Genomic DNA, 119,205 nt, shown 5'->3' with positions numbered 1-119,205 from the left:
GAAGTGTATGAATATGCAACGGGCTATTGTTCTTAAGGGTTAATCCTTTGTTAACGGGTGTCCTTTTTTGGGCTCGTGATGCCCAGAAAAAGGTACCCTGACGTCCGTAACTCTTTGTTTTTATTGTCTCATATTGTCTTAATTCAATTTGTCCAAATTGTTATTACTCTAATTGCGTTACTATTTTTATAACCGTTTTATTACTATTAAACTTTAAAAATTTTAAAAACAAGTGATTGGCGTTTTTCACACCGCTGACTCGCTCCCTTCGCCGGGACCCCCAGGAAAGCCGAGGGGCCGCTCTCCCTGGGGCAACTGGGACGTTCATGGGCTGCATTTGCTGCTGGGCGTTCTTCTTTTCGCAGTGGGTGCTCCTTGATGTGGGCTGATACTTCTATGTGGTGAATTCACGTTAACAGCTAAGCAGGATAATTTAAAAAAAATCTTATAACTGATGCTGCATGAGATACTTTTCCCTTAATAATGTGTCTGTGGAAAGAATATTAGATCATTCTCTCTTTTGAATCTTTATAATTTTCACAGCAGGAAAGGGTGCCTTAGTCCTCTTCCAAGGAAAATCTTTGTAAGCTTAGAAATAAAGTCATAAGTAGTTAAACCTCATGGTGGTGTCCAAATTCTGGAAAATTTGGCTCCCTTGGAGTATGTTGCAAGTAATTATCTATGATGGTAGAAACGTAACATGTCTTGAGCACTGTTATCACCTGTAAATATGCCGTAAAGTGTATTTGTGAGTAACCAAGTGGACTGCTCTAAATGGAATTTGTTAAAAAAAGTTTGTCTCCAGTGCCGAGCTTTGCGTTTAAATCTACATCTTAATTGTTTGGGGTTTTTTTAAGAAAATATTTTCCAATTTTGTTATAATCTTGCACAAGATCATGTAGTTTATTTTTTCTCCTTGGCCACAACCAAATTCAGCAATACTGTTAGGAAATGGATTCTGCATCTCCACTACCATTGTGATAAATAGGTATGATTCGTGCTGATAAAAATTGAAACAGTAATCAATATTGATACAGTAATTAATATTTGAGAATAATAAATAGTTAAAAAGTTGTAATGCCAAAGAAGAGAGGGAAGGGAGGGGCTCCACCCCCCACACCCCCCCCCTTTCTCAGCAGATGTTTTCAAGGATCACAAGAAAGAAGCTGAAGATACAGTTGCTAAAAATGAGCAAGAACCCGGTTGGGTCCCAAGAAAATGCTAATTATAAGGGACTTATTGCCTTGATATGTAGATGCAGTGATACATTAGTCTTAGCTTACATTGTACTGGCTTGGTGCGCATGTGTAACCCAAAAGTGAATTAAAAAACAACGAAGAAGACTACAGGGCCTTCATCAGTGACGACCCCCAAAGACTTTTGTGTGACCACCAAACCAAGTGATGACGCATGCGTGATAAAAGTAGTAATGAAGGCAGAGACAGAAAAGTGACGAACCGAAAATAGGAAGAAATAGAATTGACACATAGCATATAAAAGGTGACTTTTACTTAACAAGCTTGTACGTGAAGTAGCAAAAGTCATTGAACTCAGCCCTCCGTACCCCGCAGTTGTTTTTGCTTATGTGCTATTATTAGAACCAAATTATCCCTTATTTTAATAGAATTATATTGTATCCAATTTTATATTTTTTATTTTGACTATTCAATTAAAATTGTTACTACTTTTAATATTGTTTAACTTTTTTATGATAAGATAATTAAGCAAACATAACACCATGTATTTCCATAGTGCTTTGCAGAGAGATGTGCAGTTATGTTCAGCTCTCCAGATGAAGGTTTCCATTCTCTGTATGTAAATAACTTTCCATGCTTGAATGGCCTCATTGCCTCCAGTGGACTGTTAAGGGGTGAAATTGCTCATGTGTCTAAATGTTTGTGAGAGAAAAGCTGACTGGAAAGGAGTTGGACAAGAGCTGAGAGGCAGGGGGTAGGGTGAGACACCAAAAGACACTTGAGCTTCCATTTGTTCAGTTTTGATCATGGCCCTTCCTCGCAATTCTGGTTTTACAGACCTGCACAGCTACAAAATGCAAATAATCTTCCAGTGTTTGTTGTCACGGTTTTCTAGGCCAGGCAAGAACATTAACTTGGATTTGTCCCACATCCTGTGTATTTTAAAGTATGAATAGCAAATTGCATTTTGACTAGAAAATAGAGCAAGCAATGCAGAACTGTTCAGCAGAAGGACAAAGTTAATACTTTACATTTGTTATTTTTTTTAAATTTTGAATCTAATGTGCATGATCATTGCAAATTATAACATGGAAGTACTTTTTCCAAAGATCCTATGTGTAAAAGTCACCAATATAGTGAATGTTCTGTATTTTCCTTTTAGATTACTTAGAAGCTAGCAGATTTCATTAATAATTTATTTATTCTTAAAAGGCTCTGAAATTGTTTATTCTGGCAGACAATAATGGATGATCTTTGTGTTTCTAAAGCAGTTCTTTCCCGTGCATGTAAGAGGATTTAAATGGAAGGACAGACTGCTATTGTTAATCCCATATTGATTACAGAATAAGGAAGCACCTAGTCATGCAACTTTGTTTTCTTCTTGGGGTGTGAGGTCAAGCCCTTAGGGGAAGGGAGGAAATGGGCTGTGAGCAACTGCACTACTGCAGCCAGTCCTGGGACTTAAGGGATTTGGAGCTGTGTCTTTTATGATACCAGGGACTTGGAACTAAATGATTTTTAAAGCCTCTTTCAACCCAAACCAATCTGTGGTTATGTGACTTTATGAGTAGAAGGGAAGATGTTAAGATCATAGGAGTCCACATTCACTTGTCTATTTATCATAGAAACAGGGCTTCTCTATGGAATATTGAAGGGCAGGAAAACTTAATGCCCTACTTAAGCCTGCACAAGTAGGAATATGTAATTTTGTTATTGGGAAAAATATTGTGCAACATTGAAACTAGCCAATTCTGAGAGCTGCAAAGTGTTCACTTGAACAGAGACTCAAGTGGGTTGTTCAGACTATTTTTATTCCAGCCCAGAAAGGGATGACAGACTAGATGATTTTTTGAAGTTTCAGCTGGGTGTATGTTTTTGACTTGAGTGTATCATGTAGTTGCAGTAGTTTCCATGACAACTTGGTTATCTAAGACAGCAAGGCATCTGCACGTGGTCTGCTCAAATCTTGAACTTCTAATCTGGTGAACTCAAGGCTACAGTGAGAACGATTGGCTGGGCAGAGGCAAGGGATGAATTTCTGACTCGGGGATTGGCATCTGAGTGAGCCAACTGGGCTATTGCATGTTCAAGGAATCCACCACGAAGAGATGCCATAAATGATTGTTAGAGCTGATGCCTTGTAGAGAGAGAAGATATAAAACTCCAGGAAACAGGACTTTGTCAGTTCTGCTGCTCTGGTCTATGGGAGTTGCTGGCATGTAACAAGGTCTAAAGCCAGTGTTTTGCCTCTCTACCTGAATGTTGCCCATAATTCTACCGATATACAGTGTGTTTCAATGTACTGTGTGTCTTTCACTGTGTACTTTTTTTCTACTTGCTACCAAATCAGAGTTTTGTTTTTTTGTTTTTTTTTTTTTTTTAATTTTGTGGGGTGTTTTTGGGGTTTTTTTTTGGTGCTGTTGTTGTTTTTTTGTGTTTTTTTTTTTTTTTTTTTTTCTTTCAAATACGCAGAGTCCCTGCGTATTTGGGAAAGGAAACTTATAAACACCACATAAATGACACATTACACATGGCCAGTCAACCTCGAAATATACAGGAGCTGCTTGTTGTAGCTGTACCAGGTGTGGCTGCTTTTCATCAGCTTGCACGGAAGTGTTGAGACTTCAGAGGAATTACAAATGACTATGGGTAGGGCAGTGCTGTGAGGATTTGGTCTTGAATTTTTTCAGCCCTTTTGAAGGTGTCAGGCAAGCCTGGCTCTTCGGGCTGGCTGCAGGCCCGATGGGGGCGGGAGCCGGGCACGGAGCTGGGCTGTACCTGGTGCTGAGCGGTGTGGGGTGGTAGGAGGGCTTCACGGGTTATCTTCATTTGAAAGACATAGTCGTTAAAAGCTTTCCCCCCCAAAACTCTGAAAGAGCCGCTGAGCTCCGGGCGGTACACTTCAATATGGTTACGATATACATTTCTATATCGCGGAGGTTCAGCTGGGTCACACTCCGTCACAGCAGGTGCTTGATAGCGTTGGGGATCGGGAGGGTTTGGGGAAGGATCTCGATTTTCAGGACGGCGGCACAGTCCATCACCTGCGCCAGAAAATACTCCTCACAGGCCAAGCCACCAAACCCCGAAGACGCCTCTGAGACCGTCGGGGACAGCGCAGCGGGACGGCCGCCGAACGCGCTGTGCTCGTCAATTTCCGCCACTCTTCGTGTGCCGCCGAATGGCTTCGGCCGTTCCCGTCACTCCTCGGCTCGACTCGGCTATTTCCGCTCCCGACTCTCCCCGTTGTCGGGGTAACGCAAAGCATCGCGGAGTGCGGCCTGCGGCGGGGCCGGTGAGCGCGGCGGCGGGGGAGAGCGGGGAGAGCGGGCTCTACCCGCAGCAGCCCGCGGCGTGTCGGCCGTCTCTTCATGGTTGTATCTGGGCCCGGCCCGCGACAGAGGGGTTGATCGCGGTCAGCCGGAGGTAAGGGGCGCTTGAGCTGCTGGCGGCGGGGGCGGCCGAATCCACCCGCGGGCGAGAATGTGGTGGCGCGGCCCGCGTGTTTGTCTTCTCGGAGCCGTGGAGTTTGTGGAGCCCCTTGTTCTGTGCCGGCGAGTGGCGATCATGGCCCGGACGGGGGACACGCGCAGGGTTCGGTCCGCTCCAGGAGCTGCCCACGGCAGCAGCAGCCTGGGCTCTACCTGGCACAGGCTCCCCACCCCTTCTCCCTCTGTGCGGGTGCGGGATTCAACCGGGTTTTTGCTTCATCTGTTTTACTGGTTAGAAAAGATTGTACATAGTCATTAGCCATCTTTTTGTAGCACAGAGCAGTTTTGTATTATCTTTTTTTTTTTTTTTTTCCTGGCGCTGGCTCTTTTAAACAATTTCAAATTTTACAACCAGCATTTCTCATAGGTAGAGGTTAAAGGAAGGGCCTTTGCTTTGGGAGCCTTGCCAGAGAATCTTGTTAAGGCAACTTGGACAGAGACCCCTTTCACCATTTGTGTGGTGACTGGGGGGCCGGTGAGTCCTCAGCTCCACAGGTACAGCAAACCAAGTTGCTGTCAACCTCGATGAAATGTGCTGATAACACTGTGACAGAACATAAAAGCAGCTTTTAAAGCACTGTCCCCAAAGACAGAATAGCATATATATTTTTTTTTCCTGATCGTTGATATTATTTTGTGAAATATGTGCCGGTGTTCTGGCTCGCTGCTGTCATTTGCAGTCGTTGATGTTGTCTGCAGTGTAGTGCAGTGTTGTCTGTAGGGTGCAGTTGCAGTGCAAGCCGCAGGTTGAGCTTTGGGTGGCCAGAGCAAGAGGCTGTGAACTGCCGGCTGCATAACGCAGGGCATGGGGACCTGTGGCCCAGCCAGGGACACTCAGAGGCACTCAGCAGCAGCTGACAAGCCCCAGACCTTCCCTGCCCTTAAACTGAAAGGGTGTAAAAGCCCGGGGGATCCTTTGTTTGACATTCCTCCTTGGAATTACCAGCTTGAGCTGTAATTTTGTTATTGCACCAAAATGAAATTATTTTAATGATCCAGACATCTGAGACTGCTATGAGAAGGCTGTGGTTGAGCTGGTAAGGAAAGCTGGTTTGACTGTGGAGGTGTAGCTGCACAGGGGCCTTGGTCCCCGCTCAGGCACTGTGAGAGTGATTGTCAGGGTGGCTTCTGGATGGCTGGACAAGGAAGTTGTCTTAAAAAGAACTTCGTGGGATCTTGTAAGAAAGATGGATACAGACTTCTTACCAGGGCATGTATTGACAGGATGAAGAACTAATGGTTTAAACTGGCAGAAGAAGTTTTATTGTGAGAAGAAAAGTTTTATTGTGAAGGTGCTGAGGCCCTGGCACAGGGTGCCCAGAGAAGCTGTGGCTGCCCTCAGATCCCTGAAGTGTCCAAGGCCAGGTTGGCCAGGGTTTGGAGCAGCCTGGGATAGTGTGAGGAGTCTCTGCCCATGGCAGGGGTTGGAACTGGATGAGCTTAAGGTCCCTTCCAAACCATGCTGAGATTCCATGAGGTCTAACCATTTTTAAGAATTGCCTGTGGGCTGTTTCAAAAGTGTCTGTCAGATGTATCTAATTTGATCTTTGAGATCAAGTGTGGGAGCTTGTTCATGTTCTATTCTAAAATACAAAATGGTTAACTTTTTCAGAAATTTTTTTTTTTTGAAACCTTGGAAAAATAGAACATGCCGGATAGTTTGTCGAGGTGGTGTTACTTGGTTTTCTTTTTATTTTTTGAAGACTTTTTTGAAGAGACAGCTGTCAAAGCTACAGTTTAAATACATGAGCTAGTAGTAATATGTGAGTAATGAACTCCCAAGATCATAGCAAGAAAATGAATATTGGTTCAAATATTTTTACACCATTGAGTAATCCACTTATGTAAGCCATTTATTTATTTGTGTGTAGCAGTCTGCTGCACAGCTCTGTGTAGTTACTCTGATGGTGAAGAGTATTTTATATTTGGGGTTGTCCATAATTTACCCAGCAGTATCACTGAGTCTTGTTTTAGTAAGTGCCAGTCTGCCATTTTAAATTTACACAGTTTTGGTTGAAAATTTTTTCTTGCTGTCTGTTAATTCCAAAAGTTAAATTAATGAATTGAACAAGAGATGCAGTTTGGAAGCTTGATAAACTTACTTCTGTCATTGAATGGGACTGAAATATCTGAATAATAATAAGTAATATTAATAAATACAGATGCAAGGAACAACTAAAAGTAGAAAATGGTGTCTATAGAGAAGACATTACAACTGTATGGCTTGATAAAACTGTTATTTTATATGAAATGTAGCTTTGTTTTCATTTAGACATCTTACATTTTTGTTTTAATCTGAAGTGAAATTCTTTATTATTTCAAATTTTGAGCCCATCTAAAGCTTATAGTCAAATATGGACTAAATCCTTCCTCTCTTAGAGGAAAATGAAACAGATAAAATAAGGAGTAAAGCAGTAGTATGGGCACAGAATTCTGGAACAGTACTGGAGATGTAAGAAAACTTTTAAAATACATGAAATCAAGATGAAAAACACTCCAAATTTTATTTGAATGGTTGTTAGTTGTTTTTTGGGTTTTTTTGAGTGGTGATAAAACTGGACCATGCAATGCCACTTTGGGAATGCTGAGGATTTTGAAGGATTGTACAGATAAAAGTGCGTGGATCTTGTTGGAAGATGAAATGGCTTGTCCTTAGGGTGACTGCTCTTGTCTGCTCTCATATCCAGTAGTTGTTGTTGTTCCTTGTATGTGTCAGTGGCAAGATACAGAACTCCCAATTTACTGAACAGAGTTGCCTACCTTCCTAAATTAAGTGCCTGGCAAATTAGTTATTTGAGGCACTGACAGAAGATTTAAAGAAAAGAGACCTTAAGAGTCTGTTGATGCCCATTTTACATGCTGGTGGCTCACTGCTGAGCATGTGTGTGCCTGTGGATTCTGAACTCATGGTTTACCTGTGCAGAAGAAAACATCTCTTCCCCTTAAGTGTCACAGAAGTCTTTTAAACATTTCATGCTTGGGGGCTTTTTTGTGTGTATGTTCATTTGTGTTGCTTTCTTGGGGATCTTGTTTTGTTTTTCACCGGGTCCTGGCAGGATTCTGCAGCTGGGGAGGAGTAATCCCATGGACGAGTCCAGGCTGGGGACTGCCCTGCTAGGCAGCATCTCTGTGGAGAAGGACCTGGGGGTCACCAGCTGTCCTTGACCAGCTGTGTGCCCTGGGGCCACGATTGGTGGATGCTGGGGTGGGTGAGGAAAGGCATTGTTAGTGGGCTGGGGAGGGGATCCTGCCCCTCTCTTCAGCCCTGGTGAAGCACATCTGGAGCACTGTGTCCAGTTCTGGGAGCTGGGCCTGTTGAGCCTTGAGAAGAGACAGCTGAGAGGGGACCTCATCCCTGTCTGACCTCATCCCTGTCTGTCAGTGTCTGCAGGAAAAGCTCAGGAGAATGGACCAGGCTGTGCTCCATGGGGCTCAGCAGTGGCTCTAGAGGCAATGGGCAGAAACTGGAACATGGGAAGTTTCATCTAAATATCTTTACTGTGTGGCTGATTAAGCACTGAATAGGCTGCCCCAGAGAGGATGTGAAGTCTCCCTCATTGGGGATATCCAGAATTGTCTGGACACAATCCTATGCCATGTGCTCTGGGAAGACGTTGCTTGTGCAGGGAGGCTGGGCCAGTTGACCCACTGAACTCTATGACTCACTGATTATTTGAGGAATTTGAGGTGTTTCGGTCCAGCTGGTTTTGTTTTGAAACTGAGCTGACTGGATCCCATGACACAAATCCAAAGACCATTTCTGTGTATAAATTATTACAAATTATTACTGATGCCCTTGATTTCTGACCCACAACACTGAAAAGGGTTTGGTTCTCATGTTCTTTACTGTGCAACATCAGCACTTACTTTTTTCATTCAAATGTTGGTAACAGTTCCAATATCAATAGCAGATAGTGTGATTTCAACAGTACAAGCTCTGCAGTGGTGACAACTGTTGAAACTTACTTTGAAAGCTGAGACATGAGACTTAACATAAAAGAGTTCAGTTTGTACATTAATTAACATCTATGGAAATGAAGCTGCTGGAAGTAGCTTTCTGGTAAATACTGAGTTATTTCAGAGTCCTTTGAAGTAGGCCAGCACAAGCCACTGGTGAGAGACTTGGTACTGGCTTATGCACACTGGGACTCTACAGAGTGGGAGGCTCAGTGTTTCTCCATTTATTTTTAAATGCCACTCTGACATTGTCATGTCATGTAGTATATGCAACAAGATAATGCTGTAGTTTTATTTTTCCTCTTGTTTTAACCCGTATATATGTCATTATATACAGTGCATAAATTCAATATAAATAGCATATATGTAGTGTATATGTATTATCTGCATAAGCAAACCTGATAGAGATGTTTTTATTCCTTGTACAGGTGTGCAGTCTGAGACAGCTCCTGTTTTTATGGCTGTGTACGTGGATCATCGAACAGATGCTCCTGATTCTGTTGCCTCCCCTTCCCATATAGCATGGCACCCACTTCATCCACTCCTGGCAGTTGCTTCTATCAGCACAGCAGGTGGGGGCTGTGTGGATATCTACCTGGAACAGGTGAAAAATCAACAACTTTGCTTTTGCTCTTGATGCAGAGTCACAGAATTGCAGGATGGTTTAGATTGGAAGGGACCTTTAGGATCATCTTGTCCCAACCACTTGCCGTGCAGGGACACATTCCATAGACCAAGTTGCTCTGAGCCCCATCCAGCCTGGCCTTGAACACTTCCAGAGACATGAGATGTGTGAGAAGTCACACAGCTTCTCTCAGCAACCTTTATCATTGTTCTAATTTAAAACTTCACATTTTTAATCTCTGTTTTTGCAGGCTTACATATCCTCCTGAAATATCTCTGGGTTTTAATTACTGTCTGTGTCCTGTGCTATATGGAACATGACAGATTCATCAGCCACTCATTATATGTATTTTTAAAAAGATCTTCATAAATTAAATTGATCTTTCTTTTGAAATTTGATGTTTGCAGTCTATAAGTCTTGTTTGTGATGATTACTGATTAGGTTTTTCTTCTCATAGTGTGAGATTTTCAGACTTGTATGTAAATGAACGCATGCTGCTGCTTTTTAACTCTTAAGTGAGTAGAACATACTAAGAAATGGAAACTGAACAAATCACTCTACCACCTCAAGACTGAACTGGTTTTCTGCCTGTAGACAGATATTTCTTTTGCATACTCTAACTTTTACATGAGAGCCTTGTGTAAGACTTTGGTTTGCATAATTTTAGAGAAGTAGCACTAAAAGTATCTAAGTCTGCAGCAGACTTACTGAAACATCTCTCTTAATACAATAGCCTATAAAATGTGTACTTTTCAAAGTGTATTCTGAAAAATTGTTTTCCAAGTTTAAAAAACGGAAAAAGAAATACTTAGAGAGGTTAAATGATTTGCGTGAAATTTTCTTGTGAACCATGTCTAAAGGAGGATCTGCCTTTAAGAGCTGTTGAAGCATTAGATTATTCTATGTCCTTAGTGATGTGCTTTGTTCTTTTTCAATAGCTGGAACTTTTTTTTACTTTGAAATATGCTTGAAGCCTTCTTATATCCTTTATATGGGAGAGAAAGCTTGATATTGACTGGGATATGAATTGGAAGGTTTGGTTGCTGAGTTTCCGCTGGACTGAGCTCACACTGATTTTTGTTTGCAGGGAGAACATGTGCCTGATTGCCATGCTGAGAGAAGCTTTCAGGTCACATTACTTGCCTGGCACCCTTCCAGACCCATTCTGGCATCAGGATGGGAGACAGGAGGAGTTCTGATACTGAACAAACAAGACAAGGAGCAGCACACTGTACCCCCAAATCACAGCGCCAAAATCACAGTCCTGAGCTGGAGTACAAGTGGTACCTGCCTTGTGTCTGGGGATGGGGTGAGTAGCTGAAATGCCATATGGGTTTGATGTGGAACACAGTCTTGGAAGCTCTGTAATAGGAAAAGATCATGGAAAGGAGATCAATGGGGAAGGGAGACTTGTGTGGGAGGGAAATTTCTTTTCCTTAGGTACAATTAAAACTGATAGGGAATAAAATAAAGTCGTAGTGTTTTAATTTTTTCTACAATATTATTCTACAATTAAAAAATTGCCATTCTATAATTTTTCTTTAAATAAAATTGTGTTGGATCTCAGTGAGTGCTGAGCATTGATGAAGGTTTAAGGCTATTTCATGGATGGAGTAATTGAGGTATAGACCATTTGAATTCTTTTGCTCCTGTCCATGCACAAGTTTTAGGGCAGACTCAAGAATAGCTGTTGAGAAACAAATTCCAGCTACAACATATTCATCCATTCTGAGTGCAGAGCAGTGCTCACAGGAAACCCATGTTAATCTCTCTTTTTCTGGTTTTATGAATGCTTTAGTATTGTGTCACATTGATTGTATTGGGAAATGTGACACACTATTTCTTGATGAACTGGTTCCCCTTTTAAATAGTGAAGTGAGAAAGTAGCTATTGAATATTCAGGATTAAGTATTCATAGAAGATTCTGATTTTGCCAGTTCCTGAGTCAGCAAATGAAGAAAAAAATGCATTTTTTTCCCTGTATTTTCCCTGATTCAAACTTGAGCTTGCCCAAGAATTTCAGTTCTGCTCTTACCTATATGTTAGAATTCCCAATGTTCTTATTGGGAAGAAAGGTTATTTTTATTCATTGTTTGTAAAGTTCTGCTGCTACATTTGACAGAAATGCAGAAATTCAAAATTGAGTAAAAAGAGAATTTATCATCTTCTTTTTTAGAAAAGAGAAAGTTCTTCCCAGGCAAAAGATGGACACATCTCAGTGTAGCTGAGGCCTTAATCATAATGAGCCAATACATTGATATAGACAGAACTTACAAATACTTTTCAAATTTATTTCAAACCGGTGTCACTATGCCATGCTCTGAGGTGTAGCACAGATATTCTTCATTTCTTACATGTTGTCCAATAGTTTATATGTTTATTTTTAATATTTTTCCCATGAGGGTTTATTTTTAGGAAACTTCCATTAGGTGAGCGCTGCCAGGATCATGTTCTGCTTATATTAGAGGAAATTCTTTAGAAATAAGATAAGTATTTGGATCCTGATTAAGTTTCTGTTTCAGCTAGAGGCTGATTGGGCACTGGAAAGACTCCCCAGGGAAAGCTCAGAGCTGCAAGGCGTCCAGAGCTCCAGGAGCCTTTGGACAAGCACTCGGGCACAGGGTGGGATTGTTGGGTTGTCTGTGCAGGCCAGGAGTTGGGCTTGGTGATCTGTGGGAGTCACTTCCAGCTGAGTGTATTCTGTGATTCTACCTTCACTAGGATTTCTGTCATTGTACATGCTGAAATGCAAGAAAATTATTTGAAAATAACTTCATAAAGTTGGAATAGGATACTGTGAAAATCAGAAGCTTTTATTTTGTTTTAAGTAAAAAGAACATGAGTGATTTCCACGTTTTGATCACACAGAGGATCTAGGTGCTTTCTATAATGAAAGCCTATTTGTAAGGCAAATTGCTTTCATACCAAGTAACTAAAGCTTTATGTTTTTAAAAATTATTGGGAAGTTACAGGATGGAATCAGAGAATATCTCCATTTGGAAAGGACATTTAGATAGATGATAAGGTCAATGTCCTGTGTCCTTTAAAAATATAATTTGAAAACAGATGAGTTCTGCATCCTTTCCAGTGTGACTTAGGAGAGGTTGTGAGCCTTTTTTGTTTCCAATCTCCTGTGCTTCTAACTAAGAATTGAGATTGTGCAAGTCAGTTATCTGGATACAGGCTGGAGTATCTAGAAGGAGGTGGAACGAAGGTCAGCAGCTTTAGAAAGCTGCAGGCTTTTCCTCCAGCTTATGAATGGTGCAGGTGATTTTAGTTGGGATCCTTGGAAATTGGTGGCATATAAAGCTGATGGCAGAGTGAGAGGAGGAACCAACAAGGTTGGTTCATAGGATCCTGTGATGTTCAGAGGTAACTAACAAACATTTTATGAACTGCAAGTATCCTCTTGGGACAGGAGTACAGCAGTGTCACAGTTGCACAGCTGAGTGGCATTCTTTAACCTGCAGACACATAGCACTTAATAAACAGTTTTGGACGGTATAACTCTTGCCATCTTACCGTTGAAAAGAAGTTAGAAGTTTGAATCTTAGGAAAAACAGAAAGAAATGTTACTTTGGAAGGCCTCAGCTGCATCTTGTGTGGCTTCTAGTTAGAATTGTGAAGAATAAGTGACCATTGCTGCCACTTCCAGGAAAAGGATGATACTTCATTGAAAACAATAAATAAAAATAGAGCGAATTCTAATACCACTTTATGGTTCTCTATCTTAATGAAATAAAATGAGATTGAATTTGATATTGAAAATTGTTGCTGGGTTTTTTTATGTAGTGCTTACATGGAACGTTCCTAAATGCAATTTGGTTTCATAAATACTAGCATAACAACAACAATAAATAATCTTCTTCGCATTCCAACTGTGAGGATATACTGTAAATCAGTTTGTTGGAATTTGTCTCCACACTTTTTAGTCACCAGGGGTTTGTTGCTCCTGAGCTGCCACTGCAGGGTGTGAGTTATGTCAGCACCTGTGCCAGGCTCAAGGGCTGGCCTGTGTTGACCACTGAGTTAATTAGCTAATCAGACTTCCTTTCTTTAGCATATATGATTTTTCTAGTTACTAGATTATTTTTCTAAAAGTAAGTTCTTGATTTTTCTAAAAGTAAGCTCTTGAATGTCTACTCCGAAAGAGGAGGAAAGCTCCAGAAATTAAAAAATTCTGCCCTTAGTCTTTCTACACCCTGTGACTTTACATGTCTAATCATATACCCATGCTCATCTACATCAGTTTTGTATACACTTACTGAGGGATGCATATGCTCTGCTATCCTTTATTTCAATTGCTAAAAAATAAGCTATCAGACTACTTTCAAGAAAGAATGTGGAAAGGACATTATCAAGACAAATATTTACGTCTGCTGCTTGCAGAAGAAAAATAAGACTGTTCCATGTAATTGCTCTGGCAGTGTGATTTAACTAAAAAAGGATAGGGCCAATAAGCTTTCTTTAGATAATTTGATTTTAAGGGAGCAAATAATATAATGTTAAAGATAGCTTTGATTCCCTGTGGCTTAGTTTTAAGTGGGTGTAATTGTATGTGTCAACTAAACAAAAGGAAGGGTGTTGCTCCATCAATAAAACATTTATTTTTATGTGCAGTGATTAGCTTGAGTCTGAATTCTCATCTGTGTGCAAAGGGTAATGAATTAACTTGTCTTTTTCTAGCACGGTGTCTTGTGTCTGTGGAAAATGGACCATCGGGGCAGAGTGCAGGGTCCTGCCCTGGTTAAGCAGGAGTATGGGAAATGCTTGTGGCACTGTGTCTTTTGGCCACCCCCTCCTAGTGAGTGAGTATTGGCCCCATCAGAGCTCTGATAGACCAAGTCTTTGTCTTGTTCCACAGAAAGAAAGTCCTACCCACAAATAGACTATTTAAAAATATATAAAAATGTTCTTTTCCTAACTGCCCTATACTTCCAAGCTCTTCTCCCGCTCTGATAGCTGGCTCTGTGTCCTGTGTGCAGTAACTGCTCTTCTTTCTCTTCTCCACATCGTCTGTTGGTTGCTGTTGACTCTTCTGTCTTCGTTCTTCTAATTAGCAATATTGCTGATTGTGGAAAGCCATAAACACACTGGAAACACAATTATCATTATATTCTTGTCAAAAATAATTAAAAGTCAGTTCTTAAACATTATTATTTTTTTCGTCTCCAAGCAAGAAATGGGAAGCAGCTGTACTGAAAAATAATAGTTCTCCTTGTCTGGGCTTTTCTGTTTCACATCTCTGAAAAAATAATGATGTGTTTTGAAAAAAAGGTGAAATAATGCAAATGAAAACTAATATTGAAATTTTGTTTTGTATTTTTTTGAATCCGCCCTTTTTTCAATCAGTGTATGAAATATTTGTTCTCTTTATACAATATGCTTTATTAACTTCTCATCCATTCTTTGAGACTGAACCTACAGTTATGAAAAGAATTAGGAATGAAGTATCTCTCTTTTCAGGGACTTTGTACAGCTGGCAAAAGCAGCTGTGAGTGGTGATGAGAAAGCCTTGGATATGTTTAACTGGAAGAAAGCTGGAATAGGACCACCTCTGAAAACAGCAGTCCAGGAAGGACTCTCCTTCTTTATCACTTTGGCAGATGGTAAGAGCAAAACCACTTTTCCATTTGGCTGGGAAGTTGTTTCCTTAGAGCTTCAAAATAGCCCAGTGCATGATAGTCTTGGGGTATATTCATATATTCCTCATATTCATATATTCAATAGGGTAGAGTCTTCTATAGGAGTTGTAGAATGTTTGGTAAGAAATGAATAAAACTACTAAAATCTTATCTTCAGGATGGTTTTGTTCACAAGGGTACCAGAGGTACTGGGTTAGTCAGGTTCCAAAGAAGTGGGTATGAGGAAAACAATCTCTAACACACAAGTGTAGATAAAATTAGCTTTTGTGCAAAGCCTCAAAATAATGCATGTGTTCTTTTTTCTATAAATAGGCAAATTCTGCTAAAGCATACGTCTTAAATTCTCAATTTTCTTTTCAATTTTTTCTCATGCTTTGAAATGATGCTTTAGTCTTACAGACCAACAAAAAGTCTGAGAATCTGTTTTGTTTAGTTTGCTGCCTAATAGTATTTCTTCTCTGTATTTTCCTCTTCCTTGCCTTTTACTCTTCCCTGTCTTTTCCTATCCTTTTTAGTCTTCTGGGTACTAGTTTTCTCTAAGCTAACTTTCTTCCCACCCCAAATTTTTTTGTGATGCCATCTCTCTGTAATTTGCTCTCTCTGAACTGGAGCCAAAATGTGTGTGAGAAGTTGCATAATGGGTGTTTCTGGTAGGTGATTCGAGTCATCCTGTTGATTCAAATGTTAACTGTTCTGAAAACGTTTCAGTTATGCTGGTTCTGCAGCTCTGTTACAATTTGATTCAGTGTTGTACCAAAATTGACACCCCTTGTTTACACCAGTACGGCTTGCAGGAGGGGCATGGGCCAGCTGCGTGGTTGGTTTGCAGTGTACCTTCTTTTAATGTGTGAATACAAGCCTCTTTACTAGAAGGGTACCATTTAAATGGAAAATGGACACAAGGTGCTTCATAAAGATACAGGGGGAGAAGCTTTAGGAAGCTGTGCCCATTCCGTCCTCACCTTCAAAGCCGCTGTTGTGATGGTGCAGAGCCCCATCTAGGGACAGGCTGTGTGTCCTGCAGGTGCTGTCCTGGGCTTGGGCCTCTGCCTCGGGTTGAGACAAGTCAGGAGGAAACGTCTTGAAAGGGGAATCTCCTCTGAAAAAAAGGCCGGTTTGTGGCACAACCTCTTCCCATCAGACGAAAGGAATTTCTTGGAGAAAAGGGAAAAAACCTGTTTATTTAACACAGAGAGTGCATGCCGGCACGGGAACAAGAATGAATAATATTAGATATGAAAACCTTCTCGCTGTGGAGAAAGCTGGTGGATTTGAGAGTCCTGCTTGGCTTCTCCCGAGGTCTGGAGCCGGGTGTTCCTGCAGCCTCCCCCCTCTGGGCTGCGGCATGGGACTCCAGGTGATGGCCTGGTGTTCTGGGCTGGAGCAAAGCCGAACAGTTCCAGAAGAAGAAGCCACAGTCCCGGGAAAAACTTCTTGACTCAGCTAACATATAAAGCTAGCTACAAGGAGAAGAATTTAACTCTCTTCTCTCCTGAGAAAGAGCGGGGGAGAGTCTGTGTTTGAACACAAACTGATGAAAGAATTCCCCCGGCTTCTTCCCCTCTCTCGGACCTAGCTTAAAGTTACAGAACCTGTGTCTGGGCATAAAGTAGATGATAAGGGATACAGTATTATAAAGTCACCCCAAGACAGCCTCCTTGTCATACTTCTCAAATTTCAATCAAATGATACTGTCTGACTGTTCCTTGTGAGCAGCTTCATTGCTTGGGTTGGTTTGAGTGTATGTGTTTTGGACTCAGTTTTTAATCTAGTAATGATCTGCTCTAACTCACAAATGTCCTGAGAAGAACTTGGAGGTGTTGGTGAGTGAGAGCTGGATATGCCCCAGTTGTGTGTGCTGACTCCCAGAAATACCCTGTGTGCTGGGCTGATCCCACAGTGTGGGCAGCAGGGGAGGGGGGGATTTTGCACCTCAGCCCCACTCAGGTGAGACCCCCACCTGCAGAATTGCCTCCAGCTCTGGGGTTATCACCACAGGGGTTACATGGAGCTGTTGGAATGAGTCTGGAGGAGGCCATGTAGATACTTCATGGACTGGAGCCCCTCTGCTCTAGAGTTAGGCTGGGAGAACCTGGAGAAGAGAAGGCTTCAGGGAGAGCTCAGAGCCCCTTGCAGTGCTTAAGGGGGCTCCGGGAGAGCTGGAGAGGGACTTTGGAGGGCTTGCAGGGACAGGACAAGGGAACGGCTTCCCACTCCCAGAGGACATGGTTAGATGGGATATTGGGAAGGAATTGTTCTCTGTGAGAGTGCTGAGGCCCTGGCACAGGGTGCCCAGAGAAGCTGTGGCTGCCCCTGGATCCCTGGAAGCGTTCAAGGCCAGGCTGGATGAGGCTTGGAGCAACCTGGACTAGTGGGAGGTGTCCCTGCCCCTGGCAAGAGGATTAAAAAGAGATTAATTTTTAAAGTTCTTTCAAAACCAAAATGTCCTGTGATTTAAGAAGATGAGGATATCTATGCAGGGTTTTATTGCAGGGAGAAAATAAAGCAGTGGGACAGGACTTGGATCAGCCATAGAGTGGCCACAGGCCCAGCACAGTGAGCACCCCCTGTGCTGGATGCTGCTGGGGCACCTGGATTCTGGGCCTCTCATGACAAGAAAGACCTTAAGGGGCTAGAGTGTGTCCAGAGAAGGGAACAGAGCTGGAATAGGGTCTGGAGCACAAGTCTGATGAGGAGCAGCTGAGGGAGCTGGGGGGGCTCAGCTTGGAGAAAAGGAAGCTCAGGGAGGACCTTCTGGCTCTGCACAGCTCCCTGATGTTCAGGCAGGTGGGGATTTGGGCTCTGCTCCTAGGGAGCAGGGAGCAGGACAAGGGGAAACAGCTTCAAGTTGTGCAAACTGGTGGAAGGAATTTCTTTGCAGGAAGGGTTGTTAGGCATGGGAATGGGCTGCCCTGGGCAGTGGTAGAGTGATCATCCGAGGAAGTGTTCAAAAATGACTAGATGTGGCACTTCACTGTATGGTTATTGGGTGTGGTGCTACTTGGTCAAAGGTTGGACTTGATGATTTTGGAGGTCTTTTCCACCCTTAATGATTCTGTGATTCTATGATTATAGAGTAGTACAACTTAATGACATTATAATGGCTTTTAAAATGTTGGTGGGTGCATTAGTTACCAAAGTCAGTGTTTTTAGAAAAACACTGTCCCATTTGCCAGTGAAATTATGGATTAAAGCTGAATTTGGTGTGTGGTGCAGTGTTTCCTAAGCAATGAAGAACTTCAGGTCTGCAGTTTTCCATCATCTCAACTATGCTGTAAATTGAACCAATTCTTAGCTGCCATTCTTCTTTCACAGATTTTTTTTCTCAGACTGAAGGTTTCAGATGCTATCATTCATACAGAAAGTTTATTTGCAGTTTAAAATTATTTAAAGTATTCCCCTTTGGATCTTCTAAATGGGGAAAAATATGCTTTGGTTTATTGCTCTGGTCAGCTATGGTACTGTCTATCCTGAGAGGAACTAGAAAATGAAAGAATTTTTGTTATTTTTACATTTTCAGCACTTGAGGAATGTTTTATTAAGGTAGAGAGCATCAGCTTTGGCTTTTGTAGCTAAAAGGTGTCAACTAAAATCTGCACCTGATTTATTTGTCCTTCAGGTTCTGTGCACTATGTGAATGAGAAAGGGAAGACAAGGCAGGTATTGTCTACGGACAGTCTGGTCCGAAAGCTCCTGTTGCTGGAGGAAAGAGATGTTTTACTTGTAATAACAGAGACTCTGCAGTTGTCTTTACATGCAGTTTCTCCCGAGGGAGAAGCAGAAGAGCTCATGAAGGTAAGAGTCATACTACAGGATAAAGCTGCAATATTTATTCTTTATAAGTTTGTTTCGTTTTTTGATTATTGCTATTTTGCTTCCAAATGAATCAACTCTCATATTTGTTTCTCAGATAATATGTTGATGAGGAAGCAAGAATAGCTTATCTGAAAGCGGAATAGAATGATGTGGTACTGAACTTGGAAAGATGGTTTTCATCTTTTCTTCCTGTTTTTTCATAGTTTTTTTCATTTTGACCCTATCTTAATTCTTTTACACTTACTTTCAGTTTCTTAGTGAATTACAGAAAAATTGGAAATTCCAGTTGTCCTGGTTGCAGAGGTGGGTGGTGCTTAGCACCATGTAGGTGCATCTAAGTTATTCTATGCCACCTATATCATCACTGTTTTTGTGGAGAAAACACACACACCCCATTAAGTGGGCACCATTCTGCCTTGCTCTCTCTCATGGGGAGGTTGTCAGCATCAGCCCTGCAGACTCTGTCTTCTGCCCCTGCCATCCACCCTCTTCTGTTTTCCCTGAGACACTATGGGATATGGTGCTGAAAGGAAAGCAGCAGAACACAGAACTGATGTATGTTGAATGGCAGCACTAATGGGGAGACCGTGGGCAGGGGGCAGGGAAGGCCCCCAGTCCAGCCCAAGGGAGCCCAGCCAAGCCCAGTCGAGCCAAGCCCATTCCAGCTAAGCCAGGCCAAAAGGAGTGCAGCAGAACTTCAGGGAAGTGGCAGCAACCTGTAGGATCAACGCCCAGTATGGCAGAGCAGTAGAAGCAATGGTGCAGGCATTTGTGTGGAACTGAGCCTAGCAGGGCATCCATCTTGGATGACCCAGTTTTGGGGAGGGTCTGTTTGCTGTTGTTTTTTGTTGTCTTGGTCTGGGAGGGGCGGGAAGCCTCTTGCCACGCTGCCTTTGTTTGCAACAGCATGTGGGAGCCTGGGGAAGTCATGTGGACACAACCTATGGGGACCACCATTTTGGTTTTGGTCTCAGCAGCCACATAAAATTAATTTTTTGTGGCTGAAGCACTTTCTGGTTTTGGATATTTTTTTAAATTCATATTGCTGTTTCTTATTCCATTGCTTTTTGCTCTCAGTAAATTATCTCAATCCATATTCTCTGCGCGTCTCCCTCCCTTACCGGAAGGGGCAGGAGAAGGGCCATGGCTTATTTGGCATTTAATTTTTTGCTGGTGTTACGCCACCACATTTAATTGGTGCCCAAGGTAAGGCTCAAGAGGATTGAGATAACTTTGGTCTAAGCATTTGTGTTTTAGGTAGAGAGCTCCCTGGTTCTAGTGTTTCTTGGTCTGTTCATGTGGGTATGATACCTAACCCTGCATATGCTCCCATATATGCACCATGTATCCACCACAGTGATCTGTTTCACTGTGACCTGGGAAGCATGCCCTCATTGATATGTCTAATAGGTTTCCTCTGTCCAGTGTACGCCGTGTTAAGATTTAGGACAGAGATTCGTAGGGAAGTTGTCCATAAACATGTCCTGGGATGGATAGTCATTAGTGGTGTGGCATGTAGGAGAAAATGGGCCAGGTTTTGAAAGAGTACTCTACTCCTGGTTCAGAAGTTCACCCCTGAACAACTACAGGGCCCTGATAAAGTGTTTGAAAGAGAATTGCTGTGGCAGTTCCAGAGAGGTGCAACCGTGTGCTGCACCGTGGCTACTATTTATTGGACACTGCTTGTTTTTATGCAGCACCCTCAGAGGGAGGAGGAGGACAGCAAAGCGGTAGGCACTATACTATGGCCATTCAAACTGCAGCTTACCCACAAGAGCAACCTGTGCTAAGAGCAGTTGCCTGTATTCAGAAGAAGAAATCCAAGACCAAATCAGTTCATGTTGTGAGTGATGAAAAGGAAGCAGGGCCTTCACAACAGGAGGAAGAGACAGGGCCAGAGATAATCACCCAAACCCTATCCCTGAGTGAGCTGTGAGCCATGCAGAAGGATTTCTCACTCCAGTCAGGTGAGCCCCTGGTGACCTGGGTGCTCTGATACTGGGCTGTCGTGGCCCATGATATGAAATTAGATGGTAGTGACACTTTGCAACTGGGATCCGTGTCCTGGCATGCAAGTATTGACCACAGGATTGGGAAAGGACCAGAAAATCTCAGCCTCTGGACGCAACTCCTGTCAAATGTGAGAGAAAGGTTTCCTTGGAAAGATGACCTTTTAGTGCACTGAGACAAGTGGAACACTATGGAGCAAGGTATCTGGTACCTGAGAGAATTAGCTGTGCTGGAGATAAATTTTTAAATAATGAGCAATTCCTTACTAATCCAGACAATATCCAGTGTTCGCAAAACATATAGCAGAAATTCTTACTGAGTGTGCTGATGTCATATGCCAACTCATTGGGAGTGATGTTATGGAAAGAAGGAGAACAAAACGTGGACTATTTGGTTACCAAACCTCAGATATATGAAGAAACTATCTCCACCTCATTATGGCCCCATGTCTCCTCAGTGGAAAGACTGACAGAGGATCTCCAGAAATTAAAAGAGGAAATTAAAGAGAAAATGTCTCACACCCTGGCCTGTGCTATTACAAAATGCTGCTTGTTGGTAGACCCCAAACCTTCACTTTTCTAAGATTTTTTTTCTTTTTATTCACGACAGAAAAACACTAGACACGTGTATTACAGCAGTGTCCACTTCTTATTGATCATTACTTATGTTTGACTAGAAGTAAGATTTGGAATTTCACATTTTAAAGCAGTCTTTATTAAATTCTAAGAGAAGTTCTAGTGCAAAAGTAAAATACTGCTCCTTATCTACTTAATTAACCCACTCCAGGATTTCTTCTGTTAAATTTATACATTGCAGTCTTGATGCATTTTATGGTGATCATTGTCAGAATCATCTGAATTCACTGTCTGAATATGTCTGAATTAACAGACAGGTCTAGTTATTTTCATATTTTTACTGTTTAGCCAAACTGTGCAGTTCAGATGCTCAGTGTCCTTCAGTGTGCTCCTCTGACCTTCTGTAAATGTGTTTATTTGCTAATGGTTAACAGGTGAAGTTGAGTGGGAAGACTGGTCATTCTGCAGACATGATTCTAGTAGACCATAGCCTGGTTGTTACAGCACTAGGTGAGACAGTCATCAGGTAAGAATGAAAGTTGTTCTGGCTGCCCCTGAGAAGGGCCAGCTAAAAGGTACAGTCTGCAATGAACTGAGTATTTTGCTGAAATGTTGGTTGGGGGTTTTTTACCAATAATGAAAAAATCCCAACATTTCCTAATTTTGTTTGTAAAAATAAGTAGAGAAATTAAATGATTTTTTTCTTCTCAAGGATAGAAACTAATTTGGTATGGCTTGCTTTCTCTCTAGGTATTTTATTTTGTCAGGCAGTGATACCTATTCTGTTCCCTCCTTGAGTGTTGTTACTGGTTTATTCTAAAAATAAATCTGGGTTGGGGTTTTGCATGAAAGTGCAGCCCCTTTGCCATTCTTGCCTATGTTACTTTCTGATCCTTAGGATACTCATGGCATCAGCAACCAGAAAGAAATTGCTTACTTTTCAGGACATTTATTTTACTGTAATATAAGACAAGTATTTAAATTACTTATTTCCCTAATCCTTCAAAGTATGTTGCTTTGCCATGCTGTTATGTTACTGTGTTCTGTAGTTTTACCTTTTTTGCAATGTTATCTACCTTGTCTTTACTATGACCTGCTCTACCTGTTCCTCTAACCTTTGGGAGAGTGGGAGTGTTCCATTAATATCAGTATTTCCCTTTATTGAGCCTCTGTCTGCTACTATCAGACAGAATCTTTTGTTCATTTTGTGAGAATGCAATAAAGACCAAGTATCAAGAAGGAATAGCTTCATGGCAGTATTTAGTTGTAGAAAATAAATCTGGAATCCAAAGGACTACTGACTAACACAGGAATATTCTTAAAATAGAGGAGAAGCATAATTAGGGAGGAAGAAAATTGCAACTGGCCCTCACTTCTTTCATTTTTTTAAAGCTGCACTTGCTTCTGACTTCTTTCTTCCTAGGAGAATATCCCAAAACATGCTGCAGATTAAAAACTCAAAGGAAGAGGAGGAGATTGTTAAGGAATTCACACTCCCCAGGCAGCTTCTGACAATTTAATTTTAAAAATTAAATTATCTAGGTATTGTGGAAATAGTAAGTTAATGCCATGTACAGCATCCTATTGACTGGGTTTGGCAAGACACTTGGAATGAAAAGCATTTTTAACACTCTTGTTTTGTGTGCCTTAGGTTCTGGGATTTGGATCAAGATGAGAACTATGTGCTCTCCCTAGATATGCAATTTGGCTTTGAGGGGGGAGAATGTATTAACTGTGTCTCTTACTGCAGTGCTAAAGGTGAGAAATAACGTGGCAGCTGTGATCTCTGGTGCCAGACCTTGTCAAACCTCAGCCTTCCATGCCCTGTAATAATTTCAGTATGTTTGTCTTGTGACTGAGGATCTCAGTGGTAGTATGTGATATTGAAGATTTTAGTTTGGATTGGAAATATGCCTTGAAAGGTGCAGGGAAATAATTCAATACTCTTGGACTCACTGTGGAGCTGTCTTGTGGCATCTGAGCTGGATTCCCTTTGACACCAGTACCCCTGGAATGCCCCTAATGAGCTCCAACATGTTTTGGGCATTCCGTCTACAAGGCTGCACTGCAGCTAATGCAGAATAGAGCTTAGTGACATGTATTGTGTGTGTGCCTGGTCCTTACAACAGATCCTTTCTACAGACCTGCTCCTGGGCACCACCTTGTTTGCTAGCGTAGGCACAGCTGATATCTGCTGCAGTGCTTTTCAGTGGTTGGTTGCCCAAAGTGACTACAAAACTAGCTATTTAAAAATAAACACAAGCCATTGGAGGAATGGCTGAGACTGGGGGGTGCCTGCGTGGATCAGCTTCCTCATGAGAGGTGGATCTGACCTCTGGTTTTTGTGAGCAGTGACAGGACCCAAGGGAACAGCCATAGCTGTGTCCAGCCAGGGGAGCGTTAGACTGCATATCAAAAGTTTCTCCCCCCAGAGGGTGGTCAGGCACTGAGCAGGAAGTGGGGACAACCTCAAGGCTGCCAGAGGTAAAGAGGTTTTTGGACAACACTCTCAGGCACATATTGGGATTGCTGGTACTGTCCTGTGCATGGCCAGGAGCTGGATTGGATGGCCCTTGGGGACTCTTCCAGCTCTGGATATTCAATAGTTCTATATTTTAAGAAAAGGTTAAAATGAAGTAATTGTCTGATGCATTTAAAAAATCACTTCATCTGGTAGCTTAGAAGATGCACCTTACCATGTGGAACTTCTCCCATTGTTTCTTCAGAAAAGTTCTCCAGTGCAGGACTAGGATATTGGTTTGCAGTGAGGAGAGAAATGCTGCTGCTAGGAAGTGACTTCTCAGTACCCAAGAACCAGAGCTTGCTGCCTGTTATGTTGTGTCATGTGGGTTTGTTTATCTGAAGCCCAAGATGAAATGCCTGAAATGTTTGTGAATGGCAGGTATCTTGGCAGCTGGAACCAGCAAGGGGAGAGTAGCAATGTGGAAGAAAGCAGCAGGATCTCATCAGAGCACATGGGCTTCGGAAGGCAAGGAGAAGTGGAAGTTCCAGGCATCTACAGAACTTGAAGGAAATGTCACTCAGATAAAGGTAAAAAAGGAAAGAGCCTCCTTGAATGTTAGTGGACTTCACAAACCTTAGATGAAAAGCCCATCTTTGTGAAACCAGTGAACATGATCTCTATCATATGGGTATGTGTTTCAGCAGAGGCTGGTCCTCCTTCAGAAGCAGGAGGAAAACCCCTGACAATCAAGTAACTTTTAAAATTGGATGGGCAGAAATACTCCCTGTTTGTAGCTAGTCTCTCCATCATATGGCTCGCTGGCAAAACCTTTGGATTCAGCTCCCTGAAATTATTTTCTGGGAAAAAAAGGATTATCAGGAATGTCAATTTTACTTAAATTTATTAAAAAGACAAGAAAATCTGACTAAATGAATGATTTTATTAGTTAATGGTTTTTTTCTATTGTCACTTTTTCAGTGTAAAGTTTCATCTCACTGGTAGTTGTGAAAATAAAAATATATATTTACAACCAAATATTCTTTGGTGAGATGTGCCATCTAGAAAGGAATACTATATATTTTAACATATTGTCTGTTAAATGTTGGGATGCAGCATTTTTATTTATTTGGAATATTTTGTCACAATGAGGTTAAATATTGTCATTCTATGCCTAATAGCATTTTGATATGCTCAGAAGAGAAATGCTGAGTGTAACAATCATAAATTTAAATTTAAAAAGTTTTATATTAATGAACAGCTTTTTTTTTTGCCACCAGCATTCTGCTAAAAAGGCAAAGCTTGTGCTTTAGGTTCTCCAACATCTTTGGTTGTTGGGTTTTATACCATATTATTAGGTTTTTTCAATTTTTGAGTGTTTCTGTTATACTTTACATCATTCTGTTGCTGTGCTTCATATGTGAGAACAATTCCCATTATTTTTATAAGGAAAGAAAATCAAATATATCTGGTGACTTTCAAGAGAAAGTAATTTTATATTTGCTATTATTCTGTTTTCTCATAAGAGTGGAAAGTATTTTAAAAGCAATGGTATTCGCTTGCTCTGTGTTGGTATGGAGTGAGGGTCTGTAACACCATTCTACTTACAAAGTTAAAACAGAAGTGCTGTGAAAATGGAGAATCCAAGTGTTTTATTAACAAGCTTCAGTAACAAAAGATCCAGGATATAGGAAATAAAGTGTTCTGTAAGTATCTCATACATCTCCTAATAGACACAGGTGATTGTGTCAGCTTTCCCATTCAAGCCTTTTCCAGGTAACAGGATATGGAGCACTGTCCAGAAATAGCACATCCCCTGCAGCCCCTGTAACTACACTGAAGGGGAAATTGGTCATTGGGCTTTTTTATTGTTTTTTGTTTCTTCTGTTTTTTTGTTTTTTTGTTTTTTTGTTTTTTTTTTTCCTAGTAAAGAACTGTTATTCCTTTTCCCGTATTTTTTTTCTTGGAAGCTCTGTATTTTTGAACTTATAATAATTTGGAGGGAGGGGGCCAGCTTTCCATTTCAGGAAGGTTCCTGCCTTCCTTGGCAAACATATATCTTTTAAACCAGGACGTTAATTGGTGACCAGTGTGGGGCTCAAGGGCATTGAGAGGAAAGGGTGAAAAGAGAATACTAATTCTTGAGTGACCCATTTGTGTACTGGATGTAGAAACCTTGTTGGGCAGCACCGTGTGGTCTAGCCTACCCTGGTTTGGTTGGCATGTGATCATGGCTATGTTTTTCCTGTTTGCAGGTCATTTATTCAAACATGGGTCCTATAACTTAGGCCATTGTGGCTGTTACCCTGTTTGTAGAATGGTTCAATAAGGTGAGGAATTCAGTGCTCGTAAACTTCTTCTGAAATGTGGGCACAAGGCTATATAACTATCACACATGAGGTCTGGATCTTTGGGGTTTCCTTGATAATGCTACCTATTGAGAGGAAGCAACACAGGAGGGAGTTTTCTCCCAACCCTTCACCCACTTCTTTGGGCCTACAACAACAGCTTCTGAAGAGTTAAATTTCCCTTAGAAGTTAAAGGTATTTTCTTTTAATGTTTTTATTCAGTGAGGTCCATTCACCATTCAGAGACAGAGTGAGGTTACCTTGTGTAGTTGCCTCAAAACCTGCCACAGAGGTCGGGGACACTGTCCAGCAAAACCACTGCAGTCAGAGGTAAAGGTGGATAGCACAGTAGTGAAACGAGCAGATGTTACAAATGTCCAGGTTCCAGCTAAACCACAGGGGCAGCCACAGCCAGCAGCAGCAGTCGGCCCTTTGCAGTGAGGAAGGATAAACCAATTAGGTGTGCCCAGCTCATGATGATGCAGAACCAGGGCCCTCAAAGCCAGCAGAGGAGCCTGAGATGATCACTGAGTCCCTGTTGCTTGACAGTCTCTGCAGTCTGTGAAAAGACATTACGTGATTAGGGGGTGAGGCTTTTTTGGCTTGGTTGATTCAAGTTTGGGACTTTACATGTACAGGCATGCAACTTGATGGTACCAAAACAAGACTTTTGGGATCCTTGGCCAAGGGTGTGGCCATTGAGCAGGCGTTTGTGAGGGAGTCAGGACCCCTTTCTTTCTGGGAGTGGCTTCTAGCAAATGTAAGAGAGATTTGTTTACAGGGTCAGACTTCAGGAGCACCATCATAAAAAGCCATGCAAGACCATGGAGGAAGGATCCAATGCCTGAGAGAAATGGCAGTGTTGGAGATACTTCTTGGGAGGAATGGACAACATGATAATGACCCTAACGAGGTCAGGTGCACAGTGCAAATGTGGTGGAGTCTGGCACATCAGGGTTCATTCACACCATGTGAATTCTCCAGTTTAATGGCAAACATGCATCTCAGGGACAACCAAGAGACAATGGGCTCTGTAGCAAGCAAACTTAGGAAGTACGAGAGTAGGGTCCAAGACCCACATCTCTGCTGTAGAGACATTGGTTGAGTCTCAAGGATGATAATAAGAAATTCAGGGAGAGATGCTTACCTGTAGCACCAGTGCAAATCAGAGTCCTTGAAATCATAGTCAGGTGCCCTCCAGAGAGAGACAGCGGGTGTGCTTTGCAAACTGACTTAAGATATTTCCTACTCAACCATGAAGAGGACATGAGATGGTGGGACAGGAAACCTGTGTCCTGGCAGCCTGAATACAAGAACTGAAGAAGAAAGGAAAAGGGAAGTCAATGAGAGTGAGTGCGGTGCCAGTTTCCCATGGGCAAGTATCTGACCTGCTGGAAGGTACCTCCCATATGTATTCACAAGGACTGATATTAGAGGGGTCCTGCCTCTACCCAGGTAGGGGCACCAGGGGACCACCATGTCTACTGGACTATGTGGATATGATGGCGTGGCACGCGAAACCCACAAGAGTACAAGGCTTTAGTTGACACTGGTGCTCAATGTATGTTAATGCCACCAGGATGTGTGGGGTCAGAAACAGTCTCCATTTCTGATGTTACAGGGGGTTCTCAAGAGCTGAGGTTGTTGGAAGCTGAAGTGAGCTTGACTGGGAACAACTGGCAGAAGCACCCCATTGTAACTCACCCAGATACCCCACGTATTCTGGGCATTGACTACATTAAGAACGGATACTTTAAAGACACAAGAGGACATTGATGGGCTTTTGGAATTGCTGCTGTGGAGACAGAAAGAACTAAGCAGCTAAACACCTTGCCTGGACTCAGAAAATTCTTCTGTGGTTAGGACTTTTGAAGGTAGCAAAGCAAGTACCAATTGCCACCTTCACAGTGCATCACCAGCAGTATCAAAAAATCAAGATGCCATGATATCCATTCACAAGATGATCCATGAGCTGGAGAGCCAAGGAGTGTTCAGCAAGGCCCACTTGCCCTTTGGCTCCATTGGGCCTGTGTGGAAGTCTGATGGGGAATGGAGATTGATAGTGGACTATTGTGGCTTGAATGAAGTTACACCATCACTGAGTGTTGATGTGCTGGTCATGCTGGAGCTCCAGTATGAGCTGGAGTCCAAGGCAGCAAAGTGGTACGCCACTATAGACATTGCTAATGCGTTTTTCTTCATTCCTCTGGCAGCAGAGGGCAGGCCTCAGTTTGTCTTCACATGGAGGGGTATGCAGTACACCTGGAACTGACTGCTCAGAGGTGGAAACACAGCCCCCTCATCTGCCGTGGACTGATTCAGGCTGCTCTGGAGAAGGATGAGACTCCTGAACATCTGTAATACATTGATGACATCATCACGCGTGGGAACAAGGCAGCGGAATTCTTTGAGAAAGGAGAAAAGATCATCCAGATTCTCTTGAAAGCTGATTTTGTCATCCAAAAGACTAAGGTCAAAGGACCTGCTCGAGAGATCCAGTTCCTAGGGATGAAGTGACAAGACGGATGGCGCGATACTCACTGAGGTCATCAACAAGATCACAGCAATGTCTCCACTGACCAGCCAGAAGGAAACGCAAGCTTTCCTAGGTGGCATAAGTTTCTGCAGAATTTGCATCCTGGGGTACAGTCAGTTTGTGAGCCCTCTTTACCTGGTCACGCACAAGAAGAACAGTTTCCACTGGGGCCCTGAACAGCAGCAAGCCTTTGCACAGATCAAGCAGGAAATCGCTCATGCAGTAGCCCTTGGCCCAGTCAGGACAGGACCAGAGGTGAAGAGCATGCTCCACTCTGCAGCTGGATACAGTGGCTTGTCCTGGAGCCTTTGGCAGAAGGTGCCTGGGGAGACTCTGGGCCAGCCACTGGGATTCTGAAGCCAAAGTTACAGGGGGTCCAAAGCCAACTACACCCCAAGAGAGGAGATCCTGTTAGCCTGTGAAGGAGTTCAGACTGCCTCAGAGGTGATTGGCACAGAGGCACAACTTCTCCTGCTACCCTGACTGCTAGTGCTGACTGGTGGATGTTAAAATAAAAGGTTCCCTCTACCCATCACGCCATTGATGCTACGTGAAGTCAATTGCCTTGCTTATACAGTGTGCCTGTATTGGAAACCCAGATCACCCTGGGATCTTGGAAATAATTATGAATTGGCCTCAAGGTGAGGATTTTGTTCTGACAGATGAAGAGCAGAAATAGGTGATGTAAGCCGAGGAAACTCCACCATACAATCAACTGCCAACTGAGAAACAAGCTACACTCTATTCAGTAATGATTCCTGTCACATTGTAGTAATGAACTGAAAATGGAGCCCCATGTGATAAGTTACACAAGGTACCAAAGGAGAAGGTAGGTCAAGCCAGTTTGTGCAACTCAAAGGCGTCCAGTTGGCCCTGGACATTGCTGAATGAGAGAAGTGGCCAAAGAATTACTTTTATACTGACTTTTGGGGATTGACATATGCTCCATGGGGGTGGCTGGACAGATGGAAAAAGATCAACTGGCAGTGTAGAGGAAAAACCAGTTGGGACTTGCTGAAGAGTGGCAAGACATTGCCATTTGAGTGGAGAAGCTACCGTGAAAGTGTGTCATGTGGGTGCCCATGTCCCCAAGTATCAGGCTAATGAGGAAGTGGAAAATGAACAGGTGGATCAGGCTGCAGAAATTGAGATGTCACAGATAGATTTGGACTCACAACTCAAGGGAGAGCTGTTCCTAGGTGGAGGGACCACGATGCCTCAGGCTGTCAGGGCAGAGGTGCCACCTATAAGGGGCATGAGACTCAGAAGTGGATCTAACTGTGGACAGCATCTCCCAGGTAATCCATGGTAGTGGAATGTGCACTGCCATCAAACAGGCCAAGCAGGTGAAGCCCCTATGGTATGGTAGGTGGTGATCCAGTATAAGTATGGGGAGGCAGAACAATTACATCACACTGCCTCAAACCTGCCAGGGCAAGAGCTACATGCTCACAACGGTAGAAGGCACCACTGGATGGTTGGAAACCTACCCTGTGCCTCACACTACTGCCTGAAACACCATCCTGGGCCTTGAAGAGCAGGTCCTTTAGAGGCATGGTATCTCTGAGAGGATTGAGTCAGACAATGGGACTCATTTCAAGAACTTTTTATTAAACACCTGGGCTAGAGAACATGGTATTTAGTGGGCATACCACATTCCTTACCCTGCAGCGTCTCCTGGGGAAATTGAGCACTGCAATGGACTGCTAAAAACAACATTGAAGACAACATGAGGTAGGACCTTCATGCAGTGGGATCTGCACTGAGCAAAGGCTACAGGGTTAGTTAACACAGACGTTCCACTAAGCGAGCTGGCCCTGCCCCATCTGAACCCCTGTGTACCGCAGATAGTGATAAGATTCTTGTGGTACATATGAGAGGTATGTTAGAAAAGACTTATTTGGATGAATTCTGCCCCAAGCAAAGACATTTGTCAGGTTGTCTTTGCTCAGGGACGTGGTTGCACTTAGTAGGTGGTGCAGAAACATAACATATACCTCAAAGGGACCTTGTTTTGGGGTGAACTGTCTGACGTTGTACCTGTATCCATATCTGCATGTATATATGTATATAATTAGGATAATGCAGGAATGTCTATAGTTAAAAAGTGTAAGTTCAATGTAACATGTTGGTATGGGAAAAAAATTTGGGGTGGATAATGTTGGGGGTTAGGTTTTCTCAAAGGAATTGCTTCCCATTTGTTGTCTTCCTGAGGCTGCTATTAACCCTGGGGAGGCTCAGGGCTCACCTCGGAGCATCCCCTGGAGCCATGGGGGAGCCGCTGCAGACCCTCTGCCTCGCCCCATGGCGCCCCCCACTGGTTGGGGTCATAACTGCAGCCAAGGGGAAATTGCTTGACTGGTGGGAAAACTTATGGGTTTTTTCTTTGTTGTTTTTTGTTTGTTCTGTTTTATAGATATATATTTTCTAGTAAAGAACTATTATTCCTTTTCCCATATTTTTTCCTGGAAGCCCTGTGTTTGTGAAGTTATAATAATTTGGAGGGAGGGTGCCATCTTTCTGTTCCAGGAAGGTTCCTGCCTTCCTTGGCAGACACATGTCTTTTAAACCAATACACTGGATAGCAAGCATAATAGTTTGAATCTGTCATATTTCCCAGTCATTCCCTATAGTTTGTATTTAGATAGTAGGACTTTGCATATATAGGAAAGTATTTGTTCTGTCCTTTCCCATGTTACTTCTCTTGTGACGCTGCTGTGACAATTCAAGAATAGAGATAAAATTGTGTGGTTTTTCTTTTCCCATTATATACAGTGGGGGTCCCGAAAAAACCTGCTGGCAGTGAACAACATCAGCTCTGTGGTGATCCTCAGTGAGCAGGCCATGTTGGCACACTTTCATCAGCAGGTGGCCGTGGTACAGGTGTCTCCCAACCTCTTCAATGTGACGATCTTCAGCACAGGAGCCACTCACAGCCTTCGTGTTGACATGAATGCTAGTGGAGTCTTTGCTACTCAGGTTAATCGGTTTGGGATTTTTTTGTTGTTGTTTTTTATTTGCCTAATCAGTAGCCTGGTTAGGTTTATCAAGACCAAACTTCCTAAGTTTTTAAGATAAGTATTTTTTTTTAATATTCATCATAGTGTGTTATGAAGGTATTGTTGCAACAGTAGCAATGGTGCTGCAGTGGAGCTGGTTTTTTCTAAGATAGAACAGGGACTCAGAAATGCTCTAGGGTGCTCATCAGAACCCAGAGAACCTCTGGGTTGATAAAAGCCTCCCAACCCAATGTCCAGAGGAACTAGTAACTGGTGGCTATTGTAGGGGAGTTCTTGCCATGTTACTGCATGAATTCCTGCATGCTTCCAGAAGGAACTAAAAATATATGTTTATTTGGTGTTTTGTTTGTTTGTTTTAGGATGCTGTAGTATTCTGGAATGGGAAACAAGTGGCTGTCTTTGAGTGCTCAGGAGATACCTTCAGAAGTGCAGGTAGGACTTAAAACATTGGTCAGAGTCTGAATGCTTCTTTTCTTCCAAAGTTATACATTCATTCATGGTAGCTGATGCACTGTAAGCATAGAATCACAGAATGGTAGAGGGACTTCAAAGCACATCTTGTTCCAACCCCCCTGTCATGGGCCGGGACACCTTCTTCTGGACTGGAAAAGCCCTCAGGGCTAGAGAAAGCTTTTATATGATGTAGCTAAATTACATTATAGAGGGCCTTGCACAAAACATCATGTGAGGCTAGAACAACTTCTTTTTATATTTTTTAAGTAAACCATTGATTTGATCAAGAAGACCAATTTTTTCCTGCTTTTGTAGCTGTCGGTCCTGTTGTTTTTACAGATAAGACATGGCAATGACTATTGAACGCTTTTCCACTTTGCTTGAGAGAAAGTGTAATCAAAGGATCTGGGAAAGAGGCTTCGTGTCCCAGCTCTCAAGAGAAGTTATCCCGTAAATTGCTCTGTACAGTGCCAAGTAGAGTAAATTAGGTTTTTAAATGATTAATTCTCCCTAAATATTTCTGCCTCGAGAAATAAGTGGTGTAGAATTCCATCAATTCCATCCTAAATCTTGAGATTTGTCTTTTAAGAATCATTATGTGTTTTCTGCTTGTCTATATTTACTGATATATTTTATAACTTTTCCATGCTGAATCATTGCTTTATTACCACCAAGGTCCTAACAGTCTACACCACTTCTGAAGTTATTGCAGAGCCACTGTTCTGGCAGAGATTCTGTTATCTCTCTTCAGTAGCAGTTCACTGAAGGGAAAAGTGAATTCTCTTACCAGAACCTCAGACTGCATTTTTTCTTTCTTTCACTCCCTGTATCAACTCCTTGCCCTTCCTTTCTCACTTGTTTCCATGGACAGAGTGTACCAACACCTGTTTATAATGGGAACCCCAGCTTTTAAATGTAGTGGCAGTATGGAAGAAGGCTAAAACACCAAGGAGCTGGGATTCAATAGTGACTGACAGATTGAAAAAGAGATTTGGTGCAAGATAGTGGAAATTGTGTGCTATACATTACTTGTTTTTTCTTTTTACAGAACATATTTATTGTAATGATGACTTTGTTGTGATTGTTTCAGGCTCTTTCCTTTGTGACTCTCCAGTTCTGTGTGTTCATGGAGAAAATCTGTACACAGTGGAGCCATATCGGATCCAGGTCCGCACCTGGCAGGTAAGGACTGAGAAAACCATGAAGGGATAAAAAGACCTTGTTGTTTTCAAAGATTGGTGTTAGAGCTTAAAAGTAATGTGCATGATCTTCCTAAGTCTATTAACTCTTCCTTGTCATAATACAATACTCAAAATATATTTTGAGTATTTCAGCAGAAAGATCTTTGACATTTTGTGTTCTTTTAAAAGTCTGCCTCTCTGAACACTACTGCAGTGTAACTAATAAGTATTTATAGACTTTAAGACGATCTAAATTGCATGCAGGTTGAGATACATATATACTTTCAGGAAGATGACAGTCCTGAATATTCTCACAAGATAATGAAAAATATCACTTGCACATTTTGTGTGAACATTTGCAGCCTCTGCTAGTCTATGAGAACCAAAAAGAGCAATCTATTTATCAGAGTTCTGTGATACATAATTTTATTTAGGAAGCAAATATTATATTTTAGAATGGATGTGATTCATCACATAAATATAATGTATTTGTTTTTACAGCTATATATTTAAGGACCTTCAGGGACTTGATATTTCTGTATGTCTTTCACTTGGTAAAGGTTGTGTTACTAAAGAGGAAATTATTGCAGAAGGATGCCTTTAAATTTAGACTTTTTTTGAGGTTATGTACATACCTGAAACCCACATTGAATTTGTGTGTGTATGTTTCTCCAATTTGCTTGGAGTGATTAATCTAACAGAGAAGTTCAGCAATTTGTGACTCAACTTGGTGACAAAATAAGTCCCTTCTAGTGAGGCCGTGGCAACACAAACCTGGTGTTACGCATTTCTTGCCAGGGCACAGTTAAACAGCTGCTCGTGTTCTCTGAAGCAGAGGGGAATCCGTGCCTCCTGGATGTCTGTGGGAATTTCCTGGCTGTGGGAACTGATTTGGCTCACTTGAAAATCTTTGATCTCTCACGCAGGTATTAATAAGGCTTTAAAAATAATCTGTTTATAGTTAAGTGTGTATTTTGTGGGGAATCTTTAGCTGGTTTTGATGTGATGAAAAGCAGCAGTCCCTTTGAATCTTGAGACAATACATGCAGCTTTGTGAACTGATGGCGTATTTCCAAAGCAAGGGAGGAACCATGGAATTATTAGACAAGTCATGGATTGATGAGGATGATGATTATTATTTTAAAAAGAGGATACCATGAGGGATATTTGAGTGCATTTTAAAGTGTGTGGAGAATTTATGGATGATCGAGCTAAGGATGTCCCATTTCTTTTGGTATCTTGAACAAGACTTGAATCTCAAAAGAGCTGAAATAAAGCCAGGTCTTGTATTTCCTCATAAATCAGGAAAATTGTTGCAATGAATCTATGGAGAAAGTGAACCTAGAACTGTGGAGACTCTGTTCTTTCTCCTGTTTAGGTTAAGGAGTTTACCTGACTTTGTTCAAAGGTTGCTGTACTCTCATACTGACAAACATGAAAAAGATACTGCCATGAAGTTCATTTTGAAAATGTAGCTGCTGATGACAAACATAATTTTGAAAAGCTTAAAAACCTGAAGAGTGAAACAGATTCTGTTCTTCTTTGTGTGCTGTCACCAGAGGAATGCTAAAATCTAGTTAGTTGCCATCTGGAAACTACTTGGGTTGAGATCACACACATTCCACCTGGGACAGTTTGAAGGTTATTAGATTTGGGCAGGTTGTAACTAGCATAAATATTGTATTATGATGTTTGATAGTGAGAAAAAATAGATTTACTTATGCATGCTATGATAAATTTTTGCACTTGGTACTGAAAATACCCTTTCTCAAATTATGACACTTTAATTTCAGGGCACTGTAATTGGCTGAGAACAAATGTTATTTTTATAGAATCAAACATGTTTTTTTCATGAGATTGTATTATAGCTCTAAATTGCTGTCACTTCAAATTACTGTCACTTTTTGCTGCATTCTTTTGTTTCATGAGATTTTTCCTCTTTGTTGCTGACTGATTTCTTGGTTTTTATCTATAACAAAAATAAAATCCTTTTGAGATAATAAAATATATAAATGTGCCCTGCTAATGACATTTCTTTACTTCTGCTGCACTCTGTGTTTTCCATACATAGAACTTTTATGTGAATGGACTCTATTCCAAATTCATGGTACTGTTCAGGTTATTTCTGTAGGAAAATTAGGCCTCTGAATTGAGAATTATCTTCAGATGTTCTTGCTGTATAGCCATGTTTTGGGAATCCTGTAGAAACACTGACATTTATTCTTGCTGATTCAGTGAGAAAGAGTGTCTGTTAACTTAGTCCTGAAAGAAAGGCAGTGGCAGCAATCCTCTGGAGGGGAAGTGGGAGTCTGGGGCAGTTATGTCATATAGTCAAAATAGTTTGTTTTTAAAAGTCTTACCCATCATTTGCTAAATTGCCAGTTGCTTGCCACCATGTAATTGAAGTTTATTCCTTCCCACAGAGAGGCAAAAGTGCACTGCAACAGCAAGAGTTTATCCAAGCTGCTTCCTGGCCATGGAGACATTTTGTCTGTGAAGTGCAATGCTAATGGCAGCAAAGTCAGCATCCTTGTCAGCAGGGTGAGGCACAGCTCTTCACTCAGTGTCTGGGACTTTTCCACTGGTTCATAGGCTGGTGTGGGTCAAGATTACTGAGGACACAAGAATCACTTCTCAGAAATAAACGTGCCTGGTCCAGGTGGTGAATTGAGTCATATAATGAAGTGTCATGTCCCAGCATTATTTAAGATCTCTTAAGGCTTTGTTCTGTGTTGAAATTCAGAAAAGGAATATTTTAGTTACAAAAGCTGCTTTGTAGCATTTTAAAAGAAATCCAAGGCTGGCTTGTTGGAATAGAAAAAGAACCAGAAATTTTCTGGTATTTCTTAGTAAGAATGACCTCATGTGATTACTAAGAAAGAAAGCTGAGGGCATGAAGCATATGGGATAAACTTACCTAATTCTTCTTTTTGACTGCATGCTCCAGCACCCTTTGTTTTCCTTTCTTGTAGGTGGATGGGAACATTGATTCCAAGATCTGTTTCTATGATGTTGAAATGGACCAAGTTACACTCTTTGATTTCAAGGCTGAACGGGGAGATGGTAGAGAGAACCTTTCTGCTGGACAAAGCATTGGCAAGTAAGGAGCTTTTGCTTCAAGAAGCATTAATCGTGGATTTAAGATGGAAATCTGCCATGTTGAGACAAGCACACCCTGATTCTGACATTCCTCTGTCTTGGGAAGGAGTTTGTATGAATTTAATTATTTATTTCTAAAGAACTAATTAACACTGAATTGTATGTCCATCAAGCTGCATCCCTATCTATTCCAATAATCTGAGCTAGGGAATGCCATGGTTTGACATTGGCCAAACGCTTACCCTTGTCTTTAAAGTTGGGCAGAGAGGAGGGAAGAAAAAAAGGAATTAACAGAGGGTTCATGAGTTGAGATAAGGACTGGGAGAAGAACACTCTAAGGGCAAAATGGGTTTAAATTTAAAGGTATAAAGTATATTTATTATTAACAGAGTCAGAGTAGGATCATGAGAAGTAAAATAAGCCCTTAAAACAGCTCTTTTCCCATGGTGCTGGTGCTATTGAACACCTCTCTTCACGTAGGGCACCAGGAGGGGGAAGCTGCCCCTGCCTTTCTGCCTGTGGTGCTGCTGGCCAGGGGTGGCCAGGCAGGCAAGGCTCACCTTGGGCTGTGCCAGCATGGTGGCCACCCTGGCGCCTCCCCACTCCAGGGGGAAAACTGCACGTGCTCTGTTCTGACTCTGTCCTAAACACGTTATCACAGAGGCATTACCCACCTCTCTGATTGGGCCAGCAGCGTGTCCATCTTCAGAGCCATCAGAGATTGGCTCTGTCAGATATGGTGGAAGCTTCTAGCAGCTTCTCACAGAAGCTACTCCTGAGGTGCATGCCCTCCCCTGCAGCCACTCACCAGGCTATGCCATACCAACACACCCCGAAAGCAAGCTCAAAATAAGCAGTAGGTAGTTCTTCAGCCAACATGCAGCTGAGCCAAGGAACTCCTTGCAAAGTCAGTAGAGAAGATGAAGGAAGTGCTTATGGAGGTACTGGACAAATTCATAGAAGAGAAATTCAGGGAGAGCTACTAGCACTTTGGAAGCCATATCAGGCTAGAGATCTCTGAGGAGAGAATGATTTGGTTTTGGGGGTTTTATACAGAGGTATTACATGATTGGACTCAGGATCCAGATCTTTAAATTAAAAAAAAAAATCTTGGAAAGCTACCCTTCCTTGAAGACTTTACATAATAGGGAACTGAGAAGAGGACATTCTGAAGATCCTTGTAGGAATAAAGGTATTTTTAAAATATAATAAAAATTGAGTTTGTGTGGGCAAAAACTCATGACATGTCTATTTAGAGCTGATGCCTTTCTGTCCGTGCAAACTGTGCTTGTAGGAAGTGCATTAGAAATCCTAGGAGCACAATGCAGTGAAGTGGGAACGCATGTGAAAGTATGGTGTAATATTAGAGTACAAATTCCCATTTGATTTTACAATAATTTGTCTGACTGTATTTTTCTTAAGAAAAACCAACATTGGAACAGGTGGATTACTTTTTTAGCTACTATCAGCTATGGGTATTACAAGCAAAGAAAAGGAATTACTCTCCTTACCACTGAAAGCCAGAAGAAACTACCCAGCTCATCAAAAACTAAGGCCAATGCAAATCTGGGGCCTTACGTCCTGGTTAGTTATGGAGTAGTGTTGTCAAGAGTTAAGTGAGGAAGTTGTTTCCAAGTGCAGTATCTTGTGTAGCCCAACAGAAGCCAACCCAAGCCAGGAATGCTGTTTTACTGTTTGAGGGTTAAATACTGTCTGTGTGAATAATCCATTTATCTGTGCATCCTTTTGAAGCATCTTCAAACTCAGCAGAAAGTGATTATAATCTACACCTCTTCTGCTTCTCTTCCCACCTCCTGAGGCAAAATCTAAACACTCCCAGGTTTTTTTACACAAATTCATTTTTTGATTTGCAATTTACTGATTTTGAATTCCATGGCAGGGAGAGGACTTATGCCATTTCTGCACCTCTTTGAATGTCTCTTTCAATTTGCCCTCTAGCCCTACTCCAATCCTCCCCACAACTTTCACCTTTCAGTGGTGACAGCAAGTGAGGAAATACTTAAATGGCGTCTTTGGTTTTTCTTTTAAATAATTTGACATTTTTTCAGAAGAATGAATACTAAGCCATTGCTAAAATAGTGTCATTCTGTATGTCTGGAGTCTTGACATAGCTGGCACTGAAGTAGTATTGAAATGCCCAAAGGAGGCAGTAAGATGTTATTATTTTAACTGCTGACAGAGACTGGCTTTCCCAAGTGTTCTGGTTCAGGGCAAATTTGGGAGAGAACCCCCAAAGGGTCTCCTGTAGAAAAGCAGATTCAACTGGCCCTTCTCCCCCACTGGTTTGGGAGAAAATACCTCCTTGGAGAAAAGTGGAAAAACCTGTTTATTAAACAATAAAACCTAAGCAATATTACACAATAAAACCCCTTGTTGCTCCAAAAGAGATGACAAACTGAGAAAGTCCCTCCCCAGGTTGCAGTTCAGCTCACTCAGGCTCTGATCAGTCCCTCAGTGCTGGAAATGTCGCGGGCCAGGCCCGGCCCAGTGGGCCACAGGTGCAGCTGCCAGTGCTCTGCTGGGTGTTCAGTCCAGAGCAGTTTCAAGAGGTCCAAAGAAAAGGGAAAAAAGAAAAAAACCCACAGTCCAGGGAACTTCTTTGCCTCAGCTAGCTAAAACTAACTAAAAGCAAAGGAGAGCTCTGTCCCGCTGTCTGTTCATCCACAGACAACACAGTCCAGGAGCAGGAATGTGGAGGAGTGAGTGCAGTGTCTGAAAACAAACTGCAGCTTCTTCTCTCCCCCCTTCACTCTCTGCAACAAGTCTTAAAGGTGCAAAACTTATTATTCAGCATAAACAGAACAAGACTACTGGGGATAAAAGCATCATATAGTCAACCCAGGACACCAAGGCTGCAGGGGAAGTCCTTGTGCTGTTCCACAGTGCCTTAGAATTCTTGACGTGCAGTAGTCAGGTGGTGATTGATCTCTTCTCCCAGGTAACAGTCAATAGGATGAGAGGAAATGGCCTCAAGTTGTGCCAGTAAAGATTTAGATTTGGTATTAGGGAAAATTTCTTCAGGTGGAATTGTCAGGCACTGGAACAGGCTGGCCATGGCAATAGTGGGAACGCTTCCTTCCTGGGAAGTGTTCAAAAAGTGTACGAATGTGGCACTCTGGGACATGGTTTAGGGTCAGTGTGGTGGTGCTGCTGGGTGTGTGGTTGGGCTTGGTGATTTTAGAGGGCTCTTCCAATCTTAATGATTCCATGGTTTGAAGACAGAGCTGAGGTAACCCCTGTGTTACAGCAGCAGGCACTGAGGTAGATGTTCAAGGGTTTCTGTAGGAGCTGCAATCCCAGGGCAGGCAGATTTTGAGTACCTGTTTTTATAGGTGCTACCAACTTTTTTTCTACTGAAATGCTTTATGTCCTGTCACCACTCTCAGTGTAACAAACCAAACTAGAAGTGTCCTTGCCATGTGTAAAATGTTAGGAGTCAGGAAAATGTATCTGGTTAATGTTCTAATACAGACTATAAATAACTGAGAATGATCCCTTGGCTTTATTTACACTCATGCAATGACTGGGCTGGAATTACTTTGTCTCCCTTTCTACATTTTTTTTTTTTTTTTGTCTCTTGGTAGGTTTGTAGTGGAGTATCCAGAGTTGCACAGTCACATCCCTGCTTGCCATTTCTGGGACCAGAGTGAACCAAGACTTTTTGTATGTGAAGTAATTCCCGAAACAGGCCTCCAACCTCCAGACCAAAAGAAAATCCAGGCTGAGGGCAAAGTATGGTCTTTTTTATTTGTTTTATCTTGTTTTACATGGAGTTCTCCCTGTCCAAGTAGTAAATCCTTTGTGCTTCATTAAAGATGTAGGAGTGGGTAGTACATATTACATACATGCAAAAACGAGTAGTGACCCCTGTGTTTGCTGTCTGTGCTTTGGGCAGTCCCTCTATGGCAGCTCTCTGGCTTGGGCCAAGCTTGCATACAGTGAAGAAGAAAAAAAGGGAATTTCTTTTGTTGTGATAGAATTTTGGGAATGACCATAATGCAAGCTTCTGTCTGGACTGCAGTTTTTCAGGTGACATTTTTGGGTGGATGGATAATCTAGAAGTTTGTAACTTAAAAAATTGCTAATATTGAGTACACTTAAGCAGCAAGAATTAACTTGATAGATTAACAGGGACACTACTGTTAAGGTGAACAGAGAAATATGCTCTTCTACCCAGTCCCTCCCACCTTCTGCTTTTCTAGAGAGATATTGTGCATTTTTATGGACTTCCCAAATTATCTGTTATGGTCTTTTTTACATTAGAAAAAGATTTCATTTTTATTCATCAACAATTATCTAATGAAAGATTTCTTTCATCATACAAACAATTCTTCCTTTCTTCTCCTGCTCTTCTATTTGTAGTGCTCCTTACCACTTTGTTTGTACAGGACTGCCTATCCTGCATAAACGTTGCATTGATTTGACACATCCATTTTAACTTCAAGTTTTTTTATTTGTGCCTTATTTTAACTAATCTTATAAAATTAGATATAGAAAGCTCTTTTTGTCTTTTGTTGGTTAAAATCAACCATGAAGAATCATGAAAAGATCAAAGTAAAAAGGAGAAATCGGATAGGGATGTTTCAAAAGGCCTGGCTAGGGTCTTCTAGCAAAGATAAGAACAATTGAACCTAATATTACTCAAGTAAAAAACTTAAAAATGCTTGGCTTCTAAGTAAAGTTGAAAAAAAAGATATAAAAGGAATGCAACTTTTTGCCCCTTATCCAACAAAACATTTTACTGTCTGCTTATGCCTTAGTAAATGACATGTCTGATTAACTTCTGCTGGAAATAAATGTTATTTTAATTTGACTCAGGTCAATACTTAAACTGTTAGAGGAACTATTTTTGCATGGATGACATATTTCCTGGGAACTCAAAGCAGCCAGTGAGCTGATAAACTTACAATGGGAATAATATAGTGTTTTTTTAAAAAATAGTTTTTAAGGCCCCTTCCAACCAAACCCATTCTGTGATTCTCTTATTCTGTGATTCTGTTTCTTTGCCCTGAGCCAGATCTCTCGGAGAGATGCCTGAAGCAGCCATCTGTGCCAGGGGCTTTTCTCTTTCTGGTGGGTGAAGCTGGTTGCAGAGGTGGAGCAGTCTGGAATGCAGAGCAAGGTGCTGCTGCTTGCTGCAGGGAGGAAGAGTGTGGCTCTGCCCTCCCAGCAGCTGTGTCTGAATGTAGAGCTCGTGCTATTGTCAAGAGAAGCTTCTGCCAAGTGAATATGGAAAATAAAAATAAAAAGAAGGACATTGCAGCATAAAAATAGTGCTTCGCTTCCCTTTCCAGATGGATGTTTGGATTATATCATTCTTCAGCACTGAAGAGCATGGCCTCTTGCTGCAGGACAGCTTTCCATTGCCTTCATCCTACCAGCTTCTTCTTGGCATAGAGGTGCCACATTATTACTTTGCAAAAAAGGTGAGGTAATCTCTAAGAATTCTTTCCCTCCCAAAATTTCAGACTTTCCACTGTACAGGGATCAAATTTAACCTAATTGAGTCTGGGGTAGGTAGAGCTATTCCAATGGCAGGGGATGCATCACATGTAGAAATGGCATAAAGATAATTCTGATGCAGATGAACTTGACAGAATTGTGGAATTTGTAGTGAGATGGCTTTTTATGGGTATTGTAAACGGAATGTGATGTACAAGTGTACAAGAAACAGGAATTACCAGGTAATGCAATTGAAAAAGGGATGTGGAAAAAACTCTGCTTTATCTGGTCACTGTGTTTATTGCAAGTACAAGAGGGGTGTGTGTGTGAGATTTATTTAGGCCATATGACAGGACATTTCATACTGGCTTTGGCAGAAGCATCCTACTTCCTTGCAGGAATACCTAAGGGAGCAAAATAGTCATCCTGCACCATCAACATGTGCCTGTGTGCTGCAAATGCCAAGAGTGCAGGCTCTAAATTCTAAAACTTGATTTCAATCCAAAATTGTTTGCATCTCAGGTAAATAATACCCTACATAATTCCATGCATACTAGGTGAGCTGCAGCGTTTCACCTACAAATTGGTTTCTGGTGAAGTTCTGACCTGAGTTTCCTGGTGCTTCTGAGGATGAGGATTGCTCTGTTCCTGTCTTGTAGGGGGAGTACAACAGAGCCCATTTACTGTACTTATGTATTTAGTTTTGTAAAATCTACAGGAAATTAATATTAAGAAGATTTTCTAATCTCTACTTGTGTAGTTTGGGAGCACTGTTAGACAGGGAGAATGTATCTACTTACTATGTTCAGATTCAGAACAGCACTTTGCAATTCATTTTCTTCAAAGCACTGTCTGTTGTCAGTCTTCCTGTGCAGACTGAGCTTTTAGTATTATACTGTGTTTTACTTTCCTTTTTCCTTTAAATTGAAGGATCAAATGTGATATGCTGCATTTTCCAATCTTTCCTTTTAACATTTCTCCATAATTTCTCATGCTATTTTACTTTGATATTGTTTCTTTTTTTTTTTGACTTTGTATGGATTGTTGCTGCCATTAGTTGTGTTTTCGAAGGGGATGTATCTATAAACCTGTAAGTATCTGCACTCCTTTGGTGCTCTTCCTTCATCCTCTGCTCCTCTCTTGCTTCCATTTTCTTGGTAGGCGGTTGTCTCTTTCTGATGATGTCACTTTTTACATAACTTGTATTCATTTGGGAAACCTAATTTAGTAAAAGAGCAGAGTCTGCTGTAAATACAGTAAATCAAGTTGATACAACAAGCCTTGTTGACCAGGTTTCATTCCAGAATTTCTCCTTATTCACCATAATGTCTTTACTGTCTTGGTTCCAGAAATTCCTCAAGTTCTAGTCAAACAGATATGCACTTTTGATTTCTGTCTTCTACTTTATCCAGGACTTCCATTGTATTATAATATAATACAACTTTTATTAGCTTCTGTATGCCTTAAAATTTAGTTATCTTATGTAACTATCCGATTAGGGTAGAGTGTACATGGACTTTGGCATCCTTCATGACTCAGATGATCTTTCTCTGTGCCTGGCTTGGGAAAGTTTCCTTGTTACGCTCCAGACAGATCATTTGACATTGAGGATTGAGACTTTATTGGTTTTCTGCATAATGATTGATATTGATATTCTATGCTATTCCATATTTTGTGGCATTTTCTAGAAAGCTCTGAAACTTCGCAACTATTGATGCTATTGATTATGGTCCTGCAGATATAAAAAACTTAGACTGCAGTGGGAATAATACAATTAATTCCATGTACAAAGGAGTAAGTTTCAACCTGCTTGATACGTATGTGACAACCTTCTCCTTTTAGCTGGGAGAAGCTGAGAAGGGAGCATCAGAGTCTGCCTCAGGAACAGTCTCTCAGATGGCTGCAAGAAGACCCATGAGAGATTTCACTGGACTGGGAGACTGTGATAAGACCACCCAGGATGCCATGCTGAACTTCAGCTACTATCTCACTGCTGGAGACATGGACGAGGCCTTCAAATCCATCAAGCTGATAAAAAGGTATCAGAACTATTTGCATCTATTTCTTCATAGGTGCAGTTTATTTTTGTTAAAAGTTTGTATGAAGTGTAAATCCTCCTAGATTCTCCTTACCTTTTCCCTCTCTGATTTCATTCTCCCTTTAATTTTTAACCAGATGAAACATCTTTATCTCACAGATATTCTAAGCATTCTCTGCTCATTCTTTGTCTATAATACATTGTGGATTATTTTTTGCTGAAAGAGAAAGAATTACTGATAACCTGCAACCTTATGCTGTGTCTGAATAGCAAAAATGTCATCACTAGAAGAAAATGAACCTTCACAATTTTATTTATACATCTAAAATAATCACATCAATACTGAGTGTTACAGATTTACCAACCCCATAGCTGATTTTTAAATTTACATATACATTATTATAATATGGATATTGCAATATTAGAGGAAATAATATAATGTCTCTTAAATACTCCAATATTTTATTTTAAAAAACACTGCATTTAATCATAACATATTATTTCTGGAATTCCTTTTTTTTCCAGAAAATTAATGCAGGCAGATGAATACTAATCTTAGTTGGTTTTTACAAACCTACTGCTAGAAGAAACTCTTTTTCAGCTTTGTGGTATTTCCCCTGACAGTTTAGAGCAGTGCAGTTGCTCTAGAGCATCAGTCTCTGTGGAGTGTTGCTCATTTGGAACATGGTGCAAAGCAGCAGTCGGGGTTGAGTTTCTTATCACATCCAAACTGAGTGCAGAACAGAACTCAAGAGCCAGCTTGATGATCACATTTTAACAAAGTGTAGAAATAGTGATAAAGAAGCAAAGCAGTGTACTCAGCTGGGAGCAAGACAGTAGTCCTAAGGAATTTCTAACACTCACAGCTCATGGTCCCTCAAACCTATCACTAATTTTGCTTAGAGCAGCATTCTGAGAGTACTTACACACCTGTCATTGCCTCAGGTTCCTGATCCCACATATTCCTGTATAATAATTTTTGACGTGCTGTCTTTCTTTCTGGAAATTATATGCATATGACTTTTGTGAGGCCATGTGCTTCTCTGGGTAAGGCTTATAAACACTATACCTAATTCTAGAGGCATTAATTTTTCACTTCATTATCATATTAAGCTATCAGGCAGGTTGTTTTTAAATCTCAAAGTCCTGAAGTCCTGTATATTTGTCTTATTCTCCAGTCTGGGTGCTTGAGTGGCAGCTCTATTCTCCAATATTCCCTGTGTTATGTGGCTCTGAGCATTGCTGGGCAGAGCTGGTGTCCTGTCATAGCATTCTAATGCTACAGCAAATGTTATAACTAGCTGGAGAGAAAATAAACCAATTTGGGCTGGAATATTTCTTGTAATTATTCCCAACAATGTATTTTAATCACATATCTGATTCTTAGGGAGTTCTGGTAGCCTCCTGTGGATATTTTCCCTCAATGTAATATTGAAACATTTTTTCAGCAGCATTTGTGGCCTGTTCTAGCTGTGTACCCTTCTCATTTTTAATGTCTGTCTACGCATAGGACACTAGCAAACCTGTGTCTCAGGATACAAAAGAAATGTCTGAAAAAAATGCAACTTAATTCTTCTGCAATCCCTTTCCTTACATGAGAATAGTTAGAGTTGCTTTTGCTTTTTACTCTCTGGTCTGTTCTGGGACTGGGAGCAGGTGTTGCAGCTAATGAGAATCCGTTCCTTGTAGAGAGGTGAATGGAAGGACTAGAAGTCATGAAATTTGGACTGCTTTTAAACCCATCACTTTATCTATAGTGAGTTTTCTGCTTTTGCAGATTGCCTGTTAACTCCCAGGCTATTGTCATTGGTCTCCTATAGCTTTTTGTGTTATTTTTAAGGAGCAGAAGAACTTGATGCAGACAGAGAAAATGTGTTTGGTTCCCTCTTTCCTGTATTCTCATTGCACACAATTGGTATCTTTTCCGGCTGACCCTGCTGCCATGCAGCCAACCCAACAATTCTGTGCTGTACAGCAGAAGGAGAGTGCAATATAGTATTTTATATATTTATATATTTATATATATATATAAAATTATGTGTTTTATACATATGTATATAGATGGAGCCCATCTGAATAATGATTGAGGGCCTCTGCCCACACAAGTGAACATTGTGATGTCTTTCAACCCTTAAATTATAGCATATATTTATAGAAAATAACTCCAATGCAGATCTCCTTGGAGATCTTTCACCTTTCAAGTGTGCTCTTTCAGCACGGTGACTCGACATAGTCATTTTCCAAGCCGTGGCGAAAGCGAGCGGTCAGGGTGCGGCTGATGACGATGACGCGGGGCGCCATGCAGTCCTCGCGCCGGTGCAGGATGTTCCAGATGAGAATGGCAGCTGCCAGCGTGGCCAAGAGGCAGGCTCCGATGTTCAGGTAGCAGGACCACGAGAGGTTGGTGTACGGCCCGATGCGGTAGAACGTCACCAGTCCGATAACCAGAACAAAACCTGCAGACAGAATGGCAGAGTTACTTTGAATTTGGCAGAGTTACTCTCTTGAATTTCTGTAGTGGCAAAATGCCACAGAATCTCAACATTTACTGACTCACTCATAGGTCCCTACAGCCTTTCCATCCCTATTATGATGTGCTGGATGTGTTTTTGAAGGCATATTTGGGCCTCATGACACATTCAAAGAGAGTCCCTTAAACAGAGGCTCAATATTAAGTTTTAATCTGTTCACTCTAATTAAAATTTCCTACACCCACTGACCTGTATTTCACCTTGGGTTTTTTCTCCCAATCATTTGAATCACTTACACAGATGTCCTTTTTCTTCCTCCCATTGCCAAAAGAGAAAACAGCTGTATTAATGATGATAATAATTTCAAAAGATTTTTTTTCACAGTTTATACTCCTATTCTGAAATTTAAAATGTTTATTAAAGCAGGCAACTATGTAAATTGCAAAGATGATGAATAGCTAAATATCTTACAGAAATAATAAAAAGCATTGTATAGAAACTTAAAAAAGGGGAAGGTGAAATAAATGGAACTTTGTGGTCCTACTTTTTCCTGCTGGAAAAAGGTATTATGAGGCAGTAGTAATGCTATGCCTCCAGAAGCTCTTGAAGGCAAAGTTTCTATTGTCCTCATAACTTTAGACACAGTACTAAGTTCCCTAAAAGGTAGGTAATATTAGAGTAATAACAGTGCACTTGTCCAGCATTTCCATTCAGATGTCACAAAGCGATTTGCAAAAAAAAAAAAAACTAAAGGAAAAAAATCTCAATCTCTTTGGTGGTTACATTACTGATGAATAATAGTAATGTTATTTCAGAACTGAGGTGGGGTAACTGTTCAAGTTATGCCAGAGACCCATGTTAGATCAAGGGGCAATATGCATCCCTTTACACTTCCTTTTTCATGTTACACCTGCCCATTCCTTGAAGAATGCATTGATAACCACATGATTACTTTTCTGCTCTCTGTTTATTGTATTATCAGAGAACCATACAATCCCAAGATGATTTGGGTTGGAAGGAACCTTAAAACTCATTGCATTCCACCCTCTGCCATGGACAGGGACACCTCCCGCTATCCCAAGTTTCCCCAAGGCCTGTCCAATCTGCCCTTGGACTCAGCCAGGGATGGGGCAGCCACATCTCTGGGCACCCTGTGCCAAAGCCTGCCCAGCCTCACAGGGAAGACTTTCTTCTAATTTTTCATCTAAACCTGCTCTCTGACAGTTTGTCCATCCCTTGTCCCCAGTCCCTCACCAGCTCTCCTGGAGCCCCTTTAGGCACTGGAAGAGGCTCTGTGGTCTCCCTGGAGCCTTCTCCTCTTCTTGAGGCTGAACATTCACAGCTCTCCCAGCCTGACTCTGGAGCAGAGGGGCTCCAGCCTAGTTTCTTCCTGCACCTACTGTCAAACAAAACTACTTTTCAGCTTTTTAAAAGAAATTCATGGATGTAATCAGATTGAAACAAACAAAAAGAGGCAAATATGCCTCACTAACCAAAAAAAAATTTCTCTCTGTTATCCTACACACTTCCTTAACTGCCACCATAACAAAGGAATGTCACTGCCAAAATGACCCCTTCATGAAGGAAGACTGGAATAAATAAATATCCATGAACTGCCAGAACATATCTGGACACCATCTTCCAAAGTTCATGGGCAAGGAGAAGTCAAGAGCAAGTCCCAGTTGCTGCTTGCTTTTTTCTCAGTTAGCCACAGTGCCTGTGCCTGCAGACACTGTCCCCATGGATACATGGCAATCGTGTGACCCCTGGCCCTGGTCCTTGATTTTCCATGAAAGAGCACATCCTGAGTGTGCATTGTATCAAGCTTTTTTCTTCAAAGAGTGCTAGTAATGCAGTGAAGATGGAAAAGACACAAGTTGCATACAGATAAAAAACACAGAAGAGGGAAATGACATACAAGTAGGAGGAAAAAAATCAATCATTACCTAAAGGTGTGACACTTGTACTATTCTGAGAGTCAGTAAAATGAAGGCTGAATCCGCCTCCTCATAATACAAACACTGAATGAATATTCCTTCAGGAGCTGTCTGGCATCCTTGGTTCTCTTGTGTCTACCTAGAAGGTGCTTTGTAACAGGTGGTGGCATGTCCAGAGAGGGTTTGGAGTGAAGCACTTCTCTCTCTGAGGACAAATAAGGAGAAATAGGTTCTTATGGGAGGAGTAGCTCTTTACTGCTCTTTCCCCACTCTGATGTTAAAAAAGCCTAATGTACTGTGGCTGGGTTTTAGGTTGTTGATACAGTTGTAAGGACACAGTCACTCCTTGGTTTTTTCAGTAAATCTGGTAGTTATTTTGTGGTTCAGCTTAGTTATAAATAAACAAGTTTTATTTGGAGAGAATATGGCCATGTGAAGTGCATTGAGTTGTAGAAATCACTGATCCATACAATAATGGTTTGCCATTGCAAATAAAATATTTTCCCTTCATTTCCAGTGTCAGTCTCCAAATTCAGTTTGTCCTGAGGCAGATGGTAGAGAAGAGAGTGGGAGATTAGGTTCTGTTTTGTGAGTGAAGGTTTTTTAAACTTTCCTCTGAGATGGCTTGGTTCCCCATCTGTGGAGACAGGATGATACAACTTCCTGTGTTTATTTTGTATTTCAGAGTATTGGGAGCAGAGCATGCTAGCTGTGATATGCTTATAAAGAATTTGGATGTCTACATCTTCCTTTAGGTCTTATAAGGATGATAGACACTGATACTGCTTTGCAATCCCCTGTTCAATGGATGATAGATAGCCATTTTCTTATGAAGGTGGGAAAAGAAGAGGAAAGGCAATGCTTGCACCTCCTGCAGCTGAGTTGACCAGCTTCATCTCCTCGTGGTTTAAAATTGGCAGGAAGGAGGGTATTGATATAAATCAAGAAACCCATCTTACTTAGTTTGGCATATGAGAAGGCTTTATGTAATCAGTTTTCCTTTTCAGTTTTCCTTTCAGAACTTATTTTAAATTCATGCACACTTTCACAGGGAATCCATAAAGTGTTAATTTTTATTTTTTTTTAAGTGTGAAGAAAATCATAAAACCGTAAGCAGGTAGAATTTTGAGCAGGAGCTGTTTGGACCAGTGACCACTCACAGGTGCCTCTAAGGGACAGTTATAAATATTAAGTGCCTACTTCCCACTATCTTGCAGTATTTTTTGAGGCTCTCTTGGCAGAGAGACATGGGTTCAGGAATACCAATTACACAGAGTAAACCTAATGCTATGTTGTGTCTTGCAGCTTAATTCCCACTGTAGGAATATTTTCAATATTTAAAAGTTTTTCCAAATACCCAGCTTTTAATGAAATTATTTCACTTTGTCTTTCTTGCTTTTGTATTACTTATGGCAAATTACTGTCCTAAATAGCTTAACATCTCCGTGTTCTATCTGATGGGGCAGTTATCTACCAGGGAAAAACACTAAGGCTTCCTTCCAGGTCCCCAGATAGAACTATTTTTGCTAGGAGGACTATTTTCCTTCACAAGCCCTTTGCCTGATCCCTGCTTAGAGGAGCAGCCAGTCACACAAGAGGCTTTATCTCCTTTCCCAGTTCTGTGCCAATGGCTGAGTGAGGTGGAGGGACTGGGTTTGAGAGCTCCTTGAACTGACAGATCACAGGAGCCAGTTGCCAGAGCTCTTGAGTGAAAATGTGCATTCTGCTTCAGATCCTTTGCTGTAGTTTAGAGAGGAGCTGACATAAGAACAGACAAACACATCACAGAGGCAACAGAGGTGGAAGCACATTACTGTAGAGTTTATACAATTAATTTTACAGTTCTGCAAGAGTCACAGAATAGAAATGTAACTGAGAAAGTTATTTTCCAGCATTCTTATTTCATATTAGCATGGCTTGATGTGTAAATTATAAATGTAGGAACTCCAGAGCAAAGGCTGAAGAAATTGTAATAATCCAAAAAACTGAGTTTGCATAGGATGGTGCATTTCAAATTTTGATGAAGGCTGCTTTTGTGAAGATGACGATGTGTGAAAACCCCAAGGTTTGCTTGAATGGATTTTGTCTGTAACAGCTTAATCAAACTTGGACTTTTTGAAGCAAAGTGTTCCAATGTGCTACATATGTTTTCCTTGCCCTTAGAAGAGTCTTGTTGTCTTCTTGTACACTAGCCAAGAACTGGGGTGGAACATTTACTCTGTCCTCTAAATGACTGGGCAAAAATATGCAGTTCACATATTATACTATAACTATATTTGTGCCATATAATAGTTAGAAGTATTATTATATCTTACAAAAATTAACCTTTTTGTAAGAATAGTCTCCAAAGCTTACTGTGGATAGGTATAGGTATTTGTAACAGATTTTAGATAGGTATTTCAGATAGGTATTTGTATTTGATTTTAGATAGGTATTTCAGATAGGTATTTGTAACAATGTCTGAATTCAGTTTCAGTATTCCAATAAAACACCTAGAGGAAAACAGCTGGCTTCTCAGACTATTTCCCATAAACAGCTCTACTCAAAATAACCAGAAAATTGCTCTCTTTGCCATCAGCATTCCTGAGCTAACAGTGTGAAATACAGGTTGACAAGGGCTGTAGAAGGGATATATTTCTTTAAATTTATTTATGAAAATATTGAGCATTTTAATCTGATTTTGTTTCTTTTCTGTTTTGTAGTGATGACAGGACTTTGAGATACACGGCTCAATTTCCCTGAATTAATTTAAATCCATAAATCAATTTCAGATAATTTTATTGTATATTGTCACAAGACTGCACAGAGGCTACAACTTCACTAAAAATCCTGATGAGATTGAAGTGCTTTTTTTTCCCCATTGAACTGCTGTTTATCTCTAGTTGTTTCCCATCTGCAGTAAAACAAGCTGGGAGGGGGGTGGCTTTTCCGCTGGGGAAGGAAACAGATAACGAAGCCACTCAGAAGACTTTTGGTTGGAACAGTATTGACTGGTAGTGGGGGTGGGTTGGGAGAATGTTACTTTTTGAACTTACATTTCAGAACTGTATGCTGGATTTCCTGTTTGACTGAGGCAGAACTCTAATAGTCACTTTTTTATTTCTGTGATAGTTTGTTGATGTTTTTTTTCTGACACCCCTGGATGCTTACTCTTTCTTTTTATTAGTATACTGATAGTGCATTTGAAGAAATACACATTGTTTTTTCTAGTTTACCAGAAAGTCTATATTGGGATTTATAATCCTCCTCTTTACATCTTGTCCTGGAGGATGACTTTTGCTGTCAAGAAAAGGGAGAAGGAGGAAAATAGAGCAGCCAGAGTGTTGAGAATACACTGCCTACGTTTGTGCAGAACTGCAAACAGAGAAGGGAAATATTTCACTCCTTTTCTGTGTACCCCACCAAGTTTCACAGCGACTCTTTTAGCTGGGATGAGTCATGTGCCTCAATGGGCTATTTGTAGGAGCTCAACTCTATTTATCAGCATGAGACAGATTTACAAAGTGATTCCTATAGGACTTATGCAAATTATTTATAAATACCTTTTCTTGTATCAGCTTGGCACAAAAGAAGTTTTTATGGTTGAAGGCAAATATGGGGCATCTGGAACAGTCACGTGCTCTTCATTGTAGCACCAGGCTGGATGATGCTTTGGTTTCTAACGCCACAGGGAATTAGAGTGTGACTATTAGAGTCAAGTGACTTTTGAGGTTTCAGTTGTACATTAAGTACAATAATTTGAGATTGGGGTTTTTTTGTTTTTTGTTTTGTTTAGTTCTAATTTAAAATTTCCTTCCAAAGATTTTGGTAGCATGTAACATCTTAGAATTAAACATGTGAGTAGCACAGCTTCTCAGGGGTGATAAGACCCTTTTGTTGCTCACTTTTCTGAATTACAAGGGCTTTCCACTTGTGTTCTTTGAGCTTGTCAGTCCTTGTCTTTAACCTGATGAGAGATGTAGTCAGTGTAAGGCAGTGAATCCTACCTTATGTTGGAAATCTTTAACCAGTTTAGGTCTATTAACAGTGAACTGCTTTTGTTTGTTACTTTTTGGAGGTTTCCTTAGAAAGTATGCCAATCTTTGAATGGAATGGTGAAAAGTATTCCCAGTGAACTAGGCAGAATTCCTCTTGGGCAGCTGTTTAAATAAGGAGGAATATGCAGACTCTCACACTTGATATCAACTGTTAGCATTGCTTGGCCTCTTGGGTTCTGAGGCAGCTGGAGCAAATTAAAGCTCTGCTTTAATGTAGTAGGCCTCATATCAGGCACAGCTATGGGCTCCTGTCTGGAATAACCATGGAATGTTTTGGGTTCAAAGGAATCTTTTAAAACCACCTCTTTCCAATCCTCTTGCCAGAAGGCAGGAACACCTTCCACTATCCCATGTAGCTCCAAGCCCCACTCAGCCTGGCCTTGGACACTTCCAGGGATCCGGGGGCAGACACATCTTCTCTGGGCACCATGTACCAGGGCCTGCCCACCCTCACAGGGAAGACTTTCTTCCTAGCATTTAATCTAAATCTTCCCCTTTCCAGCTTAAATCCATTCCCCTTGTCATTGCTGTCTGTCCATGTAAAAAGTCTTTTGTTAAGCACCCTTTATGTACTGAAAAGCCATAATATGTTTTCCCCAGAGCCTTCTCCTCTCCAGGTGAGCACCCTGAGCTCTCCCAGCCTGGCTCCAGAGCAGAGGGGCTCCAACCCTTGGAGCATCTGTATCACCTCCTCTGGGCCCACTCCATAATAATAGGTCCTCGTCTGTCTCATGCTGAGGATCCCAGAGCTGCAGGTGGGGTCAGCCTGAGCAAAAATAGCTGTGCAGAGAGAAGTAGTTATTGACAGATTATATTTTTGGACATTTCAGCATCATCTTCTGCTTTTATTGTTCAAGTGCTCTGTTCTTCTCTGGATACATCAGAGGGTAAGAGCTGCGTAATTGGATCCAGCAAGGCAACTGGGTTTGAAACAGTTTTAGGAGACATCTCCATATATATATAATGTGCATGTTCATAAGCAATAAAGTGAATATTTGTGTTGAGATACTTCCTATCTCACGCACTTTCCTCTGCAGTACACGTTCCTTATGCTTGCATATCCAAATTATATGTGTTAATATCCAAATTATATCTGTTAATAATTTTTTTTACCGTATTTCTGATCAGAATATGTGCCCTTGACATTGAGATGCTACAAGAACCTGCCTGCTGCTCTTATCAGAGTTTAGCCTTAAAGAATACAGGCAGATCTTCCTGCTGCAGCTATACCAGATGAGGAGTTCACCACACTTCTTGTGAGCTACGATCCTTCCCAGTTTGCTGGTTCAGCTGCTCCTGGGAACTATTTCCAACAAAATAAATAATATAGACATCCAGTTTTTAGATCTTTGCAGATGTGCTTCCTTTTGCAAATGTGCGAAAACAAAATCACTTTATTGTGATATTTGTGGTCTGCATAAAGAATGGGGAAGTTTGGCACTGAGGGTGAAATAAAATTGACAAATAATGAAAACATTTAGCACAAATCAAGCAGTCAGATTCTCTATGTTTGCTATGACTTTTAGATTTTTAGGTTACTTAGAGCATTTCATTTACTTGCTTCCTTTTCAGGAAGTTTTAGGTTTACAGTTCCATAGAGTTCATCTTAGAACGGATCTGGCTTGAGGGTATATCATGAAGCAAAAAGGTGGAAGGAAGTAATACAGAACTCAGGATCACACTGCTATCAACAATATCTTCAGCCATGTTTTCCAGTGGCTGCTGTGCTGTTATTTTCTACATAGACATTTTCTGGATATCAGCTAATCTAAAGTGGTTGGAGAAGATTATTCAAAAATGGTCTGATTTAATTTTAAGAGCACAGAAATTAGAGTATACCTGAGCTCAGCTTTTCCATGATGCATTAGGGGTCTGGAGTGAAACACTTTCATCTGAAAAACATGTTGGGCAAAGCTGGAATGCAATGCTTGAAATTCAGGAAAGATGAGACTAATTTATTTGGCTGTAAATGACAGGCTCAGTGGGAACATGAAACTTTTTAATCTTCAGGATGTTATGTATTAAAGTTATTTAATGCTGAAAACAGACTGGCAAAATATTAATCATGATTCAGGCTTATTGCAGTCTTGGACATTCAGAAACCAGGATGAGATGTAATGTAAATGATATTCTATCCCAGATTTTTCCTATTAAGTTTCTAATATTTCTCTCTAAAGTCTGTGATAATCATCACTGGATAAGATCAAGACTTGGCTGGAGCCCCTTAAGGCCTGATCCTGTCTGGGAGGTTAATGTTTGTAGTAATTCAATATCCTCTGAAGTGCATTTTCTTCCCTGTGCTGTTAGTATGGATTTCCCTTTCCAACAGCCCTTCTGTTGGCTGTTATCCATCCTGTATTCAGCACATGGAGTTTGTAACAGGTCCTTGGAAAAAACCAGAAACCCCAAAACCCTCTAGAGGAAAATTTCTGAGCGTTGACACAAAATTCCATGTAAAACGCTGGTTCCATTTTCACTGGGAACCTTTTCCAAAGCAAACAGATCACTTCCCTGTTAACAGGGAGGTGTGAGGCTCTGGAGCTTTGGAGCTGTGTGAATCCCATTGCTGTCCCAGACAGCATTGCTGTTTCCTCTCTTCTTTGCTTCCTGGGGCTTGATTTTGTGTCAGAGGTCCATCCTTTTTGAATGACTGTCAAATGCTTGTGCAGGTGGCAGAAGTGAGGAAGTGGTGGAGTCTGGAGCCACTGCAAGCTCTAGTGGATCTAAGATCGTTGATTTGAGCTTGTGATAGACTTTGGAGATAATACCTAGCACTCTTAGTTTTCCAAGCCAGCAAGGACTTTTATTCAGGCCATGGGAAACTGTAATGAAATCCACACAGTTTCAGTTGAGTAAAAACAAGAAAATTGTGGGTTGAACCTTTCCCCATAACACAAGATTTCAGTCTACCAGTGACCACTGTGTTCTCTTCAGCACTTGTTGGCATATTCCAGGATGAAAGGTAGAGATCAAGGAGAAACTGGAATTAGAGGGAATATGATTCAAGATAATTTCTGAAATTACTGAAAGGATGAGGAACTGCAGAACAATTCTTCAGATTATTTGGGTTTTGAAAAGGAAAAAACAGAAGGTTGGTGCTCGTGTTCTTTCATTTGAAAGTGATGATATAAACAGAAGTTTCACAGCCAGTGCTACAGAAATGTTTAATAAGATCTAAGTTTGTTCATTCTTAAACATTACCTGCCCTTCTCACACAAATGATCTGTCTGACCTAAAGTACCTTGGCTTTAACTCCTCAAATGAAGCAGGAGAGAGCCTTGCAGGGGTTTCTCTTGGATTGTTTGCATGGGACAAATGCTTTTAAATACAAGTGTCATATTTACTGTTCTGAGGTTTTTGCTCCATACTGCTCCTTTTCTTTGAGAATGACTGAGAGGTTACTGTCTCAGAGTGGAGACTCAGAGCCTGACAATCACCTGTGGCTCATATGACGTGTGGTGGCCACTGTCTTCCCCTTCAATGTGGAACTCTCAGTCTCCAGATGCAGCAGTAGCCCTTCATCAGAGCAGTGGATTTGCTGGGCTTTCTCACTGCACATGGGTTTTGTCTGATTTCAAAGACACATAATCTATAATGTCCAAAATGCTATCCCCTGAGCCCAGTCCAGGGAGTTTAGTGAGTGCAAACTCCTGTTTAGTGAGTGCAAATTCCCAAGGAATCAGCAGTTGATGTAACCCTTTTCTAGAAAACTAAGGAGGTCTCCAAGAAGTCTTATTTTATATTGGGTTAATGCAGATATGGCTTCTTCCCACTTTTTTCAAAAGTATGCATTCTAGAAGACTTTAGGTGATTGTTCTGGATATCAGGAAGGAACTTGTTTAAACAGAAAGTTACAATGAGATAATGAGATGTAAAATGAATATCATGACTTCAAGGCAGAAAACCATCTGATGATGGTAAAGGAGAGTGTGGCATAACTGCAGAGGAGGCTGGGGAATGGAGCAGGGATAATCACTGTGTTATTTCTGCAGATTCACACAGCACAATGTCTGTCCTCATATCATCACAGGCTGCAGCTCCATCCCTTCATGTCTTTTGAACACAGGCAGGCAGATTGACATAGGCTCCTTGATCCAAAAGCTTCTTCAGCCATTCTCATTAGTGTTTTGTTAATCATTCTGCCTGTGGCTTTTCTCCCATGTCCCCTCCCAGCACTAGGGATTTCAAGGTTCAGCTTGCATAACAGGTAATAGCAGGCATTTCCTCCTCCTGTGTCGGGATATCCTGGCGCCCTTCAGTCTCTCTCTGACTGTGTTTAAAACAGACTCCAGCACAGGAAAAAAAAAAAAAAAGGCAAAAAAAAAGAGCTCAGTCTAAAATTAGCAGCCATGGTAGAAGAAAGACCCATGGCTGTCCCCTGTGCTGTTTGTCAATGAAACAACACATCCAAACAGGGCCAGAATGCATTTCCGCTCTGGAAAAACAGATCACGTTTGGAGAGAATGGGAGAGTACAGCAGGCATCACGCTGAAAGTCAGGGAGAACTATCCAGAAGGTATCCACAGTTACACAGACACAAAGGGGCTCTAGGGAGGGCTTTTATGGCAAGGTTTATATCTGTGTTTTGGAAGCACTGTCTCGTGCTTGAGGCACTTGCTGCACCTGGAAGATGGATCAGGTGCTTTGAAGGTTACAGAACCTCTGCAGTCTCCTCCTCCCATCTGGATTTCAGGTTCCTCATCCTTAGTATACCTAAAAAAAACCTAACTATTTTATTGCCATGAGACTGTGCTTAAATCACCTAGGCCAGATTCTGATCTTGTCTTTTTGAAAACCTGAGGTCTCTGTAGTTTTATGCCATTCTTAATACTTTGAGTTGTTAAAGTCAAAATTAAAACTTTAAATAAAGTGGTGTTGCTTTATTATAACCCTACATTCTTTACATTAAGAAAATATATATATTGTGTGTGTGTGTGTGTGTATGTATATATATAAATGTTGTATTTTTAATCTGATCTTGTAATCAGCTTGATTGTTACTCCATTAGTGATAAGTTTCCTGCATGGATATCGTCTAGGATTGGATTCTTACTGTCATGAATCCTGAAGTTACTTACTTTATGTAATAATGAAAGGTGTTATTGCAGAATGTTTACACTTAGTTGCCACTGCTATCAAAATGGAATTGTGATAAACCCATTTCCTCTTTTCCTCATGCAGTTCTGTATACAGTCCATGAGAACTGCTGTGGGAATTTTATTTATAGCAGTCAGTGGTATGAATTGACTTTGGCTTTCTTTGCCGGATTGCAGATGTATGTTTGTCAAAATCCAGCTGGTGGTCATTGAGTAAAATTCAGTTAGCTAAAATAAAATAATCATGTTTCAACAAGGCTTCAAAAATTTGCCCAGCCCTTCCGCTCTGCCTTCTTGAGTTCCTTGAGTATATTTTGCCCTGCTAAATTGTGGGATTACTGTGTACCCAGTTTGTCTCTTATGTTTGCCTTCCTGGTTTCATAGGAAATAATAAAGGCTTATGGTTTTTTTGGTTGCCAGAAGCTCATTGTGATACATCCCAGTTAAAAGCTTCTGTTCAGGTACTGCAGAATCTCATGGGGAGAGCTTGTTGGAGACAATGAACTTGGTTTTAGATATAAGCCTTTTTGTTATTCTTTGTCACTTGAAGGTGTATAAAGTAAAAGAAACACTTTTCCACCTGGGTTTAGGAGAGACTGAGCTCTTTTCCATCAGTAGTAAGAAGTGGACTTACTGGCAAGCTGGAACACAGCAGCTATGGCCTCCTCCCACCACTGGGCATCCTGGGAGATGATGGGGAGCTCCATCAGCCCCAGCACGAAGAGGAGCTGCCCGGCAGTCAGAGCCACCGTGGCAATGAGGTTGCAGGCACGCATCATGTCAAACTGCACTAGGAAAACAGAGGCAGCAGAAAGTTACAATAATATAAAATCATGAAAAAGAAAATCCTGATTGAGCAGAAGTATAAAGTTTGTCAGTCCACAGAAAACAATTCTTAGACAGCAGTCCCTTCTCCCAGCAGTCCCTTGTTCTAACTGCCTTTCTTGTGGTCTGATTAAGAAAGGATTTTCTTCAGGATATGTATTGATTCCTTCCTTTAGTTGCACAGCATCCCATAAGTATTGCTTCAGTGCATGGAACAAGCAGCTAATTTCCCAGACTGGCCCACTGGTGGTGCTGGAATTCTCTTCACTGAAGATTCTACCTAATTCATAGCCAGAGTTGTTTGGGGCAGGATTGATGTTTGTGTTTTGTGTGACACAGAGTGAAACAGAACCATAAATAGTTTTTCAAGATCCTAAAATAATAATCATTGCTAGAACACACCAATAACACCCTGAATTTCTTTTTCCCCTAGTCCCTCTGTATTGTCCTAAAAAACATCCTGTGGATTTTAATGCTTGGGTTTTACTGGTTTACAGAAGCATTGTAGAGAGGATTCTTAATTTTTACTTTTTAAATAATTTATTAGTCTTTGGGATACACTGCAATGATCCTTATATTTCCATCTGTGTAATGAGGGAGATGGTTGAAATGAAGATATCAAGGCTTGGCAGTTCTGAATGAGGTGTTAAGGCATAATCTGCATGTACAGGTAAAAAGCTAGTTTTTAAAATAAGGTGTGTGAGAGTGTGTGTGTGTGTCTCTGTTGTCTGGTGCCAGGACCTGAGGGAGTGGCTGGAACTGTGTCAGGGCAGAGTTATGTTGGTTATTAGGAAAAGGTTCTTCCCCCAGAGGGTGGATGGGCAGTGGAATAAGCTCCCCAGGGTAGTGGTCATGGCTCCAAGGCTGCCAGAGTTGTGGTTTGTGTAGGATGCTCTTAGTGATCTAATGCTTTAGTTTAAGGTAGTCCTGCAAGCAACAGGTAGCTGAACACAATGATCCTTGTAGGTCCCTTCCAACCTGAGATAATCTGTGATTCTCTATTAAAGAACAAATGCAGCAATGATTACACACATGGACATCCACAGTCTTGGCTAGAAACCTGATTAAAATGTGTCTCCCAGCTGGCTGCTGAATGGCTTATATCAACTGCAAAGTTGGGTACTTTTAGTCAGACTTCTTTCCTGCTTTTCCTGTTCACCTGATGGATGCCCTGTTTTTATCCTTTTCCTTCTTCTCTAGCATAAGGTGGGAGTTACAAATATCATTGTTCCACATTGCTTGCTAATGTGTCATTGCTATTGTGAAATAGAAGTTGCACTATGTGTAAGTTGGCATATACTAGAGAAAGACTCTGGAGCAGATTTTTTAGGAGTGCTTTAAGTTTGGTGGATGCACTGACCATCAGAAATTCGTTCCTGATCTTCCAGGGAGACTGCTAGGAAATGCAGAAAACAAACCTTGATATAAACAAGAGTAAATTTAATTGTGTTAATCATGACGTCTGACCTACTTTTGTGTTTACCCTTTATTTTCCCTTCATTGCCTGTCTTCAGCTTCCCGTGTTCTAAGTAGCAACTCATGATTTAATTAAAATGTAATAAAATGCAGTATTGTATCTGAGGAGTTAGTTAAGAACCACAGTCCATTAAACTTCTTCCATTGAATAAAATGTTAAGACGGTAACATACTAAGTATTTTTGGCTTCTCCTAGTGAGTTAATTTCTGATCAGTTACTCAGAAAATTTGTTCAAAGATTTTGTGTTTAACTTCTCAAGTTGCCCTTTTAGCATTGGCAGCATTTCCATCTCTTGCCATTTTGAATGCTAGCAGATCATGAAACGCATTGGATGGGTAACAGAATCACAGTCAGATGAGCTTTTTAAACACCAGTAAACTTTGAATATTCAGAGTTTCTATTTTTCCACTCAAATGGACTTCTATAATGCTTTGAGCACCAGTGCTTGCTGAAGAGATAGTAGTGACTTTCAAAGGAGAAGTGCCCAAAGTAAGAGCAGGTTTGCAACCATTATTAGTACTTTCATTTGGTGACAGAACTATCTGTAGCATCAAATTAAAAAATTGTTGCCATAATGGATTCTCTTGCCTTGCTTGTATATAGTATGCAGGAGCTCAAAAAAAAAAAAAAAGCCTCTGTGTATAAATAACCTTTAAAAGTCCGAAGTTTATGCCAGAAATACATACTGGCCCCTGACAGAAATTAACACCGAATTTTTGCTTTTGCTCCTGTTTGTGACTTTTTTAACATTTAACTTAAAAAGTATTACAGACTTAAAGCTTGCCACAGGTGATGTTATATCATGCATACTAAAAATAGTATGTTTCTAACTGTGAGTCAGTTGAACTTCAGATCAACTCAGTTGTATCTTTACAAAATAGTTATTTGATCATTGTCCTCTCCTGCAGCTGGAAGTGCATTGAATGGGTAACATGATCTCTGCTGCTGTTTGTAAGAACTCCACACTTAGGAATGTTTCTTGGCCCAATACACTACCACTATTCAGAGACCTGTGGAAATGCAGTGGGTGTTTTGTGTAGCTGCTCCTGTTAACCAGAAAGAAGGTTACACATGGTCCATGGAACTGCAGCAGGCTGATGATTTGTAGAATAAGAAGGATGTAGCTGGTATGATTTCATTAAATGTGAAGAAAATTATGTTTACAGAATAAAGTATTACAACCTGAGTACCTTCCCATCTCTCATATGAGAGATGTTGGTTTATTCTAACAGGTTTAATGTATGATCTGTCATCTTTTGGTTTTGTTCTAGAATTGCAATTATTCCTCTTAGGGGAAAAAAGCAAACTTAATGCTCATTTTCAGGCTAAACAATTCTATGATTCTGAGGTCATCAAGTCAAGCTGTGCCCAAGCACTGCCAAGGCCCCCCCCAATCATATCCCCAGGTGCCACATCCACACATTTGTTAAATCCCTCCAGGGATGGGGACTCCACCCCTACCTTGGGCAGACCGTCAATGATATATAACTCTTATAATAATGCATAAAGTCCATTCTTCTTGCAGTAGAGCTTGTTAATTGTATTCAGCCTGAAAATGTGAGGTGACTGTGCTTCCTTACTCACCATTGTGACTTTGCATGCTGTCAGCTCAGCACATTGTAATTGTATTTTGTATGTACACAACCCTAAGCTGAGCCTCTGCACCAGCATCTCTGGCCTCTTTTTAGTGATGACAGCCAATGGACAGTGTAGATCAAGAAAGGGAATTGAGTGTGCAATGTTTAAGTATTTCTTCAGAGCTCAGCCCAATGCCGTTGAAGAGGGAAACCTTGTTGAGGAAGGCCAGGCCACAGAGCTGTTTTCCTGCTTGAATGATTGCTCAAACCAGGAATAAATATTTATAATATCTTATAAAACTGGCTGCAATATAGTTTTTGTAAAAGGTGTGAAATTGAGTATTTACCTTTGTGCTCTTTTACTCTATTTTAAATTATATGTACAGCAAAAATGCCTCAATAGCGAGCTTTAGTCTATTTTGATGAGTTTTCTATAGATTTAATAATTAGTACAAATTTAGGATCAGCTGTTCAGCTATTTCAGCTTTATTTATAGTAGCCATGATTCCAGTGTAACTTTTTGTGGCCACTCCAGACTTCATTAACTTTTGCGCTTTGTTTGTTAATGACAGTTAGTAAAACCAGATGGTCATAGTGGGTTTAGTATCTGCACAGTTACTGGTGGCATTTGTGTTAACCCCTCACTTCTAGAATCTATTGCCTAAGACTGTCATGACATAGGTATTTTGGATATTCTTCTTTTTTTTTTTTTTTGTCAAACTCATTATTGTTAATGTCAGTCATCTCTTGAAATTTAACTGTGATGGAGTTCTCTGTGGCCAGAGGTGGATGTTTCCTGTAGCTAGAGGTCAATAATTCCAGCACAATAGACCTAGACACTGCAGGAAGTGTTCATTCCTTTGTGTGTGCATCTGACAGGTGAAAGAGGGAGGACAAGCCCTCCATCCATACCTTTTCACCTCCCTTAAGATGCAGCTTGGCTGTTGAGAGCTGGAAAGGATTGGAGCTGAATGGCTCCAAAAACTCTAAGTATCTATTGTTCATCAGCATACAGTGCTAGTCTCTGCCTTTTTCCTTCTTGAAGCCCACTGTGGGCCCCATTTTCTCAGAGAAGCAGTTCATTCCTGGACAGGGCATCCAGCTGGGACTCTTGTCCAGCCAAGGGAGTTGGCTTAATGAATTCTGCCTTCTTTAAAACAGGGATCAATCAAGAGTCAAACCCCAAACTCTAAGGATGAGACCAAGTCAGATTCCTTGTTGTTTTGCTCACTTCCTAAACCATCCCTATCCATCTGGATTAGAGATGTTAATTTGATTTTCTTATTTACAAGCAGCAATTTTGTTGTTTTGATCCATGACAGCCCCAGAACTGTTGGTGTTATGTTCCAGGATAGACCCAGGACAGTTTGCAGAAGTAGGTTAGTCATACTGGAGAGTAATTTGCAATGTTTTGGGATGATGAGGAAGAGTGGTCTCACTGGAAGATCACGTTATGTTAATTGCTTAAAATGCAAGCATTTCTTCCCCTTTTTTGTCTGCATTGAGGGAAGAAAACAGTTAAGTGGGAATTCAAGCATTTTAATGGTTAAGAAAAATGGCTCCAGATATTTTCATAGTAATCTAAAACTCCCCCTGGGAAAGACCCTCTTGATAAACAAAAATTTTAGTGCAAACTTTAATCCAGCTTCTGTGAGGAAATTGTTAAGTATCCAGCCCTGGGAAGAAGCTAATGACCACACATTTATTCAGTGCATGGGGACAGTGAGGATTCCCAAGCATCTCTGTATGGCTTCACAATCTCCTGATGGACTCTGAGATGCAGGGGCTGACTGGGAGTGTGCTGTTATCCCTGTCCACTGTGGGGCACAAAATCTGTTGCATCTCAAAAATGGTACTTAAATTCTGAAATTGCTCTTAAACTCTTAACAATGCAGGATGGGTTATGCTCAGCTGAGGGATGGTGCCACCTTAGCTTGCTGTGAAGCTGATTGCATCTATGATCACATCCATTCTTTAAATCTCCTGAGGGATATTGCTTCTTAGTTTTGTAATGAACGGAATTTTAAAAAAATATTCTATTGATGCTGTTTCCGATGGTTCTTGGATTTATTAATTACTTGGTGAATTATTGAGGACACATTCTCACATGTACTTGTTTGTCCTTTTAAGTGCTTCATGTTCATACATTACTTCATTCTGGAAAAGAGAATAAATGGTTGTGTTTCTGGACAGAGATTTCCAATTGATTATAGATTAAACTGGTAATGCTCCTTACACTTCAGTTGCTTCACTTACTTTTCTTAGAACCCTTTTTCCATTTCTTGTGACTGTGTTAGACTTCATCTTCTTTTATCTTCTGATAAAAATCTAACTAGATAAGTAATTCGGTTTTATCTAATATAATGAGAGATTCTAACTGAGCATGCCGTTTTCCTCTTAGAACTTGATGTTTTGCTGAGCTGTTATCCTGAGATAATAAACGCATCATATTTTTCAGCCTTTTGGAGTAATTTTAAAAATCCACATTATAGGGACTTCAGAAATGCAAACCAAGTACCAAGATTACGAAAAGCCAGAATAGTGTGCTTGAACTTAGATGGATGAAAGGCAACAGTCAGAAAGAGCAAAGCTTCTGTCTTGCTGACTCTTACTTATGGTCTTGCTGTTCAATAACCTGAGTTCTAACCTGGAGAGCTGGATTCAGTATTAATAAATAATTTTAGAAGAAATCTTTAAAATTAAAAAAAGCAACACTTCGGTCAAACTTTTGGCAATGAATCATGTGTTTCTTTTGTTTTGGATGTCAGCAAAGGTGAGATGTCCTCAACAGTCTCTGCAGCTGCCATGGAAATCAGGTGAAGCTGTGCCTTGGACACCAAGAGAACTAAGAAAGTGCTCTTGGTGTCCAAGGTACAACTGCTCTTCATTTTACAACACAGGCATAGGAGCTCAGCATTTACTGTTAAAACAATTCTGAGATAATAGGGACAATAAATAGAACCACTGTAATTATCAGCATCATGCTGTGCCTCCCAAACCTGTGCTGTATTTATGAAGCCTTTGACATTTAATTTCTTCTGTCAGTTTAAACATGTGGTATTTATATTGCTAAGCTCTTTGAGTATGAATTAGGAAATTTATGGAAAAACTTAAAAAGTACTTGTGAAACAAACTAAGCCAAGTGTTGGCAGTATCTCAGTGCACCTTTGCATGACTGTGTCACTGAGACCATGGGAAGGTTTAAAGAGATGCTTATGTGATTCAAGTGTATATTGATGGTCAGAATAGTCACTATTTTTTTTTAAAGTGAAACAGTTCTGGATTTCTTTTTTGCCTCATACCCATTCCACATGATTCTGTTGTTTGCAGGTCTCACTGACTTTGTCCTGAAAAAGGAAGTCTCACCTGCTCTTCTTAAAAAAATCTTTGCAAGTAGCCATAGAGCTTTCAGCAGCAGGAGCCTCAGTACATTCTGTTGCTGGATGAATATCTTAAAAATTAAGAATGTGTGGATATTTCAAAAATTCTTTTGTTTTTTTTCACCTCCTGGAAAACTTTCTGGAGCATGCAATTTTTGCTTTTCTTTTGCTTAAAATATAGTAATTTAAGGAAGAGTTAAGGAAAAGGAATGAAGCAGGGAAAGCCCAATCTGGTTTTGCACAATTACAATAATGTTCTGATGTGACAAACTGGTGGAATCTTCCAAGCCTTTAAGTATTTTAGAACTTAACCATTCAGCTCATCTAAGTGTGAAACTTCAGATTTGAATATTTATTTTGAAAGGCAGACAGATCTTGTTGGGGAGAGTGTGGTTGGGGGGTGTTTTTTATAACAGCTTCACTTGTTACTTTTGAAGACATGGCTCCATTAACTGTTTTCAATATAAGCAAGTGCTTTTGGTTAAGTGATGTGCACAGCTATTTCTGATGAGATATGAGTTGTCAAGATATCATGATTTGCTTCTTTATAAATCTCAGCAGGCTATTCTGATAAATGCATTCATCTGAAATTTTCAAAAGCTCCAGAGCCATTTTCACTCATAATGCTTTAATTGATTTCAAAGTCTTGATGGCAAGAGTAACCAAGCTCCAATTGCTCTGACAATATTTCTGTGCAACACTTGTGGATGTACTGCATTGAAACATGTATTAAGTTCATTTTCCTGTCCCAAATCCCAAGGAGTTTTGCACTTTTCCAAAATGAGTACACAAAATTGCACCCTGACATTAAAATGAGTATTCACTCTGAATTGAGAAGCCGTGTCCCTCAAAATTCATCTCTACTGGCTTCCATTATTAAATTAGTAGTGTCACTTATTTAAATGTTGCTCATATTTCAGACATTAGGATGGGAAATCACAAACCCTGAGCTGCCAGCTGCCCGTGCTGCCTCATCTCTGTGTCTATCATGCTATATATATAATGTGTATAATTAGGGTTGGGGCTTTTTTTAATCTGATGGTAGTTCCTGTGTTCTCCAGATGCACTTGGCCTCCTTTCTGGGTTTCTATGTATGGAAATATATATATATGTAGACAAGTAACATGTTTATAGCACACTCTGCTGCTTGACTCAGCCTAGCTTCCAGCCAGCCAAATTTCAGAGAAATTGGAAATTTTGGAGACATTGGAACTTCATGTAAATGCAGTGGACATGGGCATTAAGGTGAATGGCTGCCTCTGTATCAAACCTCAGCTCCTCATTCCCACTCTGAGCAGCATCCTTCCTCAGCCAGCAAACGTCCCCATGTCCAGGTGTGTGCAAACCATCACCTGCCCAGGCTGGAGAGGTGTTTACCTGATGTACTGTGGCAGTGATGTGGCTGCTCCTGATGCTGTGCCTCTCCCTGGCATCAATTACACTCCTTGGTAGAACTGCAATTGCCACAAGCAGTACAGCTCTGAGCATCAGAAGCTGAAACACACATCCTGCTGTTGCAATTTTCCTTATGTCTCTTGCAGCCCTGAAGGACCCAGTGAGGTTTTCTATCTTTTAAACCCCTCCCTATTCCTGAATTTCTACATTGTTCCTAATGTTCTTTACACAAGGAGGGACAAGCTGGGACCTTGGCTGATGAATAAATCCTCTCCCTGTGCCCATCCAGAGATAGCCTCAGAGCACAGCAGAACTTAAGGGTATATTTGACCTCTACAGTGTGGTTAAAAATATCTAAGATGATTTCAAGTAATCTAGTGTGTTCATGCAGTATTCCTGGCATGGTACTTGGTCAGGACCTAGGTGGCTTTGAGAAAGGCTGGTTCTGAGAGGCGTCAGTGCTGGTGTAGCTGCGTGTTCTCACCACTCAGGGTAGCTCACGTGTCACTCTGTGGGGCCACATCTCTGGGTGTGCTGCCCTTGCACGTGGCATGGGCACAAAGCTCAGTGTTGATTACTCATGGCCTGCTGTCTTACTCCAGCTCTTATTGAGGCCATGAGGCTACTACCTCTGGGCTTTGCTGAAGCATAAAAAGATGCAGGCAAGAGCAAAATGTTCCAAAATTTTTCAACAGCTCTGAAACTGCAGCTCCATAATCTTTGTCAAATGTCTTTGACTACACTGAGGTGACAGGAGAGTTAGGCTACCTGGCCAGGTTTCCTTAAAGTGTTTGAAGAGGGGCTATACAACCTGAGTTCTCAGTGAAGCGTTGAAGTTTGTATCACTCAGTGGTTTGTCTAGGCTATAAAAGCTTATATGTACATCCTCACAGCTGGGCTGATTCTCAACATAGGTGAAGGTTTCAGATCTGAGAGTTTATTACCACTAAAAAAGGAGCAATCTCAGTCCTCCTTACACTTTTATCACTCAGTGTTAGCAGCAGCACTTGTTGGACTCTGATACCACTGCTTAATCCAACGGAGAATATCCACCAAAAACCCTATCCCACCCCATGTCCAAAACTTCCACCCTAACCTGGGGATTCTTTTTGCTGTTAGTAATCTGAACCATCACAGAAGCTGTTCAGCATCACAGGCGTTGAAAGAGAGGTGCAGGGCTGCACAGCAAGAGGGAGAAAGAGAAAGGTAGATAAAGAAAAGTGAAAGGAAGGGCCTGGGATCTCCATGTCCAGGAGCAGTGAGGTTTGAAGGACAGACTTGGAGTGCTTTCCCATGGAATCATTTGCCCATGCTTCTGATGCTGTGCCTTGCAGAAGTAGTTCACATTGCAATGTTTCATTTCCCTGTATTTTTAATATAATTTACCCCTGCCCCTGGCTTTCTTTTTGGGTTTTTTTGACATTTCTAGGAAGAAATCCTTCCCTATGAGGTTGGTGAAGCCCTGGCACAGGCTACCCAGAGAAGCTGTGTCTGCCTCTGGATCCCTGGAAGTGTTCAAGGCCAGGTTGGATGGAGCTTGGAGCAAACTGGGCTAGTGGAAGGTGTCCCTGCCCAGGGCAGGGGTTGGTATGCAATGGACTTGAAGGTTCTTTCTAACCCAATCCATTCCATGATTCTGTGATTTCAATGGGAGAAAACAGCAGGCAGAGAAAGTCAGTGAAAAGCAGGTTCTAAGAATGTATTTCTCTTTGCCAGGAAGGAAGCCAGCTCATAGTAGTGTCTCTAGTTGGCTGTTAGATACATACTGCATGTACAGGAGTCTTAAGCATATGGACAAGCAAATTCCCAAAGAGTTTACAGTTTTTCTGTTGAACTGTGAGATAAATAGCTTGCTTCTCAAATATGTTTGTCTGTATGAGTATATAAATACATTGTTTCACAGAAGCCAGATTGTGGCCTCTTTTGCACTGCTATTACCAGAACAGCTTTTCTATATCGTTCTACAAATGGCATCCAAAATACTTTGTGGTATTTTCTTCCTTCATATAGTTCTTTTTAGATCAATGTATGTATATGCATACACACACACCCCTGCATGTCTGTGATTTATCTACAACTGACAGATGAGGATTGCCATAGTATTGCTAAAATAATGTGTGATTTCTGATTAGAGAAATCCTTTAGGATGACAAATCCATGGATGCAAGATCAGGCTCATACCAACCATGTGTACATCCATGGAAACAAAATTGTCGTAAAAATAAATGCCACAGTCGTGTTTCCTACTGGGTTTGTCATGACAGCTGCAGGGGAGGGATTTTCCTTTAAATGCTTTATCAAGATTCAGAATTGGCCTTTGCTTACTCTTTGCTTCCAGATTAAATAGGGAATGGATGCTTTACTCCTATACAGATCAAGTCCCTGGGCTTGAAAAGCCTCCTTTAAATTAGAATTTTAACAGTGATTGTCAGATAATTCTTCTGAGCATTCGACCATGCTATAATTATTACTTGGAAATTTTCAAATTTTCTGTCACATTATCCTACAGATACACATCAGAAAGTGCTGCCCAGATGGTTCTGCCATGCAGCTAATATCTCTCCTTGTTAGGTACCACACACTGCCTGGCCTGCACAGGGCAAGAAATACAAGCTCGTGTGTTGAAAATGCTGCAGGAGCCAAATTCACTCTGCAGGAGCTCATTCCAGTGCTGAGTACATAACATATACTTTTACTATTTGTGAATGTTACACATGTTCTTCAGGTTAGAATATGGCTTATCAGTATTAATTGGGGAAGTGATTCCAGAGATGAAGCTGAAAAAACACATCAAGGAACTTCTCCCACAGTCTAATCCTTTTTATAGCCATTTATTTTTATAAAAAGTTCTTTCAGTTAGAAGTATTGAAAGGGTAAGGACTTTAAAACATTTGAGAAATTTTCTGGTTTTGATTTATGCAGCTCAGTATTAGCAAATGTTCAAAAATGTTTCTGTATAATTTTATTGGAAAATATAATCTATAATGGGTCCACATTAAAACATTTTTAAAAGAAATTCCTCTAATATTTCTTTGGTTTCTCTCCAGAGAGATCTAAGAAACTCCAAGGACCAGTTTCTCTTTCTCCACATTTCAAACCATGAAAAAAATCTGGTTTGAAATAGTGTGTTACAGATGCTGTAACATACCATCCCTCGGAGGTACCAGAGCTGGTTTTGAGCATCCTTGAAATCTTGGGAGAATCCTGTAGTCTTTTGGGGCATGGACTTTATAGCCATTTGTTCTGTTAAATTCCATGTCCTGAAGGGTGCAGTGGAAGCACTGATTCCCCTTGGAATGGCTGCTCACAGCCCAGCTGCTGGGGGTGGAGGGGGTTTAGGGGAGAAACCTCTTGGCACCAGGGTAGTTGTGGTCCCAGCCATGGTGTCTGCAGGTATTTTGGACAGTCTTTAAGGTCCCTTTCTACCCAAGCCTTTCTGTGATCCTGTTCCAGCACAGTTCTGCTCTGGGAGAGCAGGGTTGCACCATTAATGCTATGAATGTGATAGGTAAGGTTTATTATTTATTAATCAGTTCTGTAATTTTCATGTCATCCAGTAATTTTCCCTAGCTCAGTGTAAGCTATTTGCATTCTTCAGATCCCACAATCTGTGAAAGTGCAAAATGAAAAATACACCATGGGTAATGATTTTTGTAGTCACCAAGTTGTGTATTAATTGTATTTTTTCACCAAGAAACATAGTTATACATTTTAAGACCTTTCTCAGTTTTACATGTTTTTACCACAACTTTTTCTGATGTTTCTGCTCCTGACATTTCCAACCAAAGCAAATAGAACATGTCGTTCATTGCAATACCTTTTTGGGTTTGGGTTTGTGGGGTTTTTTTTAGTTTTAGGGTATTCAGAGCAACTATGGTTGCTGTTGTATTGAGGAGGAAGGGATATCTTATGACAGGAGCACAGGAGGGAGAAGTGAGCCCAAGATGTCTCTGAACTTTGGGCTTACACTTCCTGGATAATTTTTTCAAAGCAGATCAATTGCTGAGCTATATAAACCAGGCAGCACCATGCAGATGACTGGTTTTGAGGGAGAATGAGGAGTTTAGTTCACTGGTGGACATCATACTCCTTAATTTCTGAAATTAATTTATTTGGGAATGAATGTGAAGAGATGTTTAGACTAAGACAGATAGCATGATTTCAGGGTTAGGCCATTGAACTCCTGGGGACCCACATGCACCCTATCAGTTGTGTCTGCAGAGAAGATAAGAGGCTGCACTTACGTTTGACAGTGCTGCGTGACTCCTGGAAGCCAGCCGACTCTGAACCCCAGCCCAGGGCTTCACACTCCTGCTCCTCTCCTTGCCCGTGCCTGGCACTGGTGCTTGCAGCCCCTCTGCTCCGCTCTGCCAGCCAGCACATCCTCCAGAGCCCCACACTGCGCTTGCGCCCGTCCTCCAGCGTTTGGTACACCCAGTTGGGGGTGAAGGCAGCCGCGTTGTTAAGGATGAGTGAGACCAGAGCTACCAACACAGCTGTGGCTACCAGTTTCTGGACAGTCATATCTGACTGTCAGCTTGCTGCCGGACTCTAGTTGCAGACAACACGAGGTCCCAGTCAGCTGCAGCACATTGAAATCGGGCTGGGAACCGGCGGCTGCGCTCGGTGTTACGGGGCGCTAGAGGACATCACCGTTCATTCTTGAAGTCAATTCCTGAGGGATTTCTGACCGAGGAAATGAGAATTTTGTGAGGTAGATAGGAGAATTCCATAAAATAAGAACACAAAGAAGCTTTGTTGCCCTTCCCAGCGTTGACTTATCCGCCTTCTTGCACTTTGATAAGTAATGCCAGTCTTGTGGTGAACTGGATGACAGGGAGGTCCATTCCGTGTTGGATGGAGTGAATCCAGACAGAATCCAGTCTCAGAGCAGGAGAGCCTGAGCTGAGGTGGGGCAGAGGTGAGATAGGATGCTCCCTGTAGCCTGCTGAGCGCTGGGTCCTCCAAGCCAACCCGTGCTGCTCCAAAAGCCTAGGTTTGGGTGCAAACTTCAGAATATCCTGCAAACGGTGACAGATATCATCCTCGCCAAGCCAAGCCAGAGGGGAATGCGGTCACCCCAAAGGTGATCTACAAGTCTGGAGTATCTCGAGGAGGTTGCTCTGCCCCGTCCCTCTCCGAAGAGCCGAGCTGTGAGTGCCGGGACGAGAACAGCCACTGCGGTGAGGAAAAGGCCCCCCCCACCTCCCACCAAGAGGAAATCGCTGTTTTTTGTGGCTCGTTTTGGTGAACCTCAGGGCGTAGTCGACTGCAAAAAAAAAAAAAAAAAAAAAAAAAAAAAAAAAAAAAAAAAAAAAAAAGAGAGCCACTGCCACGGCAGTCAAACATTAACAGGATGCGTTTCCTGAAAGGAAAAAACTATGGAGACTTCTAAAGTTGTCCCTCCTCCCCTCGGAGGGCCCCCTCCCCGCCTCACGCCTCCTCCCTCCCCTCGCCGCTGCCCCCAGCAGGGCTGCCGGGAGCTGCAGCGCCTCGGGGAGCCTGGGGAGCACAGCCGAGCTCCTCGGGAAAAGGAGAGAAGGAAATCCCAGCCTCAGCCCTCGGGCCATCAGCTCTGTGGAAGCGGATCGAGGAGGGGGATTTTGAAATACCTTTTACTAGAAGCAAAACATGATTGGGGTTCGCTGCTGGACAGAGCGACGGAAGCTCTGCGGGGCTGCGCTGATGTCCGCGTCCTCTGCACCATAGGAGGGACCGTGACAGATAAATAAGAAGTATAAAATCTCGAGACTCTCAACCCGGTAACAACCCAATCTGGGGGTGTCTGCAAAGGCAGAGGGCAAGTGTTGGGCCGTGAGTGAGGTTGGGACTCAGCGCATGGCGAGCCCAAGGCCCGGCGTGCTGGGCGCCGTGAGGGCCCCGCAGAGCCTCGAGGGCGGCTGCCCGCCCCGCTCGGTGCCCAGGCCGTGCAGGCCCTGCTGCCGTGTGGGATCGTCCTGCTGACAGCTCGGTACGGGCTGCACTGCCACAGGGCGGGTGGCTTCTCTGATAAACCCGTTAACGAGAGTTCTGAGGGCATTCCAAACTGTTCTTGAACTTGGATGTTTCCAGAGCGGTCTTGCCCAAACTGGCGCTTCATACGGCTCTTTGCTGTTCCCATCGGCTGCCTCGGCAGCACCGGGAGGAGGACAGAGACTCTGGTGGGCACTGCCCTGCAGCCGGGTGGTACTGCCTGGGGTTATTCCCCTCCTGAGCTGAGCCTGGCACAGTGTTCAGGCTGCACAAACACCGCACGAGTGTAGCATTGTACACACGAGAGTGCCTTGTACACACTGCACTCAAGGCACCGCATCCGCTCAGCTCTGAGACGTGGCACTGACCTGCCTTGCCGGGCACCACCACACCTGAGGGGCTGGCACAGGATTTCACATCAGTAATCAGTCCGTTAGATTACAAACTGATTTAATTTTATAGTGCCTCCATCTTACCAAGACAAGAGGCTTTGCCCCTCACCAACTGATCTGCCCTGACCCAATACACAGAAAGAGACTGGTCTGAAATTTTTTGCAAGGCAACATTTTCTTTTCAAGACTTGGTGAGAGAAGGGGGGGGGGGGGGATTCCAATAAAGCTGATATGCTCTTATAAATAGTTTTCAGGTACTGAAGTTGAATGTACTAGCCTGGCTATGAACTCAGTCCTCCTCTGTGTGCTCTGATAGTTTTTAATCTTTTAAACAAATTAAATACTTTGAGCATCTTCATCCCTTGAGAGCACTGTAGCATCTTTGGTTTCTCTTTTTCCCTGTGACTGATCATGTTTCTGTACATTTCTGGTTTTAGAACTTCCAGTATAAGCACACCAGTGTTTGCCATTCTTCAAATAAATTTTCTACCAGCAATGACTGTTTTTGCATATTTTAAAACCCTTGGATTACTTGTTATTATTATTCTGTGTTTATTTTGAGCCAGGCATTCAGCAGCAAGGCAGATGATGTTTACATGTAGATAATGCCAGGAGAGATTTACCTTTAGGGCAATGTCACACACCTGCTTCTGCCTCCCCCCATTTGATTTTTGTGATTTGATGACGTCTGAGTGTGTATTTTCAGGGGGGTCCAAGCTTCCTTCTCATGTAACAATAAAAACAATAGCAATTATATTTTACAAAGGCTGAACAAATCAGTCTAGTCATAAAATCATAAAGGTTGGAAAAGATCAAGTCCAACCACAAACTCATGTCCCCAAATGCTACATCCACACAGCTTTTAAATCATTCCAGGGATGGTGACTCCACCACTGCCCTAGGCAGCTGTGCCAGTGCCCAACCACTCTTTCCATGAAGAAATTTTCCCTAAAATCCAATTTAAACAGTATGGGAATCCTGATCCTTAATAAAAAACTGCCTTAGTGAATGCTTCTTTGCTGGCAAACAGGCAGCAGGATGTGCATTTCGCAGCACTCACAGCATTCTGTGGGGCACAGGGGTTTGTGTCATACAAGCCACATGGAGCAATCTCTTGGTGTTGGTTTGATGAGGGTAAGCTTGGAACAAAGCTGTGTATTCAGTGGGATATTATAGATCCATTATGTGAAGCTGCTTTATCAAAATTATATGTTTCATTCAGGGAAGAGTTTTTAGGAGTAGCCTCATCAGCTTTCAGTGCTTGGATCATGCATGAAAAATGCCTGACTTTTCTTAGAGTAGCTCATATAATATCATTAACACTATCAAGAGTCTCATTGAACTGTTACAACTTTTCATGTATTACTTGAATTTCTTGTTGTCTTTTAGCCCCACGAAAGGTTATAACCAGGATCCCATAAAGGCATTTTATTTTAAAAGCATCAAACCTAATTTAGCTACATCAGCTAAAACCTCATTTTCTCAAGTCCTTAGAGTTTTCCAGTCTAGTGGAAGACATCCCTGCCCATGGCAGGGGTTTGGAAAAAGATGTTTTTTAATGTCCCTTCCTACCCAAACTATTCTGTGGTTCTGTGATTATCTAGAATATAACATTATAGGATGCAATAATAATTTGTTATATATAATGTGTATTTTATAGGGTCCAGTTCGACAAAGTGGGACCCAAATTGAAAAGAGATTTTTTTTTATCCTGATCAATGTTCATATTCCAAATATAGCCCATTAAATAGAGGGAGAAAAGGTTTTTCAGTGAGATGCTTCAGACATAAAAATCTCCAGCCCTTCTAAATGATATTCCATTTTTTGTTTAAACTTCAGTGCTTTAGGCAATGAAAAATATATGGGAACAGAAGGGTTTGTGAGGACTGTGGATGTTCCACAGAAAAACAGATGTGAAAGGTCAGATACAAAGCAAGGAAACTTTCATCAAATATGTGGTAAGATTTGTGTCCACTCTTAAGAGGCATCAGTGTGTGCTTCCCCAGTGCCTGGTGCTGTGGATGTGGCCTGGAGCCGGGAGCGCAGGGTGGAGCAGGGTGTCCCTCCCTGCTGGGGATGCCTTGCCATGGCTCTGCTCCTACTGCTGCTCTGCCTGGGCTTCATTACATTTCCAGCTTCAGCTGATGAAGTACAGATGTGAGAGGCTTTTCAGGGTGGTGAAAAGAGGAGGAGGGGGAGAACAGGAAATTCCTGGAGTCACAGTTGGGGGCAGGGAAAAATATTACTAGGCATTTTTATATGGACAGCAGGGCCAGGCCTGGAAAGTAGAGTTGCTGCCTTTTAGGGATGCATGGAAAGATTCAGCTTTCTTACTGCACTGGCAGCTGTTGGGAGATAAACTGTGGTTTTCCCTGGGATTTAAGTGAACCTGTTCTGCACCTCCTGTTTTTTGTTGCTTCACCAGACCCACATCCATGTGCCCACATTTCTGAGGGGCAGCATAACTTGCCCTGGTGCTGGAGGTGTGTGCCTGCCAGGGGAGGTTCTGCATCTCATGGCTGAGGTTGGTGTTCGTGAAATGAAGAAAGAAATGGAAGTGGATTGTGGGTGCTGCCAGGATCCCCTCCCCTTTCCTCTCCATGTACCTCATCTGAGCACTGACCCTCTTGTGAAGGATGTGTCTACTGGAAAGAACCAGTGTCTGCTGCAGGTCCATGGGGACCATGGCTGTTGTTCTTGCCTGTGCAGCTGCTAAGCAAACCGAGTGGAGTGTGGGAACTGCTCTGGGCAGAGCAAGGCTGGATTCCTTGGGTAAAACACTCCTTCAGTTGTTTCGGCAGGGTGGAAGCAGGAGAAGGAATGGTCAGAGGGAGTCAGTGGTCTCACCTGCCATGGGTTCTTGTGCTGGTGAGCTGCTCTGATCATGTCTCTCAGAATCTTAGAATCATGGAATGGTTTGGGTTGAAAAAGACCTTGAGGACCAACTAGCACCAACCCTCTGCCATGGGCAGGGACACCTTTCTTTGCTGTCCCTCTCATCTCTTGCTGTGGTCTCTGTGCTGGGTGAGTCCATGCAAGATGTGCTCTGCTGTGAACAGTCCCAAATTCAGTGTCTTTGGTGCAGTTTGAGCCTGGTGTGCTTATCCCCTGCCCAGCCAGGGTGGGAGAAGGCAGTGTCTGCTGGAATAAATCCAACTGCAAAGCACATTGACTGCAGATGTTTCTCCCTCTGTGTTTGTTGCTGCCTGCAGCATATCCATGGCTCAAGACTCTCAGGTTCATTTTGCAAATGGTTTGGAGTGTAGGAGAAAGAGGTGGGATGGCAAAACTCGAGCTCCTCAGGGCAGAGGTACCTGGGTGCCTATGTGGCCCACAGGCAGGTGTGTGGGGCAAGAGCTCCCAAAGAGGAGTCCTAGGGGCAGGAGCTCCTGCTGAATTTTGACATTGGCAGGAGATGTTGCCATCCAGGAAAGCATAAAACAGCTGAGAGATGATGAGCAACATCTCCTAAATCCTGCTATGACTCTCTGCACACTGTTATCTTCTAACTTTCTACTTTAAAATACACTGTGTAGTCTGTTTCCTCTCAAAAGTTTCCACTCCCTGTACTCTAAATAAGAATCTCATCTGCTCGCCTGTTTGAGCCCATGAACTCTCATCTTCCTGCATGGAGGGAGTTGAGAGCTGTCAGAGCTCTGAAAAAGAAAGACTTTGATTTCCTTTCAGAAACTCACTGTTAGTCAGCTTGACAAAGCCCCGCACAGACGTGTGTTCCTTCACCCCAAGCCAGCTGGCTGTTGGCAGCTTCTTCTGGCACACTGCAGAGCTTGGGAAATGCACTTCTCCTCAAGTCTTGTGAAGAACAGCTGTGCCCAGGCACAGCCTCGAGCAGCTTTTCCTAAGGACAGAACTCCGATGGCTGTGTTGGTCAAAGCCAGGTGACCATAACTAACATCATGTTGATCGTGTCAATGTTGTTTAAAGGTGTTTTTCCAACTTTTCCCAATTCCAGATAGAGATAGTGTCTGGAATAAAAGAGAAAACTGTTCCAACTTTTCAGAAATTAGGAATGTTACATCTGATGACACAAGGCAGCATTTTTGTATTGAGTGGTATTGGTTTCTGTCAGGCCCTTCCAGGTCTGAAATGACCATGCTTTATTTCAATATTCCTTTAGACTCCTTGGCTGGGGAGCTTGGACATGTGGGAGAAGAGCATGAGGAGGCTATGCTTGAATAGCACTCAGTTGTAAGAAAGGCGGCACTCAGACATGCATTTTGCTTTTCTAAACCAGAAACACTTTTGATCTTTCTGAAATTTGCCCTGATTTAACATTTTCATTCCTTTCTTATTTTTTCCATACCGTTTGTCTCAGTGAAGTCTGTACTACTTATATTGATTAATATCCGAAACCTTCATGTGAGTTGCACTGCAAGTAAAAGATGCTCTAATTCTTAACTAAATTACGCAAAGAATTTTTCCTGTGCCTTTTCTTAGTGTATGAGCACGTCATGGCTCACCTGTTCCACTGTTTCCCAGTTGGTCACTTTCTCCTGTGTATGCAGGGCTTTCTCACAGCCACTGGAAACAGAAAAACATTTTAATCATAGCAAAACTGGAAGGGAATTTGTTGGCTGGTCATAAAGTGTCATTCTATTCTATTCTATTATTTTCTCATTTTTTCCTTGCTTTTAGAATTTAGATCTTTCCTTTGTGCTGTGTTGGTGCCTGAGAACTGCACAGACTGTACCACTGCTGAGGGTGACACTGAAAAAAACCTTATTTTGAATGCTTGTGGTTTTTATTAGTCAAACGTACTGCATGAAATTTTGAAGAGTCTCAAAAGTGAATAGAATCTGTGAAAATATTTGCTTGTCCCACTCTGTGATGGTCAATTCTGTTGTGCTCCTTCTGCTAAGCAATTCTGCCAACCATTCCAGCTGGGAGCATGGTCCTCAGCCCATCCTGCTTTACCTGGGCAGGGCACTTTGCAGTGTTAACTCCAAGCTCATAGCCCTGAGTTCTTGTTCTGAGCATTACAAAGCTTTTCTTTTTGTCTGTTTTATGCAAGTTTTAAATTAGAACATGGTTGTTAGGTAATTTTTCTACACATCATTCCCTATAACTGGGTACAACAATTGTACTCGCAGTAGTTGTTCAGTATTTAAACTACTCCAGACTGCAACAGGAGATTTCCAGTGTAGGTTAAAACGTTTTTGTAATTTAAATTTTGATTTCTGAATATCAGTGTGGGAGTTGTGACTGTCTACAGGTTGCAGCTACAGCAGGATAGGCACATGATAAATGTTTATATACATGCAAACATGGACTGGTTTGGGTTGGAAGGGACCTTAAAGACCATCTAGTTCTACCCACCCCTGCTTTGGGCAGACATGCCCACTATTCCCAGGTTGCTCCAAGTCCTGTCCAAACTGGCCTTGAACGTTTCCAGGGATGGGGCAGCCACAGCTGCTCTGGGCAACCCACCCTCATAGGAAAGAATTTCTTCCAATCTGAATCACCGCTTTTGCAATTTAAAGCCATTCCCCCTTGTCCTGTCCCTCCAGGCCCTCATCCCAACTCCCTCTCCAGCTCTCCTGGAGCTCCTTTAGGCACTGGAAGATGCTCTTAAGTTCTCCTCAGAGCCTTCTCTTCTCCAGGCTGAACATCCCCAACTCTCACAGCCTGTCTCCAGAGTAGATGTGTAATTGCTGTTGTTTAGACATTGGTGTAAATCAAAGTCCACAATATTTCCTTAAGGTTGGGGTCATTTAGCTCAAAAAGTGACCTTTGTGTGTGAGCCTGCTTCTGTTCCTCTTTGATCTTGACACAGCTGGAGTCTCTGTTACAGTCACCCCATTCCCAATGTGCTGATGGTTTCCCCTTTCACACTCTCCCTCCTCACACCTCACTTGCCTTCCAGGTGACACAATAACAGCTCTCCTTTTCTCTCCTGTTTCCTGCAGTGAGGCTGTCTGGGAGAACATGGCTCGCATGTGTGTGAAGACTCAGAGGCTTGATGTTGCCAAAGTTTGCCTGGGGCACATGGGTCATGCCAGAGGAGCCAAGGCACTGCGGGAGGCTGAGCAAGAGCCAGAGCAGAAGGCCAGGGTGGCTGTGCTGGCCATCCAGCTGGGCATGCTGGTAAATCCCACAGCCAAGCTGTGAATGGTTTCTATCAGACTCTGAAAAATCACTCAGTGAAAGAAACTGCTGACTAAAGGAAACATATTTTAAAGATTGTTTTATGTGTGAAACATTTAACAAAAATCTGCTTTTTTGGGGCATAAGCCTCTTCCAAGCTAGGTTTCACTGGATTTAAAAAAGGCTGTATTTTATTATAGTTAAAATGTTTCAACAAACATGTTTTAAGCTCTGATACTTAAGTTCTGGTATGGAATGCAAGTTCCAATTTGAACTTACTTGTTTCTCGAGTGAAAGGCTAGAGCTGTGTGCTGTCACAGAGTGAGGGCTGACATGAGGTTGTTGAAGGAGTTTAGGGAAAATAGACTTTTCCTGTAGGGCTGGAGAGCTCTGGTCAGTCACATTCATTGCCTGTACTGTCCCAGGGATGCCTAGTCACCCAGATTTCTATCCTGACTTCTCCCACTGTGTGAGCAGGAACTTGGCTGCATCCAGCTCAGACAGAGGACAAGATCTGGTGGTTCCACCACCTGGAGCCCAACCTGGCAGCAGATACACCCCAATGTGGACCTTGTGTCTCATGTCTGTCTTCGTTCCCCTTGACTGCCAATAGAACTGAGATCTAAGCTGAATTTGAGGCCAGCATTGTCATATGGATTGAAAATTGACTGATGTTGGTTAGAGAGGAATTAGTATTCGACTAATTCAATACCTTTAGCAATGATCCATAAGAAAGCCAGAAATTTTTCATTTGGGAACCGTAAGAGATCCAGACATATTATCTGTCAGAGGGAAAAACTGAAAAAGAATTTATGAAATAACCCACAGTCTATAGGAAATACTGAATTAGATAAAAAATAGCAAGGTGCTATGACAGCAAAAATCAGTTTGGGGCCATGTTTGAGGAGATGCCAAATCCTGGGGCCTGGATTTGGTAACTCCTATCTGTGTATTCAGGGCAGCTACAGCTGGAATGATGACCTCCAGCCTTTAAGTATCTCATTACAGAAAAAATAGTTGATGAACTGGAAAAGCTTCAGACAAAACCAATGCAAATTTCTCAGCTCTTAGAAAGATTTCACAGAAAAGGAAGTCTTGAAAATGGTCAAATAATTAAAATTTGGCTTGAAAAGGTATTTAGTAATCTATAGTTACCTGATGAGTATGAGAGAAAGAAAGAGACAGAGAGGAACTATACTGAGTAAAAGGTAAGGAAAAAAGGAAAATTTAAACTAAATGTTTGTAAAGGCTTCCTGGCAGAGAAAACTATGAGGCTGAAAAGTGTCAGCACTGCTTCTCTTGGATATTTAGATCTGTTCGGAGAGGTGGAAGGTAACTTCAGCAAAACAAACACAGTTCTACTGCTTTTTTCCATCTTGTACAGAGTCTTAGGGCAGGCATCTTCCTTTTCCACTTTCTGTGCTTTTTTAAATTTGAAACAATAAGAGACAAAAAGCATTTTTCTGTCTTGGACAGATAATCTTAATTTACTAAATATAGTGTTCAGCTGGACAGCAGTTGGGTGGAGCAGGAAAGTGCTCCTTCCACAGGAGTTAGAACCTCTCAGAGAATAAAAATAATAGTTCCAAATTTGCCCGCCCTTGCGTCAGCACCAGCAAAACCCTCCTGTTCTAATTCTGCAATAAATTACTAACATTTATTCCCAGGAATGGAGCTCAGTTGTCCACAAACAGCATTGCTACCTCTGAGATCTGCTGGGAGGCCACAGGGGTTCCCTGGCTTGCAACACCTTAATTCTCAAACCCTGAGTGCCAGGATCCTCTCCTAAGCCCCCCCCTGGGTGGGCAGCATGATCGGCAGCTGTACCCCCACCTAAGCATGTCTCCATTTTTGGTGATTCACACTCCTGATGACAGTATTTGATCATTGATGACTTGTTTGGGTCACTCCCCTCCCTCTCAGGCAATCCTGTACAATAAATGTCAGGGTCTGAATGCTTTCCTTATTTTTACATGACCATCCTGTTTCCCAAAAACATGCTATCCTAGGCCATGTATATTTAGTTGGTTAAACCCTCTGACCGATCGATTGTTGCTTTAATTGCATTGCAATGCCCTGCACTAATAAACTGCTCCGAGAAATGCCGGTGTGACTGACATGCAGCGTGGTCAGGGCTGACGGCATTTTGGGTGTTCCTCTCCCCCAGGAGGACGCAGAGCGGCTGTACAAGGATTGCAGACGCTATGACCTCTTGAACAAGTTCTACCAGGCCTCCAACCAGTGGCAGAAGGCCATCGAGACGGCCGAGGCTCACGACCGGGTTCACCTGCGCACCACCCACTACAACTACGCCAAGCACCTGGAGGCAACTGGGCAGCAGAGCCTGGCACTCACCCAGTAAGCAGCAGCTGGGTGTAAGCTGGGGGGCTGGGAGCCTCTTTCTCCTGTGAAGATGGGTGAAGGAGGATGTTTGATCATGACCAGTAAAAATTAATTAAAGTCTTTTCCTGTTTCTGGTGCCTTCTATCTCATAGAGTGAAAGCATTCCCAGTGAAACCTCCCAGCACCCTCCCATGCAAATAATGTGTAGTGTCTTAAAAAGTCAAAAGTCTGTCTGGGCCAGCAGAGAAAACCCACTCATATCCAGTCCTATGTTTGTCTCTGGAAGACCACTGCCATCTTTTCCTTCCTTTTCCATGAAAAAACCAATTATTTGCCTTTCCCCGAGAGTCCCAGACACAAATTCTGGAGCAGAATTGAGTTTGATTTGGTTGCTTCTGGTGGCTGATCCTCTCCTGTGACTGCCAAGTCCCATGACAAGTTAGGGGAGAGTATTTTTGATGTCTTGTATTTCTTGTTTGAGATCTTGTTTTTATATGAGTTTTCCAATATGAAAAGTTCCCATCATCATCCGATAAGGTCAATTCTGTTCAGAATCACAGCAGAACTCTGCTGTGCTCAGGCAGACCCACTGCTGGTCATGGTGGGCAGTGGGGTTAGGAGATGTGGGTGCTGGGGAAGGGCAGTGACCTCTCAGCAGTGGCAGAGGCTGATACTGCAGTGGGTACAATGTGGAGCCTGGGCCATTTGTGACCTGTCCAGACAGGTGTGCTTGATGCTTGGGGAACTTTCTGGAATACTTCTTTGGGCCATCACTGGCACTTTTAAAGTATTTTGTGTGCTGTGAAGATCACTCCTCCCTGATTCCAAGTGCCTGGCAGTACCACTGAACTTTTAATTTTTGATGGTGCTGGTGGACTGCAACTGGTCGTACAGTGAACTTACACAGCTGAAGCAGTTGTTGCCAGTGTTGTCTGTTGTTTGGCTGGCAAACAAGATTAAATAGATTAATAGAGAGCTAATAAGGAGGCTGTCATCTCACATCTAATATGTTCTTCTCTACAGCTATGAAAAGTCAGACACACACAGGTTTGAGGTACCTCGAATGCTCTCTGAAGACTTACAAGCACTGGAGAACTACATCAACAAGATGAAAGACAAGTCAGTGCTATGCTTGTTCCTTCTACACGGGCTGTCAGATCTGACATACAATTTGTGATGAGTGCAAGGATGACAGAGTGTGAATATTCTCAGTCTCATTCAGCCCCTGCCTTATCCACTATGACCCTCCAACAGCTTTTCAGGTTTATGCTGCACTTGCATAGTAACTGCCACATTGTTATCCAGGCTGACTTCTGGTATAGTGCACATCTTGGGAGTGTCACACTTGGGTTGGGGTAAATCATGAACACACTAAGAAGTGTGTTAAGTCTTTAGTTCAAGCTCTCTAGCAGTGACAAACAGCATCTGTCATTTCTCATTGCTGCAGTTAATATTGTTGCTTTTCCAGGAGCCTGTGGAAGTGGTGGGCACAGTACTTGGAGAGCCAATCAGACATGGAGTCCGCATTAAAATACTATGAACTGGCTCAGGATTATTTTTCCCTAGTCCGTGTTCACTGCTTTCAAGGCAACATTGAGAAGGTAAGGCAGCCTGCTTCCATCTGCTTCCAGAGCTCTCAGTCCTGGGAGGAGCATGGACATGAAGTAAAGCTGTACAATTCCCTCTGCAGGCTGCTGAAATAGCAAATGAAACGGGGAATGGGGCAGCCTCCTATCACCTGGCACGCCAGTACGAGAGTCAGGAGGACATCAAGCAGGCCGTGCACTTCTACAGCCGGGCCCAGGCGTTCAACAACGCCATCCGCTTGTGCAAGGTACGCCGAGAGGCGCCGCGTGCCCACACCAGCACAGCCTTCTGCCCTCTGGGAGTACAGGGTGTTTGTGCCTGTTGTGTCCCATGAGACACTGCCTGCTCTTGAACAGCCCATGATGAAGCTGCTCCTGGTTTCTGCTAAAGGTGGATCAATAAAGCCTTGGTGGTTTGGAAATGTATTTTCTTAAACAGCTCATCAGAAAATCCCTGAAAGAAATAATCATAATCAAAGCTGAAGATCACTTGGATTGTAGAGGTTTTACACAGAAGGGGGTGAGAGTTTGGAACTATGGGACAGCATAAAGATACAGGCTTGTCAGAAGTTGGAATTACGAAATTTTTGTGTGCACACTCAGAGCCAAACCTTTGCTTCTGAACAGGCGAATAATTTAAATGATCAGCTGATGAACCTGGCTCTCCTGAGCTCACCAGAAGACATGATAGAGGCAGCCTGCTATTATGAGGAAAAGGGGGATCAAATGGACAGAGCTGTTATGTTATACCACAAGGTAAATGTTTTTTAGTAAAAACTCCCAAACTTTACTCTGAAGCAGTTCCTACAGCAGAGGAATTGTAAATCTGCTGTGGTCCTGCTTATTTATAATTTTTTCATGGTGAGTGATGCTTTATTAAGCAGGGTGTCCTGTGAACTGGCTCTGTAGTGCTCATTCTAGTCTTTGAAGCCTCATTCCTAATTTTGCAGGCAGGACACTTCTCCAAAGCCCTGGAGCTGGCCTTTGCCACGCAGCAGTTCGGGGCCCTGCAGCTCATTGCTGAGGACCTGGATGAGAAATCTGACCCAGCCCTGCTCGCCCGCTGCTCCGGCTTCTTCACTGAACATGCTCAGTATGAGAAGGCAATGGAGCTGCTGCTCACAGCCAAGAAGGTGAGCTGAGCCCTCTGGTCCCCTCTGCACAGGTAAAGGAGCACAACAGGTGTGTACCTGCACACAGCCATTCATCTGTGCAGATAAACAGATACAAGAGACATTTGTAAAGTTTCAAGATTCCTCCTAAGCCAGTGATTCAGAGGCACTGGCAGCTCAGCCTTGCCAAAATGCTGGGCACCAGACCATTCTGTGCTCCCTCCTCTTTAACAAGCTCCTATGGCTGGCTTTCTTCTACACTTTGCAAGGGTACCATAGCCCTTTTCTGGACTACAAGCTTTTGTATAGCCTACTCAGAATTTGTTTCTATATGGGAAGTACCAAAATATTTAACAAAATTTTTCAATTTATTTGTATTTGCTGGAAATGTTACTATTGATCGTGCCTAACAAACCTGACTTTTATGTCTCTGAAAACCTCATGTTCAGCATCAAAATGGCTGAATCTTTATGGCACACTTGTGTGAGAGCAGTGTTGTCATGGAAGAACAAACATGTTCTTCTTAGCAAACAAATGGCACAGTGTGTGCCTGAACAGGGGCTGATGTTGACATGTAACTACAGCCCAGTTCCAGACAGAGCATCCTCAGATACTTGTGTTTCTAGCGGATTTCTGTAGGTTACTCCACAAGCAAATGTGAGGTATCATGGTAGTGTTTACAACATCTCATTATTCTCTTGCTCCCATCAGTACCACGAAGCTCTGCAGCTCTGCCTGGAGCAGAATCTAACCATCACCGAGGAGCTGGCTGAGAAGATGACAGTCTCCAAGGAATCCCAGGATCTCTCTGAGGAGTCCCGGAGAGAGCTGCTGGAGCAAATTGCTGACTGCTGCATGAGACAAGGCAACTATCACATTGCCACCAAGAAATACACACAAGCAGGAAACAAATTAAAGGTCAGCCTGGAGAGCCTCAAAACGAGGGTGTTTTGAAAAGTAAACCTTGAAGCAGACTTCCTACAGTAGCTACCCAGATGAAACTTCTGAGCCATCTTGATGGTGTTTTTGCATTTTGTATTTTCCCTCTCTCCCTCTGTGCCACTCTTTCCCTTGCCAGGCTATGAGGGCATTACTGAAATCTGGAGATACTGAGAAAATTATCTTCTTTGCGGGAGTTTCCAGACAGAGAGAAATTTATATCATGGCAGCCAACTACCTGCAGTCACTGGATTGGTGCAAGGACGCAAAGATTATTGCGAATATCATCAGCTTCTACACCAAAGGAGGGGCCCTTGACCTCCTGGCAGGTTTCTATGATGCATGTGCTCAGGTACTGCCCTTTCTATGGCTGCTGAAGGTGTTTGGTTTATTGGCTCTGGAGCAAGACCATCTGCTCTCTCCTCTTGCAGGTAGAAATCGATGAGTATCAGAACTATGAAAAAGCCCACAGAGCACTGGCAGAAGCATACAAGTGCCTTTCCAAAGCAAAGGTTAGAAGCCCTGTAGAACAAGAAAGCAAACTTGGTCAACTGCAGAGCAGGATGAGTCTGATGAAGCGGTTCATCCATGCTCAGAGGTGAGCTGCAGCATGGATAGTACAGAAACTAAATGACAGAAATATCACACCAGAATAGAAGTTGTAACAGCACCTGAAGTTTAATAAGAAATTTGCAGCTTGCTGCAAAAAAAAAAAAAAAGCTGCTGATACATTTTTCTAGGAGGGAAATCAAAATGTGACTTTTAAAAGTGCATTTAAAATGTTGCAATAAAGATGGAAAGGTAACCTGAAAGAGAAGGATATAGACCAAGGGAGGTGTAGCCAGAAAGGTGATTATCATAAAATCACAGAATCACTGACTGGTTTGGGTGGGAAGGGACTTTAAAGACCTTCTTGTTCCAAAAGCCTGCCATAGGCAGGAACACCTTCCACTACCCCATGTTCTTCTAAGCTACATCCAAACTGGCCTTGAAAATTTCCAGGGATGGGGCAGCCACAGCTTCTATGGGCACCCTGTGCCAGGGCCTGCCCACCCTCCCAGGGAACAATTCCTTCCCAATATCCCATCTAACCATGTCCTCTGTGAGTGGGAAGCCATTCCCCCTTGTCCTGTCCCTCAGGGCCCTTGTCCCAAGTCCCTCTCCAGCTATCCTGGAGCCCCCTTTAAGCCCTGGAAGAGGCTCTGAGGTCTCCCTGGAGCCTTCTTTCCAGATCAACACCCCCAGCTCTCCCAGCCTGGCTCCAGAGGGGCTCCAGCCCTTGGAACACCTTCATGGTCTCCTCTGGACTTGCTTCAGCAATTCCATATCCTGCCTGTGCTGGAACCCCAGGGCTGGAGGGAACTCTGCAGGTGGGGGTCTCATCTGAGCAGGGCAGGCATCCCTTGCTGCCCACACTGGCCAATCAGCCCCAGGACAAGGGGCATTTCTGGGTTTTATTTTGGCTTCTGTCGTGAAAACTTATGCAGTAAAAACTCTTCCCTGTCCTTGTCTGGATAAGCTGAATGCTCTCCTTGGGCTGTGACACTTCCTTTTCCCCTTTCCTAGAGTTTACCCTGAAGACCCTGAAGAAGCAGTCAGGCAGTGTGAGCTGCTCCTGGCTGAACAGGACTTTGACAATGCCGTCCGGCATGGCGACATCCTGGGATTTTTGGTTCAGCATTATGCACAAGTGGAGGAATTCCATACAGTAAGTAAAGTCTTAATTCTTCTAACCTACAGAAGCCATATTGTCCACTGGAACAGCTTGGTGGAGCGTGGCTCTCACACAGGAAGATGTTCCATGGTAGGAGACTAAATATGCAGCAGGGTGAAGCACAGCTCAGGAACTTTACCTCTATTTTTCATTCTATGTGAGAAAAGGAAAGCTCACAGGACACAGAGGGTAAATGGTGGTAGAATCTTAACTATTCCCAGTAATTCAGTGAGAACAGAGGGCAAGTCTTGGTGCATGCCTCAGCAATGCCACTACACTGTGTTTGCTACCTGGCCAGAGAAAAAAACTGTAAAATGGCAGTTATTTGAGGGAACAGTGAATTGCTCCTTCATGGCAGATGTGCCAGACACCCCCTGAACAGGTCCAGTACTCTGATGAAACATGAGGGTGTCAAGTGCAAGTTCTCCAGGTGTGCTGATGAACTTCACTTTTAATGTGCAAAGTACAAGAAATGGTTTGCTGGGGCCCCTGTAGCAGTGCTCTCTGTGACAGTGATCTCTGCATTCCTTTAGGCTTATCGCTACCTGGAAGAGATGCAGAAAAGAATTCCAGCCTCAAACCTGAGCTACTATGTGTCCCCACAGACCATGGAGGCTGTGCACCGAGGAGCTGGTGTTCCCATGAGCCAAGCCCAGGCCACAGCACACTCTGGCCATGGCAGCATGGACAACAGGGAGGAGGAAGAAGTGGCTGATGAAGTGGAGGACCCCTGACAATGATCATTTACCAAATGCAAAGCTGACTTTATTATCAGCTCATTTATTCCATCCTCATTAGGGGGGGCCAGATCAATCACATGCCGTTGCCACACAGTTTTTTGGTTATTACCAAGAAATTTCTTTTTCCTGCTTGACTGTATAAGCAACAGTATTAGAGTTAATACGTTCTCTCAAGCACAGCATACACCAATTCACATGTACATTCTATTAGAAAGCTGGTTTTAGTATTTTAATAAATTTGAGGCAGAAAAACCCAGTAAGAACTGCATATTATAACTTCACTTTTTCTCAGTAGAGAAGAGCTGAATAACTGAGGTGGAAACTGTGAGTTGCCTTTCAAGTACAGCTGTGATCTGCTAAGTTGCAGATCTGTGATTCCTTAGAAGTGAGACCTTCTGAAACAATCCCTATTCCATTTGGGTAGGAGTTTGGTTAAAATCAAACTACCCTCTCCTGCAGGCTGAAGGCAGAGTTTCCCCAACAAAAGCTTCTCTGTTCAAATACATCAGAGGGTCATGTGGGCTAGAGCAACTCCTTACAGACATCTGGGGTAAACCTCACAAGCACAGAATGCCTGGCTTGGAAGGGATCTTGGATGCACCCTAGTCCAATCTCTGCTCAAGCTTTCTTTCTTTCTTGCTTTGAAGCTCCTTCTCTTGCAGTTACATCAAGCCACTCTGTACTAGTCAGATTTTTGGAGGTCAGTTTCTTCCCTGGCACAAGCACGACTGAGAGAAGTGAAGCTCAACGTTAGAACCAAGGTTCTGCTCACCTCTCTGCCTGTCCCCGTGCCCTGCCAAGGAGCAGTTACAGTCACTCACATTTCTTACCAACTAGCCCTTACACTTAGAATGATTTTTCTTTTTCATGTTTTGTGACTTGCTTCAAAACTTGGGGTGAACATGAAGTTTCTAAATTGCTTTCAGGGAAGAAGGTTTGGGGAGATTTTAAAGTCAAAATCTGAACATTATTTATTCTTTAGTAGAAACTTCTGTACTAAGATTATACAAAAAGAATTCCCTGTCTTATTCCTTCCTAGCCACAGTCCAGCTCTAGCTCAGGCTGTTGAAGTCTGGCATACTTTCAGCACTTCAGTGTAGTTATCCAGTGCTTGCATCTCATCAGCAGTGCCATATCTTCCACTCCTTCCAGCAGCAGACCAAGAGCTGGCCCCCCAAACTCCAGCTGCTCAGGGACGTAAGGGGCAGGTCATAGTGGCAAGTGGCCCTCCCCAGCCCTCCCGTGTTTTTGACAAGAAGGCTCTGTGAGATCTTCCCTGTATTTTTAGCTGAGTGCTCAGAGCTGCCAAGGTTATAAATAGCTGGGGTGGGGGCTGGGGGCGCGGGAGGATGGCAGCACTCGCCACCTTCCTGCATCTGTACACGCTGTACCGGATACTCAGAGCTCACTCAATTGGCCTCCACTACAAAGTCCAGATGTCAAGTCAGGCTCGCTGGCTTACAGCTCAGCACCCTTCCCCCTTCTTCCTCTCCTCCAGCCAGGTGACTGCTGAAGAGGCCCCAGCAGTGCCCAAATACATCCAGCTGGCAAGAGCACAAGGAAAAGGTCATTTCTGTTACCCTTCAGCTATGAAGGAACAGCTTCAAGTTTCTTTTTCAGGTTCTCCATTAGCAGCAAGTTTTGCAGGGCCAGCCTTCTGCAGTCCCCATCGGGGTCTTTCTCCATCACATCTGCAAAAGAAGCAGCCACTGTTAATTGGAGAATGGGGAAAAGTGCCCTTAACAGTTCTCACTATTTTACTGACAATCACAGAACTAAACAACAGCATTTGCACCTATGGCTGGGCTTCGACATCGGGACTTGCACGAACTGCATTAGGCCAGAAGGCAGAGATGTACAAACTTGATCATGTAAAGCAGCATGAGTTCAGCCAAGCCCTGACTGCCACATGGGGCAGTGCTCCAGTTTTGAGGGAGAAACAAACACTCGGTCTGAAACATTGCAGAAACTGTCTGACCTTGGATCCCATGGGATAATCTCCATGCCAGAATTTGTACTTGTCACTTTGAGCTATACAAAAGCTTTGTATAGCTGAGCTACAAGTGTGAATGAAGTCTGCAGCTAGAAATCCACTTCTCCAAAGTCTAAAGTCTCCACTCTGCCATTCTTGCAATCTAAAATGGTCAGTGCTCCTTCCTAAATTTGGGGTCAGGATGCCAACAGGGAGAGAAGGCCCCAAGGTTCAGCATATTCTCCACTCTGAAAGACCAATCTTCTGATCAATGGGTTGCACACTTCCCACAGCACATAAGGGCAGCGTGAGGCTGTTCCCAGCAGCTGTTATTCCAGGGGCCCTTCATGGGCCTGCAAAGTAACAACCAGGATGCATGCAGGATGTCTGAGCAGGGGAGCCTGGAAGAGCAGGGAGCCTGTGTGAGGATATCCTGTACGCACGAGCCGTGTGCTGGGAGCCCGGCACTGTCAGCCCAAACACATGACTCATGTCACTGGAGCACAGCTATTTATAACCCAGGGAGAGCTGCACTCTGGTGCTTCCATACTCCCTCTGCAGAAAAGGAAGGTTACAAGGCAGATTGGAACAAGCTCAAAAGCTTAGAGTGCTGTTGGTGCTGTTTCTGTTCCATGAGCATGGACCTGGCACAGCTGGCACTGCATGGGAGGCACAAAGCATCTGAGTGTTCTGTTGGTCCTGACATAAACCTCACTTACCCATGACATAGATACAGAGCACTTGCAAGGGGTGGGGAACTCCCTCAAAGGCAGCTGCTGAGGAATCAAAGGGATCCTCAGGGAATGCCCTTTCCTAGGGCATTTCCTAGAAGCATTTAGGTATTCCCTTCCTCTCCCAGGAAGGATCAGGCTGCTCAACAGCAAGTCCAGCATGGCAGCTAAGGGTAATGATGGACAAGTCCCAAGGGGATTCTAGTCTCTCTCCATAGCTGATATGTCCCAAAGCATCCAGTGCAGACAGTGCCAGGGCTGCAGGCAACAGGCTGAAGGGCCAACAGTTAGCCACAGGACACACCACAGCAGTTTGCAGAGGCCCGGATGTAACAACCAACTGAAAGAAGTCTGTGGATTTCTACTAAGCACTTCATGTGTAACATTTCCTATCTCACTGTTCATCACTGTGCTTTGGCCATGAGAGAAACACATGGGAGAAACAAAGATACTTTAAGCTAAAACCAAGGGGATAAAAGGCATAGCAGCTGAGGCTCCCATGCAGGACACTTGTCATTTCCAGCTACAGCACAGCTAATACACGACTCCTCTTGCAAATCTTGTCTGGAAGAGTCATGAAGCAACAGCCAAGTCCATGAGCTCAGACCTGTGATTCAGTCACAGAAGCAGGTCTCTAGTGCCAGACTTGACCTGTTGGAGCAGCAGGGAGGGCCCAGTATCTCCCTGTGAACTGTTTCCCCAACAGCCTTACAATAAATAGCAAAGGCACAGCCCAAGAAGCTGGTGTGTTTCAGAAAGCAGCTCTAGAAGCCCTTTAAATTGCACCTGACCATATGTGAAGCTGAATTCTTTAAGGCTTCTGAACAACTCCTACAGCAGTTTTCCTTTCTCTGGTATACCCACAACAGTTATCTTACCCTGCTCTCATTCCCACCAGGAATAACCATGCAGCTTTCATGCTAAAGCATTAGATGAAAAGACAGGGCTATTACACTACCCATAAGCATGAGAAGATGCTAATATCTTGGTCATCCTCCTCTCCAAAATAACTCACAGAAAATGGATTATGCAAACCCTCATGCTGGAAATCCATTCCTGAAAGGCTTCACTTGGTAACAGCAGTGTTAAATGCAGAGACAAGCAGATTCCTGAGAGCACACAGTGTCATGGGAAAAGTGAAGTCTCCAGCCCCACATGGCAGCTCTCTTCCGTTCAAAGGGCACAGAGCACCCCAACCTGCCAGGATCAGAGGCCTGCTGGGTCAGTTTGCTTCCTGCTTGCTCCCTCTGGGAAGCGACTCACCGAAAGTGAGAATGGTGAAGGAAACCAGACCAGGGAATAACAAGAATCACCCTCACAACACAGTGAAGGCTTCAACATTAGTTGTTCTTTTCACTCCAGCTCTCTGCAGTACCTAAGCACTGATCTGTGCAGCTCCAGCCTGCCAGAACCCACAGACACAGTCTGTGTTGATGTAAGGTGTGCTGGGTACAGCATTTAAAGTAATTTGCTGTGTTCTGTAGCTTTTTCTTTCCATCAACAATAGGAAACTAGATGCTAGGCCATGCTCCTCTTCCTCCTGTTTTTAGCTCTAACACCCCGTCATGAGCACACGGTGTAAACAGGCTGTAGAAGCTTTGTGTGTTCCTGCTGGCCAAAGTCACTGCCTGGGGGTAACAGGCAACGTGACAACACTTCCTGCAGCTTCATGAGGTGGGTGGTTGTCTGCTCAGATGGAGAAAGGGGGCACAGACTACCTTTGGGGATTTTTCTGGGTGGCCTGTGAAGACAGTCACAGTCTGTAATGCCATACTCAGTTCTTGGCTTATGCCTCAGGTACCCCAGCCCTACATCTCTACAGCACACACGTGCTCTACTTGCTGATCATGCAGATCTCTGATGCACAATGCCAGGACATCGCTGCTGCCATCACAATTAGAGATGCTGCACAAAGACCACGCCACTAACCAGAAAAGCACTGCTGTACCCCACCAGGTCCTACCTCCCAGCCAGGACTGAGTCTCCAACAGCTCTTCTGTCATGTCTGCCAGAATCCGTTCCGTAGGGACACTGAGGAGCAGGGAGGAGATACAGGACAAAAGGCCCTGGCGCACATACCTGTGGACAAGGACTGAACTGGTAATGCAGCTTTATGCTTTGCATTGACTTCCTCCCCTCAGGGGCTCTCCAGTTTCAAATGGCATGGCAACTCTTGCCATATTCCTGCTGCTTAGGGGTGTAATCTTGCAGTGTGTCTCACATACAGAGCCCCTGCTGTGCTGTGCACAGGAGCCTAGCACAATTCAGAGTCCTGGACACACTTGAGAGCAAAACAGATATTGGATGTTTACAGACTTTTGGCTACAGGTCTTAATTCCTCTCCAAGACTGAATGCTGGAATTGAATCTAGAGTTTTCTGAGCTCCCTGAGTAAACACAGATGCACAATGCCAGGACATCGCTGCTGCCATCACAATTAGAGATGCTGCACAAAGACCACGCCACTAACCAGAAAAGCACTGCTGTAGGTAATGGCTGTACTGCAACACCAGAACACACCAGCAAAGTTCATATGTTGGGCTGACATTAAACACAGTCATAAGAACACACAGCTGGAGGAGAACACAAAGTAAATGCATTAAGTCACTGACACTCAGAGCCAGATGCTCGTCTTGGACAAAGACAAACCATGACTGGAGGCTGGCTCACAGCTGATCTTTAAAAATGAGAGTATACAACTACAGTAACTCACGAGTCCGTGTGGAAACGCAGTGCCCAAACAAATTCCAGCAGAGCCTTTCCCATTGCTGTCACTGCCTGCAAAAGAGGATTGTGACAGCAGCACTGAATATCATCCACATTGCCCTGCAGAACTGGGCCTCAAGACATACTGCTCATGGATCCTGAGCTGGAAGGAACCCACAAGGGTCAGGAATCCAACTCCTGCCCTGCACAGGACACCTCAACAACCCCATCATGAGCTTGGGAGTGTTGTCCAAATGCTTGAACAAAGGTTTTCTTAAGATCAGATACAACTGAATTTATTTTACAGATGTGAAAACTTTGGCAGTAAAGTGAAATAATGTGCCCAATCCCCCCAAGAAGTTGACAAGAAGCAAAAGACAGTGCAGGGGTGGCTTGAATCCCATGCCTATTTTCTGACTATTTCTTCCCAGCCCATTTCACAACTTCTCAGCCCACTCAACTCCAACTTGCTGCCAGTCTCAGTGCAGCAGGCCCTGAAGCACATGGCTAATCTGGAAGACACCCCAAGTTCCCAGGCTGGAAGTCACCCCTTCCCTCTGCCTTTCCTTACCACGGTGTTGACAGCCAAGTACATCAAAACTGCTAAAGTGTGAACCAGCCTTCCAAGGACTAAGTGATCTTCTCCCAGGAGATCAAATGTTGTTAAAGGCCTGCAAGTATAAGACACAGAGTTGTGTAGCATTGAGAAGGATGATCAGTGCCTCTTTGGAACAGTCAGGAGGGTTATGAAGGGGGAGTTGTCCCCAAAAGCTTGAATCCCTACAACAACAGCCATTATATAGGCACTACTAGGTTAACAGAGATCAGAGCTGTTTGCTCTCATCTTTCCTCCCTGACCAGTATCTTGCAGAGCAATATCCCCTTCTCATACAGCAGGTATCACACATTCTACCAACAGGCTTCACCTGTAAAGACCTATAGGCAAAAGCTGCCCCCACTGCCACACCATTACAACTGGTATTACAATAATCTTGGTTATCATGGAACTGATTACTCTGCCTTCCTTAGGTTCACAAAGACTTAAGGGACTGACAATAAACTGTGTCCTACACTGTGGCCTCAGAGACTAGTGCAGGTTGATAGGCCAAACCAGAGACGGAGCTAATTTGGTTCAAGATTGCAGCCTGAGCTCTGTGGTTTGTGTGAACCAGCACACAGTAGAGGCTCAGATACTGGTGTGGTGCTGCCAGAATTACTTGTCAAGTACCTGCTGATGGATCTTCACTTCTGCAGGGTCCTACATACTCCTGCCCCAAAAGATTTCAAAGGATAAGTCCAAGAGACCACAACCCACTCCTCCCCAAGCTTTGTGAAGGACCCAAGTGTCAGCGTGGTGTCACTGGGCTCCTGCACAGCTCCTGGGCTGTAGCCTGCTGCTTTGAGGCAAGCAGGACAAGCAGAAAGCTTCACTCTGGCCATTGCTATGTCCACATGCCACATCCTAAGGTGTTCACACTCACCTGTCAAAGTGCTGAATCAATGGGAAAAAGAAATATCCAGCAACGGAATTGAACTCGTTTGGGCAGGAAGCCAGTTCCACATGAGACTGACCCTGTCCAAGAGAAAAATGAAGTCTAGGCACAAGATACAGCATCCAGTTCTTCCCCTTCACTGAACACTGTCAAGACTACAGATTCCTTGCAGACAGCCCATCGTCAACTACTGCTTGTACACCTGTGGCTACCAGTTTCCCAACTGGATTGCTCACTTCCCATTTTGGATTTTCTCCACACCTAAACATTTCAATACAATATGCTTCAGTACTGCTCAGTTAGATGTAAGAACATGCAAGGGATAAAGGAGTTTTGGAAGGCAACTCTCCAGGCTGAACCACAGGGGAGTTCTGAAAACTAGGAAACTGGCATCAATTTATCTCCCTGGAAAATAGGAAGGCTGAGACAGTGTAGCCCAGAGGCAGCTAGTCTGATGGAGGCCCTGGGATTGTGCGGTGAAGTCACAGCTCCCTGCAGTGGCCACAAAAGCTCAGAACAAGCACAGAACAACAATTATCTCTCAAAGCCAGGTAAGGAATTTCAGGTTTGTCTTCCTCTCCCTGCTGGAGAGGGGAAATCCAAACTTTCCTTTGGACTGGGTCCACTTTCACAGGTATTTTGCTCTTTCCAGACAGAGCTTGCAGTAACTCCAAGTGTCCCTATTTCTGGTGGATTTTACATTAGTTTGCCTCTGGCCTCACCGTATCAAATCTCCGAGTCTTGCTTTTGATCCTCTCATCAACAATTCTTCTCCAGCCCTTAGAGCTGTCACTTTCTGGAAGGAGCTGGATACAAGGCTTTTGGACACCAGAATGTTTGGTCTTCCCATGGAATTTGGGACAGGACAGTTCCTGAGCTGCCAAAACCAATACCTAAATAAAACAGAGAGAGGTTCTGTTAAAAATGGGTAATTCCTAGGGAACAACAAAAGCATTCCCTGCATCCAAACTGACAGGAGCAACAAGGCAGAAAGGCACAACAGTTTCAGAGTGAAGAACAGCAGGAAATTGACCTCCAACAGCCACCTGGCTCTGAGGAACTGACCACGCACTTGGTCACTTAGCCCTGAAACAGAGCAGTGGCTCCTCCTTCAGACTCAAGCGTGGAAGGAGTCACAGACAGATCACTGTCCTTCAGAAGGGGAAGATAAAACAGACTGATGATGTAAAAGTAAACAGTGGCTTCTCCCAAGCAAATGCCCAACACATGCTCTGCATTCTGTGGGGAGAGATCCCTGTGTGATGGAGTGTAGCAGGGTTAGGAATGAGAGGGGAATGCCACACACAAATAGTAATGTAAGAGATTCCCATGCCTCTGCCTTCTCCCATGAGGAATAAAAGGTAATCCCAATACACCTCAGCACCAGTGCAACAGACAGAAGGAAAGTGGGAAGTAAGAGCACTCACATCAAGGATGTCCATGCGCTGACGGAGACTGTAGTTCAGAGAGTAGAACTGGGAGGTCAAGTACTTTGCAACCTGTACAGAAAAATCAGGGCACAATGAGCACAGACCCATGCTAGAAAAAGCCTTCCCATTAACTCTAAAAGCATTTAATTTCACAGGTTCTGCTTCCTGTTAGGTAACAGCAAGCCTCCAAGAGATGGGAAGAAACACACAGTGCAAATGGGAAATTCAGACACTTTCACTTCTAGATTCTCCCAAAAAATCTAAATGACAGATGAGACTGCATCACTCTTCTCACCCTCCTATGCAGAGGTACCCAAACAAGCACCACAGCAGCTAGGAGACATCACTGTGGCCTTTCAGTACTTAAAGAACATTACAGGAAAGATGGACAGAGGCTTTTTACTGGGGCCTGGCTAGCATAAAAGATAAAGATGTTAAACTGGCAGAGAATAGATCTAGATTGGATATTAGGAAGGAATTCTTCCCTGTGAAGGTGCTGAGGCCCTGGCACAGGCTGCCCAGAGAAGCTGTGGCTGCCTCTGCATCCCTGAAGTGTCCAAGGCCAGGCTGGACAGAGCTTGGAGCTACCTGGGGTAAAGGAAGGTGTCCCTGCCATGGCAGGGGGTTGGAATGAGATGGACTTTAAAGATCCTTTCCCATCTAAACCAGTCTGTGATTCCCTGATTACAGTCACCAGTCAGGTGTTTCTCTGTAGAAGCCCTCTGTGCCCCAGCTTCCCTTTATGTGAAACCCTTCAGTACAACAAGTTCTTATCTGATCTGCCTTTTCAGGTACAATCAAACCAAAGGCCTTCACATAGTTCCTCTGTTTGACAGGGTGTTCTTTTTCCCACTGGTTCAGACATTCCTTGCAGATTCTTCAGGAGCATAAATGTTGTTAGACCTGAACTACCCATTCAACCACCCGGACAGCTCCCTCTATCAAATGAGAAAGAGACTTCAGCTGCTTCAATTTTTGCCTGTGCTTCAAATGGAAAAAGGAAAATAGTAGGAGGAACTCACAGGTATTGGGTCTGTGGTTAAAACAGCTACTTGAGCTCTCTGGCGGAGCTCCACAAAGCCTTCAATGCAGGTCTTCTCCTCCAGATGCAGTAATATTTTTGCCAGCTCCACGCTAACCTGCTCCAAGTATGAAAAAAAGAATCAAAAGCCTGATGGTGTTTGGGCTTTTTCCTCATAGGAATTATGGACCACTTCTAATGGTCAAACAAAGACAAGGAGGTATTTTGTTTAGGCAACATGTCCATTCCTTAAGAGGGAGAGAAAACACATTAAGCCAAACGCCATCAGACTTATTTCCCAAAACCCTGAACAGATTCTCCACCTGCCAATTCTCTGTTCACATTTCACTGGGACTGTTTTGGAGAAGTAACAGCATCATGACATTGAATGAAGTCACTGTAACAGATGGATTAAAGGGTAGAGCAGCACAGCCCTTCTCTTTCTCAGCTGGTGTCTCTGACACTTGCAAGTGCTCACCAGCAGCTAGTGACAAGCACTCTTCACACACTGACCTTGTCCCACATTCCTCTCCCCTGAGCTTTTTATCTTGACCAGTACAACCCAATTACTCCCTCCACAGGACATTATGCTTGTACAAGTAAATAGGGAAAGTGCATTTGATTTTGCCTCCGTTTTCGCTGGGGAATGACAAACTGAATTTCAATTCAAAATACAAAATGGCTGCTCTGTAATCTCATTTTTTAGTGTTTTTCCTGCCCAGCATAAAGCATGAAGCTTCCTCACACTAGCAAACACTACTGGTATTATGTTTCATTTTGAGCACTGGAGACAGCAGGGTGCTGCCAGCACTTTTGCTGCTTCTCTGTTCCCCTGTGCCTCACCTTCAAGGCAACTATTTCCTTCTACTTCCAAGCTGAAAGCTTGTGAATGTGTGCCTTTAACCCAGTTACACATTAGCCAGGCCTTCTGCTCCACTGGCATGTTTAGTCTCCTCATGACAGCAAAGGGCAATACAGCCCTCTTGTAACCTAGTTCATATTACTTCACCTCTCTTGTTGCTGCTGGATTCCTCCGAACCAAGCTCTCAAGTGCCTTGACTGTAGCTTCCCATTTGTCCACATCTTCAGATCTTGATCCAGTCAGAACTGAAATCAAAGGACAAACAGAAGTTATTAACAGAATGGCTGTGTTTGGGTACATACTCAAACTTCCTTCTGCCAATCATTTGTCTTGGTACAGACACTCAGCATGAGAAGCACTAGGAACTAAACTGAAATTACTCAAAAAATTCTATAGCTTCTTCAAATTAGATCAGAAAAAATAAACCCATGCAAGAGTTCACTGTCCCAAGTTCAGTAAGAAACAGATAAAGACTCAGCCCAAAATCTCCTACCTTCAATACAGTCTCGGATATACATAGGAGCCTTAAGTTTTAGCTCTTTATCCTCAGACATATCATAAGGGATGAGGTCATCATCACTGTAAAAGAATTAAAGGTAGGGGTTAGTTTATGGGTACAGATGTTCTTGCTTTACCCAGATAGCCAAACAAAGAGAAAGAACCAGTGGATACACTGTGGTAACCACATCACTCCTGTATCACTCAGCAGCACTGCTGAAGCCTGGCCTGAGGGAGATCCTTGGGAGTTCTAGGGCAAGAGTTCTGTGATCAGATCTGGAACTGGATATCCTGGTTAAGGACAGGATACAGATGACCAAGAGACTAAAACTGACTCTTGAGATTTCATTATAGATTTATATATATATATACATACATACATACATACATACATATATATACACACACACACACACACATATATATATATATACATACATATATATATATACACATATATATATATAAAACACACACATACATATTAACATATATATACAAATATCTATATACATATATAGATATATTTCTTCATATAGTGACAGAATAAAGCAGGCCCACCATTAAAATGGGTAAATCCATCCAAAATTTCCAAGAAATATATATTTAAGTCAAATGGAACAAATATAGCAGTTGCACACAACACAGGCCTTGCCTAATTTATTGACTATGCAATTTTCTACGCAAAGACCTGCTCTGCTGCAAACCACTCAGCTGAACAAGGTCAGAAATCACAACAATTGCTAAGAAATGCAGGTACTGACAGATCCTTTTTCCCCACATCTGCCATTTATTTCCCATTTCCTCCCTGTTTCTTGCCCCATACCTGTCAAGTTCAGCATCCGACTCCTCATCTGCCTTAACTGGGGCTGCTGTGTAGGAGTTCTCATTCCTCTCTGGCACCAAGGGCAGTGCAGCGCCTGCTTTCTCACTCCTGCTGTGAGGAACAAGAAATTTTAAAATGGATACAGTAATAGTTCTTACGAGGAAGAAACTACTCACCCTACCAACCCTTGCTGCCTAAATAGAACAGCAGATAATTATCCCTGCTGCAGTTTCACACCCAGCTTGGCTGACACAAAGTATGGGAAGGAGAATGGAGTAAGGGGAGAAAATAAGCAGAATCTTCTAACAGAAGAGCAATGGATTAAAAAAAACTTAACTGGCTAGTTTGCTGTGTACCCCTGCACAATACCTGGGACTGCTAAGGAAAGACTCCAAAAACCAGATCACATTGACTTGCACCAGATTTGAAACTGTGAATGAAACTGAACTGAGAGTAGGTTTAGATTGGATAATTGGAAGAAATTCTTCCTTATGATGGTGGGCAGGCCCTGGCACAAGCTGCCTAGAGAAGCTGTGGCTGCTCCTGGATCCCTGGAAGTATTCAAGGCCAGGTTGGACAGGGCTGGGAGCAACCTGCTCTTAACAGAAGGTGTGTGTCCCTGCCCACGGAAGGGTGTGAAATGGAAAGGACTTTAAGGTCTCTTCCAATCCAAACCATTCCATGACTTTTCAAAATTGGAAGAAAACATTTTTAACAATTTCTAGATCTTGCATAGGATGAATACACTAATTGAGAATATTTTTTCTGTCTCAATCTATTTCTGTGGACTTTGGCATTGTCCTTTCATCTCTCTAATTCTCAAAACCAGTCTCTAACAGCTGACTATGCTGATCATGCCCCTAAAATGGGAGCAATAAATCTTTTGTACTTCCCTGGAGGGCTGGACAGCTTCATCTGCTAATAACATAAAGTGCTTCACTCCAAAGCTGATCAAAAAGAGCTCCAAAGAGCCTCAGCAGATGCTCTAGGAGTTAAGAGCAGTCTTTAGCATGACAGACGCAGCAGATTTTAGCCATGGGTGAATGGGCTGGGGGCATACAACACAAACACCAGCTTTCCAAGAAGCAAACAGAAATGTCCATTTGATTGTACCAAAGGGCACACAAGACCCCTACACCCCAGTTTCACCACATGCAGCTATCAACAGGCAATTTCAATACACACTACCAATTGAATTATGAATGTAACTAAATCACATTGTAAGAAGGTGGTGCATTATGATGTTTAAGAATACATAAAACATCTTGAATACTGTACATGGTTCTTGTGTGTAATGGGAAAAAGGCATGGAGAAGGGCAAAAAGACAGCGTGAATAGTAGCAACAACTTACTCATTATCTGGAAGGCTGGGGACAACACAGAATGATGGAGTCTGCACCAGAAGGGACTTCAATTCTCTTGTTTCATCGTCCTCTTCATACTAGACATTCAAAATAACTGTTGCTGCATTCTATTACTTACTGCAAATATGCCCAGCATTCAACATTTCACCCATGTAATACACATGGACTAAATCATGAGCAGATGAACCCTCACCAATCCTGTTTCAATCCCTGTGCTGACAGCAGCAGGCAGCTGTAATCTTTGTCCTTATATTTAAGGTACCTGATGCCACCTTGTCTGAATGTTATTTCCATATTTCAAACATTTAATAAATGGCAATGTGACAGGAGGAATGTGACAGGCTTTTAAAGAATTAATGTGATTTATTCAGATAAGTCACATAATTTCTACTGGAAAGAGCAGAGCAAATATCTCCATGTCAGACTTGAAAATCCCAGCTCAGAATGGATATTTCCACCATGTCAGGGACTGAATGCTCACCACTGCTTTAGGTTTGAAGCTCCCCTCAACTCCCACAAATCAGATTCTGATTCCCTCATGCAATAAGATAAACTTTAATTACCAAGTTTATCCTAACCTCTGCCAGTAGATTGCACTCCTGAGGTAACTCTCAGCCATCTGATCATTACATACAATTGGTTTTTGCAAACAGACTCTCTCTTTTGGAAGGTGTGACTGCCTCTCCTTATTTCCAGATAAAAAAGTGCTCTAATGCCCTGAATCATCAGGGTTAAAGCTTTTACTTCCTCTAAGCTTAGCACAGCAGCCATAAGTTTCAGTAAAACCTTCACCTCAAACTTCAGGACAGGCCCCTCGGTGTTTATGCTCAAGCTGATGCTCTCTGCCACCACCATGCCCAGACGCCGCAGCTGGGGCAGACTGCTCTCCAAGTGGCATTTCACACCCTCCATCATGCTTGTCAGAAGCTCTGAAACAAACAACCAGCAAACAGTTGCATGTTTGAAATTCTGAAACAGAGACAGACACAGCCATCTTTAGTACTTCCCCAAGGGAAGCTTTACCCACTCACCACACAATAATGGACAGAAAGGGTCCCTGAACTGTGGCTTCCTTCTCTGCAGTGTCAGTGGTGCCCTTCAGCACCAGCACAAAGTCAACAAAACATCACAATATATTCTAAATTTGCAATATTTTGGTTTTCACTGAAACAAAAAAGGATGGTAAGTCAAGCCAATCTCTAGTTTGGCTTTAGAGCGTTTCAGAGTCACTTAAATAAATGTGATGTTTTGAGGACATTACAAGTTCTGACCACTACAAGAATCACATAGAGACAGATATTTGCCTAACTTTGGCTAAGCTCAACCAGGCAGGTAACACAAGTATTTCTCAGCCTTCAGGGAACACTGGTTGCCAGCTTCACCAGGCAGGCTTACTGCTGTTTGACTGACCTCCTTCATCTCAGACAGCTTCTATTTCCAACAGCTGTCAGACAAAAAACTGACTATAAAACTACAGAACTGGTAATACATATCAAGTCGCTTATTCACTTAAACAATTAATTCTAGAATGAAACAGATGAGCAAGTCTTGAAGTGAATCTTCACATCCCCCATAAGTCACACACACATATAAGCAATTCTAGACATTTTACAGCTTTTTTTTTTTTAAATTTCAACAGAAACAGATAAGTTAGGCCAAGACCTCAGTGTGCTAGGCACTGTGTGAGCACATAGCCAGGTCCATGCCAGTGACCAACCTGCTCACTTCACACTGAGGAATGCCCATGGACTGTCAGACACCAAGCTAACAGATTTTTACCCTCAGTTACTTTCCCTGCCTGTCTGGAGCTGCACCCGTGCTCTAAGGTTAAGCCTGTAAGTTACAAATCACACCATTCCTCTCACTAGTCCCAGAGTCAGTCCTTGTTTTCCTGCGACAAAAATTCTGAGTTTTTAAATCACAACTCAGCTAAGAACCATAAGGCAAAGATAGACCTTCTTCAATTCCATAACCTAAAGTTATGCACTTGGAATTCTCTCATATCAATGCTAAAGAGGACTCCGGCAGGTTACCCCATTTGCCAAGGTAAATATGGGACAATTCTGCTTATCCACAGATCAAAACAAGATATTTTTCTACACACTCTGCTAAAAAAATCTAAGCCCCACTTCTCATATAGCCCCACCTTGTCTGCAGCTTGCAATTTCAGGCTCCTTCAGGTGGGAGAGGCAGATGAGGATGGCCTTGCTAATGTACAGCTGCTGCTCAGCTGGCGAGTGTTTCACAGCACTGCTGCTGCTCCAGGTCTCCAACAGGTCCTGCAGCACCTACACCAGAGAAATCAGGTTGGCCTGAAATGGATCTTTTCCTTCACAGAAGTAATTTTTGAAGCACATTTTTACTCTCCCTACAAAGAGGGGAAAAGATACAAATTTTGTATTTCAGAGCCCAAAACGTACTGTGTTTGACCACCCAAGAACTGCACTTTCAATTAAAATATGGTTAAATATAATGGGTTTTTTAATTTAAAAGCGATGTTTATTTCTCCTTAATAAATATTATATGCAAAGCATATAATGCAAAGTATTATTATCAAAACCCAGTATGATATTATAAGGTTTTATCTGAGTTTAGTCCAATTTTAGATAACTGTCAGTCCTTCCATATCATCTTAGAACATGTAAACAGTGAAAAAAAATTTTGATAAAATGGTAGGGATTTCCAGATATTCAGATTTCATAAAATTTTCATCACACTGTTGACTTGAAGAGGCAGAATATCTGCCATTCCCACCGAGGAAAATATGTGTGAGAGAGAGTCTGAAACATCAACCATTTGGTAAACAGACAACTGTCACCAATTTGATCCCTTATTGCCATGTGCCCAGCCACATAAACAGGGCTACTGAGGAAGCTGAGAAGGACAGAGGACATGGGACATCTGTCAGAACCCAACCCTCACTAGTTTTGCTACATGGAAGACGACTGACCAATTAAATACGAAAAATTAATGCCAGCAGTGCAGAAAGCTTTGATTCATTTATCACAGCTCACTTGTGATATAGCTGGGCTTCCCTCACTCTCATGAACAGCAACCAGAAACCAGAACCCAAACTGTGCACCCCCAGACACACAGAGAGCACAGTGTTCCCCATCAGACACCTCAGCAGCCACTCAGGGAACCTTACCCTGAGCAGCAAGGGGCGCCGGCCGCTGTCCAGGGCCAGGTAGCCAAGGAGGTTCTGCAGCACTGCTGTCTGCAAGGAAACCACAACTCCTGCTTCAACTGGTTATAAAGCTGTCATCCAGCAATGACAAGGGTCTGGTTTTATTTACTACATTAAACTTCATTCTAAGGCACTGGTTGACAACATTCAGAGATGGAAAAGTAAACAAATTTTACAAAACAAGCAAGCACACATATGCAGTTGCTGATGAAATACATGGAAAATCGTAACAGAAATACAGTACAGCTTTTTACCAACAAAACCAGCACAGTCCCAAGGCAAACACGGAACTCGTGAAGTCTAAAGAACAACTCTCACAACAGCATCACAAGCCACAGTATAGTTCCTAATATCCCATGACAAACTTAGGTGCACAGGAGAAAACCCAATGGTCCTTATCTCATGTCTTTAATATAATTCTTATTCCCAAGGATTGACCCTGGCTGTTTCAATCTCCTCTTTCAGACTCTAGAATAATTTAATGCCTTCAGCTCCCCAAAATTCTGAAACTTTGTGCAAATAATCACTTGGTTCCAGAGGAGTACAGCCATTCTCACCATTAACCTTGAGAGAGCACATGAACCCCATGATTTAAAAGCCACTCTTCACCACTCCCACTCTGTTACAGCTGCACAAATGTGGGGAGACTGAGGACACATTTTGGAATGCAGAGTTAAACCTTCCTCAGGCTCAGCTAAGAACTACATTGGTACCAGGGAAAACCTGGCACTACTACACTGCTGTTCCCCACAGAGTCCTCACCGTGTGGCCATATTGCAAGAGCAGCATCTTCTGCGCCACCACAAACTCAGCCTTCTTGTTCTTCACAACCAGGTTACCCAGCAATCTGGACAAGACATCTGCCCTAACAAGACAAAAATAAAACATCAGGAATCCATGTTATTGCTGTCATGCTGCTCCTAATCACAGGAAAATCTGAGAGCAGCTATTTGCAACTAAGTCTCTAGAATACTTCTAAACTCAGACAGTGATCCAGTCATGGCAAAGAATGCTTTCACTTGTTTTTCTTGTTTTTCCACTGCATGTCAAGATGAACATACTCAAGAAATGGTGTAGGTCCTCCCTAAGAGGCAACAATCAACTACTTTATCCCTTGAGTCTTTTAGGAAATGGCAGTGTAAAAACCACCTACACAAACAGAGCACCCATCAGACACCAATTCTGCAAGTATTTGTGACAATTCCAGCCTTTGCTGTGGATCAGGGAGAAAGCAGAGTTCTTACCCAGGTGCTCTCTGCACAAAACCAAGGACCACTGCTTCCATCCAGCGGTCTGGCACACATTCCACCAACTGCCAGCATATCCTCTGCCAGATGCAGTCTGACTTGGTGAGGTCTGTCAGGCGGGGCACCAAAACTCCCAGAATTTCCTCTGAAGCACAAGAGAAAACAGCAAAAACCCAGATGAGTAGGCTGGTAGAATGGCATTTGAGACTAACCTGAGAATTTCAAGATCTTCACAACATGAAAAAAATACCATGTACAGTTTGAAGTTCTAAATTTTTCCTGCAGTACAAATACAACTAGAATAATGGAATCATTTAGGTTGGAAAATCTCTCTAAGACCATTGAGTCCAACTATAACCCAGCACTGCCAAGGCCAACACTAAACCATGTCCCCAAATGCCAGATCCACATGCCTTTTAACTCCCTCTATGGATTTAGTGACTCCACCACTACACTGGGCAGTCTGTTCCATGCCTGACCACGCTTTCTGCAAGGAAGTTTTCCTTAATATCTGATCTAAATCTCCCTGGCACAGTCTGAGGCCATCTCTTCTCGTCCTGTCCCTTGTTCCCATGGAGCAGAGCCTGACCCCCACCTGCAGCACCCTCCTGTCAGGGAGCTGTGGAGTGAGAAGGTCCCCCCTAAGACTTCCTTCCTCCACCCTGAGCCCCCCCAGCTGCTTCTCCTCTGACTGTGCTTCAGATCCTTCCCCAGCTCTGCTGCTCCTCTTTGTTCATGCTCAAAACAGAAATGGAGAACTGACTGGTAAGAACCACCCTAAGCAGCCTAAGGAACTGGCCAGAATTCCTCATCACAGTAAAGAGCCAGAAAATCTTCCTTCTTCTTCTTCCCCAGCCCTGTTAACTACTGCATTCAGTAGCTTTGAAGTTCTAAGCTCCCACAAGACATATCTACCAGACAAGCTGAGCAGCCTCAGAGAGCAGTCTGTGCAGCTCAGCTCAGAACAGAACAGCTCCAAATCAAATTGTTGGTCTCCCATTCCTTCCACTGATCATAACAGTCATCCTCCCACTGATCATAACAGTCATCCTCCCATGCTAATACACTAAAACACTTTCCCCCTCTCCAAAAGAGCACAGTAAAACACTCACTTTGCCATCCATGAACACACACCTTCCCCAAGACATGAGAAACAAAAGAGATGGAGCAGTCCAAGCCACCTGGGATAAAACATACATAAGCTTAAGTAAGCATGCCACTAGCATCCTCCAACCAACCTTCAGCAGGAGGTGCAGAGACTTCCAAAAGTGCTGCATTATGAAAACACACTGACATTTTCTCTTCAAGCATCATCTCTTCCTCCCTCTGCTACCTGCCTTCAGGCATAAACCAGCATTCAGTATTAAGTTACAGTGACAGGCAGAAGGCTAAAGCAACTCAGCTCCACTTTAATGTGATGGCATGGGTGGCAATGCCACTGGCTGATTCAGTATCACTCACATCTCCCAAACAATTCCTTTAGAACACACAAAGTGACCACAACAAAGTTTAGCAACAGAATATGCTGTTTAAATGCTTGGAATATTACAGCATTTGGTGGATTCCAAAAGGCCTCAGTTAGCATCTGTATTTCAAGCAGCAGACATGAGGTCCATGCCCAAAACGACCTTACAGTACAGTCAACCTTGCAGCCTTACCCCGCAGAGCGTCAGAGATCTTCTCCAGCACCTGGAGAACTGCATCACCCAGGAGAGGGAAGTAGTTCTGTGGGAAGAACACTGGTGGGTTTTTCCCCAGGAGTTTATTGCTCACATGCTCGGGCAAACAGACGATCTTGTTGAGCAGGGTGCCCTGCAGTTCCAGGCAGCCTGCCTGTACCTGCGGCTGACAGACCTCCCACAGCAATGCTGACAGCCGGCCCTGCTGCAGGAACTGCTCCAGGACCACAACTACCTCCCTCGGGTCGAGGCCAGAGCTGGAAGAAAATAACTGTAAGCTCCTGCCTCTTTTAAATGGTAAAAATAAGATTTGCATGCTACTGCTCTTCTATTGTGGTATCACTACTGAAATGCCTCTGTTTTGCTACACTGGATTAAAAAAAAAAAAAAAAAAAGAAAAAAGAAAAAAAAAACTATTTTAATATCTTTTTATCTGCAGCTTCCTCGACTCCAAACATTCAGGACCTTCAACAAACACGACTGACAAAACTCTGTGTCGTGTCTGAAGGCACTCAGGGCGGGGTAAGGGCTGTCCGCACTCACACACATCCCCGTCCCCCTGCGCACCCGAGCCCAGCTGAAAGGCACCCCCAGACATCCCCGCCCGCCTGCCCCGGAGAGCGGACTGACCCCGCAGAGCCAAGCGCCTCCAGCAACACGCAGAGGACAAGGCCGGGCGGGCCCTCCAGGAAACAGCACTGCCACAGGCCCTGGGGCCGCGCCGCGCCAGGCGCCCGGGCCAGCCTGCGCAGGAGGGCGCCGAACAGCGCCCGCTCCTGCTCCCCGAGCGCGGCTGGGCCGCCCGCTGCCGCCAGAGCGGCGCGTACCGCGCCCAGCGCCGCCACCAACCCCTCCCCAGCCCGGTCCAGAGCCGCCACAGCCTCCCGCAGGACGGACTCCAGCCCCAGATCGAGAGCGACTCCCCGCCCGGGGGGCGCCAGCGCCGCCGCCGCCGCCATGACACTGAGGGGAGCGCTCGGCGGCCCCGCTTCCGCCCGCCCTGCGCCGCAGCCAATGAGCGGCGCCAGCCCGCGGAAGGGGCATGAGCCCCGCCCCCCGCGCGGCCCCGCCCCCCGCGCGGCCCCGCCCCCCCGCGAGGCAGCGAGGCGCACAGCCCTTCTCAACCCTACTGCTTTATTCAGAACTGCTTGTCCTACACAAGTACAAACACAACATGGGCCAAAAGGATACAAAGTCATACAAAACAAAACAAAAAAAATCTGTATAGTATCGACTGTACAACAGGTGGTAAATTCTTTGCCTTCCCCTGTGTGAACCCCAGTTAATCCAGGCAGCATCATGGCTTCGAGCCTCCCTCTCTGCTTTGCAGTTTCCAAGGGGTTGGTGCTCAGTCACTCATTGGGGATTTGTAAAAGCAAGCTGTTTCACTGTAGGCGGAGTAGGAAGCTTTTACCAATACCCTCAACAAAAAGGTGAAAGAAATCACTTAAGGGGGCAGGTACAGAACATTTCTTAGGCTTTCCACTTCTCTATAGTGTCATGTTTGCTGGGCTGGACCATTGTTTCTGTGGTGATTGCCTGGTGTAAGCATTACAGAAAAGCTTACTCTGCAGAAACTAACCATCCAGGGGAACTGGAACAAAGCAATTTTGTATTGAATTAAGTCTCAGGCAGGTCTGGGCTCCAGCTGCCCCGATAAACTCTTGTGCTGGCATCTGGAGATCAAGGTATGTGGCTCACTGCCTTACTCACTGGGGTTCTGAACTAGCTCAAGATTTACATGCTGGTCTGTACAGCGTGCTAAACGTTTACAATCACCAAGCAGCAGCTGCTAACTGGAGAAAGATAGGCTGAAACATTTTTCCCTCCCTCTACCTGGAAAAGATGGTTTTTCAGCCTTTAAAATCAAAGCCATTTTTAAATAATTTCAATTCAATGCCAGGAATCCAGAAGCCTCACAGCAAAGGTTACTGGCCAGGAACTGGTGCTCTCTCTTCTTACACTGCCTTCACTGCCAGGATTATCTCTCATTCCTCCTCACCCAGACTCATTATAAAAAAAAGGGACAATATTCCATCTGATGGGATTTAAGTTAAAAGGTAAAAAGCTGTCCAGTCCTTTTGCTTTATCTTGAGGAGTTGGAGCTGGAGCGGCTGCGGTGGCGCCTCCGCCCGGGAGAGCGGGATCGGGATCGCCGGCGAACGGGGGACCGGCGCCGAGGGGAGCGGGACCTGCCAGGGAATGAGGAGAAAGCTTCTGTTAGGAGACAGGTAACACGTTCAAGCAATTGGTCAGCTCAGCTACCAACTTCTTAAAAACACTTCCCTGCCTCCTGCCAAAATCCCTCACACGCCATGGGAAAAGAGCTTGAGCAAAACACAGCTCCATAGAGGACACAGCCTGGCTATCCTCCTTCTGCTTAAGGAACCAGAAAAAATTATTAATACTTGAACAACAGACAAGAAACTTATCTTCTTCCTCAAGGAAAATGAACTCAGATCCTACATCATCAGATCCTCCTTCACCTGAAGTCATCTTTGACTCCTAAAAGAGTGATATTCAGGGCAAGGATTTACCCAAATCCTTTCACATTACAAGCTCCTTAGAGGAAACTTACTCCAGAAGTAGTTCAGCTTCAAGCTTCTCAGTACTACAACCAACAGCCATATCAGTATAGTTACTGCTATGACAGAAGTTCCAGGCACAGAATACTAGCAGAGCTAACAGGACAGTAGAAGATGGAGTAGGAGAGATTACAAAGGAGGCAAACCTGCATCTGTGAGATCTCAGCAAAAGCTGAGCACCAAGAGGCCTCCTGGATCTTATGCCACAGCAACTACTGCTCATTTTTAAACCTTTGCTGAAAGTTGTTCAGCAATCAAGTTACTACTGACAAGTAAAATATTTTGAACACATGTAAACACCAAAGACTCAGAACTTACCTGAGCACAATCAGGCAGCTCCAAGTTGCACAACTGTCAGATCACACCTTAGGGCCAGTGTACTCCACTCACCTGACACAGGACTGCTATTTGGTCATGTGCCCATTCAGAAATAAGGGAGGGAGGGAGGGAGGGAGGGAGGGAGGGAGGGAGGGAGGGAGGGAGGGAGGGAGGGAGGGAGGAACAAGGGCTTCCAAGAAAGAAGAAGCTGGCACAGCCTGCCACAAGTGTTCTGTCAGCCAAAGTCTGTTCCCATTTCATCTTCAAGCCTTTATGCAGAAGGCACTCCACAGAACAGGCTGGGAAGGGTGGGAAGGGTGAGACCTTTCCCAGAGACTGTGCTCAGGATACAGACCAGAGCAGGCACCCTGGAGCTCCTGAGTTAGGAACTGCAACCCAGGTTCAAGCAATGCCCAACATGTGTTACTGTCACTTGCAGGGGAAAGGGAAGTCCAACAGGATTGTCCCCATGCCAAGTCTTCCAGCGATAAGGAGTTGCTACTGAGAAAGAACAGCCTTGTCCCAGCTCTTACCTCCTCCTCATGCGAGGGGGGGACCTGCGCCACATGGGCGGCGGCGGCAGCATCCTCCTGGGGGGGCTGAAGCGCCTGGGAGGTGGCCGAGGCCGTGGTGCCAGCACAGCTGTGGCTGTGATCTCCTGACCGTCAATCTGGCCTTTGTAGGGCAGCACAGAAATAGGGAGAAGTAAGTATTTTTCAATCTAACATATAGACATCATATCACTGCAACTCAATGCTTTGTCAGAAGCAACTGAAGTGGGATCAGCCCACGGAGCTCCACACCCTGCTCAGGGGCTGTTATGACATAGTCCTCACACCTACTAGACTTCTTTATCTAATCCCACCAAACTGCAGTTCAGATGTAAGCTTAAAATTATTTTTTCACTGTTTTGAAAAAAAGATTAGTTTTAATAGTTCTGTGGTTTCTTGGATCTGTCCTGAACCTCACAAAAGCCATTTGGGCTGAAAACTGACAGTACTTTATATCTGCTCACCAAAGACATCCCCATCACCCCTAACTCATTTTCTGATCAAATCCATCTACTCTGAAACTTTTTTAAAGCCCACAGGCTCCTTGCAGGTCAGTACCTACCTCCATCCATGTGTTTCAGGGCTTTCTCAGCATCATCTGGGTTTTCAAACTCCACATAAGCATAACCTTTGGAGAGGTGTGGGTTTAGCCTGTCAACTGGCATGTCAATCATTTTAATCTTTCCATAAGTGGAAAAAATTTCCATGATGTGATCCTGTAGAGAGAGAGAGAAAGAGACTGAGCCTTATTAACACAGAGCACACTCACCAGCCAGGCCTGGCTGGCCCAGAGCAGTAAATCCACAGCACCTTATTTTTTCAGCAGCCTAAACTTTTTACCCCTGAAGACCTTTAAACTACATTCTAGCAAAGACAACTCAAGCCAGCCCAGCCCTCTGCAGATCCTTTATCAAGAACTGCCCAATATCCTTTATAACTCCAAGGCAATTTTAGCTGTTGTCCCAAATTCTATAGTTTTCTTCCTAGTAAAGCAGAATATAAGGTCTGAAATACTGACAAAACAGGCAGACTTCTTAGGCACTACAGTTTCTCAGAAGGCTTCATGGTATTTGACTCAGTAAAATCATATGAAAATTTTCCTCACTGATCAACCTGGACACAAAGAAACAATATCTAACAGCAACACCTTGGCAACTCACTAGTAACCAAGGTTCAGAGAGCTTTGAAAGAGCAACTCACACATTCTCATAGAAGAACACAAATGCTTGACTGCAAGGGAACATGCCATTATTACCTTTGTCACATTTCTAGTGAGCCTTCCAACATGCACTTTTGTGGGTCTGGGTGATGGGCTCCGCCTCTTCCTTTCCTTTTCATCTCTCTTGGGTGGTTTGGACCTGATTTGGACAACAGAAAACATTTACAGTTTTCAGGGAACATGCAGGACAAAACCTAAGCCAGTCATTATCACATGATTAAAAACACCATTTTTATTGAAGGGCATCTTTGTCCTGAAGAAGTTACAGTGTTGGGGTGATGGTGAGGGTGTTCCACTCAGAAACACCTCAGGACTTGCATTTGTCTGCTTTTGCTTTAGAACCTTTTGAAATTCGAAAACTTTTTTTTTTGCAAATTTTTAACTTCACTGCAACTAGGGTAACAAACACAAAATTTAGCAAGCACTTCTATGAAGTTGAGGTCATAGCTAAAGCATTTCCCAGTTGTAAACACAAAAACATTCTTTGCCTCAACAACTGAAGAGGCAAAATAAGGTCACAGCATACCACAACCAGGCAATGAACAGATTCAACTATTTGCATTTCTATATCTTCCACTCACTACAGAGGTCAAAAAATGTAAACAAATCTATTTAAAATTAGCTGCATATCACAATGTCTTTGCAGTTAAAAAACAACTGAAATGAAACCTAAATTTTCTACATACTGTTTTTTTGAATAGATTAATCTTCATGCTCCTTCCTAATCTTAAAGTCCATCAATTACTAAAAACCCACACAGCCTTATGCAGATTTTTATCAGCCTTCATTGCCTTACACAAAGGAGAACTGTACAGACATTAAGATAGCTTGATTCCCATGTTACCCTTACAAGGGCTTCCTCTGCCCTCCTTCCTATTTTATTTTTCATAAATAAGAATATAAATATACATATGTACACATACATCCTGGTTTTAGCCCTGATTTTTCTGTTAGTCATGGCTGCAGTTTAGAGGAATTGAACAGCTTTACTCTGATCTAGACCCATACTACTAAGGAAACACTGATTAAAACCACCTCTAAAAAATGTAGTATTTAAAATTTTTAAACTACTAAAAATTAGGTTTTTAACCTATGTTCCTACAGCGTGTATGTTTGAATTCTAAGGAAACACAGCACATGCATTCTAACAAAATTCACATCTCTAAGTTATGGAGAAAGCAAATGGGCTTCAGAGAACAGTCTGTTCTGATCACAATCTTGCATTCTACATGGAATTAATGTGACATGTGGCAATTCCTAGAAGACAAATGAAACTCACTTGGAGCGGGACCGTCTCCTGTTGTCATGTCGCCGTCGAGAAGGACTGGGAGAGCCAGAAGAGCTGCTCGAACTGGAACTGCGCGAGGTGCTGGAGCTCCCAGAGCGGCTGGAGGCAGATGAGGAACTTGAGCCACTGCTAGAACCAGTGCTGGAACTGGACCCTGAGCTGGAAGTTGAGCTGGAACGGGATCTTTTTCAATGGGGAGAAGAATAACAATTAGTGGAATACCTAGAAAAACAATGGCTGAGAAACTTCGGACAGTTACAGAGAGTAACTGTGACTGAAACTCCACAGCTCACCAGATAACCAAAGAAATTCATACTTAAAATATAAACCCTCTCAAGTTAGACAAAAATCACACAGTGACTAACACAACACAAGCTTTCAACAGGCCCAAGACTACCACAAATAAAGGTACTGATTTCTGAAAATGCTGTCATTTGATGCTCCCATAAAAGTACCCACCTGGTACTGCTGCTCCCACTGGAGGCACTGCGTCTCTTGCGTGTTTTGTCGCGACCGCGATCCTTCTCACTCGATTCCTTGGCAGCTGCTTTATCCTTGGACCGGTCCTTCGATTTCTCTTCTGACCTGTCCTTGCGCTTGGTTGGTGAGGGAGCCCTTCAACAACAAGTTGCAGAAAGCAAGCTTTTTAATTGCTTAATTAAAAAAATACCTAGACAACAAAAGCCCCACACCCAAATATAGACCAGAACAGCAACAAAAACCACTGAATTTTGAGTTTAACTCAGGATTACTGAAACTGTGGAGTTAAAGCATTAGGCAATTCCAGATACTTTAGAAAAAGTTCTAGCAAGCTCTTCTTTTTTAATCCTGGTAACTCCTTTTCCCCTTCAGAGATCCCATAGTGGCAGAATGGGCCTCATGGCTCACATCTCACTTTTAACTCTTGGATTCAGAGAACCAGTTCTCTCTTTGCTCTCGATCCAAAAGGAGACAGATTTAACACCTCTATTTAGCACTGAAATGCTGGGCATTAGTTGACTTCCAGATGTTTACTATATGAGGGCTGCATCCATCACAAAATCTGTAACATCTACAAACATGTAACATTTTGATTATTCTATGGGGATTGTTTAAAATTACAGACCTGTCTCTAATATTTTAATAACCTCTAAAGGAATATGACACCCCCAAGTACCAAGGAATTAAACATTCAGGGAATGAACAGAAGTGTGTTGGAGCTGCCAGCCTTATCTGTAGTGGCACCCAACACGCACTGTAACAACGCAAGATGCTGGAAACATCTCCATCCCCACACAGGCAAACTGAGCGAACAAGAAAAAAACTTTGACAGCTCACAGCACCCAACAATCTTTTTGCTTCTGTGCTTCTGGTAAGCAATTACTTTATTCTCTGAATTGCAATTAAATGTATGGTTGGGAAGAGATTACTTCTGAACAGCCAAACTTGCTTTCCTGATTTTCAGGTTCACAGTTTTCCCTAATATACCAACTGCAGGAAACAACACAAATGAATATTCACAAACCCAGCTCCCTGCAGAAACCAAGAACCACCCGTGGCCTTTCTGCATGGAGGACAGGAAACCCGCACCACAGGTGTGCTACTGGAGCAAGTTGCTGGGAAAGGAAAAGTCTCCTCTAGCACCAGTGGCAGGAAGAAAGCAGACTGTCCCATGGGCGTTGCAAAGGGAGCAAAGACAAGCAAACCTGTGAATGCCACTCAGCTTTAGGGCATTTCTATCCAGCTCTGTGCCTCTCCAGAGCAACGTCTGAGGGGGATGCAGTTCATAAAGCTACTGCATGAGCCCAGCTGGGTGGCACAGAACAGACAGGTTCCTGGTTTCACAAGACCAGAAAACCTAAGATTTTCCTTTAATTAAATCACAGAATCACTGACTGGTTTGGGATGGTGTGAACCTTAAAACTCGTCACTTTTCAACACCCCAGCTATGGCCTTCGCTACACCAGGTTGCTCCAACCTGGCCTTGAGCACTTCAAGAGATGGGGGCTTCTCTGGGCACCCTGGGCCAGGACCTCACTACCCTCACAGGGAAGAATTTTTTTCTAATCTCTAATGTAAACCCGCCCTCTGTCAGTGGGAAGCCGTTCCCCCTTCTCCTAGCCCTTGTAAAATGTCTCTCCCCATCTTTCTTACAGGTTCACTTCAGGTACTGGAAGGCTGTAATTAGGTCACCCCAGAGCCCATTTTTCTTCTAAATATCCTATAGTCAGGTCTGTCTTATCTCTGCCTGCACATCAGCTCCTCCTGCACCTGTGCACTATCAAACTCATGATGTTATCAGCACACAAAACTGTTAGTACTCAAGAGTCAGATCTGGTTTTACCCCTTCTGGGAGGAAAGAGAAGAGGAAACAGAGATAAAGACCAGCATGTTTGCTGTTACCCAGCCTGCTGCTGAGGCAGGAAATAGAATCACATCATCAATTACATTGGAACAGACCTGTGAGACCATCAAGTCCATCTTCTGACCCAACATCACCATGTCAACTAGACCAGAGCACTAAGACTGGATGCAGCACTTTCTATGAACACCTCCAGGGATGGTGACTCCACGACCTCCCCGGGCATCCCCTCCAGGGGCCCAATGGCCCTTTCTGTGAAGACATTCTTCCTTACCTGATCTAAACCTCCCCAGTGCATCTCAAGTCTGTGTCCTCTTGTCCTGTTGCCCATTGCCTGGGAGAAGAGCCTGACCCTCACCTGGATACAATCTCCTTTCAGGTTTCACTGCTTACTGCTCCTTGGGACAGGCACCTCCCAGGCAGATCAGCCACATGGCTTTGGAACATTCACCAAATGATGCACCGAATAAGCAGTCTCCAAACTAACTAGTGGTTTTAATCCTTTCTCAGGAATGCCACTGGCCAAACTCAATTTAGTTGGAAACCTCACCCTACCTTGTGGGCATTTTCACGTGCACAAGTTCAGGCATTCACTGGAAAATGTGGAAAGAATAAATCACAGTCCTCACACAAGGCTAAACAACATTGCATTTCTAAGTGACATACTTCTTTCATAAAATCAAAAATCTCTCACTCGCTAAAAAATAGCTGATTTAGGGGCATCCACCCAAACCCAGAAAGTCTACAGAGCAATCGACACAAACTAAACGTCCATCTCACACACGCTTCTGCTTTAGAGACAGAATCTGCACACTCAGAGCAGCAGTTCTGTGGCAAAGGAAGCAAACTCGCTCGCCCTCAGGCTTCCCGTAGAGCTACAGGCGAGTCCTTTACTGACAGTCTGCTCCAGGTCCTCAGCTGCAAAGCGGCACAGTTCCTGGCGTGTGGAGGGTTCGGCGCCCGGCACTTGTCTGCCCTCTACGGCCGCTCGGCCCAGCTCCGCGGAGCGCGGGCAGCCAGATCCGCCCGCCGCGGGTCCGGTACAGCAGCCGCGGGGCAGGGGCCGCGAGGTCAGCACAGCAACCCGTCCCTGGGGCCCGCACAACGCTCCTCCCGCAGGCCGGGCCGCGGCGGCGCCGACACCCGGGCCCGGCTCCCCGGCCGGCCCCGCCCCGGCCCTCCCTCCCCTGCCCTCCCCGCCTCCGGCCGCGGGAGGCCGCGGCTCCGAGGCCCCATCCCCGACCCTCGCGCCACCATCGCCCCTCGGCGGCCCCAGCGCGCTCCCCCCGGCGCCCCGCGCGGCGGAGGGGCCGGTCGGGCCGCGGCCCGGCCGGATGGACGCGGATGGCGCAGCCCCCGCCCCGCACTCACATCTTGGCCGCCGCCGCCGCTCCGCGCCCGTCGCGCGAGAGTGACGCGGGCGGGCGGGAAGGGGCAGCGCCGGCGCGCGGCGATGGCGTCACAGCGTGGGGCGGGACGGGCGCAAGGGCCTGAAGCGAACCGGGGCGGGCTGGGGCAGGGGCGCTGCTGCCCCAGCGCTGCAATAAAGGTTCCTGCACACCCTGCCCTGCGTAGCAATGGCAGTAGCGGCTGGGGCTTCAGCTTTGGGCTTTAAGAGCTTGACAACCCAGTGGGCTGCAGCCCCCACGCGTGAATTCTGGTCCACTCTGTCTCAGGTGCAGGTTCACAGCACACCGATTCTGATCTGAGGTGGTGGCGGCTGTAGGGGCGGTACTACTGTGAGGGGATTTGCTCTCTCAGCTGCAAGAAAATGGGGAAGAGGCGAATGAAAGACTTAAGATGGAGCACCATACAGTGGCATTTCATGTCGTGGGACGGATACCCTCTCTCTCTCCCTGCCAAATGTGTTTGTGAACTTGAAATTTGCCGCTGCAGACACTGAACCTCTGACCTTCTCACCACACTGGCTGCCTGACTTTTCACTTCAGATGAACAAAGCCAGAAGTGTATTTTGACCCCATCCCTAATGCAGGGCCTTGAAGGTGACAGATCTTTCTGAGAAGCAGGTGTGCTGATCAGCTTATATGTATGGCCACAGGCACGTCTGTTAATTTCCTAATGACGGAAACTTTGCCTCTTGAATGCAGTGGAAGGATATGTCCTGTCTACCTCCATCACAGCACATGAGCAAGACCAGGGCAGGTGTCTGTAAATTCGTGTTTGGCAAGAAGAAAAACAGGCTTATTTTCTGTTCTGCTGCAAAACCAAGGGGTATTACATATGACCTGGCATGCAACAGGTTCAGAAAACAAAGAAAATAAACAAAACCCCAAAGAAAGAAAAAAGGAAGTTGTTATTCTGTCCGCAGCATCTTGTTAAAGGGCAGATTTCTCTCGCAGGAGATTTTGTAGTCTACTAAAAGTCTGCATGGGTTCAATGAGAAACTGCATTATGTGAAATGAGGACTATTAGTAGACTGTCATGATGAGCTTAGAATCATGGAGTCATTTAGGTTGGAAAAGCCCTCTAAGATCATTGAGTGTAATTCCAATGCCATTCCCACTGTGCTGCCAAGGCCACCACTAAACCACATCCCCAGATGCCATGTCTACATATTTTTTTGAACAATTTCACAGATTCAACCACTGTCCTGAGCAGCCTCTTCTAGTGCCTGACCACCCATTCTGCAAGGAGTATATCCCTAATATCTGTGAAAAACAAGGTTCACTTTTGTGACACACTTTCCTGGTAAAAATTAAAAAGTTTAATAAAAAGACAGTAGGAGACAGAAATAAAGCAAAGCATTAAAAAGGGCTGGGTGCTTGGCATTCAGCCAAGAGCACACTTATCTTCCGGGATACCCCTTAAATACCTTTTCCATCAGCCTGTTGCATATTCATAGACTCATGCATATTTGTATTTCTCCATAAACTAGTTTACCTATTCCAGGAACTATTTTTCATGGCCTCTGCTTGGGTTTGTCTTTTTAGAGCAGGCATGTTTCTTGGCTGTGGTTTTGGTCCCTTCTCTTTACCACTTCTACTTTGGGCCTTGATCCATACTTTCTTCAGATGGCAGATGCTGATAGCTGGCATATCAATAGCAGGGGCCTCATGACATGTTCACTGGATGTTATCCCGACCAAACAGACAGTTCACTCCTAACTAAATCAGCTACCGCTACTACTATGTCTAAGTTTTTGTTAATAGCAGAAATAAAAGCAAAGTTATTTTAACGTTGCACATGTAGCATTCATCTTAATATTTGCAAAAAGCCAACAATATAATATGTATTTATAACATATCCAAATGAAACCACGGCGGGTGCAACATGAGGCCATTTCCCGTTATCCTGTCCTGCGTTCGCTGGATGCAGAGCCTCACGCCCACCTGTCTGCACTCACAGAGTTCAACATTTTTTCTGTCTCAGTTATGGCAAAGCCATAAAGGCTAGCTGATCCCAAAATCCTCCAAACCCTTATTCTCATAACAGCTGTCATCTCTCCGGGGGTGGGCAGGTAAGGTCACTGACCCAGCAGAGAAACAATAATACTGTAATAGAAGGTTTGCTGCCAGCTGTTAGCTGAAGCAGGTTCCCGCAGAGCTGGAGCCGCAGGGCCAGCCCAGGGCGGCGTGTGGGGGCTCGGATCCACTTCCAGGGCTGCCATCAGCCGGCAGAACTGAGCCTTTGAGCCAAGCCTGAACGAGAGACATTTAACATCTCATTTGGGGGCACTAGCAGAGATGAGAACAGCTCAAAGCGCGTGTGTGCTTCAGTTTCAGAGCGAATGGCCCCGCTGTAGGCTCTGCCGGCAGCCCGGCTGGCACAGCGCAGCACCAGCCCCCGCAGGGATCGAGCTGGTGCTTCCAGGCCGGGAGGGCACCTGTAGGGACGGCAGCGCTGCCTCTTGTGAGGCTTCTCCTCCATCCTGTGGCACGGGTGTGACCAGCCACGCCTGGGCTGTGCTCCGGGACGGGACACACAGCTTTGTGCCCTGAGGTGACGCGGCTCCCATGGCCCGGGAGCGCGGCTGCCCCGAAAGGGTTACGAGGCGAGCTCCGCCCTTCCTGTACCATCGGTGTCCTCCTGGGTGACCTTCCCGGCAGCCCTTGCTGGCTCTGCCCCAACCAAACAAAGGCGACGGGAGGTTTTCAAACAGCCGCTTCCCTGAAAGTTGGCTGCGGTAGAGCTGGGCTGCGCTGGCACCTGGCTGGTGCCGGACACCGGAGAACGCGGCAGCGAGTTGGTGCCGTCGCCTGAGAGGACCCCGGCAGCCGTCGGGAGTCCCTGTACGTGGGTGTTCTGCCCATTTGCTTCCGTGCATTGAGCTGGTTTGGGCGCTGGGAGTGGCGTGGGGAAGGATGAGAGGAAGTCCCGGCAGTGGTGCGAGCACAGGGAGGGTGCGGCAGGACAGGGCTCCGGGGCCCGCGGCCGTGCGGAAGCTGGGTCGGTGCTGAGGTTCCATGTCGGAGCTGGGAGTGGCATGCCCGGTCTGAAGTGCTGTCCTCCAGCCACTTCTTGGACTCAGAAGCCTGGCCAGCAATTTTCCAGCGAAGTGCAGATTCCTTTAGATACTGCCTATGTGTTGGTGGACGAGCAGGAGATGAAATAACAGAGCTGTGTGAGTGCTGCTTTTGACTCTTACTTCGGTGCTTTTCTGTCCCTTCTGTCCTGCACTCCCAGGCTTCTGCAGAGGACAGGCCATTTACAGCCACCTCCGCAGGGGAACTGCTCCGCTCCGGTGCCAGTGGGATTGGGGCACATTCTCTAAACGCTGCCTGAGGCTGAGGGCGCTTGTCCCGTGTGCTGTGCCGACTTGCAACTGGCGCTTCATTTGTCCTTCCTGTTAATTGGCTTTGCGTTGTGGTGGCGACTACAGAGGACTCTTCTTGAAGCCCCAGAGATCCAGGTGATC

General features: G+C 43.4%; 5 protein-coding genes across 13 annotated transcripts in view; 2 read left to right on the top strand and 3 right to left on the bottom strand.

Moving 5' to 3' along the window:
- Nucleotides 1–4,097: 4,097 nt before the first annotated feature.
- Nucleotides 4,098–87,036, top strand: IFT140 (intraflagellar transport 140). Of its 3 annotated transcripts, none has more exons than XM_059484808.1 (30): nucleotides 4,098–4,165; nucleotides 9,073–9,248; nucleotides 10,357–10,578; nucleotides 13,956–14,077; nucleotides 14,736–14,878; nucleotides 18,534–18,709; nucleotides 21,750–21,841; nucleotides 22,967–23,073; nucleotides 24,218–24,366; nucleotides 31,436–31,639; nucleotides 32,040–32,112; nucleotides 33,224–33,315; nucleotides 34,113–34,240; nucleotides 35,738–35,855; nucleotides 36,287–36,414; nucleotides 40,019–40,166; nucleotides 41,729–41,860; nucleotides 43,719–43,915; nucleotides 78,401–78,578; nucleotides 80,746–80,936; nucleotides 81,945–82,040; nucleotides 82,390–82,522; nucleotides 82,612–82,755; nucleotides 83,135–83,263; nucleotides 83,458–83,640; nucleotides 84,331–84,537; nucleotides 84,698–84,910; nucleotides 84,990–85,156; nucleotides 86,125–86,266; nucleotides 86,806–87,036. In XM_059484808.1, exons 2-30 carry the CDS (start codon nucleotides 9,102–9,104, stop codon nucleotides 87,004–87,006), a joined length of 4,362 nt encoding a protein of 1,453 aa, XP_059340791.1. In that variant the 5' UTR covers nucleotides 4,098–4,165; nucleotides 9,073–9,101; the 3' UTR covers nucleotides 87,007–87,036. The 3 variants fall into 3 exon arrangements, with proteins under 3 accessions (XP_059340791.1, XP_059340792.1, XP_059340793.1); XM_059484809.1 differs by lacking the exon at nucleotides 4,098–4,165 and adding an exon at nucleotides 4,486–4,622; XM_059484810.1 differs by lacking the exons at nucleotides 4,098–4,165; nucleotides 9,073–9,248; nucleotides 13,956–14,077 and having other exon boundaries at nucleotides 10,414–10,578.
- Nucleotides 44,210–71,355, bottom strand: TMEM204 (transmembrane protein 204). The gene is made up of 3 exons (XM_059484815.1): nucleotides 70,353–71,355; nucleotides 58,089–58,244; nucleotides 44,210–46,370 (listed from the first exon to the last, which is right to left on the bottom strand). Exons 1-3 carry the CDS (start codon nucleotides 70,630–70,632, stop codon nucleotides 46,126–46,128), a joined length of 681 nt encoding a protein of 226 aa, XP_059340798.1. The 5' UTR covers nucleotides 70,633–71,355; the 3' UTR covers nucleotides 44,210–46,125.
- Nucleotides 85,285–106,428, bottom strand: TELO2 (telomere maintenance 2). Of its 3 annotated transcripts, XM_059484813.1 has the most exons (20): nucleotides 106,007–106,428; nucleotides 105,461–105,529; nucleotides 104,346–104,493; nucleotides 103,864–103,966; nucleotides 103,063–103,131; nucleotides 102,061–102,202; nucleotides 100,707–100,843; nucleotides 99,903–99,991; nucleotides 98,551–98,661; nucleotides 97,720–97,805; nucleotides 97,374–97,471; nucleotides 96,366–96,482; nucleotides 95,341–95,412; nucleotides 94,636–94,806; nucleotides 93,902–93,993; nucleotides 92,992–93,091; nucleotides 92,428–92,492; nucleotides 91,679–91,794; nucleotides 88,593–88,703; nucleotides 85,285–86,817 (listed from the first exon to the last, which is right to left on the bottom strand). In XM_059484813.1, exons 1-19 carry the CDS (start codon nucleotides 106,341–106,343, stop codon nucleotides 88,600–88,602), a joined length of 2,226 nt encoding a protein of 741 aa, XP_059340796.1. In that variant the 5' UTR covers nucleotides 106,344–106,428; the 3' UTR covers nucleotides 85,285–86,817; nucleotides 88,593–88,599. The 3 variants fall into 3 exon arrangements, with proteins under 3 accessions (XP_059340796.1, XP_059340795.1, XP_059340797.1); XM_059484812.1 differs by lacking the exon at nucleotides 85,285–86,817 and having other exon boundaries at nucleotides 88,084–88,703; XM_059484814.1 differs by lacking the exon at nucleotides 85,285–86,817 and having other exon boundaries at nucleotides 88,084–88,703; nucleotides 98,551–98,658.
- A 716-nt stretch (nucleotides 106,429–107,144) lies between these two features.
- On the bottom strand, nucleotides 107,145–115,727 carry RNPS1 (RNA binding protein with serine rich domain 1). The gene is made up of 7 exons (XM_059484635.1): nucleotides 115,701–115,727; nucleotides 112,448–112,603; nucleotides 111,980–112,171; nucleotides 110,737–110,839; nucleotides 110,044–110,197; nucleotides 109,464–109,605; nucleotides 107,145–108,219 (listed from the first exon to the last, which is right to left on the bottom strand). Coding segments are annotated over exons 1-7 (855 nt in total). The 5' UTR covers nucleotides 115,703–115,727; the 3' UTR covers nucleotides 107,145–108,113.
- Nucleotides 115,728–118,412: 2,685 nt separating this feature from the next.
- LOC132080968 (uncharacterized) overlaps nucleotides 118,413–119,205 on the top strand; it is a 10,999-nt gene continuing 10,206 nt past the window's right edge. For 2 of the 5 annotated variants that reach the window (XM_059484400.1, XM_059484401.1), the window contains exon 1: nucleotides 118,693–118,911. The gene's annotated coding sequence lies outside the window, so the exon portion shown is untranslated. Of the gene's footprint in view, nucleotides 118,580–118,692 lie in introns of those variants that run through there. The other 3 variants (XM_059484398.1, XM_059484396.1, XM_059484397.1) reach the window with 3 other exon arrangements.

This window comes from Ammospiza nelsoni, chromosome 17 (assembly GCF_027579445.1).
Source record: "Ammospiza nelsoni isolate bAmmNel1 chromosome 17, bAmmNel1.pri, whole genome shotgun sequence".
Taxonomy (NCBI): Eukaryota; Metazoa; Chordata; class Aves; order Passeriformes; family Passerellidae; genus Ammospiza; species Ammospiza nelsoni.
This window is presented reverse-complemented; position numbering and strand designations above follow the sequence as displayed.

What these genes read in the sequence shown, in the direction of transcription:
- IFT140 (XM_059484808.1), top strand. Translation starts at nt 9,102, where the DNA reads ATGGCTGTGTACGTGGATCATCGAACAGATGCTCCTGATTCTGTTGCC. An exon ending in GCCTTGTGTCTGGGGATGGG is followed by an intron (nt 10,579 to 13,955) that starts GTGAGTAGCTGA and finishes GTCTTTTTCTAG; the next exon opens with CACGGTGTCTTGTGTCTGTG. An exon ending in TTCAAGGCAACATTGAGAAG is followed by an intron (nt 82,523 to 82,611) that starts GTAAGGCAGCCT and finishes TTCCCTCTGCAG; the next exon opens with GCTGCTGAAATAGCAAATGA.
- TMEM204 (XM_059484815.1), bottom strand. Translation starts at nt 70,632, where the DNA reads ATGACTGTCCAGAAACTGGTAGCCACAGCTGTGTTGGTAGCTCTGGTC. An exon ending in GTCACGCAGCACTGTCAAAC is followed by an intron (nt 58,245 to 70,352) that starts GTAAGTGCAGCC and finishes CTGTTTTCCTAG; the next exon opens with TGCAGTTTGACATGATGCGT. An exon ending in TGCTGTGTTCCAGCTTGCCA is followed by an intron (nt 46,371 to 58,088) that starts GTAAGTCCACTT and finishes TTCTGTCTGCAG; the next exon opens with GTTTTGTTCTGGTTATCGGA.
- TELO2 (XM_059484813.1), bottom strand. Translation starts at nt 106,343, where the DNA reads ATGCAAATCTTATTTTTACCATTTAAAAGAGGCAGGAGCTTACAGTTA. An exon ending in TAACCACAGACCCAATACCT is followed by an intron (nt 95,413 to 96,365) that starts GTGAGTTCCTCC and finishes TTTTCTGTACAG; the next exon opens with GTTGCAAAGTACTTGACCTC. An exon ending in AGACTCGGAGATTTGATACG is followed by an intron (nt 93,994 to 94,635) that starts GTGAGGCCAGAG and finishes TCTCTTGGACAG; the next exon opens with GGTCAGTCTCATGTGGAACT.
- RNPS1 (XM_059484635.1), bottom strand. An exon ending in TCACTAGAAATGTGACAAAG is followed by an intron (nt 110,198 to 110,736) that starts GTAATAATGGCA and finishes CTCTCTCTACAG; the next exon opens with GATCACATCATGGAAATTTT. An exon ending in CCTGAAACACATGGATGGAG is followed by an intron (nt 109,606 to 110,043) that starts GTAGGTACTGAC and finishes TGCCCTACAAAG; the next exon opens with GCCAGATTGACGGTCAGGAG.